This window comes from Misgurnus anguillicaudatus, chromosome 18, assembly GCF_027580225.2.
Source record: "Misgurnus anguillicaudatus chromosome 18, ASM2758022v2, whole genome shotgun sequence".
Classification (NCBI taxonomy): Eukaryota; Metazoa; Chordata; class Actinopteri; order Cypriniformes; family Cobitidae; genus Misgurnus; species Misgurnus anguillicaudatus.
This window is the reverse complement of record NC_073354.2, coordinates 807182-951360: the sequence shown is the minus strand read 5'-3', so window position 1 is coordinate 951360 and position 144179 is coordinate 807182. Positions and strand designations below refer to the sequence as shown.

Here is a 144179-nt window from a genome sequence, read left to right as displayed (position 1 = left end):
CCTAAAATTTTACGCTGCCAAACAGGAAGTAGTTTATATCTCAGGAACGCTTTTACGTATTGAAACCAAACTTTGTACATGAACTTGGGACTCCAATGTGAGGATGCACAAACTAAATCGGCGGCACCAGAGCAAGCACACTTTTGCAGTTCGTCCCGAAATGCATTTTCTAGTTATTATTATTTTTCCCGAGTAGATTTTTTTGGCCAGCTCTAGCGACCAGACCGTTTGACGCAGAGACACCGTTCAAACTTTAAAATGTTCGGGCAGTACCGGTGCAAGTTGCTTGAGAGGATGAAGTCACAGATCCATGTCGTTCGGCCGCCATATTGGAGAGAACACAAAACCTTAAAAAAGTTTCACAGGTCACAAATTTTGTCCAAACCTCATGAAATTCCACGTACGCGATCCTTGGACCGAGCCTCACAAAAGTTACCAGAAGGATTTTTGATTTTCGGAAGCGTTTGCGCGCCACAGCCCAAACTAAATGTGCGTCAACGCCGCCAAAACAGGAAGTAGTTCAAATCTCAATATGTCTGTAACATTTATTAACCAAAATGTTTATATGAACTCTTTACTCCAATGTGAAGATGCCCAAGATAAAAAAAACATTGCAGAAACATGTCTATATTATGTTATTTTCACTTTAAAATGTCCAATTAAAACCTGTGTAAAATTAAAAAATGTCATTAGCCTTTACCAGTAGAGGGCAGCCTTTACGTTCAAACATGTTTTTTAGACAGAATGTAAAGATAGCGGCAGCCATCTTTAGAAGCTAAGCTAACAGGCTATTGCTCCGTGGAAAAGTTTGAATAACAATGGCGGGATGTAGTTTTAATGTTAAAATGGCAAAATGGAATATAGAAGAGCTGTTGAGAGAATCGGGTGTTCCTTTAAGAGCCACAATACAGCGAAGAGCTGAGGAAGAGAAAGCAGAGAAGCCCGGGGAAGAGGCGACAGCCTCAGACTCTGCTGCGAGCCCGTGGAGGACTCAGTAACCTCGGCTGCCACTCAAGCTTCGTATCGTATATGGACAGATTCCTGGATACATATTTTTAGAATCGTAAACTTCATCTTATTCACTATACAGTATGCGGTTTCGGACGCAAAACTGCAAATGGATTTTATATTCTGAATGCTTGAATCAACGCGAGCTCTCTGGAGAACGTGCATTTTCACATACAGGTAGGAATTATATGATTCAGACATATTTTAATCTCTTTCTTTTATTTCAGTGATATATGGCACGACAAGTTTAATTCCCTTTTTCATCAATGTAATACATTGTAAACGTATTAGTTTGTAAAGACGTCAGTTTCGCGTCCTCGGGTAGCAGTGATCGTTTGGCATCGGTATTTTAATTAATTACGAAATTTGTATTTTATTTTTAAATTGCTATCTTGTGTTTCTGGCGCATTCGCGGATTAATGACTCATTTGAGTCGTTTTCATTACAAAGTGTTGCAAATAAATGAGTCTTTTGAGCCGACTCTTTACAAAGCGAATGGGCCAAATGTTTTAAAGTGGTTCGCGAATCAGTTTGAATGAATTGTTCAGATCGCTTCAAACACGGAATCGTCCGAAGCTGTTTTACTCGTAACCTATGTAGAAACACGCAGAATATAACCAGTGTTGGGTGACGTGGAAATGTATTTACCAATCTTTTAACTAAAAGCAAAACTTCACACATGTACCCGCCATTACATACGCGCGACCGCCGACCTGTTCGTCGTCAGACACAGTTAAACGCGTGCAACCTCCAGAAACACTGTAGCACAGATTGAAGAAAATCCATCGATGATTGACGTCTGATTCGCTGTTTAATGTACTGTATGATGTAAGTGATTCTCACAAAACACACGTGACATGACAACGTAAGAAAACATGAGTTTTGTCTAAGTGTAAACTGTCAATGTCCTCAGACCATCTTAGGAGATTCCAACTTTATACATATACAAAACAAAACTGTTGTCAGTTTACTTGTCTGATATTTCAGCTACAAGCTACATTTTTCTGTATACTGTTGGTGTATGTTGCAGTTTTACACATACTGTAGAAATGCCCTTCATAAGTATTCTTCTGTTTGCTGTGGAGTCAAGAAATGTCTAAACATTAAAAGATGAACATGAGACAAAAGTACAGAATCTGTCGCATTATTTTTTTTAATGGGCACTGAGCTGTGTCCTGATTGTTTACACATGAAAAGCATAAAATATGTAGGATCAGTTTGATTCACTTATGTGCATTTGTGTACAATACACATAAGTCAGCATTTAATGCTGTTGTTCTTTGTTGTTAAAGCATGTATGTGTTGAAACATAAACAAAGGTTAATAAAATGTGACATTCTAAACTTCTGGTATACTGATATTTATCTTACCAATTTCTGGTCTCCACATCAAACAGAAAAATCTTGTCTTTATTGTTCTGATACTTATGGAGGGCACTGTGTGTGTGCGTGTGTGTGTGTGTGTGTGCGTGTGTGTGCATATATCTAGATTTATTTTTTCATGAGTAACTAGTAACTCGCTACTTGAGTATTATTTTCATTGCATACTTTTTACTTCTACTTGAGTAATTATTTATTTAGTTACTTTTACTTTAACTTAAGTAAAGTTTTTGGCTACTCTTTCCACCTCTGTTAAAATCTTCATGAATCTAGGCTGAGTTTGCCACGTTGAAGCCTAAATAATCAGACAGATAGTAAGTTAATCGCCCATCGCTCACAGCCCAGCACCTGCACCACTGCATGCGTATCGCGCTGACAAACATACACCTGATTTTACTGCCCTGACGAAATCTAAAAGTATAATTTCTCTTATTAGAAGCTAGCCTAATGTTTGCCAGTTATTAAGATGGCGGTTGTAGTTTAAATAGAGGTCGTGAAATAATTAGCATTGACAAAAAACTGCATAAAACAATGTTATATTCCATATTATAAACTTTTGGTTATGTGTACTTAAGTGAGTAAATAAGTTAAATTCTCAATAAGTGTGATATGGCTCTTATTTACCCCTTTAAATGTAGAATAAAGCTTACTCGGGTATCTTACAATGCACTTATGTTGTTATGCAGTTTTAAAATACAAAATACGAACATGTCTGGATGTAGATAAAGCCTACTTGGTCATATTACAATGCACAAGTTTTGTTGTATGCAGTTTGAAAATACATGTTTGTAGAAAAAGTATATTGTACAATGCACTGATTTTGTTGTTATGCAGTTTCAAAATACAACATGAGTATGTTTAAATGTATATGTAGTCATCATCACTGATATATCTCTGGCCCTCATGACAAACTAATTGAATAGCCCTGTCGTAGACGCTCAACACACAATCATATTCATAAATAGTAAAGAAATGCAATGATATTAGGCTATCAGTGCTGCTGTCGCTCTTTCCTATCGCTTATTTTAAAAATGAGCTTATGATCAATAAAATGCAGCTTTTATCTGCTGCTTTTGGTGACGTGAACTCTGGCCTACTTTAAAGGTGCAGTGTGTAATTTTTAGAAGGATCTCTTGACAGAAATGCAAAATAATATACAAAACTATATTATCAGGGGTGTATAAACACCTTTCATAATTAACCATTATGTTTTTATTACTTTAGAATGAGACGTTTTTATCTACATGCAAAATAATATACAAACTATATTATCAGGGGTGTATAAAGACCTTATATAATGAACCGTTATGTTTTCATTACTTTAGAATGAGATGTTTTTATCTACATACACAGAGGGTCCCCTTACATGGAAGTTGCCATTTTGTGCCACCATGTTTCTACAATCTTAAAGGAATAGTCTACTCATTTTCAATATTAAAATATGTTATTACCTTAACTAAGAACTGTTGATACATCCCTCTATCATCTGTGTGCGTGCACGTAAGCGCTGGAGCGTGCTGCGATGCTTCGATAGCATTTAGCTTAGCCCCATTCATTCAATTGTACCACTCAGAGATAAAGTTAGAAGTGACTAAACACATCAACGTTTTTCCTATTTAAGACGAGTAGTTATACGAGCAAGTTTGGTGGTACAAAATAAAACATAGCGCTTTTCTAAGCGGACTTAAAACAGGAACTATATTTTATAGCGTAATAACACTTTTGGGAGTACTTCGACTCGGCGCAGTAACACCCTCCCTCTCCCATTATGAGAGTGAGAAGGGGAGCGGACTTTTCAGGCGAGTCGAAGTACTCCCAAAGGTGCTATTCACAAATCACGTTAATGACCGCACCAGAGCAAGCACACTTTTGCGGTTCCTCCGGAAGTGCATTTTCTAGTTATTCTTATTATTATTCCCGGGTAGATTTTTTGTGTCAGCTCTAGCGACCAGACCGTTTGACGCAGAGACACCGTTCAAACTTTAAAATGTTCGGGCAGTACCGGTGTAAGTTGCTTGAGAGGATGAAGTCACAGATCCATGTCGTTCGGCCGCCATATTGGAGAGAACACAAAACCTTAAAAAAGTTTCACAGGTCACAAATTTTGTCCAAACTTTATGAAATTCCACGTACGCGATCCTTGGACCGAGCCTCACAAAAGTTACTAGAAGGATTTTTGATTTTCGGAAGCGTTTGCGCGCCACAGCCCAAACTAAATGTGCGTCAACGCCGCCAAAACAGGAAGTAGTTCAAATCTCAATATGTCTGTAACATTTGCTAACCAAAATTTTTATATGAACTCTTTACTCCAATGTGAAGATGCCCAAGATAAAAAAACATTGCAGTAACATGTCTATATTATGTTATTTTCACTTTAAAATGTCCAATTAAAACCTGTGTAAAAATAAAAAATGTCATTAGCCTTTACCAGTAGAGGGCAGCCTTTACGTTCAAACGTGTTTTTTAGACAGAATGTAAAGATAGCGGCAGCCATCTTTAGAAGCTAAGCTAACAGGCTATGGCTCCGTGGAAAAGTTTGAATAACAATGGCGGGATGTAGTTTTAATGTTAAAATGGCAAAATGGAATTTAAAAGAGCTTTTGAGAGAATCGGTGTTCCTTTAAGAGCCACAATACAGCGAAGAGCTGAGGAAGAGAAAGCAGAGAAGCCCGGAGAAGAGGCGACACCCTCAGACTCTGCTGCGAGCCCGTGGAGGACTCAGTAACCTCGGCTGCCACCCAATCTTCGTATCGTATATGGACAGATTCCTGGATACATATTTTTAGAATCGTAAACTTCATCTTATTCACTATACAGTATGCGGTTTCGGACGCAAAACTGCAAATGGATTTTATATTCTGAATGCTTGAATCAACGCGAGCTCTCTGGAGAACGTGCATTTTCACATACAGGTAGGAATTATATGATTCAGACATATTTTAATCCCTTTCTTTTATTTCAGTGATATATGGCACGACAAGTTTAATTCCCTTTTTCATCAATGTAATACATTGTAAACGTATTAGTTTGTAAAGACGTCAGTTTCGCGTCCTCGCATAGCAGTGATCGTTTGGCATCGGTATTTTAATGAATTACGAATTTTGTATTTTATTTTTAAATTGCTATCTTGTGTTTCTGGCGCATTCGCGGATTAATGACTCATTTGAGTCGTTTTCATTACAAAGTGTTGCAAATAAATGAGTCTTTTGAGTCGACTCTTTACAAAGCGAATGGGCCAAATGTTTTAAAGTGGTTCGCGAATCAGTTTGAATGAATTGTTCAGATCGCTTCAAACACGGAATCGTCCGAAGCTGTTTTACTCGTAACCTATGTAGAAACACGCAGAATATAACCAGTGTTGGGTGACGTGGAAATGAATTTACCAATCTTTTAACTAAAAGCAAAACTTCACACATGTACCCGCCATTACATACGCGCGACCGCCGACCTGTTCGTCGTCAGACACAGTTAAACGCGTGCAACCTCCAGAAACACTGTAGCACAGATTGAAGAAAATCCATCGATGATTGACGTCTGATTCGCTGTTTAATGTACTGTATGATGTAAGTGATTCTCACAAAACACACGTGACATGACAACGTAAGAAAACATGAGTTTTGTTATAGTGTAAACTGTCAATGTCCTCAGACCATCTTAGGAGATTCCAACTTTATACATATACAAAACTGTTGTCAGTTTACTTCTCTGATATTTCAGCTAGTTACAAGCTACATCAACATTGAGACTAAAGTTAATTTGTTAATTTGAAATGCTTGTCTATTCTGTGCTTGTATTCTTTTTCTGTAGCTACTGTTGGTGTATGTTGCAGTTTTACACATACTGTAGAAGTGCCCTTCATAAGTGTTTGTTGTGGAGTCAAGAAATGTCTAAACATTAAAAGATGAACATGAGACAAAAGTACAGAATCTGTCACATTATTTTTTTTAATGGGCACTGAGCTGTGTCCTGATTGTTTACACATGAAAAGCATAAAATATGTAGGATCAGTTTGATTCACTTATGTGCATTTGTGTACAATACACATAAGTCAGCATTTAATGCTGTTGTTCTTTGTTGTTAAAGCATGTATGTGTTGAAACATAAACAAAGGTTAATAAAATGTGACATTCTAAACTTCTGGCATACTGATATTTATCTTACCAATTTCTGGTCTCCACATCAAACAGAAAAAGCTTGTCTTTATTGTTCTGATACTTATGGAGGGCACTGCGTGTGTGTGGGTGTGTGTGTGGGTGTGTGTGTGGGTGTGTGCGTGTGTGTGTGTGTGTGTGTGTGTGTGTGTGTGTGTGTGCGTGTGTGTGTGCGTGTGTGTGCATATATCTAGATTTATTTTTTCATGAGTAACTAGTAACTCGCTACTTGAGTATTATTTTCATTGCATACTTTTTACTTCTACTTGAGTAATTATTTATTTAGTTACTTTTACTTTAACTTCAGTAAAGTTTTTGGCTACTCTTTCCACCTCTGTTAAAATCTTCATGAATCTAGGCTGAGTTTGCCACGTTGAAGCCTAAATAATCAGACAGATAGTAAGTTAATCGCCCATCGCTCACAGCCCAGCACCTGCATCACTGCATGCGTATCGCGCTGACAAACATACACCTGATTTTACTGCCCTGACGAAATCTAAAAGTATAATTTCTCTTATTAGAAGCTAGCCTAATGTTTGCCAGCTATTAAAATGGCGGTTATAGTTTAAATAGAGGTCGTGAAATAATTAGCATTGACAAAAAACTGCATAAAACAATGTTATATTCCATATTAAAAACTTTTGGTTATGTGTACTTAAGTGAGTAAATAAGTTAACCGCAAAAACTAAATGTGCGTCGACGCCGCCAAAACAGGAAGTAGTTTATATCAGGAACGCTTTCACGTATTGAAACCAAACTTTGTACATGAACTTGAGACTCCAATGTGAAGATGCACAAACTAAATCGGCGGCACCAGAGCAAGCACACTTTTGCAGTTCGTCCCGAAATGCATTTTCTAGTTATTATTATTTTTCCCGGGTAGATTTTTTTGGCCAGCTCTAGCGACCAGACCGTTTGACGCAGAGACACCGTTCAAACTTTAAAATGTTCGGGCAGTACCGGTGTAAGTTGCTTGAGAAGATGAAGTCACAGATCCATGTCGTTCGGCCACCATATTGGATAGAACACAAAACCTTAAAAAAGTTTCACAGGTCACAAATTTTGTCCAAACTTCATGAAATTCCACGTACGCGATCCTTGGACCGAGCCTCACAAAAGTTACTAGAAGGATTTTTGATTTTCGGAAGCGTTTGCGCGCCACAGCCCAAACTAAATGTGCGTCAACGCCGCCAAAACAGGAAGTAGTTCAAATCTCAATATGTCTGTAACATTTATTAACCAAAATGTTTATATGAACTCTTTACTCCAATGTGAAGATGCCCAAGATAAAAAAAACATTGCAGAAACATGTCTATATTATGTTATTTTCACTTTAAAATGTCCAATTAAAACCTGTGTAAAATTAAAAAATGTCATTAGCCTTTACCAGTAGAGGGCAGCCTTTACGTTCAAACGTGTTTTTTAGACAGAATGTAAAGATAGCGGCAGCCATCTTTAGAAGCTAAGCTAACAGGCTATTGCTCCGTGGAAAAGTTTGAATAACAATGGCGGGATGTAGTTTTAATGTTAAAATGGCAAAATGGAATTTAAAAGAGCTTTTGAGAGAATCGGTGTTCCTTTAAGAGCCACAATACAGCGAAGAGCTGAGGAAGAGAAAGCAGAGAAGCCCGGAGAAGAGGCGACACCCTCAGACTCTGCTGCGAGCCCGTGGAGGACTCAGTAACCTCGGCTGCCACCCAATCTTCGTATCGTATATGGACAGATTCCTGGATACATATTTTTAGAATCGTAAACTTCATCTTATTCACTATACAGTATGCGGTTTCGGACGCAAAACTGCAAATGGATTTTATATTCTGAATGCTTGAATCAACGCGAGCTCTCTGGAGAACGTGCATTTTCACATACAGGTAGGAATTATATGATTCAGACATATTTTAATCCCTTTCTTTTATTTCAGTGATATATGGCACGACAAGTTTAATTCCCTTTTTCATCAATGTAATACATTGTAAACGTATTAGTTTGTAAAGACGTCAGTTTCGCGTCCTCGCGTAGCAGTGATCGTTTGGCATCGGTATTTTAATGAATTACGAATTTTGTATTTTATTTTTAAATTGCTATCTTGTGTTTCTGGCGCATTCGCGGATTAATGACTCATTTGAGTCGTTTTCATTAAAAAGTGTTGCAAATAAATGAGTCTTTTGAGTCGACTCTTTAAAAAGCGAAATGGGCAAATTTTTTAAAGTGGTTAGCGAATCAGTTTGAATGAATTTTTCATATCGCTTCAAACACGGAATCGTCCGAAGCTGTTTTACTCGTAACCTATGTAGAAACACGCAGAATATAACCAGTGTTGGGTGACGTGGAAATGAATTTACCAATCTTTTAACTAAAAGCAAAACTTCACACATGTACCCGCCATTACATACGCGCGACCGCCGACCTGTTCGTCGTCAGACACAGTTAAACGCGTGCAACCTCCAGAAACACTGTAGCACAGATTGAAGAAAATCCATCGATGATTGACGTCTGATTCGCTGTTTAATGTACTGTATGATGTAAGTGATTCTCACAAAACACACGTGACATGACAACGTAAGAAAACATGAGTTTTGTCTAAGTGTAAACTGTCAATGTCCTCAGACCATCTTAGGAGATTCCAACTTTATACATATACAAAACTGTTGTCAGTTTACTTGTCTGATATTTCAGCTACAAGCTACATTTTTCTGTATACTGTTGGTGTATGTTGCAGTTTTACACATACTGTAGAAATGCCCTTCATAAGTATTCTTCTGTTTGCTGTGGAGTCAAGAAATGTCTAAACATTAAAAGATGAACATGAGACAAAAGTACAGAATCTGTCGCATTATTTTTTTTAATGGGCACTGAGCTGTGTCCTGATTGTTTACACATGAAAAGCATAAAATATGTAGGATCAGTTTGATTCACTTATGTGCATTTGTGTACAATACACATAAGTCAGCATTTAATGCTGTTGTTCTTTGTTGTTAAAGCATGTATGTGTTGAAACATAAACAAAGGTTAATAAAATGTGACATTCTAAACTTCTGGTATACTGATATTTATCTTATCAATTTCTGGTCTCCACATCAAACAGAAAAATCTTGTCTTTATTGTTCTGATACTTATGGAGGGCACTGCGTGTGTGTGTGTGTGTGTGTGTGTGTGCGTGTGTGTGTGTGTGTGTGTGTGCGTGTGTGTGCATATATCTAGATTTATTTTTTCATGAGTAACTAGTAACTCGCTACTTGAGTATTATTTTCATTGCATACTTTTTACTTCTACTTGAGTAATTATTTATTTAGTTACTTTAACTTCAGTAAAGTTTTTGGCTACTCTTTCCACCTCTGTTAAAATCTTCATGAATTTAGGCTGAGTTTGCCACGTTGAAGCCTAAATAATCAGACAGATAGTAAGTTAATCGCCCATCGCTCACAGCCCAGCACCTGCATCACTGCATGCGTATCGCGCTGACAAACATACACCTGATTTTACTGCCCTGACGAAATCTAAAAGTATAATTTCTCTTATTAGAAGCTAGCCTAATGTTTGCCAGCTATTAAAATGGCGGTTATAGTTTAAATAGAGGTCGTGAAATAATTAGCATTGACAAAAAACTGCATAAAACAATGTTATATTCCATATTATAAACTTTTGGTTATGTGTACTTAAGTGAGTAAATAAGTTAACCGCAAAAACTAAATGTGCGTCGACGCCGCCAAAACAGGAAGTAGTTTATCTCAGGAACGCTTTCATGTATTGAAACCAAACTTTGTACATGAACTTGGGACTCCAATGTGAGGATGCACAAACTAAATCGGCGGCACCAGAGCAAGCACACTTTTGCAGTTCGTCCCGAAATGCATTTTCTAGTTCTTAATATTATTATTAAGTGTGCTTGCAAAAGCACACTTATTGTTCTTCTTAAGTTTTATTATTCTTATTAAGTGTGCTTGCAAAAGCACACTTATTGTTCTTCTTAAGTTTTATTATTAAGTGTGCTTGCAAAAGCACACTTATTGTTCTTCTTAAGTTTTATTATTAAGTGTGCTTGCAAAAGCACACTTATTGTTCTTCTTAAGTTTTATTATTATTTTTCCCGGGTAGATTTTTTTGGCCAGCTCTAGCGATTAGACCGTTTGACACAGAGACACCGTTCAAACTTTAAAATGTTCGGGCAGTACCGGTGTAAGTTGCTTGAGAAGATAAGGTCACAGATCGATGTCGTTCTTCCGCCATATTGTATAGAACACAAAACCTTAAAAAAGTTTCACAGGTCACAAATTTTGTCAAAACTTCACGAAAATCCACGTACACGATCCTTGGACCAAGCCTCACAAAAGTTACTAGAAGGATTTTTGATTTTCGGAAGCGTTTGCCCGTCACAGCTCAAACTAAATGTGCGTCGACGCCGCCAAAACAGGAAGTAGTTTATATCTTAGGAACGCTTTCACGTATTGAAACTAAACTTTGTACATGAATTTGGGTCTCAAATGTGAGGATGCACAACATGAAAATAACATTTTTTTTTTCTAAAATTTTACGCCGCCAAACAGGAAGTACTTTATATCTCAGGAACGCTTTCATGTATTGAAACCAAACTTAGTACATGAATTTGGGTCTCCAATGAGAGGATGCACAAAATCAAAAGAACAATTTTTTTTCTAAAATTTTACGCCGCCAAACAGGAAGTAGTTTATATCTCAGGAACGCTTTCATGTATTGAAACCAAACTTTGTACATAAATTTGGGTTTCCAATGTGAGGATGCACAACATCAAAAGAACAATTTTTTTCTAAAATTTTACGCCGCCAAACAGGAAGTAGTTTATATCTCAGGAACGCTTTCATATATTAAAACCAAACTTTGTAAATGAATTTGGTTCTCCAATGTGAGGATGCACAACATCAAAAGAAATTTTTTTTTTTAAAATTTTACGCCGCCAAACAGGAAGTAGTTTATATCTCAAGAACGCTTTCACGTATTGAAACCAAACTTCGTACATGAACTTGGGACTCCAATATGAGGATGCACAAACTAAATCTGCGGCCCAGAGCAAGCACACTTTTGCAGTTCTTCCGGAAATGCATTTTCTAGTTAAGTGTGCTTGCAAAAGCACACTTATTGTTCTTCTTAAGTTTTATTATTCTTATTATTATTATTATTCCCGGGTAGATTTTTTGTGTCAGCTCTAGCGACCAGACCGTTTGACGCAGAGACACCGTTCAAACTTTAAAATGTTCGGGCAGTACCGGTGTAAGTTGCTTGAGAAGATGAAGTCACAGATCCATGTCGTTCGGCCGCCATATTGGAGAGAACACAAAACCTTAAAAAAGTTTCACAGGTCACAAATTTTGTCCAAACTTCATGAAATTCCACGTACGCGATCCTTGGACCGAGCCTCACAAAAGTTACTAGAAGGATTTTTGATTTTCGGAAGCGTTTGCGCGCCACAGCCCAAACTAAATGTGCGTCAACGCCGCCAAAACAGGAAGTAGTTCAAATCTCAATATGTCTGTAACATTTATTAACCAAAAATTTTATATGAACTCTTTACTCCAATGTGAAGATGCCCAAGATAAAAAAACATTGCAGTAACATGTCTATATTATGTTATTTTCACTTTAAAATGTCCAATTAAAACCTGTGTAAAAAATAAAAAATGTCATTAGCCTTTACCAGTAGAGGGCAGCCTTTACGTTCAAACGTGTTTTTTAGACAGAATGTAAAGATAGCGGCAGCCATCTTTAGAAGCTAAGCTAACAGGCTATTGCTCCGTGGAAAAGTTTGAATAACAATGGCGGGATGTAGTTTTAATGTTAAAATGGCAAAATGGAATTTAAAAGAGCTTTTCAGAGAATCGGTGTTCCTTTAAGAGCCACAATACAGCGAAGAGCTGAGGAAGAGAAAGCAGAGAAGCCCGGAGAAGAGGCGACACCCTCAGACTCTGCTGCGAGCCCGTGGAGGACTCAGTAACCTCGGCTGCCACCCAATCTTCGTATCGTATATGGACAGATTCCTGGATACATATTTTTAGAATCGTAAACTTCATCTTATTCACTATACAATATGCGGTTTCGGACGCAAAACTGCAAATGGATTTTATATTCTGAATGCTTGAATCAACGCGAGCTCTCTGGAGAACGTGCATTTTCACATACAGGTAGGAATTATATGATTCAGACATATTTTAATCCCTTTCTTTTATTTCAGTGATATATGGCACGACAAGTTTAATTCCCTTTTTCATCAATGTAATACATTGTAAACGTATTAGTTTGTAAAGACGTCAGTTTCGCGTCCTCGCGTAGCAGTGATCGTTTGGCATCGGTATTTTAATTAATTACGAAATTTGTATTTTATTTTTAAATTGCTATCTTGTGTTTCTGGCGCATTCGCGGATTAATGACTCATTTGAGTCGTTTTCATTATAAAGTGTTGCAAATAAATGAGTCTTTTGAGTCGACTCTTTACAAAGCGAATGGGCCAAATGTTTTAAAGTGGTTCGCGAATCAGTTTGAATGAATTGTTCAGATCGCTTCAAACACGGAATCGTCCGAAGCTGTTTTACTCGTAACCTATGTAGAAACACGCAGAATATAACCAGTGTTGGGTGACGTGGAAATTAATTTACCAATCTTTTAACTAAAAGCAAAACTTCACACATGTACCCGCCATTACATACGCGCGACCGCCGACCTGTTCGTCGTCAGACACAGTTAAACGCGTGCAACCTCCAGAAACACTGTAGCACAGATTGAAGAAAATCCATGATCCATGAATTCGATGATTGACGTCTGATTCGCTGTTTAATGTACTGTATGATGTAAGTGATTCTCACAAAACACACGTGACATGACAACGTAAGAAAACATGAGTTTTGTTATAGTGTAAACTGTCAATGTCCTCAGACCATCTTAGGAGATTCCAACTTTATACATATACAAAACTGTTGTCAGTTTACTTGTCTGATGTTTCAGCTACAAGCTACATCAACATTGAGACTAAAGTTAATTTGTTAATTTGAAATGCTTGTCTATTCTGTGCTTGTATTCTTTTTCTGTACTGTTGGTGTATGTTGCAGTTTTACACATACTGTAGAAGTGCCCTTCATAAGTATTCTTCTGTTTGTTGTGGAGTCAAGAAATGTCTAAACATTAAAAGATGAACATGAGACAAAAGTACAGAATCTGTCACATTATTTTTTTTAATGGGCACTGAGCTGTGTCCTGACTGTTTACACATGAAAAGCATAAAATATGTAGGATCAGTTTGATTCACTTATGTGCATTTGTGTACAATACACATAAGTCAGCATTTAATGCTGTTGTTCTTTGTTGTTAAAGCATGTATGTGTTGAAACATAAACAAAGGTTAATAAAATGTGACATTCTAAACTTCTGGCATACTGATATTTATCTTACCAATTTCTGGTCTCCACATCAAACAGAAAAAGCTTGTCTTTATTGTTCTGATACTTATGGAGGGCACTGCGTGTGTGTGTGTGTGTGTGTGTGCGCGTGTGTGTGTGTGTGTGTGCGTGTGTGTGTGTGCGTGTGTGTGCATATATCTAGATTTATTTTTTCATGAGTAACTAGTAACTCGCTACTTGAGTATTATTTTCATTGCATACTTTTTACTTCTACTTGAGTAATTAAGTGTGCTTGCAAAAGCACACTTATTGTTCTTCTTAAGTTTTATTATTCTTATTATTATTATTATTATTATTATTATTATTATTATTCCCGGGTAGATTTTTTGTGTCAGCTCTAGCGACCAGACCGTTTGACGCAGAGACACCGTTCAAACTTTAAAATGTTCGGGCAGTACCGGTGTAAGTTGCTTGAGAGGATGAAGTCACAGATCCATGTCGTTCGGCCGCCATATTGGAAAGAACACAAAACCTTAAAAAAGTTTCACAGGTCACAAATTTTGTCCAAACTTCATGAAATTCCACGTACGCGATCCTTGGACCGAGCCTCACAAAAGTTACTAGAAGGATTTTTGATTTTCGGAAGCGTTTGCGCGCCACAGCCCAAACTAAATGTGCGTCAACGCCGCCAAAACAGGAAGTAGTTCAAATCTCAATATGTCTGTAACATTTATTAACCAAAAATTTTATATGAACTCTTTACTCCAATGTGAAGATGCCCAAGATAAAAAAACATTGCAGTAACATGTCTATATTATGTTATTTTCACTTTAAAATGTCCAATTAAAACCTGTGTAAAAAATAAAAAATGTCATTAGCCTTTACCAGTAGAGGGCAGCCTTTACGTTCAAACGTGTTTTTTAGACAGAATGTAAAGATAGCGGCAGCCATCTTTAGAAGCTAAGCTAACAGGCTATTGCTCCGTGGAAAAGTTTGAATAACAATGGCGGGATGTAGTTTTAATGTTAAGATGGCAAAATGGAATTTAAAAGAGCTTTTGAGAGAATCTGGTGTTCCTTTAAGAGCCACAATACAGCGAAGAGCTGAGGAAGAGAAAGCAGCCCGGAGAAGAGGCGACACCCTCAGACTCTGCTGCGAGCCCGTGGAGGACTCAGTAACCTCGGCTGCCACTCAAGCTTCGTATCGTATATGGACAGATTCCTGGATACATATTTTTAGAATCGTAAACTTCATCTTATTCACTATACAGTATGCGGTTTCGGACGCAAAACTGCAAATGGATTTTATATTCTGAATGCTTGAATCAACGCGAGCTCTCTGGAGAACGTGCATTTTCACATACAGGTAGGAATTATATGATTCAGACATATTTTAATCCCTTTCTTTTATTTCAGTGATATATGGCACGACAAGTTTAATTCCCTTTTTCATCAATGTAATACATTGTAAACGTATTAGTTTGTAAAGACGTCAGTTTCGCGTCCTCGTGTAGCAGTGATCGTTTGGCATCGGTATTTTAATTAATTACGAAATTTGTATTTTATTTTTAAATTGCTATCTTGTGTTTCTGGCGCATTCGCGGATTAATGACTCATTTGAGTCGTTTTCATTACAAAGTGTTGCAAATAAATGAGTCTTTTGAGTCGACTCTTTACAAAGCGAATGGGCCAAATGTTTTAAAGTGGTTCGCGAATCAGTTTGAATGAATTGTTCAGATCGCTTCAAACACGGAATCGTCCGAAGCTGTTTTACTCGTAACCTATGTAGAAACACGCAGAATATAACCAGTGTTGGGTGACGTGGAAATGAATTTACCAATCTTTTAACTAAAAGCAAAACTTCACACATGTACCCGCCATTACATACGCGCGACCGCCGACCTGTTCGTCGTCAGACACAGTTAAACGCGTGCAACCTCCAGAAACACTGTAGCACAGATTGAAGAAAATCCATGATCCATGAATTCGATGATTGACGTCTGATTCGCTGTTTAATGTACTGTATGATGTAAGTGATTCTCACAAAACACACGTGACATGACAACGTAAGAAAACATGAGTTTTGTTATAGTGTAAACTGTCAATGTCCTCAGACCATCTTAGGAGATTCCAACTTTATACATATACAAAACTGTTGTCAGTTTACTTGTCTGATATTTCAGCTACAAGCTACATCAACATTGAGACTAAAGTTAATTTGTTAATTTGAAATGCTTGTCTATTCTGTGCTTGTATTCTTTTTCTGTACTGTTGGTGTATGTTGCAGTTTTACACATACTGTAGAAATGCCCTTCATAAGTATTCTTCTGTTTGTTGTGGAGTCAAGAAATGTCTAAACATTAAAAGATGAACATGAGACAAAAGTACAGAATCTGTCACATTATTTTTTTTAATGGGCACTGAGCGGTGTCCTGACTGTTTACACATGAAAAGCATAAAATATGTAGGATCAGTTTGATTCACTTATGTGCATTTGTGTACAATACACATAAGTCAGCATTTAATGCTGTTGTTCTTTGTTGTTAAAGCATGTATGTGTTGAAACATAAACAAAGGTTAATAAAATGTGACATTCTAAACTTCTGGCATACTGATATTTATCTTACCAATTTCTGGTCTCCACATCAAACAGAAAAAGCTTGTCTTTATTGTTCTGATATTTATGGAGGGCACTGCGTGTGTGTGTGTGTGCGTGCGTGTGTGTGTGTGTGTGTGTGTGTGTGTGTGTGTGTGTGTGTGTGTGTGTGTGCGTGTGTGTGTGTGCGTGTGTGTGTGTGCATATATCTAGATTTATTTTTTCATGAGTAACTAGTAACTCGCTACTTGAGTATTATTTTCATTGCATACTTTTTACTTCTACTTGAGTAATTATTTATTTAGTTACTTTTACTTTAACTTCAGTAAAGTTTTTGGCTACTCTTTCCACCTCTGTTAAAATCTTCATGAATCTAGGCTGAGTTTGCCACGTTGAAGCCTAAATAATCAGACAGATAGTAAGTTAATCGCCCATCGCTCACAGCCCAGCACCTGCACCACTGCATGCGTATCGCGCTGACAAACATACACCTGATTTTACTGCCCTGACGAAATCTAAAAGTATAATTTCTCTTATTAGAAGCTAGCCTAATGTTTGCCAGCTATTAAAATGGCGGTTGTAGTTTAAATAGAGGTCGTGAAATAATTAGCATTGACAAAAAACTGCATAAAACAATGTTATATTCCATATTATAAACTTTTGGTTATGTGTACTTAAGTGAGTAAATAAGTTAACCGCAAAAACTAAATGTGCGTCGACGCCGCCAAAACAGGAAGTAGTTTATCTCAGGAACGCTTTCACGTATTGAAACCAAACTTTGTACATGAACTTGGGACTCCAATGTGAGGATGCACAAACTAAATCGGCGGCACCAGAGCAAGCACACTTTTGCAGTTCGTCCCGAAATGCATTTTCTAGTTATTAAGTGTGCTTGCAAAAGCACACTTATTGTTCTTCTTAAGTTTTATTATTAAGTGTGCTTGCAAAAGCACACTTATTGTTCTTCTTAAGTTTTATTATTCTTATTATTATTATTATTATTATTATTATTATTATTCCCGGGTAGATTTTTTGTGTCAGCTCTAGCGACCAGACCGTTTGACGCAGAGACACCGTTCAAACTTTAAAATGTTCGGGCAGTACCGGTGTAAGTTGCTTGAGAGGATGAAGTCACAGATCCATGTCGTTCGGCCGCCATATTGGAAAGAACACAAAACCTTAAAAAAGTTTCACAGGTCACAAATTTTGTCCAAACTTCATGAAATTCCACGTACGCGATCCTTGGACCGAGCCTCACAAAAGTTACTAGAAGGATTTTTGATTTTCGGAAGCGTTTGCGCGCCACAGCCCAAACTAAATGTGCGTCAACGCCGCCAAAACAGGAAGTAGTTCAAATCTCAATATGTCTGTAACATTTATTAACCAAAAATTTTATATGAACTCTTTACTCCAATGTGAAGATGCCCAAGATAAAAAAACATTGCAGTAACATGTCTATATTATGTTATTTTCACTTTAAAATGTCCAATTAAAACCTGTGTAAAAAATAAAAAATGTCATTAGCCTTTACCAGTAGAGGGCAGCCTTTACGTTCAAACGTGTTTTTTAGACAGAATGTAAAGATAGCGGCAGCCATCTTTAGAAGCTAAGCTAACAGGCTATTGCTCCGTGGAAAAGTTTGAATAACAATGGCGGGATGTAGTTTTAAGGTTTAAATGGCAAAATGGAATAGAGAAGAGCTGTTGAGAGAATCGAGTGTTCCTTTAAGAGCCACAATACAGCGAAGAGCTGAGAAAGACGGAGAGCAGAGAAGCCCGGAGAAGAGGCCACAGCCTGAGACTCTGCTGCATAGAGCCCGTGGGGCACGCAGCACCATCGGCTGGCACCCAAGCTTCGTATCGTATATGGACAGCGGAATCCTGGATACATATTTTTAAAATCCTAAAACTTCATCTTATTCACTATACAGTATGCGGTTTCGGACGCAAAACTGCAAATGGATTTTATATTCTGAATGCTTGAATCAACGCGAGCTCTCTGGAGAACGTGCATTTTTACATACAGGTAGGAATTATATGATTCAGACATATTTCAATCCCTTTCTTTTATTTCAGTGATATATGGCACGACAAGTTTAATTCCCTTTTTCATCAATGTAATACATTGTAAACGTATTAGTTTGTAAAGACGTAAGTTTCGCGTCCTCGCGTAACGTTAGCAGTGATCGTTTTTCATCGGCTCTATAACAGCTGCATGGTTTAAATGATTGTGAATTGACGCGAAAAAGTGTCACTTTACCTTAAATCATGCATGTTATGCCAAGTGTATTTAAACAGTCATGCCTTTGAGAAATGTATGACACATTAAAACACAGCTTGCCACAGCTAGAAGACTGCGTATATTTACATAATCTTCAGATAAGAAAGTTATATATCTAAATCGTATGCTTGACTAACGGGAACACGATCGATTGCATTATGCTGTCAATCATTATGCTGTCAATCACTCAGCGAAGCATTGATTTCACATGGAAAGCAAGAGGACAGGGTCGCAATCTTGATGCGCGTGCATATGTTGCATGAGATGCAGAGCGCGAGTCACCCCTTCACGTGTATTCGCGCTTTGGTCTGCCCGCGTCAAGATGCGAAGACTGACAGTGGTGCGTTAAGAGAACACGGACTCTATGGCTGTTTTAACTTTATTTATTGTATTTCCAGCTTACAACAACTCCTCTTCCGACAGTTGTTGTCTGATATGTCGGCTCAACGATCACAATGACATTAGATGTCTTAATAAAGGAAACGATTTTTGTGAACTAGATAAAAGATCCTGGCGTTTCTCCGAAGTTCAAAGCAGACAAAGGCTCAAATATTATGCGAGTCATCGTTCTCACACAAGAATGCAATTTAAACGTGTAAGTTAATCGCCCATCGCTCACAGCCCAGCACCTGCACCACTGCATGCGTATCGCGCTGACAAACATACACGTGATTTTACTGCCCTGATGAAATCTAAAAGTATAATTTCTCTTATTAGAAGCTAGCTTAATGTTTGCCAGTTATTAAGATGGCGGTTGTAGTTTAAATAGAGGTCGTGAAATAATTAGCATTGCCAAAAAGTGCATAAAACAATGTTATGTTCCATATTATAAACTTTTGGTTATGTGTACTTAAGTGAGTAAATAAGTTAAATTCTCAATGAGTGTGATATGGCTCTTATTTACCCCTTTTAATGAAGAATAAAGCTTACTCGGGTATCTTACAATGCACTTATGTTGTTATGCAGTTTTAAAATACAAAATACGAACGTCTGGATGTAGATAAAGCCTACTTGGTCATATTACAATGCACAAGTTTTGTTGTATGCAGTTTGAAAATACATGTTTGTAGAAAAAGTATATTGTACAATGCACTGATTTTGTTGTTATGCAGTTTCAAAATACAACATGAGAATGTTTAAATGTATATGTAGTCATCATCACTGATGTATCTCTGGCCCCCATGACAAACTAATTGAATAGCCCTGTCGTAGACGCTCAACACACAATCATATTCATAAATAGTAAAGAAATGAAATGATATTAGGCTATCAGTGCTGCTGTCGCTCTTTCCTATCGCTTATTTTAAAAATGAGCTTATGATCAATAAAATGCAGCTTACATCTGCTGCTTTTGGTGACGTGAACTCTGGCCTACATTAAGCCTCATGTTTTTAAGATTATCTTAAGTACTAAAGAAGAATTTTTGGTATATTATGTACAAAACTAGTGTGTGAAAATAGGACACTTTAAAGGGATTGTTCACCCAAAAATTAAAATTATTTAAATTACAATTCTAAAAAAATGTAATAAGAAAACACTGAACATGTGCAGCATAGCTGTTATAGTTGGTTCTAGGCTAGCTAGAGCGGGTTATCTAGGCTTGTGATCCCTGTATTTACATAAAATGGTCTGTGCTAAACCCCGGATGTCCTTCAATGCTGGAAACACCCCTGGTTACAAGCCTGTATACATTTCTGTGTGTGTGTGTGCGTGTGTGCGTGCGTGCGTGCGTGTGTGTGTGTGTCAGGAATGCTTTCACGTAGAGGTCGACCGATATGGCTTTTTCTCTGGCCAATGCCGATATTTAGAAATCAGGGCAGCTGATGGCCGATATGTTAGGCCGATTTTCTATATGTACATAATTATCAAAATGTTCTCATCATTAGCAGATATTTTAAATGTAAAAATGTCACTATTTAAGTCAAAGTCTTTTAAAAAAATTATGACTGGTCTTTCTGAAGAGTTTTACAACCTCCTCTGCACCATGCATTTATCAGACACAGATATTACCTGACACTCTTCTGTCATCATCTTTGATCAGTTTTTTACCATGGCTTTTATTGCTTTGTAGGATAAAATCCTTATTTGGTAGACCTGATAAAATATTTATTCATCATAAAGTTAACATAGTAATAAATGTCTATGGTTTTTAGTTGAGACTGTTATTTAGGGCAAATCTTTCTAAACACATTTACATCCTCATTTCTGAGGCGCTATAAGTCACTGTGTTGACAGTGACGTCTTGTGAGTTTAGTGTTGGGACAGATCTGTTGTTTCAACCGTTCATTCACGAATCCGTTCAAAGGAGTCAGTTCGCGAATCGGACGCATTGTGTTGTAATCCAGGCTGAGCAGCGCAAAACTGTAAACAAAGTGTTACTGTAACAACACGAAAAACATTTCCTCGGTGGATATGATTTGGTCTTCCGACCTTTCGCCATCGAGTCAGTTTTGTTTTGAGTAATAAAAGCAGGGAGACAGTTTAAAGACAGAACTGTCTCCCTGCTCTCCAGTAACGCATAACTTATGTTGTTATGCAGTTTTAAAATTCAAAATACGAACATGTCTGGATGTAGCATTTTTTTGTGGAGGGAGGTGCCCTTTTTTTTAGGTTAGAGCAACTGCCCCTTAAAATTCCTGTGCACGTCCCTGATGCTTAGTTACTGTTGAACGGGAACACGATTGATTGCATTATGCTGTCAATCACTGAGTGAAATATTTTTTTTTATGGTAAATTTTAGAGAAACAGTTGTTACAAGTCTGTATACATTTCTGTGTGTGTGTGTGTGTGTGTGTGTGTGTGTGTGTGTGTGTGTGTGTGTGTGTGTGTGTGTGTGTGTGTGTGTGTGTGTGTGTGTGTGTGTGTGTTTTTAAAATGTTCGGGCAGTTCCGGTGTAAGTTGCTTGAGAAGATGAAGTCACAGATCCATGTCGTTCGTCCGCCATATTGGAAACCTTAAAGTTTCACAGGTCACAAATTTTGTCCAAACTTCACGAAATTCCACGTACACGATCCTTGGACCAAGCCTCACAAAAGTTACTAGAAGGATTTTTGATTTTCGGAAGCGTTTGCCCGTCACAGGCCAAACTAAATGTGCGTGGACGCCGCCAAAACAGGAAGTAGTTTATATCTCAGGAATGATTTCACGTATTGAAACCAAACTTTGTACATGAATTTCGGTCTCCAATGTGAGGATGCACAACATCAAAAGAACAATTTTTTTCCTAAAATTTTACCCTGCCAAACAGGAAGTAGTTTATATCTCAGGAACGCTTTTACGTATTGAAACCAAACTTTGTACATGAACTTGGGACTCCAATGTGAGGATGCACAAACTAAATCGGCGGCACCAGAGCAAGCACACTTTTGCAGTTCGTCCCGAAATGCATTTTCTAGTTCTTATTATTATTCCCGGGTAGATTTTTTGTGTCAGCTCTAGCGACCAGACCGTTTGACGCAGAGACACCGTTCAAACTTTAAAATGTTCGGGCAGTACCGGTGTAAGTTGCTTGAGAGGATGAAGTCACAGATCCATGTCGTTCGGCCGCCATATTGGAGAGAACACAAAACCTTAAAAAAGTTTCACAGGTCACAAATTTTGTCCAAACTTTATGAAATTCCACGTACGCGATCCTTGGACCGAGCCTCACAAAAGTTACTAGAAGGATTTTTGATTTTCGGAAGCGTTTGCGCGCCACAGCCCAAACTAAATGTGCGTCAACGCCGCCAAAACAGGAAGTAGTTCAAATCTCAATATGTCTGTAACATTTACTAACCAAAATTTTTATATGAACTCTTTACTCCAATGTGAAGATGCCCAAGATAAAAAAAACATTGCAGTAACATGTCTATATTATGTTATTTTCACTTTAAAATGTCCAATTAAAACCTGTGTAAAAATAAAAAATGTCATTAGCCTTTACCAGTAGAGGGCAGCCTTTACGTTCAAACGTGTTTTTTAGACAGAATGTAAAGATAGCGGCAGCCATCTTTAGAAGCTAAGCTAACAGGCTATGGCTCCGTGGAAAAGTTTGAATAACAATGGCGGGATGTAGTTTTAATGTTAAAATGGCAAAATGGAATTTAAAAGAGCTTTTGAGAGAATCGGTGTTCCTTTAAGAGCCACAATACAGCGAAGAGCTGAGGAAGAGAAAGCAGAGAAGCCCGGAGAAGAGGCGACACCCTCAGACTCTGCTGCGAGCCCGTGGAGGACTCAGTAACCTCGGCTGCCACCCAATCTTCGTATCGTATATGGACAGATTCCTGGATACATATTTTTAGAATCGTAAACTTCATCTTATTCACTATACAGTATGCGGTTTCGGACGCAAAACTGCAAATGGATTTTATATTCTGAATGCTTGAATCAACGCGAGCTCTCTGGAGAACGTGCATTTTCACATACAGGTAGGAATTATATGATTCAGACATATTTTAATCCCTTTCTTTTATTTCAGTGATATATGGCACGACAAGTTTAATTCCCTTTTTCATCAATGTAATACATTGTAAACGTATTAGTTTGTAAAGACGTCAGTTTCGCGTCCTCGCGTAGCAGTGATCGTTTGGCATCGGTATTTTAATGAATTACGAATTTTGTATTTTATTTTTAAATTGCTATCTTGTGTTTCTGGCGCATTCGCGGATTAATGACTCATTTGAGTCGTTTTCATTACAAAGTGTTGCAAATAAATGAGTCTTTTGAGTCGACTCTTTACAAAGCGAATGGGCCAAATGTTTTAAAGTGGTTCGCGAATCAGTTTGAATGAATTGTTCAGATCGCTTCAAACACGGAATCGTCCGAAGCTGTTTTACTCGTAACCTATGTAGAAACACGCAGAATATAACCAGTGTTGGGTGACGTGGAAATGAATTTACCAATCTTTTAACTAAAAGCAAAACTTCACACATGTACCCGCCATTACATACGCGCGACCGCCGACCTGTTCGTCGTCAGACACAGTTAAACGCGTGCAACCTCCAGAAACACTGTAGCACAGATTGAAGAAAATCCATCGATGATTGACGTCTGATTCGCTGTTTAATGTACTGTATGATGTAAGTGATTCTCACAAAACACATGTGACATGACAACGTAAGAAAACATGAGTTTTGTTATAGTGTAAACTGTCAATGTCCTCAGACCATCTTAGGAGATTCCAACTTTATACATATACAAAACTGTTGTCAGTTTACTTGTCTGATATTTCAGCTAGTTACAAGCTACATCAACATTGAGACTAAAGTTAATTTGTTAATTTGAAATGCTTGTCTATTCTGTGCTTGTATTCTTTTTCTGTACTGTTGGTGTATGTGGCAGTTTTACACATACTGTAGAAGTGCCCTTCATAAGTGTTTGTTGTGGAGTCAAGAAATGTCTAAACATTAAAAGATGAACATGAGACAAAAGTACAGAATCTGTCACATTATTTTTTTAATGGGCACTGAGCTGTGTCCTGATTGTTTACACATGAAAAGCATAAAATATGTAGGATCAGTTTGATTCACTTATGTGCATTTGTGTACAATACACATAAGTCAGCATTTAATGCTGTTGTTCTTTGTTGTTAAAGCATGTATGTGTTGAAACATAAACAAAGGTTAATAAAATGTGACATTCTAAACTTCTGGCATACTGATATTTATCTTACCAATTTCTGGTCTCCACATCAAACAGAAAAAGCTTGTCTTTATTGTTCTGATACTTATGGAGGGCACTGCGTGTGTGTGTGTGGGTGTGTGTGTGGGTGTGTGCGTGTGTGTGTGTGTGTGTGTGCGTGTGTGTGTGCGTGTGTGTGCATATATCTAGATTTATTTTTTCATGAGTAACTAGTAACTCGCTACTTGAGTATTATTTTAATTGCATACTTTTTACTTCTACTTGAGTAATTATTTATTTAGTTACTTTTACTTTAACTTCAGTAAAGTTTTTGGCTACTCTTTCCACCTCTGTTAAAATCTTCATGAATCTAGGCTGAGTTTGCCACGTTGAAGCCTAAATAATCAGACAGATAGTAAGTTAATCGCCCATCGCTCACAGCCCAGCACCTGCATCACTGCATGCGTATCGCGCTGACAAACATACACCTGATTTTACTGCCCTGACGAAATCTAAAAGTATAATTTCTCTTATTAGAAGCTAGCCTAATGTTTGCCAGCTATTAAAATGGCGGTTATAGTTTAAATAGAGGTCGTGAAATAATTAGCATTGACAAAAAACTGCATAAAACAATGTTATATTCCATATTAAAAACTTTTGGTTATGTGTACTTAAGTGAGTAAATAAGTTAACCGCAAAAACTAAATGTGCGTCGACGCCGCCAAAACAGGAAGTAGTTTATATCAGGAACGCTTTCACGTATTGAAACCAAACTTTGTACATGAACTTGAGACTCCAATGTGAAGATGCACAAACTAAATCGGCGGCACCAGAGCAAGCACACTTTTGCAGTTCGTCCCGAAATGCATTTTCTAGTTCTTATTATTATTCCCGGGTAGATTTTTTGTGTCAGCTCTAGCGACCAGACCGTTTGACGCAGAGACACCGTTCAAACTTTAAAATGTTCGGGCAGTACCGGTGTAAGTTGCTTGAGAGGATGAAGTCACAGATCCATGTCGTTCGGCCGCCATATTGGAGAGAACACAAAACCTTAAAAAAGTTTCACAGGTCACAAATTTTGTCCAAACTTTATGAAATTCCACGTACGCGATCCTTGGACCGAGCCTCACAAAAGTTACTAGAAGGATTTTTGATTTTCGGAAGCGTTTGCGCGCCACAGCCCAAACTAAATGTGCGTCAACGCCGCCAAAACAGGAAGTAGTTCAAATCTCAATATGTCTGTAACATTTACTAACCAAAATTTTTATATGAACTCTTTACTCCAATGTGAAGATGCCCAAGATAAAAAAACATTGCAGTAACATGTCTATATTATGTTATTTTCACTTTAAAATGTCCAATTAAAACCTGTGTAAAAATAAAAAATGTCATTAGCCTTTACCAGTAGAGGGCAGCCTTTACGTTCAAACGTGTTTTTTAGACAGAATGTAAAGATAGCGGCAGCCATCTTTAGAAGCTAAGCTAACAGGCTATGGCTCCGTGGAAAAGTTTGAATAACAATGGCGGGATGTAGTTTTAATGTTAAAATGGCAAAATGGAATTTAAAAGAGCTTTTGAGAGAATCGGTGTTCCTTTAAGAGCCACAATACAGCGAAGAGCTGAGGAAGAGAAAGCAGAGAAGCCCGGAGAAGAGGCGACACCCTCAGACTCTGCTGCGAGCCCGTGGAGGACTCAGTAACCTCGGCTGCCACCCAATCTTTGTATCGTATATGGACAGATTCCTGGATACATATTTTTAGAATCGTAAACTTCATCTTATTCACTATACAGTATGCGGTTTCGGACGCAAAACTGCAAATGGATTTTATATTCTGAATGCTTGAATCAACGCGAGCTCTCTGGAGAACGTGCATTTTCACATACAGGTAGGAATTATATGATTCAGACATATTTTAATCCCTTTCTTTTATTTCAGTGATATATGGCACGACAAGTTTAATTCCCTTTTTCATCAATGTAATACATTGTAAACGTATTAGTTTGTAAAGACGTCAGTTTCGCGTCCTCGCGTAGCAGTGATCGTTTGGCATCGGTATTTTAATTAATTACGAAATTTGTATTTTATTTTTAAATTGCTATCTTGTGTTTCTGGCGCATTCGCGGATTAATGACTCATTTGAGTCGTTTTCATTACAAAGTGTTGCAAATAAATGAGTCTTTTGAGTCGACTCTTTACAAAGCGAATGGGCCAAATGTTTTAAAGTGGTTCGCGAATCAGTTTGAATGAATTGTTCAGATCGCTTCAAACACGGAATCGTCCGAAGCTGTTTTACTCGTAACCTATGTAGAAACACGCAGAATATAACCAGTGTTGGGTGACGTGGAAATTAATTTACCAATCTTTTAACTAAAAGCAAAACTTCACACATGTACCCGCCATTACATACGCGCGACCGCCGACCTGTTCGTCGTCAGACACAGTTAAACGCGTGCAACCTCCAGAAACACTGTAGCACAGATTGAAGAAAATCCATGATCCATGAATTCGATGATTGACGTCTGATTCGCTGTTTAATGTACTGTATGATGTAAGTGATTCTCACAAAACACACGTGACATGACAACGTAAGAAAACATGAGTTTTGTTATAGTGTAAACTGTCAATGTCCTCAGACCATCTTAGGAGATTCCAACTTTATACATATACAAAACTGTTGTCAGTTTACTTGTCTGATATTTCAGCTACAAGCTACATCAACATTGAGACTAAAGTTAATTTGTTAATTTGAAATGCTTGTCTATTCTGTGCTTGTATTCTTTTTCTGTACTGTTGGTATATGTTGCAGTTTTACACATACTGTAGAAGTGCCCTTCATAAGTATTCTTCTGTTTGTTGTGGAGTCAAGAAATGTCTAAACATTAAAAGATGAACATGAGACAAAAGTACAGAATCTGTCACATTATTTTTTTTAATGGGCACTGAGCTGTGTCCTGACTGTTTACACATGAAAAGCATAAAATATGTAGGATCAGTTTGATTCACTTATGTGCATTTGTGTACAATACACATAAGTCAGCATTTAATGCTGTTGTTCTTTGTTGTTAAAGCATGTATGTGTTGAAACATAAACAAAGGTTAATAAAATGTGACATTCTAAACTTCTGGCATACTGATATTTATCTTACCAATTTCTGGTCTCCACATCAAACAGAAAAAGCTTGTCCTTATTGTTCTGATAGTTATGGAGGGCACTGCGTGTGTGTGTGTGTGTGTGTGTGCGCGTGTGTGTGTGTGTGTGTGCGTGTGTGTGTGCGTGTGTGTGCATATATCTAGATTTATTTTTTCATGAGTAACTAGTAACTCGCTACTTGAGTATTATTTTCATTGCATACTTTTTACTTCTACTTGAGTAATTATTTATTTAGTTACTTTTACTTTAACTTCAGTAAAGTTTTTGGCTACTCTTTCCACCTCTGTTAAAATCTTCATGAATCTAGGCTGAGTTTGCCACGTTGAAGCCTAAATAATCAGACAGATAGTAAGTTAATCGCCCATCGCTCACAGCCCAGCACCTGCATCACTGCATGCGTATCGCGCTGACAAACATACACCTGATTTTACTGCCCTGACGAAATCTAAAAGTATAATTTCTCTTATTAGAAGCTAGCCTAATGTTTGCCAGCTATTAAAATGGCGGTTATAGTTTAAATAGAGGTCGTGAAATAATTAGCATTGACAAAAAACTGCATAAAACAATGTTATATTCCATATTAAAAACTTTTGGTTATGTGTACTTAAGTGAGTAAATAAGTTAACCGCAAAAACTAAATGTGCGTCGACGCCGCCAAAACAGGAAGTAGTTTATATCAGGAACGCTTTCACGTATTGAAACCAAACTTTGTACATGAACTTGAGACTCCAATGTGAAGATGCACAAACTAAATCGGCGGCACCAGAGCAAGCACACTTTTGCAGTTCGTCCCGAAATGCATTTTCTAGTTATTATTATTCTTCCCGGGTAGATTTTTTGTGTCAGCTCTAGCGACCAGACCGTTTGACGCAGAGACACCGTTCAAACTTTAAAATGTTCGGGCAGTACCGGTGTAAGTTGCTTGAGAGGATGAAGTCACAGATCCATGTCGTTCGGCCGCCATATTGGAGAGAACACAAAACCTTAAAAAAGTTTCACAGGTCACAAATTTTGTCCAAACTTTATGAAATTCCACGTACGCGATCCTTGGACCGAGCCTCACAAAAGTTACTAGAAGGATTTTTGATTTTCGGAAGCGTTTGCGCGCCACAGCCCAAACTAAATGTGCGTCAACGCCGCCAAAACAGGAAGTAGTTCAAATCTCAATATGTCTGTAACATTTACTAACCAAAATTTTTATATGAACTCTTTACTCCAATGTGAAGATGCCCAAGATAAAAAAACATTGCAGTAACATGTCTATATTATGTTATTTTCACTTTAAAATGTCCAATTAAAACCTGTGTAAAAATAAAAAATGTCATTAGCCTTTACCAGTAGAGGGCAGCCTTTACGTTCAAACGTGTTTTTTAGACAGAATGTAAAGATAGCGGCAGCCATCTTTAGAAGCTAAGCTAACAGGCTATGGCTCCGTGGAAAAGTTTGAATAACAATGGCGGGATGTAGTTTTAATGTTAAAATGGCAAAATGGAATTTAAAAGAGCTTTTGAGAGAATCGGTGTTCCTTTAAGAGCCACAATACAGCGAAGAGCTGAGGAAGAGAAAGCAGAGAAGCCCGGAGAAGAGGCGACACCCTCAGACTCTGCTGCGAGCCCGTGGAGGACTCAGTAACCTCGGCTGCCACCCAATCTTCGTATCGTATATGGACAGATTCCTGGATACATATTTTTAGAATCGTAAACTTCATCTTATTCACTATACAGTATGCGGTTTCGGACGCAAAACTGCAAATGGATTTTATATTCTGAATGCTTGAATCAACGCGAGCTCTCTGGAGAACGTGCATTTTCACATACAGGTAGGAATTATATGATTCAGACATATTTTAATCCCTTTCTTTTATTTCAGTGATATATGGCACGACAAGTTTAATTCCCTTTTTCATCAATGTAATACATTGTAAACGTATTAGTTTGTAAAGACGTCAGTTTCGCGTCCTCGCGTAGCAGTGATCGTTTGGCATCGGTATTTTAATTAATTACGAAATTTGTATTTTATTTTTAAATTGCTATCTTGTGTTTCTGGCGCATTCGCGGATTAATGACTCATTTGAGTCGTTTTCATTACAAAGTGTTGCAAATAAATGAGTCTTTTGAGTCGACTCTTTACAAAGCGAATGGGCCAAATGTTTTAAAGTGGTTCGCGAATCAGTTTGAATGAATTGTTCAGATCGCTTCAAACACGGAATCGTCCGAAGCTGTTTTACTCGTAACCTATGTAGAAACACGCAGAATATAACCAGTGTTGGGTGACGTGGAAATTAATTTACCAATCTTTTAACTAAAAGCAAAACTTCACACATGTACCCGCCATTACATACGCGCGACCGCCGACCTGTTCGTCGTCAGACACAGTTAAACGCGTGCAACCTCCAGAAACACTGTAGCACAGATTGAAGAAAATCCATGATCCATGAATTCGATGATTGACGTCTGATTCGCTGTTTAATGTACTGTATGATGCAAGTGATTCTCACAAAACACACGTGACATGACAACGTAAGAAAACATGAGTTTTGTTATAGTGTAAACTGTCAATGTCCTCAGACCATCTTAGGAGATTCCAACTTTATACATATACAAAACTGTTGTCAGTTTACTTGTCTGATATTTCAGCTACAAGCTACATCAACATTGAGACTAAAGTTAATTTGTTAATTTGAAATGCTTGTCTATTCTGTGCTTGTATTCTTTTTCTGTACTGTTGGTGTATGTTGCAGTTTTACACATACTGTAGAAATCCCCTTCATAAGTATTCTTCTGTTTGTTGTGGAGTCAAGAAATGTCTAAACATTAAAAGATGAACATGAGACAAAAGTACAGAATCTGTCACATTAATTTTTTTTAATGGGCACTGAGCTGTGTCCTGACTGTTTACACATGAAAAGCATAAAATATGTAGGATCAGTTTGATTCACTTATGTGCATTTGTGTACAATACACATAAGTCAGCATTTAATGCTGTTGTTCTTTGTTGTTAAAGCATGTATGTGTTGAAACATAAACAAAGGTTAATAAAATGTGACATTCTAAACTTCTGGCATACTGATATTTATCTTACCAATTTCTGGTCTCCACATCAAACAGAAAAAGCTTGTCTTTATTGTTCTGATACTTATGGAGGGCACTGCGTGTGTGTGTGTGTGTGTGCGCGTGTGTGTGTGTGTGCGTGTGTGTGTGTGTGCGTGTGTGTGCATATATCTAGATTTATTTTTTCATGAGTAACTAGTAACTCGCTACTTGAGTATTATTTTCATTGCATACTTGTTACTTCTACTTGAGTAATTATTTATTTAGTTACTTTTACTTTAACTTAAGTAAAGTTTTTGGCTACTCTTTCCACCTCTGTTAAAATCTTCATGAATCTAGGCTGAGTTTGCCACGTTGAAGCCTAAATAATCAGACAGATAGTATATAATTTAAAGGGATTGTTCACCCAAAAATTAAAATTATTTAAATTACAATTCTAAAAAAATTTAATAAGAAAACACTGAACATGTGCAGCATAGCTGTTATAGTTGGTTCTAGGCTAGCTAGAGCGGGTTATCTAGGCTTGTGATCCCTGTATTTACATAAAATGGTCTGTGCTAAACCCCGGATGTCCTTCAATGCTGGAAACACCCCTGGTTACAAGCCTGTATACATTTCTGTGTGTGTGTGTGTGCGTGTGTGCGTGTGTGCGTGCGTGCGTGCGTGTGTGTGTGTGTGTGTCAGGAATGCTTTCACGTAGAGGTCGACCGATATGGCTTTTTCTCTGGCCAATGCCGATATTTAGAAATCAGGGCAGCTGATGGCCGATATGTTAGGCCGATTTTCTATATGTACATAATTATCAAAATGTTCTCATCATTAGCAGATATTTTAAATGTAAAAATGTCACTATTTAAGTCAAAGTCTTTTAAAAAAATTATGACTGGTCTTTCTGAAGAGTTTTACAACCTCCTCTGCACCATGCATTTATCAGACACAGATATTACCTGACACTCTTCTGTCATCATCTTTGATCAGTTTTTTACCATGGCTTTTATTGCTTTGTAGGATAAAATCCTTATTTGGTAGACCTGATAAAATATTTATTCATCATAAAGTTAACATAGTAATAAATGTCTATGTTTTTTAGTTGAGACTGTTATTTAGGGCAAATCTTTCTAAACAGATTTACATTCTCCTTTCTGAGGCGCTATAAGTGACTGATTGTGCTGACAGTGACGTCTTGTGAGTTTAGTGTTGGGACAGATCTGTTGTTTCAACCGTTCATTCAAACGAATCCGTTCAAAGGAGTCAGTTCGCGAATCGGACGCATTGTGTTGTAATCCAGGCTGAGCAGCGCAAAACTGTAAACAAAGTGTTACTGTAACAACACGAAAAACATTTCCTCTGTGGATATGATTTGGTCTTCCGACCTTTCGCCATCGAGTCAGTTTTGTTTTGAGTAATAAAAGCAGGGAGACAGTTTAAAGACAGAACTGTCTCCCTGCTCTCCAGTAACGCATAACTTATGTTGTTATGCAGTTTTAAAATTCAAAATACGAACATGTCTGGATGTAGCATTTTTTGTGGAGGGAGGTGCCCTTTTTTTTAGGTTAGAGCAACTGCCCCTTAAAATTCCTGTGCACGTCCCTGATGCTTAGTTACTGTTGAACGGGAACACGATTGATTGCATTATGCTGTCAATCACTGAGTGAAATATTTTTTTTTTATGGTAAATTTTAGAGAAACAGTTGTTACAAGTCTGTATACATTTCTGTGTGTGTGTGTGTGTGTGTGTGTGTGTGTGTGTGTGTGTGTGTGTGTGTGTGTGTGTGTGTGTGTTTTTAAAATGTTCGGGCAGTTCCGGTGTAAATTGCTTGAGAAGATGAAGTCACAGATCCATGTCGTTCGTCCGCCATATTGGAAACCTTAAAGTTTCACAGGTCACAAATTTTGTCCAAACTTCACGAAATTCCACGTACACGATCCTTGGACCAAGCCTCACAAAAGTTACTAGAAGGATTTTTGATTTTCGGAAGCGTTTGCCCGTCACAGGCCAAACTAAATGTGCGTGGACGCCGCCAAAACAGGAAGTAGTTTATATCTCAGGAATGATTTCACGTATTGAAACCAAACTTTGTACATGAATTTCGGTCTCCAATGTGAGGATGCACAACATCAAAAGAACAATTTTTTTCCTAAAATTTTACGCTGCCAAACAGGAAGTAGTTTATATCTCAGGAACGCTTTTACGTATTAAAACCAAACTTTGTACATGAACTTGGGACTCCAATGTGAGGATGCACAAACTAAATCGGCGGCACCAGAGCAAGCACACTTTTGCAGTTCGTCCCGAAATGCATTTTCTAGTTATTATTATTTTTCCCGGGTAGATTTTTTTGGCCAGCTCTAGCGACCAGACCGTTTGACGCAGAGACACCGTTCAAACTTTAAAATGTTCGGGCAGTACCGGTGCAAGTTGCTTGAGAGGATGAAGTCACAGATCCATGTCGTTCGGCCGCCATATTGGAGAGAACACAAAACCTTAAAAAAGTTTCACAGGTCACAAATTTTGTCCAAACCTCATGAAATTCCACGTACGCGATCCTTGGACCGAGCCTCACAAAAGTTACCAGAAGGATTTTTGATTTTCGGAAGCGTTTGCGCGCCACAGCCCAAACTAAATGTGCGTCAACGCCGCCAAAACAGGAAGTAGTTCAAATCTCAATATGTCTGTAACATTTATTAACCAAAATGTTTATATGAACTCTTTACTCCAATGTGAAGATGCCCAAGATAAAAAAAACATTGCAGAAACATGTCTATATTATGTTATTTTCACTTTAAAATGTCCAATTAAAACCTGTGTAAAATTAAAAAATGTCATTAGCCTTTACCAGTAGAGGGCAGCCTTTACGTTCAAACGTGTTTTTTAGACAGAATGTAAAGATAGCGGCAGCCATCTTTAGAAGCTAAGCTAACAGGCTATTGCTCCGTGGAAAAGTTTGAATAACAATGGCGGGATGTAGTTTTAATGTTAAAATGGCAAAATGGAATATAGAAGAGCTGTTGAGAGAATCGGGTGTTCCTTTAAGAGCCACAATACAGCGAAGAGCTGAGGAAGAGAAAGCAGAGAAGCCCGGGGAAGAGGCGACAGCCTCAGACTCTGCTGCGAGCCCGTGGAGGACTCAGTAACCTCGGCTGCCACTCAAGCTTCGTATCGTATATGGACAGATTCCTGGATACATATTTTTAGAATCGTAAACTTCATCTTATTCACTATACAGTATGCGGTTTCGGACGCAAAACTGCAAATGGATTTTATATTCTGAATGCTTGAATCAACGCGAGCTCTCTGGAGAATGTGCATTTTCACATACAGGTAGGAATTATATGATTCAGACATATTTTAATCCCTTTCTTTTATTTCAGTGATATATGGCACGACAAGTTTAATTCCCTTTTTCATCAATGTAATACATTGTAAACGTATTAGTTTGTAAAGACGTCAGTTTCGCGTCCTCGGGTAGCAGTGATCGTTTGGCATCGGTATTTTAATTAATTACGAAATTTGTATTTTATTTTTAAATTGCTATCTTGTGTTTCTGGCGCATTCGCGGATTAATGACTCATTTGAGTCGTTTTCATTACAAAGTGTTGCAAATAAATGAGTCTTTTGAGCCGACTCTTTACAAAGCGAATGGGCCAAATGTTTTAAAGTGGTTCGCGAATCAGTTTGAATGAATTGTTCAGATCGCTTCAAACACGGAATCGTCCGAAGCTGTTTTACTCGTAACCTATGTAGAAACACGCAGAATATAACCAGTGTTGGGTGACGTGGAAATGTATTTACCAATCTTTTAACTAAAAGCAAAACTTCACACATGTACCCGCCATTACATACGCGCGACCGCCGACCTGTTCGTCGTCAGACACAGTTAAACGCGTGCAACCTCCAGAAACACTGTAGCACAGATTGAAGAAAATCCATCGATGATTGACGTCTGATTCGCTGTTTAATGTACTGTATGATGTAAGTGATTCTCACAAAACACACGTGACATGACAACGTAAGAAAACATGAGTTTTGTCTAAGTGTAAACTGTCAATGTCCTCAGACCATCTTAGGAGATTCCAACTTTATACATATACAAAACAAAACTGTTGTCAGTTTACTTGTCTGATATTTCAGCTACAAGCTACATTTTTCTGTATACTGTTGGTGTATGTTGCAGTTTTACACATACTGTAGAAATGCCCTTCATAAGTATTCTTCTGTTTGCTGTGGAGTCAAGAAATGTCTAAACATTAAAAGATGAACATGAGACAAAAGTACAGAATCTGTCGCATTATTTTTTTTAATGGGCACTGAGCTGTGTCCTGATTGTTTACACATGAAAAGCATAAAATATGTAGGATCAGTTTGATTCACTTATGTGCATTTGTGTACAATACACATAAGTCAGCATTTAATGCTGTTGTTCTTTGTTGTTAAAGCATGTATGTGTTGAAACATAAACAAAGGTTAATAAAATGTGACATTCTAAACTTCTGGTATACTGATATTTATCTTACCAATTTCTGGTCTCCACATCAAACAGAAAAATCTTGTCTTTATTGTTCTGATACTTATGGAGGGCACTGTGTGTGTGCGTGTGTGTGTGCGTGTGTGTGTGTGTGTGTGTGTGTGTGTGTGTGTGTGTGTGTGTGTGTGTGTGTGTGTGTGTGTGTGTGTGTGTGCGTGTGTGTGCATATATCTAGATTTATTTTTTCATGAGTAACTAGTAACTCGCTACTTGAGTATTATTTTCATTGCATACTTTTTACTTCTACTTGAGTAATTATTTATTTAGTTACTTTTACTTTAACTTAAGTAAAGTTTTTGGCTACTCTTTCCACCTCTGTTAAAATCTTCATGAATCTAGGCTGAGTTTGCCACGTTGAAGCCTAAATAATCAGACAGATAGTAAGTTAATCGCCCATCGCTCACAGCCCAGCACCTGCACCACTGCATGCGTATCGCGCTGACAAACATACACCTGATTTTACTGCCCTGACGAAATCTAAAAGTATAATTTCTCTTATTAGAAGCTAGCCTAATGTTTGCCAGTTATTAAGATGGCGGTTGTAGTTTAAATAGAGGTCGTGAAATAATTAGCATTGACAAAAAACTGCATAAAACAATGTTATATTCCATATTATAAACTTTTGGTTATGTGTACTTAAGTGAGTAAATAAGTTAAATTCTCAATAAGTGTGATATGGCTCTTATTTACCACTTTAAATGTAGAATAAAGCTTACTCGGGTATCTTACAATGCACTTATGTTGTTATGCAGTTTTAAAATACAAAATACGAACATGTCTGGATGTAGATAAAGCCTACTTGGTCATATTACAATGCACAAGTTTTGTTGTATGCAGTTTGAAAATACATGTTTGTAGAAAAAGTATATTGTACAATGCACTGATTTTGTTGTTATGCAGTTTCAAAATACAACATGAGTATGTTTAAATGTATATGTCGTCATCATCACTGATATATCTCTGGCCCTCATGACAAACTAATTGAATAGCCCTGTCGTAGATGCTCAACACACAATCATATTCATAAATAGTAAAGAAATGCAATGATATTAGGCTATCAGTGCTGCTGTCGCTCTTTCCTATCGCTTATTTTAAAAATGAGCTTATGATCAATAAAATGCAGCTTTTATCTGCTGCTTTTGGTGACGTGAACTCTGGCCTACATTAAAGGTGCAGTGTGTAATTTCTGGAAGGATCTCTTGACAGAAATGCAAAATAATATACAAAACTATATTATCAGTGGTGTATAAACACCTTTCATAATTAACCGTTATGTTTTTATTACTTTAGAATGAGACGTTTTTATCTACATACACTGAGGGTCCCCTTACATGGAAGTCGCCATTTTGTGCTCCCATGTTTCTACAGAAGCTCTTAATGGACAAACTTTTTTATTAAGTTGTCTCCAATCATGACATGTTTGTCCTGTGGTGGCTACCGTAGCTTCTCTATGCATTTCAAAAGCGAGGGGTGAGCTGTGAACTGAGCTGTTGGTTGCAATTTGGAACCTCACCACTAGATGCCGCTAAAATATACACACTGCACCTTTAAGTCTCATGTTTTTAAGATTATCTTAAGTACTAAAGGATTTTTGGTATATTATGTACAAAACTAGTGTGTGAAAATAGGGCACTTTAAAGGGATTGTTCACTCAAAAATTAAAATTAATATGCACAAAAGTCACTTGTCCGGGTAAAGTTTTATAATATAATGTATTTTTTGTGTTTTGCTAATCAGTGGCAGAGCAAGGGATTTTTCATAGAGGAGTCGGACAACTAATTTTTTCTTACACTTGTCCTACAAAAAATCCACTTGTTTCGGACAAGCGGACAAGCCTTAATGTCGAACCCTGAACATGTGCCGCACAGCCGTTATAGTTGGTTCTAGGCTAGCTAGAGCGGGTTCTCTAGGCTTGTGATCCCTGTATTTACATAAAATGGTCTGTGCTAAGCCCCGGATGTCCTTAAATGCTGGAAACACCCCTGGTTACAAGCCTGTATACATTTCTGTGTGTGTGTGTGTGTGTGTGTGTGTGTGTCAGGAATGCTTTCACGTATTGAAACCAAACTTTGTACATGAACTTGGGACTCCAATGCGAGGATGCACAAGATAAAAAACATTCTAAAATTTTACATTTCACAAATCACGTTAGTGACCGCACCAGAGCAAGCACACTTTTGCGGTTCCTCTGGAAGTGCATTTTCTAGTTATTATTATTATTCCCGGGTAGATTTTTTGTGTCAGCTCTAGCGACCAGACCGTTTGACGCAGAGACACCGTTCAAACTTTAAAATGTTCGGGCAGTACCGGTGTAAGTTGCTTGAGAGGATGAAGTCACAGATCCATGTCGTTCGGCCGCCATATTGGAAAGAACACAAAACCTTAAAAAAGTTTCACAGGTCACAAATTTTGTCCAAACTTCATGAAATTCCACGTACGCGATCCTTGGACCGAGCCTCACAAAAGTTACTAGAAGGATTTTTGATTTTCGGAAGCGTTTGCGCGCCACAGCCCAAACTAAATGTGCGTCAACGCCGCCAAAACAGGAAGTAGTTTAATTACAATTCTAAAAAAAATGTAATAAGAAAACACTGAGGGCTTGACATTAACTTTTTGAGGAACTTGTCCTTCGGACAAGTAAATTTGTGTTTCACTTGTCCATGCACAAAAGTCACTTGTCCGGGTAAAGTTTTATAATATAATGTATTTTTTGTGTTTTGATAATCAGTGGCAGAGCAAGGGATTTTTCATAGAGGAGTCGGACAACTAATTTTTTCTTACACTTGTCCTACAAAAAATCCACTTGTCCCGGACAAGCGGACAAGTCTTAATGTCGAACCCTGAACATGTGCAGCACAGCCGTTATAGTTGGTTCTAGGCTAGCTAGCTATCCCTGTATTTACATAAAATGGTCTGTGCTAAGCCCCGGATGTCCTTAAATGCTGGAAGCACCCCTGGTTACAAGCCTGTATACATTTCTGTGTGTGTGTGTGTGTGTGTGTGTGTGTGTGTGTGTGTGTGTGTGTGTGTGTGTGTGTGTGTGTGTGTGTGTGTGTGTCAGGAATGCTTTCACGTATTGAAACCAAACTTTGTACATGAACTTGGGACTCCAATGCGAGGATGCACAAGATAAAAAACATTCTAAAATGTAACATTTCACAAATCACGTTAGTGACCGCACCAGAGCAAGCACACTTTTGCGGTTCCTCCGGAAGTGCATTTTCTAGTTATTAAGTGTGCTTGCAAAAGCACACTTATTGTTCTTCTTAAGTTTTATTATTCTTATTATTAAGTGTGCTTGCAAAAGCACACTTATTGTTCTTCTTAAGTTTTATTATTCTTATTATTATTATTCCCGGGTAGATTTTTTGTGTCAGCTCTAGCGACCAGACCGTTTGACGCAGAGACACCGTTCAAACTTTAAAATGTTCGGGCAGTACCGGTGTAAGTTGCTTGAGAGGATGAAGTCACAGATCCATGTCGTTCGGCCGCCATATTGGAAAGAACACAAAACCTTAAAAAAGTTTCACAGGTCACAAATTTTGTCCAAACTTCATGAAATTCCACGTACGCGATCCTTGGACCGAGCCTCACAAAAGTTACTAGAAGGATTTTTGATTTTCGGAAGCGTTTGCGCGCCACAGCCCAAACTAAATGTGCGTCAACGCCGCCAAAACAGGAAGTAGTTCAAATCTCAATATGTCTGTAACATTTATTAACCAAAAATTTTATATGAACTCTTTACTCCAATGTGAAGATGCCCAAGATAAAAAAACATTGCAGTAACATGTCTATATTATGTTATTTTCACTTTAAAATGTCCAATTAAAACCTGTGTAAAAAATAAAAAATGTCATTAGCCTTTACCAGTAGAGGGCAGCCTTTACGTTCAAACGTGTTTTTTAGACAGAATGTAAAGATAGCGGCAGCCATCTTTAGAAGCTAAGCTAACAGGCTATTGCTCCGTGGAAAAGTTTGAATAACAATGGCGGGATGTAGTTTTAATGTTAAGATGGCAAAATGGAATTTAAAAGAGCTTTTGAGAGAATCTGGTGTTCCTTTAAGAGCCACAATACAGCGAAGAGCTGAGGAAGAGAAAGCAGCCCGGAGAAGAGGCGACACCCTCAGACTCTGCTGCGAGCCCGTGGAGGACTCAGTAACCTCGGCTGCCACTCAAGCTTCGTATCGTATATGGACAGATTCCTGGATACATATTTTTAGAATCGTAAACTTCATCTTATTCACTATACAGTATGCGGTTTCGGACGCAAAACTGCAAATGGATTTTATATTCTGAATGCTTGAATCAACGCGAGCTCTCTGGAGAACGTGCATTTTCACATACAGGTAGGAATTATATGATTCAGACATATTTTAATCCCTTTCTTTTATTTCAGTGATATATGGCACGACAAGTTTAATTCCCTTTTTCATCAATGTAATACATTGTAAACGTATTAGTTTGTAAAGACGTCAGTTTCGCGTCCTCGTGTAGCAGTGATCGTTTGGCATCGGTATTTTAATTAATTACGAAATTTGTATTTTATTTTTAAATTGCTATCTTGTGTTTCTGGCGCATTCGCGGATTAATGACTCATTTGAGTCGTTTTCATTACAAAGTGTTGCAAATAAATGAGTCTTTTGAGTCGACTCTTTACAAAGCGAATGGGCCAAATGTTTTAAAGTGGTTCGCGAATCAGTTTGAATGAATTGTTCAGATCGCTTCAAACACGGAATCGTCCGAAGCTGTTTTACTCGTAACCTATGTAGAAACACGCAGAATATAACCAGTGTTGGGTGACGTGGAAATGAATTTACCAATCTTTTAACTAAAAGCAAAACTTCACACATGTACCCGCCATTACATACGCGCGACCGCCGACCTGTTCGTCGTCAGACACAGTTAAACGCGTGCAACCTCCAGAAACACTGTAGCACAGATTGAAGAAAATCCATGATCCATGAATTCGATGATTGACGTCTGATTCGCTGTTTAATGTACTGTATGATGTAAGTGATTCTCACAAAACACACGTGACATGACAACGTAAGAAAACATGAGTTTTGTTATAGTGTAAACTGTCAATGTCCTCGGACCGTCTTGGGAGATTCCGACTTTGTACATGTACAGGACTGTTGTCAGTTTGCTTGTCTGGTGTTTCGGCTGCAAGCTGCATCAACATTGAGACTAAAGTTAATTTGTTAATTTGAAATGCTTGTCTATTCTGTGCTTGTATTCTTTTTCTGTAATGTTGGTGTATGTTGCAGTTTTACACATACTGTATAAGTGACCTTCATAAGTATACTTCTGTTTGTTGAGGATTCAAGAAATGTCTAAACATTAAAAGATGAAAATGAGACAAAAGTACAGAATCTGTCACATTGTTTTTTTTAATGGGCACTGAGCGGTGTCCTGGCTGTTTGCACATGAAAAGCATAAAATATGTAGGATCAGTTTGATTCACTTATGTGCATTTGTGTACAATACACATAAGTCAGCATTTAATGCCGTTGTTCTTTGTTGTTAAAGCATGTATGTGTTGAAACATAAACAAAGGTTAATAAAATGTGACATTCTAAACTTCTGGCATACTGATATTTATCTTACCAATTTCTGGTCTCCACATCAAACAGAAAAAGCTTGTCTTTATTGTTCTGATATTTATGGAGGGCACTGCGTGTGTGTGTGTGTGTGCGCGTGTGTGTGTGTGTGTGTGTGTGTGTGTGTGCGTGTGTGTGTGCGTGTGTGTGTGTGCATATATCTAGATTTATTTTTTCATGAGTAACTAGTAACTCGCTACTTGAGTATTATTTTCATTGCATACTTTTTACTTCTACTTGAGTAATTATTTATTTAGTTACTTTTACTTTAACTTCAGTAAAGTTTTTGGCTACTCTTTCCACCTCTGTTAAAATCTTCATGAATCTAGGCTGAGTTTGCCACGTTGAAGCCTAAATAATCAGACAGATAGTAAGTTAATCGCCCATCGCTCACAGCCCAGCACCTGCACCACTGCATGCGTATCGCGCTGACAAACATACACCTGATTTTACTGCCCTGACGAAATCTAAAAGTATAATTTCTCTTATTAGAAGCTAGCCTAATGTTTGCCAGCTATTAAAATGGCGGTTGTAGTTTAAATAGAGGTCGTGAAATAATTAGCATTGACAAAAAACTGCATAAAACAATGTTATATTCCATATTATAAACTTTTGGTTATGTGTACTTAAGTGAGTAAATAAGTTAACCGCAAAAACTAAATGTGCGTCGACGCCGCCAAAACAGGAAGTAGTTTATCTCAGGAACGCTTTCACGTATTGAAACCAAACTTTGTACATGAACTTGGGACTCCAATGTGAGGATGCACAAACTAAATCGGCGGCACCAGAGCAAGCACACTTTTGCAGTTCGTCCCGAAATGCATTTTCTAGTTATTAAGTGTGCTTGCAAAAGCACACTTATTGTTCTTCTTAAGTTTTATTATTATTATTATTATTTTTATTATTTTTCCCGGGTAGATTTTTTTGGCCAGCTCTAGCGACCAGACCGTTTGACGCAGAGACACCGTTCAAACTTTAAAATGTTCGGGCAGTACCGGTGTAAGTTGCTTGAGAAGATGAAGTCACAGATCCATGTCGTTCGGCCACCATATTGGATAGAACACAAAACCTTTAAAAAGTTTCACAGGTCACAAATTTTGTCCAAACTTCAAGAAATTCCACGTACACGATCCTTGGACCAAGCCTCACAAAAGTTACTAGAAGGATTTTTGATTTTCGGAAGCATTTGCCCAAAACAGGTCAAAATATACCTATGGCGTAGTCCCCAAACAGGAAGTAGTTCATATCTCAGATTGTCTGTAACATATCTTTATAATTTTTTTAATATGAACTCGGAACTCCAATGTGAACATGGCCAAGATAAAAAAACATTGCAGTAACATGTCTATATTATGTTATTTTCACTTTAAAATGTCCAATAAAATCCTATGTAAAAATAAAAATGTCATATAGCTTTTACCACTAGAGGGCAGCCCAAGCGTGTTTAATTGCCTTGCCTTCACACGTGACTAGACCGAAACTTAGTCCGTGCCTATTGAAAACTATATATACTGAGGATTATTTGATACTAAATCCAATGGAATATTAATATTTCTCATATACATGTGTGTACAAAACTGCAAATGGATGTTATATTCTGAAGGCGTGAATCAACGCGAGCTCTCTGGAGAACGTGCAGTACAGGTAGGAATGTTTCGGGGATTCAGACGTAAAACCCTTTCTTTTATTTCAGTAATATATAACATGACAAGTTTAATTCCGTTTTTCATCAATGTAATACATTGTAAACGTATTAGTTTGTAAAGACGTCAATTTCGCGTCCTCGCGTAGCAGTGATCGTTTGGCATCGGCTCTATAACAGCTGCATGGTTTAAATGATTGTGAATTGACGCGAAAAAGTGTCACTTTACCTTAAATCATGCATGTTATGCCAAGTGTATTTAACGTAAACAGTCATGACTTTGAGAAATGTATGAGACATTAAAACACAGCTTGCCACAGCTAGAAGACTGCGTATATTTACATAATCTTCAGATAAGAAAGTTATATATCATCGTATGCTTAACTAACGGGAACACGATCGATTGCATTATGCTGTCAATCATTATGCTGTCAATCACTCAGCGAAGCATTGATTTCACATGGAAAGCAAGAGGACAGGGTCGCAATCTTGATGCGCGTGCATATGTTGTTGCATGAGATGCAGAGCGCGAGTCACCCCTTCACGTGTATTCGCGCTTTGGTCTGCCCGCGTCAAGATGCAGAGACCACGGACTCTATGGCTGTTTTAACTTTATTTATTGTATTTCCAGCTTACAACAACTCCTCTTCCGACAGTTGTTGTCTGATATGTCGGCTCAACGATCACAATGACATTAGATGTCTTAATAAAGGAAACGATTTTTGTGAACTAGATAAAAGATCCTGGCGTTTCTCCGAAGTTCAAAGCAGACAAAGGCTCAAATATTATGCGAGTCATCGTTCTCACACAAGAATGCAATTTAAACGTGTAAGTTAATCGCCCATCGCTCACAGCCCAGCACCTGCACCACTGCATGCGTATCGCGCTGACAAACATACACCTGATTTTACTGCCCTGATGAAATCTAAAAGTATAATTTCTCTTATTAGAAGCTAGCTTAATGTTTGCCAGTTATTAAGATGGCGGTTGTAGTTTAAATAGAGGTCGTGAAATAATTAGCATTGCCAAAAAGTGCATAAAACAATGTTATGTTCCATATTATAAACTTTTGGTTATGTGTACTTAAGTGAGTAAATAAGTTAAATTCTCAATGAGTGTGATATGGCTCTTATTTACCCCTTTAAATGAAGAATAAAGCTTACTCGGGTATCTTACAATGCACTTATGTTGTTATGCAGTTTTAAAATACAAAATACGAACGTCTGGATGTAGATAAAGCCTACTTGGTCATATTACAATGCACAAGTTTTGTTGTATGCAGTTTGAAAATACATGTTTGTAGAAAAAGTATATTGTACAATGCACTGATTTTGTTGTTATGCAGTTTCAAAATACAACATGAGTATGTTTAAATGTATATGTAGTCATCATCACTGATATATCTCTGGCCCCCATGACAAACTAATTGAATAGCCCTGTCGTAGACGCTCAACACACAATCATATTCATAAATAGTAAAGAAATGAAATGATATTAGGCTATCAGTGCTGCTGTCGCTCTTTCCTATCGCTTATTTTAAAAATGAGCTTATGATCAATAAAATGCAGCTTACATCTGCTGCTTTTGGTGACGTGAACTCTGGCCTACATTAAGTCTCATGTTTTTAAGATTATCTTAAGTACTAAAGAAGAATTTTTGGTATATTATGTACAAAACTAGTGTGTGAAAATAGGACACTTTAAAGGGATTGTTCACCCAAAAATTAAAATTATTTAAATTACAATTCTAAAAAAATTTAATAAGAAAACACTGAACATGTGCAGCATAGCTGTTATAGTTGGTTCTAGGCTAGCTAGAGCGGGTTATCTAGGCTTGTGATCCCTGTATTTACATAAAATGGTCTGTGCTAAACCCCGGATGTCCTTCAATGCTGGAAACACCCCTGGTTACAAGCCTGTATACATTTCTGTGTGTGTGTGTGCGTGTGTGCGTGCGTGCGTGCGTGTGTGTGTGTGTCAGGAATGCTTTCACGTAGAGGTCGACCGATATGGCTTTTTCTCTGGCCAATGCCGATATTTAGAAATCAGGGCAGCTGATGGCCGATATGTTAGGCCGATTTTCTATATGTACATAATTATCAAAATGTTCTCATCATTAGCAGATATTTTAAATGTAAAAATGTCACTATTTAAGTCAAAGTCTTTTAAAAAAATTATGACTGGTCTTTCTGAAGAGTTTTACAACCTCCTCTGCACCATGCATTTATCAGACACAGATATTACCTGACACTCTTCTGTCATCATCTTTGATCAGTTTTTTACCATGGCTTTTATTGCTTTGTAGGATAAAATCCTTATTTGGTAGACCTGATAAAATATTTATTCATCATAAAGTTAACATAGTAATAAATGTCTATGTTTTTTAGTTGAGACTGTTATTTAGGGCAAATCTTTCTAAACAGATTTACATTCTCCTTTCTGAGGCGCTATAAGTGACTGATTGTGCTGACAGTGACGTCTTGTGAGTTTAGTGTTGGGACAGATCTGTTGTTTCAACCGTTCATTCAAACGAATCCGTTCAAAGGAGTCAGTTCGCGAATCGGACGCATTGTGTTGTAATCCAGGCTGAGCAGCGCAAAACTGTAAACAAAGTGTTACTGTAACAACACGAAAAACATTTCCTCGGTGGATATGATTTGGTCTTCCGACCTTTCGCCATCGAGTCAGTTTTGTTTTGAGTAATAAAAGCAGGGAGACAGTTTAAAGACAGAACTGTCTCCCTGCTCTCCAGTAACGCATAACTTATGTTGTTATGCAGTTTTAAAATTCAAAATACGAACATGTCTGGATGTAGCATTTTTTTGTGGAGGGAGGTGCCCTTTTTTTTAGGTTAGAGCAACTGCCCCTTAAAATTCCTGTGCACGTCCCTGATGCTTAGTTACTGTTGAACGGGAACACGATTGATTGCATTATGCTGTCAATCACTGAGTGAAATATTTTTTTTTATGGTAAATTTTAGAGAAACAGTTGTTACAAGTCTGTATACATTTCTGTGTGTGTGTGTGTGTGTGTGTGTGTGTGTGTGTGTTTTTAAAATGTTCGGGCAGTTCCGGTGTAAGTTGCTTGAGAAGATGAAGTCACAGATCCATGTCGTTCGTCCGCCATATTGGAAACCTTAAAGTTTCACAGGTCACAAATTTTGTCCAAACTTCACGAAATTCCACGTACACGATCCTTGGACCAAGCCTCACAAAAGTTACTAGAAGGATTTTTGATTTTCGGAAGCGTTTGCCCGTCACAGGCCAAACTAAGGCTGCGTGGACGCCGCCAAAACAGGAAGTAGTTTATATCTCAGGAATGATTTCACGTATTGAAACCAAACTTTGTACATGAATTTCGGTCTCCAATGTGAGGATGCACAACATCAAAAGAAAAAATTTTTTCCTAAAATTTTACGCTGCCAAACAGGAAGTAGTTTATATCTCAGGAACGCTTTTACGTATTGAAACCAAACTTTGTACATGAACTTGGGACTCCAATGTGAGGATGCACAAACCAAATCGGCGGCACCAGAGCAAGCACACTTTTGCAGTTCGTCCCGAAATGCATTTTCTAGTTATTATTATTATTATTATTATTATTCCCGGGTAGATTTTTTGTGTCAGCTCTAGCGACCAGACCGTTTGACGCAGAGACACCGTTCAAACTTTAAAATGTTCGGGCAGTACCGGTGTAAGTTGCTTGAGAGGATGAAGTCACAGATCCATGTCGTTCGGCCGCCATATTGGAAAGAACACAAAACCTTAAAAAAGTTTCACAGGTCACAAATTTTGTCCAAACTTCATGAAATTCCACGTATGCGATCCTTGGACCGAGCCTCACAAAAGTTACTAGAAGGATTTTTGATTTTCGGAAGCGTTTGCGCGCCACAGCCCAAACTAAATGTGCGTCAACGCCGCCAAAACAGGAAGTAGTTCAAATCTCAATATGTCTGTAACATTTATTAACCAAAAATTTTATATGAACTCTTTACTCCAATGTGAAGATGCCCAAGATAAAAAAACATTGCAGTAACATGTCTATATTATGTTATTTTCACTTTAAAATGTCCAATTAAAACCTGTGTAAAAAATAAAAAATGTCATTAGCCTTTACCAGTAGAGGGCAGCCTTTACGTTCAAACGTGTTTTTTAGACAGAATGTAAAGATAGCCGCAGCCATCTTTAGAAGCTAAGCTAACAGGCTATTGCTCCGTGGAAAAGTTTGAATAACAATGGCGGGATGTAGTTTTAATGTTAAAATGGCAAAATGGAATTTAAAAGAGCTTTTCAGAGAATCGGTGTTCCTTTAAGAGCCACAATACAGCGAAGAGCTGAGGAAGAGAAAGCAGAGAAGCCCGGAGAAGAGGCGACACCCTCAGACTCTGCTGCGAGCCCGTGGAGGACTCAGTAACCTCGGCTGCCACCCAATCTTCGTATCGTATATGGACAGATTCCTGGATACATATTTTTAGAATCGTAAACTTCATCTTATTCACTATACAGTATGCGGTTTCGGACGCAAAACTGCAAATGGATTTTATATTCTGAATGCTTGAATCAACGCGAGCTCTCTGGAGAACGTGCATTTTCACATACAGGTAGGAATTATATGATTCAGACATATTTTAATCCCTTTCTTTTATTTCAGTGATATATGGCACGACAAGTTTAATTCCCTTTTTCATCAATGTAATACATTGTAAACGTATTAGTTTGTAAAGACGTCAGTTTCGCGTCCTCGCGTAGCAGTGATCGTTTGGCATCGGTATTTTAATTAATTACGAAATTTGTATTTTATTTTTAAATTGCTATCTTGTGTTTCTGGCGCATTCGCGGATTAATGACTCATTTGAGTCGTTTTCATTACAAAGTGTTGCAAATAAATGAGTCTTTTGAGTCGACTCTTTACAAAGCGAATGGGCCAAATGTTTTAAAGTGGTTCGCGAATCAGTTTGAATGAATTGTTCAGATCGCTTCAAACACGGAATCGTCCGAAGCTGTTTTACTCGTAACCTATGTAGAAACACGCAGAATATAACCAGTGTTGGGTGACGTGGAAATTAATTTACCAATCTTTTAACTAAAAGCAAAACTTCACACATGTACCCGCCATTACATACGCGCGACCGCCGACCTGTTCGTCGTCAGACACAGTTAAACGCGTGCAACCTCCAGAAACACTGTAGCACAGATTGAAGAAAATCCATGATCCATGAATTTGATGATTGACGTCTGATTCGCTGTTTAATGTACTGTATGATGTAAGTGATTCTCACAAAACACACGTGACATGACAACGTAAGAAAACACGAGTTTTGTTATAGTGTAAACTGTCAATGTCCTCAGACCATCTTAGGAGATTCCAACTTTATACATATACAAAACTGTTGTCAGTTTACTTGTCTGATATTTCAGCTACAAGCTACATCAACATTGACACTAAAGTTAATTTGTTAATTTGAAATGCTTGTCTATTCTGTGCTTGTATTCTTTTTCTGTACTGTTTGTGTATGTTGCAGTTTTACACATACTGTAGAAGTGCCCTTCATAAGTATTCTTCTGTTTGTTGTGGAGTCAAGAAATGTCTAAACATTAAAAGATGAACATGAGACAAAAGTACAGAATCTGTCACATTATTTTTTTTAATGGGCACTGAGCTGTGTCCTGACTGTTTACACATGAAAAGCATAAAATATGTAGGATCAGTTTGATTCACTTATGTGCATTTGTGTACAATACACATAAGTCAGCATTTAATGCTGTTGTTCTTTGTTGTTAAAGCATGTATGTGTTGAAACATAAACAAAGGTTAATAAAATGTGACATTCTAAACTTCTGGCATACTGATATTTATCTTACCAATTTCTGGTCTCCACATCAAACAGAAAAAGCTTGTCTTTATTGTTCTGATACTTATGGAGGGCACTGCGTGTGTGTGTGTGCGCGTGTGTGTGTGTGTGCGTGTGTGTGCATATATCTAGATTTATTTTTTCATGAGTAACTAGTAACTCGCTACTTGAGTATTATTTTCATTGCATACTTTTTACTTCTACTTGAGTAATTATTTATTTAGTTACTTTTACTTTAACTTCAGTAAAGTTTTTGGCTACTCTTTCCACCTCTGTTAAAATCTTCATGAATCTAGGCTGAGTTTGCCACGTTGAAGCCTAAATAATCAGACAGATAGTAAGTTAATCGCCCATCGCTCACAGCCCAGCACCTGCACCACTGCATGCGTATCGCGCTGACAAACATACACCTGATTTTACTGCCCTGACGAAATCTAAAAGTATAATTTCTCTTATTAGAAGCTAGCCTAATGTTTGCCAGCTATTAAAATGGCGGTTGTAGTTTAAATAGAGGTCGTGAAATAATTAGCATTGACAAAAAACTGCATAAAACAATGTTATATTCCATATTATAAACTTTTGGTTATGTGTACTTAAGTGAGTAAATAAGTTAACCGCAAAAACTAAATGTGCGTCGACGCCGCCAAAACAGGAAGTAGTTTATCTCAGGAACGCTTTCACGTATTGAAACCAAACTTTGTACATGAACTTGGGACTCCAATGTGAGGATGCACAAACTAAATCGGCGGCACCAGAGCAAGCACACTTTTGCAGTTCGTCCCGAAATGCATTTTCTAGTTTTTATTATTTTTCCCGGGTAGATTTTTTTGGCCAGCTCTAGCGACCAGACCGTTTGACGCAGAGACACCGTTCAAACTTTAAAATGTTCGGGCAGTACCGGTGTAAGTTGCTTGAGAAGATGAAGTCACAGATCCATGTCGTTCGGCCACCATATTGGATAGATCACAAAACCTTTAAAAAGTTTCACAGGTCACAAATTTTGTCCAAACTTCAAGAAATTCCACGTACACGATCCTTGGACCAAGCCTCACAAAAGTTACTAGAAGGATTTTTGATTTTCGGAAGCATTTGCCCAAAACAGGTCAAAATATACCTATGGCGTAGTCCCCAAACAGGAAGTAGTTCATATCTCAGATTGTCTGTAACATATCTTTATAATTTTTTTAATATGAACTCGGAACTCCAATGTGAACATGGCCAAGATAAAAAACATTGCAGTAACATGTCTATATTATGTTATTTTCACTTTAAAATGTCCAATAAAATCCTATGTAAAAATAAAAATGTCATATAGCTTTTACCACTAGAGGGCAGCCCAAGCGTGTTTAATTGCCTTGCCTTCACACGTGACTAGACCGAAACTTAGTCCGTGCCTATTGAAAACTATATATACTGAGGATTATTTGATACTAAATCCAATGGAATATTAATATTTCTCATATACATTTGTGTACAAAACTGCAAATGGATGTTATATTCTGAAGGCGTGAATCAACGCGAGCTCTCTGGAGAACGTGCAGTACAGGTAGGAATGTTTCGGGGATTCAGACGTAAAACCCTTTCTTTTATTTCAGTAATATATAACATGACAAGTTTAATTCCGTTTTTCATCAATGTAATACATTGTAAACGTATTAGTTTGTAAAGACGTCAATTTCGCGTCCTCGCGTAGCAGTGATCGTTTGGCATCGGCTCTATAACAGCTGCATGGTTTAAATGATTGTGAATTGACGCGAAAAAGTGTCACTTTACCTTAAATCATGCATGTTATGCCAAGTGTATTTAACGTAAACAGTCATGACTTTGAGAAATGTATGAGACATTAAAACACAGCTTGCCACAGCTAGAAGACTGCGTATATTTACATAATCTTCAGATAAGAAAGTTATATATCATCGTATGCTTAACTAACGGTAACACGATCGATTGCATTATGCTGTCAATAATTGTGCTGTCAATCACTCAGCGAAGCATTGATTTCACATGGAAAGCAAGAGGACAGGGTCGCAATCTTGATGCGCGTGCATATGTTGTTGCATGAGATGCAGAGCGCGAGTCACCCCTTCACGTGTATTCGCGCTTTGGTCTGCCCGCGTCAAGATGCAGAGACCACGGACTCTATGGCTGTTTTAACTTTATTTATTGTATTTCCAGCTTACAACAACTCCTCTTCCGACAGTTGTTGTCTGATATGTCGGCTCAACGATCACAATGACATTAGATGTCTTAATAAAGGAAACGATTTTTGTGAACTAGATAAAAGATCCTGGCGTTTCTCCGAAGTTCAAAGCAGACAAAGGCTCAAATATTATGCGAGTCAATCGCCCATCGCTCACAGCCCAGCACCTGCACCACTGCATGCGTATCGCGCTGACAAACATACACGTGATTTTACTGCCCTGATGAAATCTAAAAGTATAATTTCTCTTATTAGAAGCTAGCTTAATGTTTGCCAGTTATTAAGATGGCGGTTGTAGTTTAAATAGAGGTCGTGAAATAATTAGCATTGCCAAAAAGTGCATAAAACAATGTTATGTTCCATATTATAAACTTTTGGTTATGTGTACTTAAGTGAGTAAATAAGTTAAATTCTCAATGAGTGTGATATGGCTCTTATTTACCCCTTTAAATGAAGAATAAAGCTTACTCGGGTATCTTACAATGCACTTATGTTGTTATGCAGTTTTAAAATACAAAATACGAACGTCTGGATGTAGATAAAGCCTACTTGGTCATATTACAATGCACAAGTTTTGTTGTATGCAGTTTGAAAATACATGTTTGTAGAAAAAGTATATTGTACAATGCACTGATTTTGTTGTTATGCAGTTTCAAAATACAACATGAGAATGTTTAAATGTATATGTAGTCATCATCACTGATATATCTCTGGCCCTCATGACAAACTAATTGAATAGCCCTGTCGTAGACGCTCAACACACAATCATATTCATAAATAGTAAAGAAATGAAATGATATTAGGCTATCAGTGCTGCTGTCGCTCTTTCCTATCGCTTATTTTAAAAATGAGCTTATGATCAATAAAATGCAGCTTACATCTGCTGCTTTTGGTGACGTGAACTCTGGCCTACATTAAGTCTCATGTTTTTAAGATTATCTTAAGTACTAAAGAAGAATTTTTGGTATATTATGTACAAAACTAGTGTGTGAAAATAGGACACTTTAAAGGGATTGTTCACCCAAAAATTAAAATTATTTAAATTACAATTCTAAAAAAATTTAATAAGAAAACACTGAACATGTGCAGCATAGCTGTTATAGTTGGTTCTAGGCTAGCTAGAGCGGGTTATCTAGGCTTGTGATCCCTGTATTTACATAAAATGGTCTGTGCTAAACCCCGGATGTCCTTCAATGCTGGAAACACCCCTGGTTACAAGCCTGTATACATTTCTGTGTGTGTGTGTGCGTGCGTGCGTGCGTGCGTGTGTGTGTGTGTCAGGAATGCTTTCACGTAGAGGTCGACCGATATGGCTTTTTCTCTGGCCAATGCCGATATTTAGAAATCAGGGCAGCTGATGGCAGATATGTTAGGCCGATTTTCTATATGTACATAATTATCAAAATGTTCTCATCATTAGCAGATATTTTAAATGTAAAAATGTCACTATTTAAGTCAAAGTCTTTTTAAAAAATTATGACTGGTCTTTCTGAAGAGTTTTACAACCTCCTCTGCACCATGCATTTATCAGACACAGATATTACCTGACACTCTTCTGTCATCATCTTTGATCAGTTTTTTACCATGGCTTTTATTGCTTTGTAGGATAAAATCCTTATTTGGTAGACCTGATAAAATATTTATTCATCATAAAGTTAACATAGTAATAAATGTCTATGTTTTTTAGTTGAGACTGTTATTTAGGGCAAATCTTTCTAAACAGATTTACATTCTCCTTTCTGAGGCGCTATAAGTGACTGATTGTGCTGACAGTGACGTCTTGTGAGTTTAGTGTTGGGACAGATCTGTTGTTTCAACCGTTCATTCAAACGAATCCGTTCAAAGGAGTCAGTTCGCGAATCGGACGCATTGTGTTGTAATCCAGGCTGAGCAGCGCAAAACTGTAAACAAAGTGTTACTGTAACAACACGAAAAACATTTCCTCGGTGGATATGATTTGGTCTTCCGACCTTTCGCCATCGAGTCAGTTTTGTTTTGAGTAATAAAAGCAGGGAGACAGTTTAAAGACAGAACTGTCTCCCTGCTCTCCAGTAACGCATAACTTATGTTGTTATGCAGTTTTAAAATTCAAAATACGAACATGTCTGGATGTAGCATTTTTTTGTGGAGGGAGGTGCCCTTTTTTTTAGGTTAGAGCAACTGCCCCTTAAAATTCCTGTGCACGTCCCTGATGCTTAGTTACTGTTGAACGGGAACACGATTGATTGCATTATGCTGTCAATCACTGAGTGAAATATTTTTTTTTATGGTAAATTTTAGAGAAACAGTTGTTACAAGTCTGTATACATTTCTGTGTGTGTGTGTGTGTGTGTGTGTGTGTGTGTGTGTGTGTGTGTGTGTGTGTGTGTGTGTGTGTGTGTGTGTGTGTGTGTGTGTGTGTGTGTGTGTGTTTTTTTTAAAATGTTCGGGCAGTTCCGGTGTAAGTTGCTTGAGAAGATGAAGTCACAGATCCATGTCGTTCGTCCGCCATATTGGAAACCTTAAAGTTTCACAGGTCACAAATTTTGTCCAAACTTCACGAAATTCCACGTACACGATCCTTGGACCAAGCCTCACAAAAGTTACTAGAAGGATTTTTGATTTTCGGAAGCGTTTGCCCGTCACAGGCCAAACTAAATGTGCGTGGACGCCGCCAAAACAGGAAGTAGTTTATATCTCAGGAATGATTTCACGTATTGAAACCAAACTTTGTACATGAATTTCGGTCTCCAATGTGAGGATGCACAACATCAAAAGAACAATTTTTTTCCTAAAATTTTACGCTGCCAAACAGGAAGTAGTTTATATCTCAGGAACGCTTTTACGTATTGAAACCAAACTTTGTACATGAACTTGGGACTCCAATGTGAGGATGCACAAACTAAATCGGCGGCACCAGAGCAAGCACACTTTTGCAGTTCGTCCCGAAATGCATTTTCTAGTTATTATTATTATTCCCGGGTAGATTTTTTGTGTCAGCTCTAGCGACCAGACCGTTTGACGCAGAGACACCGTTCAAACTTTAAAATGTTCGGGCAGTACCGGTGTAAGTTGCTTGAGAGGATGAAGTCACAGATCCATGTCGTTCGGCCGCCATATTGGAAAGAACACAAAACCTTAAAAAAGTTTCACAGGTCACAAATTTTGTCCAAACTTCATGAAATTCCACGTGCGCGATCCTTGGACCGAGCCTCACAAAAGTTACTAGAAGGATTTTTGATTTTCGTAAGCGTTTGCGCGCCACAGCCCAAACTAAATGTGCGTCAACGCCGCCAAAACAGGAAGTAGTTCAAATCTCAATATGTCTGTAACATTTATTAACCAAAATTTGTATATGAACTCTTTACTCCAATGTGAAGATGCCCAAGATAAAAAAAACATTGCAGTAACATGTCTATATTTTGTTATTTTCACTTTAAAATGTCCAATTAAAACCTGTGTAAAAATAAAAATGTCATTAGCCTTTACCAGTAGAGGGCAGCCTTTACGTTCAAACGTGTTTTTTAGACAGAAAGTAAAGATAGCGGCAGCCATCTTTAGAAGCTAAGCTAACAGGCTGTTGCTCCGTGGAAAAGTTTGAATAACAATGGCGGGATGTAGTTTTAAGGTTTAAATGGCAAAATGGAATTTAGAAGAGCTGTTGAGAGAATCGGGTGTTCCTTTAAGAGCCACAATACAGCGAAGAGCTGAGGAAGAGAAAGCAGAGAAGCCCGGAGAAGAGGCGACAGCCTCAGACTCTGCTGCGAGCCCGTGGAGGACTCAGTAACCTCGGCTGCCACTCAAGCTTCGTATCGTATATGGACAGATTCCTGGATACATATTTTTAGAATTGTAAACTTCATCTTATTCACTATACAGTATGCGGTTTCGGACGCAAAACTGCAAATGGATTTTATATTCTGAATGCTTGAATCAACGCGAGCTCTCTGGAGAACGTGCATTTTCACATACAGGTAGGAATTATATGATTCAGACATATTTTAATCCCTTTCTTTTATTTCAGTGATATATGGCACGACAAGTTTAATTCCCCTTTTCATTAATGTAAAACATTGTAAACGTATTAGTTTCGCTCGCGTCAGTATCGCGTCCTCGCTCGCGTGATCGTTTGGCTTCGGCTCTATGACAGCTGCATGATTTAAATGATTGTGAATTGACGCGAAAAAGTGTCACTTTACCTTAAATCATGCATGTGATGCCAAGTGTATTTAAACAGTCATGACTTTCAGAAATGTATGACACATTTAAAAACACAGCTTTTGCCAGAAGACTGCGTATATGCCATTTACATGATCTTCAGGTAAGAAGATACATATATCTAAATCGTATGCTTAGCTACTGTTGAACGGGAACACGATTGATTGCATTATGCTGTCAATCACTGAGGGAAATATTTTCTTTTATCATTAATTTCACAGTCTGGGTCGACAGAGGCGCGGGCGCCGCAAAATCTTTATTTTTCAATCACTCCGCAAAGAGACTTAGATAACTCTGCTGATTTTGGACTTACAGATATGATTTATACATCATTTAAAACGTTAAAGTGTCTAGTGTTTTTTCTGTCCACTCCCATTAAAAACAGAATGTTGTGCTTTTCGCAAAATTAAGAAAATAAACATAATGCGCGTTTGTTCTCTCTCTTAGTGACGTCCTTTCAGAAACACGTCAGAAAAATGAGCTGTAACTTAACAAATTGTTTTCATAGAAACAAAAGATAAATGTCTACATAATGCTTGGAATGTCTGCTTTTAAATGGTGTAAGTGAAATCGAAAACAAATATTGTACTTCGTTGTTAACTGTATTAAAAGAGGGAGATGTACCGTCTCTCATGTTACTGCATTATTTATAAAGAGCCACGCCCCGCTCCATTGAAGAGAAGAACAGAGATCATCCATATTCATTAGTCAACGCCACAGTCAATGGAGACTCCGTCTCTGCAGCCATTCAGTGTTGAGTTTTAATCCGAGTGCTGAAAACATCACATCTACTTGTTTACTCGGGACTGTAACTACAGTTATCTCCAGACGCGAATGTTTTCTCTGTGCTTGCTCATACAGCAAAGGCTCAAATATTATGCGAGTCATCGTTCTCACAAAAGAATGCAATTTAAACGAGTAAGTTAATCGGCCATCGCTCACAGCCCAGCACCTGCACCACTGTATGCGTATCGCGCTGACAAACATACACCTGATTTTACTGCCCTGATGAAATCTAAAAGTATAATTTCTCTTATTAAAAGCTAGCCTAATGTTTGCCAGTTATTAAGATGGCGGTTGTAGTTTAAATAAAGGGTTGTGAAATAATAAGCTTTGACAAAAAACTGCATAAAACAATTTTATGTTCCATATCATAAACTTTTGGTTATGTGTACTTAAGTGAGTAAATAAGTTAAATTCTCAATGAGTGTGATATGGCTCTTATTTACCCCTTTAAATGTAGAATAAAGCTTACTCGGGTATCTTACAATGCACTTATGTTGTTATGCAGTTTTAAAATTAGGGCTGAACGATAAATCGCATGTGTTTGTCACGCGCATCACGTCAGTAATGCCGGTTCCTTGATTAGTATTAAATCGCCATCAGCTTTTTTCAGATGGAGCAGCTTCAACCGCACAGAGCCGTAGCTCCCCGACAATCGGGGCAATTTCGCATTAATTATCGCGGACGTATCGCCTACGATATGGGCCAAATTGTCAGGGAACTACGGCTCTGTGCAGTTAATGTCGCGCTATATGAAAACAGCTGATGGCGATTTAATACTAATCAAGGAACCGGTGTTGTGTCGAACTCAGTTCCCCCTATGTTTCCCTTTAGTGTAGTTCTTTTATAGCGTTTTCATCACGTAACATTTAGAATTATTAAAGATTTTAATTGGTTATACTAAAAGGGCATAATATCATGTATTTTATAATACAATTTATTAAATATTTCATACATTTGACAGTTTTCTATTAGGGTATTTCTTTTAAAATATAGCCTGTCTTTTTCTTTTTTTTCCTTTACTGGTTGTTTTAAAAATGTAATGTTTGCATACATAATTAAATAAATATTATACATATAATATGATTCATACTGTAAAAATAATTGACTTACCATTAAGAACAATACAGATACATTACAGAAATGCACACATATACATCTCAATAGCCATTAAAACTTTAAATATATAAATAATAAAACCTATAACGTGATAAAAACACCATGAAAGCACTGCACTGAAGGGAAAAATAGGGGGAACATGGGGGGAACAGACTTCGACACGACACCGGCATTGCTGACGTGGTGCGCGTGGTATCGCATGCGATTTGTCGTGCAGCCCTATTTAAAATACAAAATACGAACATGTCTGGATGTAGATAAAGCCTACTTGGTCATATTACAATGCACAAGTTTTGTTGTATGCAGTTTGAAAATACATGTTTGTAGAAAAAGTATATTGTACAATGCACTGATTTTGTTGTTATGCAGTTTCAAAATACAACATGAGTATGTTTAAATGTATATGTAGTCATCATCACTGATATATCTCTGGCCCTCATGACAAACTAATTGAATAGCCCTGTCGTAGACGCTCAACACACAATCATATTCATAAATAGTAAAGAAATGCAATGATATTAGGCTATCAGTGCTGCTGTCGCTCTTTCCTATCGCTTATTTTAAAAATGAGCTTATGATCAATAAAATGCAGCTTTTATCTGCTGCTTTTGGTGACGTGAACTCTGGCCTACTTTAAAGGTGCAGTGTGTAATTTTTAGAAGGATCTCTTGACAGAAATGCAAAATAATATACAAAACTATATTATCAGGGGTGTATAAACACCTTTCATAATTAACCATTATGTTTTTATTACTTTAGAATGAGACGTTTTTATCTACATGCAAAATAATATACAAACTATATTATCAGGGGTGTATAAAGACCTTATATAATGAACCGTTATGTTTTCATTACTTTAGAATGAGATGTTTTTATCTACATACACAGAGGGTCCCCTTACATGGAAGTTGCCATTTTGTGCCACCATGTTTCTACAATCTTAAAGGAATAGTCTACTCATTTTCAATATTAAAATATGTTATTACCTTAACTAAGAACTGTTGATACATCCCTCTATCATCTGTGTGCGTGCACGTAAGCGCTGGAGCGTGCTGCGATGCTTCGATAGCATTTAGCTTAGCCCCATTCATTCAATTGTACCACTCAGAGATAAAGTTAGAAGTGACTAAACACATCAACGTTTTTCCTATTTAAGACGAGTAGTTATACGAGCAAGTTTGGTGGTACAAAATAAAACATAGCGCTTTTCTAAGCGGACTTAAAACAGGAACTATATTTTATAGCGTAATAGCACTTTTGGGAGTACTTCGACTCGGCGCAGTAACACCCTCCCTCTCCCATTATGAGAGTGAGAAGGGGAGCGGACTTTTCAGGCGAGTCGAAGTACTCCCAAAGGTGCTATTCACAAATCACGTTAATGACCGCACCAGAGCAAGCACACTTTTGCGGTTCCTCCGGAAGTGCATTTTCTAGTTATTCTTATTATTCCCGGGTAGATTTTTTGTGTCAGCTCTAGGGCCTAGACCGTTTGACGCAGAGACACCGTTCAAACTTTAAAATGTTCGGGCAGTACCGGTGTAAGTTGCTTGAGAAGATGAAGTCACAGATCCATGTCGTTCTTCCGCCATATTGGATAGAACAGAAAACCTTAAAAAAGTTTCACAGGTCACAAATTTTGTCGAAACTTCATGAAATTCCACGTACACGATCCTTGGACCAAGCCTCACAAAAGTTACTAGAAGGATTTTTGATTTTCGGAAGCATTTGCCCATCACAGCCCAAAATATACCTATGGCGTAGTCGCCAAACAGGAAGTAGTTCAAATCTCAATATGTCTGTAACATTTATTAACCAAATTTTTTATATGAACTCTTGACTCCAATGTGAAGATGCCCAAGATAAAAAACATTGCAGTAACATGTCTATATTATGTTATTTCCACTTTAAAATGTCCAATTAAAACCTGTGTAAAAATAAAAATTTCCATCAGACTTTACCAGTAGAGGGCAGCCCAAGCGTGTTTAATTGCCTTCACACGTGACTAGACCGAAACTAAGTGGGTGCCTATTGAAAACTATATATACTGAGGATTATTTGATACTAAATCCAATGGAATATTACTATTTCTCATATACGTTTGTGCACACAACTGCCAATGGATTTTATATTCTGCAGGTGTGAATCAACGCGAGCTCTCTGGAGAACGTGCAGTCTCACATACAGGTAGGAATGTTTCGGGGATTCAGACGTAAAACCCTTTCTTTTATTTCAGTAATATATGGCATGACAAGTTTAATTCCCTTTTTCATCAATGTAATACATTGTAAACGGATTAGTTTGTAAAGTCGCGTATCCGCGGGCGTCAGTTTCGCGTCCTCGCGTAACAGTGATCGTTTGGCATCGGCTCTATAACAGCTGCATGGTTTAAATGATTGTGAATTGACGCGAAAAATTGTCACTTTAACTTAAATAATGCATGTGATGCCAAGTTTATTTAAACAGTCATGACTTTGAGAAATTTATGACACATTAAAACACAGCTTGCCACAGCTATTAGATATGCCATTTACATAATCTTCAGATAAGAAAGCTATATATCTAAATCGTATGCTTAACTAACGGGAACACGATCGATTGCATTATGCTGTCAATCATTATGCTGTCAATCACTCAGCGAAGATTGATTTCACATGGAAAGCAAGAGGACAGGGTTGCAATCTTGATGCGCATGCATTTGTTGCATGAGATGCAGAGCGCGAGTCACCCCTTCACATGTATTCGCGCTTTGGTCTGCCCGCGTCAAGATGCGAAAACTGACAGTGGTGAGTTAAGAGACCACGGACTCTATGGCTGTTTTAAAGGCGGAGTCCACGATGTTTGAAAAACGCTTTGGAAAAGAAGACGGGCCGACTACCAAAACACACTTATAGCCAATCAAATCAAATCAAATGCCGGGTTGCGTATGTGTGGGGCGGGTCTATCAACAGAAGGTCCAGATTCTATTGGGGTAGGGGCATGTTTGTTTAGGTGATTTCAAATATCAACATTGGCTTTCAAACATCATGGACTCCGCCTTTAACTTTATTTATTGTATTTCCAGCTTACAACAACTCCTTTTCCGACAGTTGTTGTCTGATATGTCGGCTCAATGATCATTGCTTATCCACAATGACATTAGATGTCTTAATAAAGGAAACGATTTTTGTGAACTAGATAAAAGATCCTGGCGTTTCTCCGAAGTTCAAAGCAGACAAAGGCTCAAATATTATGCGAGTCATCGTTCTCACACAAGAGTGCAATTTAAGTTAATCGGCCATCGCTCACAGCCCAGCACCTGCACCACTGTATGCGTATCGCGCTGACAAACATACACCTGATTTTACTGCCCTGATGAAATCTAAAAGTATAATTTCTCTTAATAGAAGCTAGCCTTATGTTTGCCAGTTATTAAGATGACGGTTGTAGTTTAAATAGAGGTCGTGAAATAATTAGCATTGACAAAAAACTGCATAAAACAATGTTATGTTCCATATTATAAACTTTTGGTTATGTGTACTTAAGTGAGTAAATAAGTTAAATTCTCAATGAGTGTTATATGGCTCTTATTTACCCCTTTAAATGTAGAATAAAGCTTACTCGGGTATCTTACAATGCACTTATGTTGTTATGCAGTTTTAAAATACAAAATACAAACATGTCTGGATGTAGATAAAGCCTACTTGGTCATATTACAATGCACAAGTTTTGTTGTATGCAGTTTGAAAATACATGTTTGTAGAAAAAGTATATTGTACAATGCACTGATTTTGTTGTTATGCAGTTTCAAAATACAACATGAGTATGTTTAAATGTATTTGTAGTCATCATCACTGATATATCTCTGGCCCCCATGACAAACTAATTGAATAGCCCTATCGTAGACGCTCAACACACAATCATATTCATAAATAGGAAAGAAATGCAATGATATTAGGCTATCAGTGCTGCTGTCGCTCTTTCCTATCGCTTATTTTAAAAATGAGCTTATGATCAATAAAATGCAGCTTATATTTGCTGCTTTTGGTGACGTGAACTCTGGCCTACATTAAAGGTGCAGTGTGTAATTTTTAGAAGGATCTCTTGACAGAAATGCAAAAAAATATACAAAACTATATTATCAGGGGTGTTTAAAGACCTTTCATAATGAACCGTTATGTTTTTATTACTTTAGAATGAGACGTTTTTATCTACATACACCGAGGGTCCCCTTCCATGGAAGTCGCCATTTTGTGCCACCATGTTTCTACAGTCTTAATGGACAAACTTTTTTATTACGTTGTCTCCAATCAAGACATGTTTGTCTGGTGGTGGCTACCGTAGCTTCTCTATGCATTTAAAAAGCAAGGGGTGAGCTGTGAACTGAGCTTTTGGTTGCAATTTGGAACCTCACCACTAGATGCCGCTAAAATTTACACACTGCACCTTTAAGGCTCATGTTTTTAAGATTATCCTAAAGTTCCACTGTGTAGGATCTACTCCCATCTAGCGGTAAAATTCTATATGACAACCAACTGAATATTACTTTCTAGCCCCCCCATTCGGAACGCATTTTAACTCGTATGGTGGCCTGGCCGTGTCATGCCAAGGTTAACATGGCTTCCAGTAGCTACAAAGCAAAAACAATGAAAAAAATGAACAATTTGCAATGTCCTTTGCCTGTGATCTGTCAAAGCACACAGATTTATGTTAAACATGGAAAAAGTCTGATTTTCATGATATGTCCGCTTAAAATCACATACAACAAGCAACCATAAACGTAGCTTAGACACTCCTTTTTCATCGACGCAAGGAAATATATCCCAGGGGCTGTTACACTTGGTATTTTTTAAGATGCGTTTTCGCCGATCGGATCACAAGTGGACAAGAGAGACACATCACTTTTACACTTGGTGTTTAAATCCTTCTCTTTCTGTCCATTTTCGACTGCTTCTCTCCAGATTACTGAGGAGATGGTCTGTGGACGACTCCCTCTCCTGTTATTTAATCATGAGCGGGAGTAATGACGGGTTTAAATGGACACAAACTAATATTATGTCAGTGTCCAATGCTTATGTTTTAAGTAAACATTACATGTCAGTGTATATAAGATATTGGTGAAATAAGATCGCGCAACTTTCACACGCTTGTAAAATGAAACAAAAGACGCGCAGATCAGCGGCGTTAGTTTTATCAATGAAAGGCTAAAAAGAAAAGATGAAAAACATTTATCTCAGTACCTTAGATTACATAAATGGGTGGAGAGATGGCGTGTGGCTGTTTGAACACATTAAACCACATGCGTGTTTACACTAACAAGTGTTATGCATAACCATGCTGTAGTTAGCCAAAGAACTATAAAACTTCAAGTTTACAACATAGACTGTATAGATGTAAACGAATATGCTTAATTACCTGTGGAGAAGATAGAAATAGGCAACTTCGGTGTCCCTTTAGCCCCATCTTGGTAAACTAAATATTACTCCAATATTGACTTTGGTCTGATTGTTTTTCCTGTCACGTTGTCGTTTTAAATCCCCGTTTCGATTCCTTGGCGACGTGTTTTAACCTCTTAAACCCTGAGGACCCAGTCCCGGGGACAAAATTTCGTATTTTGACTCAAATAAAATATTCTTTTAATCTTTAATGGCCCATCATGGACCCCAGTAACACATATGAGATACTGTTTGAAAGCTTAGACTCTCTACTTTCTCCAGATATGCATCACTTTGAGAAATCTTTTACTGTAAGAAAGTTATTTACACTTAATTTACACTATCACCCCCCCCCCCCATAATTTTGTATATGATTTAATATTCACATATTTCATATTTTTCAAGTATGACAAACATGGGCAAGTCTTATATCAAATGAAAGCTCTCATTCTCAGGAATAAGGCTACAGCGTTATTTTTGTTCTATTATTAACACATATCCAACAATAGTTGAATGAATAATGATGTAAAAAATCGTCTTTTGTAAACATATGGGAAAACTGAGTGTGGACTGCCTCAGATAGCACAGATAGCCACAAATAATACACCATCTTTTCTCTTAGGTCCTACTCTAAAAAATGAGTCCATTCACAGCATTTTCTTAGGTTGTGTGCATGAATAATCCCTTGCTATTTATAATATGTGCAAAACAAAAAATTAATATTTATATGAAAAATGTATTTTCGGACACTTCAGTAAAATGAAAATAACTTTTGAATGCGACATGCTAAAGAGATCATTCTTTTTTTGGGTGTTTACTGTCTGCTGCTGGTAACAACCAGAACTGTTTGCAGTCTGCTAGAGCACACAGAACCAGAGTTATACACTATCAAAGGCAGTATTTACAACATAAAAAAAGAAAATTTGGTGTTTCATCATATGAAAAACAACATAAATAACACTATTTGTCACAAACAGCAGCTTTTTATGTAACTTCAAAGGGTTTTCTTTAAAATTATATAAAGAAATTGCATTTATTCCACTGTATGTGGTTATGGGAGCAATTCAAATGTTTTTAGGCAGAAATTGTATACAAAAAGGGTATTATTCCTCCCATCAGTTGGAGTAAAATAACTTTTGCATAGATTATGATAGAGAAAAAAATCTTTTTTCCTCTGTGAGCTGGCAATTGCTGGAATCAAACAAAACTGTCTGCAGGGAGCTGAGGCACCCAGGGCCAGAGTTATACACTTTTAAATAAAAACTTTAGAAAAAAAACATCAAAAAGCGCCTATTTATTTTTGTGTTTATTAGAGGACTGACATCACATACAACCATGTTTAGCACGTTCAACAGTGTTTTATGTAATTTCAAAGGGTTTCCTGTAAAATGATACCAAACACTTGTATGTAAACCTCTGCATGTGGGTATGGGAAGCTTTTGAAATTGGGTAGGCCAAATCCAGGCGAAAATCCCCAAAATAGCTTCAGGGTGGAAGAAGTTAATGTCCTCGAAAATAGGTCTTCAACAGGCTTTCAAATCTGCCTCAAATCAAAGCATTAGATCGCGGGATCATCACGGTGTGCAGCTGTTGTTGAATCAGAAGGATTCAGTCTACAAGGTCGCATATATTCGGGCTGCATACGTCATTAAGCCTGGTTTATTTAAATTAACTGAGCATTACATTCGCAAGTCATAAGCATATTACATCAATTTACAATTAATTAAGAATAATTGTCAGCTTTATAATTGTTAATATTCCGAAATAAGACTGTCTTGATGTCTTGATGACGTATACCGCCTACACATGCAACCTCCAGAGGCTTCAGCTAGCAGCCAGCGTCAGTGTAGTCTGAAAGCGTGAAGCGTTAATAAACTAGATTTATTAGTTTGCAGAGAATGATAACATGGATCTCTTCTTATGCTTTATGAAAATGTTTGCTGAGATCTGCACAGAAATCCTTATGGTGACAAATAATGTCTGTAAGAACTACTGTATTTACTATACCCTGTAAACAACAACAACATACAAGAACAGTGCATATAGAACAGCAAGATATCACTGTAATTGCTGATATAAATGTGTCCAAGAAATACACACTCTTAGTAAATATAGAAATGTGTCACATTGTTTTCAGAAGCATACATTTTGTGTATTTTAAATATTGTTAACGTATGCACCAGCATAAAGTTGAAATGTTTTAGCATCTTAAAGTAGACCTTTTGTATGTACAGTAAATTAGAAACTTATTTCTTAAAAGTAGCTTTATTGACAAAGGCAACAATTTCATCTTCATCATAAAAAAGAATCTGAATATAAAAAGCTACATAATGTAATGAACAGCACTTGTGACTGAGAATGACATATAACAGATTAAATGGGACCTATTATTCAAAATTTACTTTGTGTTTGATCATAAATGTGTCTGCAGCGTGTTTCTTTCTTTCATTCTTCATGCCATTCTAGCATCTATGGCTGTATTCATGCAAGAACTTAATCCATACCCAAGTTGATCCAGACAAATTAATCCATAGGGGGAGGGACAATTTGGTAGCCTGGGTGCCAGCCGATCTTAGCCCCGCCCACAACATTTTAAAAGACGGGAAGATCGGTCTGGGGTTTCTCCGTTGAGGAGCTTCTATGCTAGACCCAAAGCTGGTCGAACCAATCAAATTGTCAGGCCGGGCTTTATACGATGATGGACAGATGATCAACAGTAACTTAATCAACCCCGTCACCAAAGAGCGCGCGTGTTGAATCTTATAACAACGAAATGGCTGCCGCTGTAGAATTCAGATGTGTGGACTGGATTCTGACATTGAGTCTGTTCTAAAAGATATCGATAGAGCATTGATTTTAAAAGAGGAACAAAGAAACATCATTTGTTGATCGGAAAGATGTTTTTGCCATCCTTTCTACGGGATTCTGCAAAAGTTGGTCGCACTTATGGAGGACAAAGTTAAAGAAGCAACTGAAATGGGTATCGCGGCGATGCAACTCGGCATGCACGACGAGATGGATATAATTATCGGTCGTTGCCAGCTTCTTTTCGAAAGCCCGGATGCGTGGCTGCTGAATAAGTGGAGGGACATGCTAGGCTCCGTTATTTTTCAAGCCAACGTAATGGGTATCATCGTGGATGAAGTTCAACTAATGTACAAATGGTAAGAGAAAGTCTTACTGTATGACTTACAATGTTGTGATATAAATGAAATGTTGTAAACATAGTAGGTGTTGAGGTACGTTCGCTAACTCAGACTTAGTATAATCACAATGTTAGTGTCATTGTAGCGACATAACTAGCACAGTTCAGTCAGGCTGCAAAAGACGTAATTTCAACATACGTCACACACTCTGTTGCTCTGATTGGTCATAGGTTTATCCAATTGAGTGCAGAGGCATTTTTCGGTTGAGACACGCCTCATAATCATAGCCCAATGGAGCGACTAGAATTGAGTATGACAACGTCAGGCTAACAATTTGGTATCTTTTGGTATTTTTAAGAAAGACCTAATATGTACCATTAGTAGGGCCCTATAAAATCCGTTTTATTTTTTCCCAAATTCCGTTTTATTTTTTCCCAAATTCCGTTTTCACCGTTTTAATTTTTGCAAATTCCATTTTATCCGTTTTAATTTTTGGCAATTATATTTTTTACCCTTTACTTTTATTTTAGTCATAAAAAGAGTGTGCCTTTAATGTTAATGATTAAAATGTAAATGATTTGGGGAAAAACTGGATAACTTAATGACTATAAAAGATGCATTTACACACGCACATACACACGACCACGCGCGCACACACACAACTCAATTCAATGCATTGTTTAGTGTTGTTGCAGGATGTTACAACAAGGTGTCAAAGCAGTGGTGCCTTCAGAAGTGCCTTAAACACATCAATCCAGCGGAACGCGATCCATATTTTATACACAATCGCTTGAAATGCATATAACTTTACAAACATACACAGGATTACTGATATGACTTAGGACAGCATGAGCGCGCAGCTCTTTGCACGTGCAAGCGAAAGAGCGACAGAGTCAGAGAGCAGCGCCATAATGCAGATGGTTATATTTTAAATGCGAGGGATAGTTAGTTTGCCTCAGCTCGCTTGAAATGCATAAAGCTGAACAAATACATGAGGATTTGTGTTCGCACTTCTGACAGATGCGTGAGCGCGTGCACGTGAGAGAGGTACAGTGAGACAGACGTGGATGAGAGAGTGCATGTATCTTTGCGCTCACCGTGAACAGAGTGTTGACAAAACTTCCAAAATAACAGTTCTCCGGTCACATAAAAGTCATGTGAGACCTGCTCGGAGTAAGTGCTTAGCGTTGAATTTCTTCTTTTTTTCGCTGACGAAAGCAGAGTCGTGGAGAGCCGCTTCGCCATGGTTTCAGGGGTCTGAAACGACGGGAGGGGGCGTGTCGCCCAGATTTACTTCCCCCGGTCTGCATTTCCCCCAGACATACGTTCGTCTCCCACACAAAAACATACTTTTATTCAAAATATGTAAAATTCCGCAAAATTCCGCATTAATACTAGATTCCGTGTTAATTAGCTAATTCCGCGATTCCGTCCGCGATTCCGTGATCGCGGAAATTATAGGGCCCTACATTAGGTACAGATACATTTGGTACCAGAACTAATAATATATCTTTGGTTCCAGTATGTACTTTTGAGGTACTAATAAGCTGAGCGTTTTGAAAGCGTACAGTGTTTTAAAGATATAAACAAAAATAGTTTTTGATCCCACCTGAAAGAGAAATTTAGGGCATGGTGTAATACATGTTGTGTGTTGTATTAGAGCTGAAACTTCACAGACACACTATGTGGAGACCTGAGACTTAGTTTTCTTGTAAAAGGGAGAATAATAGGTCACTTTTAAGAGTGATATCTCTTATTTCTGCTGTTTTTCTGGTTGTTGAATCAGCTCCCCCTTGTTATACTTTTGTCCTATTCCATACGGCACATGGGCAGAAATAGTGCCCATCTCCTTGGCCCCCTCAATATGGAACATCTGGTCATCAAAGAAGATGTGTGGACGTATCTTCTGCAGCAGAGGCCCTTTAGGGGCCCCAGCTAGGAACAAAGCCTCATCTATCTCGAGACCCCAGCTTCTAAGTGTCTTAAGCACACGTGCCCCAGAGCTTGCTGCACTTCTGGCAGTTACTAAAAAGGTGCGAATAGGGCAGTTCAGCCGCTCATTCTTGGCATAGAATTTCTTCTGAAGCTTCCCAAGAGCCTCCAGAAAACACTTAAGAGGGCCCTGTGGAAGCAAAAGTAATGGTCAATTCTGGGGCAACATTAACAATCCACCTTAAGGCCAATTCACACTGACCACAGTAAGAAAAAAGTGAAGCTAGCAGTTTGAGTAATGCTGATGAGTTGGTTATAAGCTGGTGATTTACTACTGATCACAGAACCGACTTTACTGATGAAATGCACATGAGAATCACATGCAATTTATCATGCAGCCCTAATTAGGGTTGCCAACTTTCTGAAATGGAAATAAGGGGGGGAGGGATAGCTGGGTCCGGTGACATGCCCCCACGAAAGAGAATTTTGAGGAAAAAATAACCCCTGAAATGAAGACTTCTGGTGAAAATAGTGGAAACTAATTAATACATTTAGATAAATATATTTCATACAACTTCTTAGGCCTAAATATTTAATGAATAGCAAAGTATGCCTAATAAGTATACACGACTGAACCACATAGATGTGAAATATAAAGGCTATCATGATCATTTTGCCAACAATGAACCATGGTTTTGTTAAGTTTATAATACGCCCTCTTCAAAGACCCCACCCCTTTTTAAACCTTGAGCTATCTAAATCCATAATTATTTAATAAAAAAAACCATCAGAAACGATTGACACATTATGAGACGGGAGGGAGCGGGACACAGGAACAGAGGGAGAGCACTGGAGAGATATATGTGGATTATTAGGCTAAACCTGTACTTTCTCTTTTAATATAATCACTTTCTTATCAACTATATTTGAGTTTTAAAAATCCACATAATTACATACCATATGAGCCTCTGGAGACGACTGATGGACAATGAACCTTGACATTAGTGTTGGGCGATATGCCCTATTTTCAGATCGTCCTATCGTCAGCCTGTGAGATCGGCGATACACGATATTATCGGGGGGCGGGGCAGTAGTTTACTCATTTTTTTATTTGTTAATTTTTTACTCATTATAACAAGTCTTGATGGGTGGACAAAAAAACAAGAGCAACACCGTCATGACCGCAACCTTCTTAAACCTGATGCCATTAATGCGAGCGCGTCATTAAAACCCTATCATGATTACTTAATAACTGTAAAAACATGCATCTGCGCACGCACACACACGTGCGCGCACATAAACAATTCAATGCATTGGTTTAGTGCTGTTGCAGAAGACTACACGTCTCAAGCAGTGGTGCTCTCATGAGGTGCCTTTTTAAACGCATCGGTCCAGCGAAACGCTATCATATTTTAAACACACTCATATATTAAACACGAGGGACGTGTTTCTACAACTCCTTGAAATGCATATCATAAACAGGATTAATACTTAGTGATCTGACTTCAGACAGAGCGCAGCTCTCTGCACGTACCCGGGAGTGAGAGAGAGGCGCTAATATGCAGCGGGTCATATTTTAAACAAAAAGTAAAGTTTGCCTCAGCTCGCATGAAACGCATTAAACTGAACAAATACATAAGGATTACTACTTTAGTTTATGTTTAGACTTCGGACAGACGCGAGAGCGCGTGCACGTGAGACAGAGAGAAGCGCAGCTGCTCATGACGCGGCGCGCTGGATTTTAGTGGTAGAAGGAGACCAAGATGCGCGCATTAATGCAGGTACGTGCAAGAAGGAATTCTCTCTTTACAAGCTCTCCACGTAAAGTGAAGCCAAACCCTCATGTGAGGAAAAGCATGCATTGTGGGTGTTAATATAAAACTATGATGATAATAATAATAATAATAACCATTTGCCAACTATCGTCGTGACTATCGCCATGAAAGCCTGCCATTGGCGATATGTCTGAAGATCGTCGATACACGATACTATCGTCTATCGGCACAACCCTACTTGACATTGCTCCATCCTGTGCCCGCAGCCTCTCGCTCCTCTTGTGATTATCTCCTCATGCGTGCTGCTTAATATCACACACTCCGCCGTGACAAACAGAAAAAACGTGACGGCATATGGTACAATTGGCCTTGTATTCATTGTTCCTCACGCATTCCAGCCACGGGCAGTCATTTTCCCATTCAATTCTGTATTTTTGTGCTCGTTTTTTTTCCCGCCGGCTGCTCGGATGCAGTCATTTTTACATTTCTCGCTGTTGTCACTTGTCGTCATCGTTGCTATGATACGTGACATCACAATGACTAAACGACCAATTAAAAGGGCATTCCCTGATGGGGCTGCAAGATGTTAAAAACGCTACGCTGATCATAGACAAACAGAGGGAGAAATTACCGCACCGCCAGGGTTTTCTTATACAAATGTCTTCGTTCATGGCTGACATATTATAAGCTATGTGTCTGTCATGTATTTGCACTGAATTAATTTTCATAAAATACGGAACAAACTGCGTTCCGTATCAGTTCAATACGGAACAAGAATTTTATGTGTCAAATACGGGACGATTCCGTATTATACGGAACGGTTGGCAACCCTAGCCCTAATCCACACATATTTGCCCATGCCAGCTTCTATGGCTGCATGCAGTTATGTTTATAAAGTAATCAAGCAAATCACATACCTGTGGTATATTATATAGTTGAGTTAAATAAAAAACATAAAAAGCATTTTATACACAGAATCTCAATTTATTTTAAGATGAAGATCGCAATGGGCCAGTTTTCCGGACAGGGTTTAAATTAATCCAATACTAGGCCTTAGTTATATTAGGACATTTAAGCAGTTTTTACATTCAAACCTTACAAAAAACAATACTGGTATGCATCTTGAGACAAAACAATGGCAATGATAGTTTAACCTGGGACTAACTTATCAGACGGCCTTAGGGTGAGTAAATGAAATGCAAATTTAATGCCATGGAGACATACAGTACCTGAGCCAGTGGCTTGTTCTCATGCTGCTTTTCATGTTCAAAGAACGTGTCCAGGCCATGCTTCTTCACAATAATCTCTGACTCATCAGAGAAAATTACAGCATCCCCATCGAAGGCCACGCGAAGTTGAGTGTCAGAGAGCTCCGTCTCCATATCAGGATTGAACATAATGGCTGCTGCTATACCTTAAAGACAAATATGTTTTTAAAGAAAAAAACACCAGACAATGGGTTTATCAAAAAAAGTGTCTAAAAGTGGAAGGTCATTTTCCTACTTAGCCCCTAAGCTCTGGAATGATTTACCAACCGATGTCCGAGAATCAGACACAGTCGATAATTTTAAATCTAGACTTAAAACTTTTCTCTTCAACAAAGCATTCGCATAATTTGTCTAGTAAAAGTACTTAACTCAAAATAGTTATTTGTACGGAACAAAGCACTCGCGGTCATAACACAGACCAACCAAATAAATAAATAAAAACCTTATCTTAACCTATAGTCGGATTGCGATTTCGGAACTTTCGTGTTCTTGTGAATAGTATGCCATACAAACCCGTTTGCCACTGAACCTGCATTAACGACGACAGTGGGGCCTCCAGCCTTAGTCAAACGGGTTGGTTGGTATGGTTGGGTTGTGATTTTGGCATTTTTGTGTGTCTTGTGAATAGTATGCCATACAAACCCGTTTGCCACTGAACCTGCATTAACGACGACAGTGGGGCCTCCAGCCTTAGTCAAACGGTTTGGCACGTATGGTTGGGTTGTGATTTTGGCGCTTTCTTTGTATTGCGAAAAGTATGCCATACAGACCCGTTTGCCACTGAACCTGCATTAACGACGACAGTGGGGCCTCCAGCCTTAGTCAAACGGGTTGACACGTATGGTCAGGTTGCGATGTTGGTGTTTTCTCGTGATCTTGTAAATAGTATGCAATATAGACCCGTTTGCCACTGAACCTGCATTAACGACGACAGTGGGGTTACAGGCCTTAGTCAAACGAGTCGACAGGTTTCATTTTCTCTTAAAAATCGGAAGGTGACCCTTAGTTACCATATATACCGTCGCAGTGGGCCCCCAATTTGCAAAATCCTCAACTGTGGATAATATAATTATGCCGCAATAGTTAGTCTGTCTGAAACTAAGCTGATTAAACCACATCACTGTGTGACATTGCATTACATGTCAACGGCCCCTACGCTAGTATGATTTTGTTTTTCTCTCCCTGTCTCGTCCTCGACCCTGAGGACAATGGGACAAACAGAACCAGTTCCGGTAGATGTGAAAGTCGGCACACCTCTGATCTATTGGTCGTCCCTCAATGTGATGCCCAGCTGATGCCTGACCAACGATCACCGGCAGAACCCGCTTAATCTCCGCTTAATCTCCTTATCCGTTTATATGTGTTTATATACATGTATATCTCCCAAGGGTTTTTCCCTCCTAGGACTTTTTATTTTTTATTTCCTCGGCTAAACAACCCGGGGTTTTTGTTTTTTTTTCTCCTAGGGGGTTTTTTACCCCGGGGAGGTAGCCTGCTTGGGCTTAACTTAGCTTCTTCTCCTAGACGTTACATTAGTAATACGCTCGCTCACAATGTCGAGTCATAGCCACAGCAAATTTGACTGCTTATGCTATTGTGTATTATGTTGTGCTATCTGTCGTTTTTCTGTTTTTCTATTAATGTAAAGCTGCTTTGAAACAATTGAGTATTGTGAAAAGCGCTATATAAATAAAATTGAATTGAATTGAATTGAAAATAACAAAAAAATATTAGAGCACTTTAAATACTCCTTCCAAAGGTAAGTGCGTTCACATGCACAAAACAAGTGGTTATCTATCAAAAGTCAGCTTATTAAAGAAACCTGTTTCATGCGTTTACATGAACGTCAATAAACTGGCTACGCAGAAAACAGCATTTACATGGGATTTGTAAGGTTTCTCAGAGGCAGTGACATCATGTCATTAAAATTTTTTTGGAAAAATCTGGCTGCATCCGAAATCTCTAAAATACTGCCTTCGGAGGCATCAAGGCACGTCCAAATACAATGTTTGGTTTACTTCTTGTCTCCTGAGATAACTTAATCTTCTTGTCCGATAGTTCTATACGTGGCCATGCACGGGGAATGTGACTGGTCGAGCCCGGTCGACTTCGAAAATGGTGGCGAAAAAAGACTGGAGCACAAATTTATTCACTTTTTACACCTTTTGATTGCATTTCTAGCAAGACATTAGTATTTATGTTTTTAAATACTTCATGTCACATGAGTTTTTAAAGGGGACACATTCCATGAAAATCTGACTTTTTACATATTTAAGTGCTACAATTGGGACCCCAACACAGAAAACATGAAAAATACCAACCCTGTAACTTTTTGGTAAGCCTCTCTGCAAGCATGTGAAAAAATAGGTAATTCAGATTTTGTTCGTAATACATATGACATGGGGATAATATTATAATGATACCGCCCCTTCATCTGCACTATCCAACCACCACGTCACCATTTAGTGCGAGGGACAGAGAGAAAGAATGACTGAAAACTTGTGCCTGTATTCCCTAAAACACATACAGTACAATCTTATAACTTATAGTTTTAATCGTCTTTTTAAAAGGTTAAAGATGAGGATTACCATCATGTAAGAGAGAGAGAGAGAGAGAGAGCGAGTGAGAGGAAGCAAGAGAGAGAGAGCAACGCGACTGTATTCACTTTCATCAATATAAGCATAAATATGTTGTTTAATGTGCTTCTCTAAAGGTTCAATTGAATACGAAGAGTCACAAGACAGAGAGTAAGAGACTGACAGAACACCGTGAATGTATTCCCTTATTCATACACAATATAAGCATAAAAATGTTGTTTTATCTGTTTAATCTTAGTTTTTTTCAGTTGCGTTGCTAAGAAACACTGTCTTGTTTACCTATGTCTCACGTGCTGAAATCGTGTTTGTTCCTGTGTGTCCTTGCGTTACTTTCGGCTATTTGTTGTTGATTTTTGTCGGGCGTGGCCTGCTGAGTTCAGTTCACAATTGAAGCAATTATTTAAGCAGTTAGTCCACCCCAGCAGTGGTCGTGGGCAGCCTCGTCTTGTGTACCCCTCCTAGCGTGAAGACTGAAGAGTGAAAAGACCATTGACTCTACCTGCGCAACTCCACCTAACTTTTTATATTTATCTATTTATCTGTCTTTTTCCTCTCTTGCACATTTCCCATTCTTCCATTTTTACTATGTGTTTTCAAATCTCTACTGTCACAACAACTCGTATATCAGTTGTATCACGTTGCCGTCGACGAACTGTTAATAACCTCCGCACACTCTCACCATCCACCACCGCTTCAATGACTTTTCCCATTGGCTTATTGAACTGCCAATCTGCTGTAAACATAGCAGATTTCATTACAGCTATTGCTTCACATTCTGGTCTTTTTGTTCTAGCACTTACTGAGACCTGGATTAAAACAGAGGACACTGCCACTCCGGCTGCCCTCTCCAACAACTACGTTTTCTCCCACAGTCCTCGCACAACAGGAAGGGGTGGAGGGACCGGTCTGCTCATTCCAAAGGACTGGAAATTCCAACAGCAAACACCCTCATGTGACAGCAGCTCTTTCAAGTCACATGTTGTTACTATCATCCACCCTACTAAAATCAATTTTAGTTATCTAAATCGCCCCCCAGGTCAACTTGGAAATTTCTTGGAGGAGTTGGATGTACTTCTGTCTTCATTCCCAGAGGATGGTACTCCTTTAGTGGCACTTGGTGACTTCAACATTCACCTTGAGAAATCACAGGCAGCTGACTTTAACACTCAATTCATTTCTTTCCGCTGGTCCCTTCCCCGCATCATTTAAAAAGGCCTGGATAAACCCACTGCTGCAGAAACCCACACTCAATCCTGCTATGCTAGAGAACTACAGACACGTTTCTCTTCTTCCCTTTATTGCCAAGACTCTTGAACGCATTGTGTTTGACCAGCTCTCCTCTTTCTTCACACAAAAAAACACTGGTGCTGTTCCTAACAGCCTGAAACATGCCTCGGTTTTGCCTAAACTTAAAAAGTCTAGTTTGGATACCACAACTTTAAGTAACTACCGCCCAATTTCAAATCTCCCTTTTATATCTAAACTTTTAGAAAAAGTGGTTCTGAGCCAACTCCAGTCTTTTTTAAATGATTGTCATATTCACGAGAAATTCCAGTCTGGTTTTAAATCACGTCATAGTACGGAATCTGCACTTTTACGAGTTATGAACGATATTCTGTCTACCACTGACACGGCAATTTGTTGCGTTTGTCTTGTTAGACCTTAGCTCCGCTTTTGATCTGGTTGATCATGATATTTTAATCTCTCATCTCGAATCCTGTATAGGTTTAAGGGGTACAGTTCTTGAATGGTTTCGCTCATACCTGTTTAACAGAAGCTTTTCTGTTCGCATTGGGCAACAGAGCTCATCCAAAAACTTGGATCCGGAGTTCCACAGGGCTCAATTCTTGGGCCAGAACTTTTCAAACTATATATGTCACCCCTGGGTTCAATTCTATCTAATCATGGGGTTTCATTTCACCTATACGCTGACGACACCCAAATTTACTTGCCTATGAAGGTGATGACATGTCTGCTTTAAAACCATTATTGGACTGTCTGGATGAAATGTTAGCTTAGTGTAGCGTAGCTTAAGTTCTACCAGGAAACTTGAATGTTACGTCATTCATTTCACAAGGCGCAATCAATCAACCTGAGAGTATATAAGCCTCGTACTCATCTGTCTTTGCGTTCGCAGATACTGATGCCAGCATTTACAATGCTAATGCTAACTAAAGCGTTAGTTACCCGAATCACGCCGATTTAAATGTTGAGTGATTTTATCGGGCATTCTAACTAGTTTCTTGGGATTTTTCATCTCGTTTCGTTTTACCTGCAACATCGCGAGGAGCTCTCACAGAAGGTTAAAGACTTAAAAAGGGAAGTCTGCAAGCTTCATTAAGTGTGTAACCCTGCAGTACACAGAAAAGGATACCACAGGCCGTTTCTTTTTATGAACAGTGCAAGAACATTTGGATGATCTGTAAAGTGTAATATTAATATTGACTGTCGCACACTCTGATCGCCCGCAGCAGATGTCAGTAATCATCATTGATTGGCGAAGCGCCGCACCTGCACGGGTTTGGAAGAATGCCGAAGCTTGTTATCTCCCTCACCACAGGATCTTTGTCTTTCATCTACAATACCAAATGCTCCGCTTATTATTGGTTTTAAACCGTACGCGAATGTTTTGTGAAGCAAAGACATGGAATCGACTTGGATGAACGACTATTGCTCGCGAAAATTTCACACATTAAATACAGCGTGTATGCAATGCATGACATGCTGCAAACAGGCAAATGACGCGGTCTAATGTTTGTGTGTTTCATTGGAATAAGGAATGCGCAAAGTATACGAGCTTCATCTGAACTGTCCCTTTCAGTGTTTCCCTAAAACATCAATAATATAAGGTACTATTTATTCATGTAACAGGTTCTTGCAACGTCCTATACCTGCTACGGTACTACAATGCAAGTTGCTTAATGCCTAACAGTATTCATGCAAACTGTTCATATCAAATGCAAATATTCACGTTAGATCTTCACTCACCTGACCCTAATTACAGACTTTAAGGATACGGGGATACGCTATTTTACGAACTTTAAATCTTATGGTAGGACACACCATTTATATCATTGGAGAATAAATCCTGGTCATACAGCGGAAAGTTTTCAAGCACACATTTTGTTGCTGAGCAAATCGTAAGTGTGTGTGTGTGTGGTCGAATGGCAACAGTAATGCATATTGTCAATTTTATTGAGCACGGGGTTCAGCATAAATGTTTCCATCTAAAGCTTTGTGCTTTAAGATCTTCAGTTATTTATGCACATGTATAAAGTACGAGAATGCATCAACTTTTACCTGTATACTTTTCAAATGAGACTTTATTCCAGATCTCAGTCAACTTCTTATCCGAGCTCGGTTGCGTTGAACATCCCATCTATTTATTTGGATTATCTTCTCCTAAGGTAAGCTCTCTTATTTATTATACTGGATTGGCTGATAGTGCACGGTACATGCTTTTACAACCGAAAGATGGCAATGACTATGTCTTACAGCGCAATATGGAGATGGAGCTGAGGTTGTGTCCTTAATACAATTAAAACGTGCATTGGTGTTATTCCTGAGGGCTTGCCATTGTTTTGATCGGTGTGCATTCTGCGGATGTCTCAACAAAGTTGAGCCTGTAAACCCTTATGTTGAGTTGTTTGTATGCAGTAGACCTCACTTAAAGTTGAAAAACGTGCGCCTTGCCTCTTCAAGAATACAACAGGTTGCATCAGTTTAAACCATTAAGTGCATTGTGCTTTATTTGCGACGCAGGCGCACAGAATATGCGTATGGATAGGCTACAGCGGATGTCTGGATACTGGTTTGAAGATGTAATGTGTCTGCTAGCTTTAAATCACATCACGTAATTCCTATTTTAAGTGCTGTTGAACGTTGGCAACGTATGTTTCACCCGAAATGGTGGTGCACCAGCTATACAGAATACAAACACAATTCCTTCTTGTTTTAGCATGGAACCCAATGGAAAAATGTCTAAATATTTCTTCGAGTGGTGTTATGTTTGAATATGGTGGTGTTCGATTATCTATGTGTTTCACTATTTAATTCTAATCATCATATGCTGTTTTAATGAATTCCAACATGACTGGAGAATAGGAATGCATCTGAAATAACTTGTTTCTAATTTAATTCAATGTTTCGTTTAAAGCCTGGAATATACCACAGGATTTTTGCACTCTGACTAGATTATAGCAGCAAACGCATTGTGCGGTGATCATGCTGAATTTCTGACACTGTCAGAAAACTATTGTAGGCTATCTTGGACGCAAGACCAGGAAAACGTCCGTCTTTGAACTTCTCCCACCGTACGACACTGTACCACCGACGAAGAGCCACGATCATAGAAATCGTGATGATTGTTTCACGATGGAAATCTTTCGTCTGGGAAAGCCAAAAATCATGCAGTTATAATTATAAATGAGGACTTTACAAGGAACTTTGTCTGGAATTAGAAGCGTACAATCTACTTACTCTGCATCCTCAAGAAAATAGCGAAACATGCATCAACTTTCCATATAACCACATTACACCGGCTGCTAGGATTTAAAACATTATAACAGTGCAGCTGCTTACATGAGGCAAGCTATTTTAAAACTATATACATGTTTTTACACAGACTACGGACATGCAGTTCTATAAGTGCTTTATTTTCAGTGCCTGTATTACCATCAGGGCTCTTTATCGATTTCCAGGAACTCTAATTGCATACGGCTGCAAGGATTTAAACATGCATAATTGCTACATGTACAAGAAATTAGCTTTCGTTAGCACTGGGCCGTGCACACTTGCCGCGTGCACGCAGGTTGTCACGTTTCACGTCCGCGGTCATGTATGGTGCGGACTTCGATCGTTTCTGGATTGCCAGTGTGGCGGAGGATCTTCTTTCAACAAATAATTCAGAACTTCTTAAGTGCATATCATGTAAGACTATTTGCACAAAACTGTTACGTTTAATCATGCTATTATGGTTAGTCAAAATTTAAGCTGTAAACTTTCATCTAGAAGGCTATTACTTTCGGAGTACGTCCATCTATCAACTGCACAGCCCTACTGATACCGCTCCTCAGTTTTTGGGGGGTCTTAATTTACATCGTAAACGGAGAATTTTATATAATCATCTGTGTGTCATGGCGAAGCAAGCAAGACAAGGCAACGGATCCAAATGCTATGGTTTATTTCTTAAACCCAAAAGTGCACAAAGCAGAACCAGAATGAAGACCAGAATACAGGACTAAAAAGATGACGGCAAACTATACTCGACAAAGGACAACTGAAACACAAGGACTGTATATATTCATGTGGGTAAACAAGATATCAAGACACACCTGGGGAAACAATCTAGAACAAGGACCAACGAACTACAAGAACTACAGACATGGATGACATTACAGAACTTCAAATAAAGAGTACAGGACTGGGGAAACCCAAGACACGACAGACACCGTGCAATCTTTAGCATCAGTCAGATTTGTTTGTAACCATCTAATCTTCTCCCTACTTTTATAATGACAATATAAAAGCATGTATACTTCAATTGTCTCTCTTCATCAGGAGCCGCGCTCCTAATTTCACTGTGTGCAGGAAACCACTATGACAGTCAATTGAATATAGGCAAGCAGTAATCAAGGTATGTTTAAGCAAACTACTGGTGGTGGTGGTGGTGGTGTATTTAACCATGCTAAATCATGGCCTTTGCCATTTATATCATTTCTCACTCTGGCATAACATGCCTTCTGCGGCCTACGCGGCCTCTCTGCTATCAAGCCTAACGTGGCAGCCCTCTACGGATATCCTCTACTGCTGATATTATGGTCGACATTTACGGACATGTTAATGGTATGTACCTTTTGTCTATACTGGTGGTGGTGAATCTATTGCAAGCTAACCTGTTGGCTTTTCCTACTGGGCATATCGTTGCCTTCTACGGCCTATGCGGCCTATCTAACCCTGGCATATCTCTGCCCTCCATGGCCTACACAGCCTCTCTCAACACGGCATATCGTTGCCTTCTATGGGCATGCGGCCTTTCTTACTCGGCATATCGTTGCTTTCTATGGCCTACGCGGCCAATCTCTGTCTGGCATATCGTTGCCTGCTATGGCCTACGCGGCCTATTTCTCTGGCATATCGTTGCCTTCCAAAGGCCTACGCGGCCTTTTCCCACTAGGCATATCGTTGCCTTCTAAAGCCTACTTGGCTTTTCCCACTAGGCATATTGTTGCCTTCTACGGCCTACGCGGCCTACTTCTCCAGTCTCTCTCCAGCCTATCTCAATCTGGCATATCGTTGCCTTCTATGGCCTACGCGGCCTATTTCTCTGGAATATCGTTGCCTTCCAAAGGCCTATGCGGCCTTTTCCCACTAGGCATATCGTTGCCTTCTCTGGCCTACGCGGCCTATCTCTATCTGGCATATCGTTGCCTTCTAAAGCCTACGCGGCCTTTTCCCATTGAAGCATATCGTTGCTTTCTACGGCCTACGCGGCCTATCTCTCCAGCCTATCTCTCTCTGGCATATTGCTGCCTTCTACGGCCTAAGCGGCAATCCCATGGCCTCTCACGGCATCCGTCAATGTCAGTGGATAACAATTTCTCTTATCTCTGTTTCAGGAACCTCTAAGAAACACTGGTGGGTACCGATCATCGTTACCAATTTTTGGGGATTAGATTCTGGCCTGTCTTCATCTTCAGACAGGAACCGCAAGAATCTGTGACCCCCGAATTTGAACTATGGTCGGGGCCTACGCCAAAGAACTATACTGTGTTACATTTCAACCTTGGTTGCTAACTACTGTTAAATAAACTCATATCAATTCTTAACCTATCTTCGAGTCTTTCTGGTAGAAATGTTAGCTTAGCGTAGCGTAGCTTAAGTTCTACCAGGAAACTTGAATGTTACGTCATTCATTTCACAAGGCGCAATCAATCAACCTGAGAGTATATAAGCCTCGTACTCATCTGTCTTTGCGTTCGCAGATACTGATGCCAGCATTTACAACCCACCCTCCCTACCACCATCACCAGGTCGGTTCCGTCCATACTCGAGGGGGATTAGATTCTGGCCTGTCTTCATCTTCAGACAGGAACCGCAAGAATCCGTGACCCCCGTATTTGAACTATGGTCGGGGCCTACGCCAAAGAACTATACTGTGTTACATTCCAACCTTGGTTGCTAACTACTGTTAAATAAACTCATATCAATTCTTAACCTATCTTCGAGTCTTTCTGGTAGAACTTAAAAAATCTGGCAACTTTTTGAGTTTAAATGAAAAAAAACTTAAATTATTTTGTTTGGCCCCAATGATCGTAGTACGCATGGCGTTAACCTTCAATCACTGTCACCATACAGCACCAACTGTGTTCGGAACCTGGGAGTCTGGATTGACAACAACATTAAATTTGAAAAGCAGATAAGTGCTGTAGTAAAGTCCTGTTTCTTTCATCTCCATCTATTAGCTAAGGTTAAGCCTTTTTTGCCTGGCAAGCACTTTGAGATGCTTTCGTTACATCCAGACTGGACTACTGTAACTCCTTATATATCGGTATTTCTCAGAAATACATGAACCATCTTCCAAGTAGTCCAAAATGCAGCTGCACGACTCCTCAAAGGTAAACGTAAATTCAACCATATTACACCAGTTCTGATCTCGCTTCATTGGCTACCGGTTAAATTTCGAATAGACTATAAAGTTTTACTTTTTGTTTTTAAGTCTCTACAAAACCAAGCTCCCCAGAACTTATCTGAACTGATTCATCCAGTCTCCCAGTCAAGATCACTTAGATCGGGCGATTCCAATCTACTATCTATCCCTCAAACCAGGCTCAAAAATAGAGGTGACTGTGCTTTTGGAGTCTATGGACCGAAGCTATGGAATAGCCTACCTCTTCACATTAGATATGCCCAAACCCTGTCACTTTTTAAAACTTCCCTTAAAAAACTTATTTCTTCTCAAAAGCTTTTAATATACCTTGATGTCTCTTGTCATCCGCCTATGCTGTGTCTCTTGTCTGATGTCCTGTGTTTCTCGTATTGTATTTTTCTCCTCGCCTTGTCAAGCACTTTGGTCAACGCAAGTTGTTTTTAAAAACGTGCTATACAAATAAAATTGTATTGTATTGTATTGTAAAAAAAACCTCCTGGATAGCAATCAGTCTGGTTTCAAAAGCAGTCAGTCCACTGAAACTATGTTCCAAATCTTCTGTGCTGACCTTACTGGATCTATCTGCTGCTTTTGACATGGTCAATCACCACATCCTCCAGCAGACCCTCATGACTATGGGTGTCTCTGACACAGCGCTTCTATGGTTCAAGTCGTACCTCTCAGGTAGGTCATATCCTGGAGAGGTGATGACTCCGAACCAACGGCTATGTTTATAACTGTAAGCCTCGAACAACTGGCCGCGGAGGAGGTGTAGCTGTACTCTATAATGAGAAATGGAAAGTCCTTTGTTTATCTCTGCCAGATTATACCTCTTTCGAAGTGCTCGCTATGCAAATTAAAGGGGCAACGCCAACGATTATTGCAACTCTATATCGTCCTCCTAAGGCAAATACTTTATTCATACAGGAATTCTCTGCCTTGCTAACATATTTGTGTGCCCTGACAAACAATGTTATGCTGTTAGGTGATTTTAATATTCACGCCGATTGTACGACTTGCACACTTACGAAGGACTTTCTACACTGTTTGGACAGTTTCGGGATAAAACAATATATAAATGCTCCAACCCATATAAAAGGGCACACACTGGATCTTGTATGCTGTTCTGGCATAATACCATCTAATTGTACTGTGACTAATATGTCAATATCAGATCATATGTTGATATCTTTTAGAGCCCAGGTGCCAGTTTTTAAGCATAATTTTCCTCGCACTATTACTTTCAGGAATTTAAAGAATATGGAGATAATGTCATTTTCACATGAAATAACCTCTCTATCTGATACTGTATCCCAGTTGTCTGCTAATGAACTAGTACTGTATTACAACACTGGTCTCCAGAGTATTTTGGATGGTTTTGCTCCATTGAAAACTAGATCTGTTACCTTTGTTAATTCCGCTCCGTGGTTTTCTCAGGAACTACGTGAGCTAAAACGCAAGGGCCGTCGCCTGGAACGTCTGTGTTCTAAAACTGGACTTGTGATACATAAAGATCTATATGCTGAACATTTGCAGACTTATAAAACTGCTTTGCATACAGCCAAAACTGAACACTATGCAGGACTTATTAGTTCTAACGAAGGGAATACAAAAAATATATTTTCTGTGATGAATAACATTTTAAAACCGTTGGATGTATTTCCTTCTCATGTGTGCTCCGTCGATCTTTGTGAGGCTTTTATGTCCTTTTTTAATGATAAAATACAAAATATCCACCAACAGATTGCATCCCTAAATTTGAGACCTAGTACTTTTAATGAACATCCTGATCAGCCTGTACCTTCATTACTATCTAACTTCCAAGCTCCAAGTACTATGGATATAATTCGGATGATAAAGAAAGCTAAATCTACTACCTGTCATCTAGATCCCATCCCAACTTATTTGGTTAAAGCTTGTCTACCGTCTCTTTCACCTTTAATCACTGATATTATTCATGCTTCACTTATGTCTGGTATAGTCCCTGACTCTTTTAAAACAGCTGTCATTTCTCCAATCCCCAAGAAACCGGGGGCTGACCTGAGTGACTTCAATGACTTCCAGCCTATCTCAAATTTACTGTTTCTCTCAAAAATACTTGAACGGGTTGTTGCTAATCAACTCCAGGAACATCTCTCCACAAATAACCTATACGAACAGTTCCAGTCAGGTTTTCGTCCTTCACATAGTGTTGAGACAGCTTTAGTTAAGATCTCCAATGACTTATTGATTGCTGCTGACGCAGGGAGTCTGACATTACTTGTTCTACTTGATTTGAACGCAGCGTTCGATACGGTTTTTTCATGCCATTTTACTGAGCAGACTGGGGTCTATAGGGATCACAGGTACTGTTATGTCATGGTTCCATTCCTACTTAACTGGGCGTTCCCAATTTGTTCAGCTGAAACAGTATATATCAAAGCCCACTTGTGTAGCCACTGGAGTCCCTCAGGGATTTGTCCTCGGCCCTCTTTTGTTTATTATTTATCTATTGCCCCTTGGTAGTATTTTTAGAAAGCACGGTATTCAATTTCATTGTTATGCTGATGACACCCAGCTTTATCTTTCCTCAGACACTACTTCAAATTTTCCATTATCACAACTTACCGACTGTCTTGTTGAGATCAAACAATGGTTTACATTTAATTTTCTTAAATTAAACAGTGGAAAAACTGAGATCTTGCTAATTGGCTCAAAAACCAATTTAGCAAAATCTAAATGTACCGCAATGTTTGTTGATGGTTCACTAGTCCCAATATCTACAAAGGTTAAAACCTTGGGTGTCATTTTCGATAGCACTCTATCATTTGAAACGCATATAAATAACTTGGTATGTACTGCATACTTTCACCTTCGCCTCGCGAATTGATTTTTGTAATTCACTACTGTATGGCCTACCTGCAAGGGTCCTGAACAAACTACAATTGGTCCAAAACGCAGCCGCATGTATCGTTAGTAGGTCCTGTTTGGCTGATCATATTACACCAGTGTTAGTAGAGTTACATTGGCTTCCAATTAAATACCGCATTGATTTTAAACTACTTCTTCTCACCTACAAAGCACTTAACAATCAAGCACCTTCTTATTTAACTGATCTTATACGGCACTACACTCCATCCCGCGCATTAAGATCAGCTAATTCCTTAGCTCTAGCTCCTCCCCGGATTTATACAAAATCTTTTGGGACACGAGCGTTTAGCTATGCAGCCCCTTACCTGTGGAATACACGACCAGTGAAAATCTGACTCTTTTTAAAACTAGACTTAAGAATCTTTTTAGGCAGGCTTTTTATTTGTGTAACTGATGTATGACTTATTTGTATTATGTATTTTGACTGTATTGTTTTATTGTAAGGTGTCCTTGAGTGTCGTGAAAGGCGCCCATAAATAAAATGAATAATAATAATAATAATAATAGCTTATCTTCATGGAGCATGTTGCCAGTGCTGCCCGCTCTTGTAGATTCATCCTCTACATTAGCATGCTACGCAGGTCCTAGTCCAAGCTCTTGTCCTGTTCAGGCTGGACTTCTGCAATGCACTACTGGCTGGACTTCCAGCTTGCAATACCAAACCCCTAAAGATGATTTAGAATGCAGCAGCAAGACTGTCAAGTCACTCCTCTCTTTGTCAAGTTACACTGGCTTCCCATAGCAGCTCGCATCAAATTTAAAGCTCTGCTCCTGGCCTTTAAAATGTATACAGCCTTATGTACCCTCTCGATCCCTGCACTCTGTCACAGAGTGATGGCTTGTGGTTCCATCTCAAAAAGGGAAAAAACATTATTGCGTACCTTCTCTGGAGCTGTTCCACAACTGTGGAATGATCTGCCGGTCTCATGACATGATCTGTTGACTCTGTAGCTGTCTTTAAGAATCGACTAAATGGAAGGGTCATGTGACCTGTGAGCATGATGGCAGCATAGCGTCTCTGCTCCGCTAACCCTACTCGTTATAATTTATATTTCCACGATTTTTGTTAATATTTAGACACAGTGTTGTTTGTTTTGACATTGGACATCAACGATATGACATGTCGTCAAGGTAAATCGTCCGGTAGGCAAGTTCAGCGCGACCAAATGCACGAGGCGGACAGGACCAAGGAGGCCCTCGCCACCATGATCGCCTCCGCTATGGAGAAACAGCAACAATTCATCGAAGCACAGTTTAAATCTCTGCAAGACAGGCTGGATAATATTCAGTCGGAGCTCTCCAGCTGTTCAAATGGGGGAGAGTTACGTGACCGATATTCCAGCCTGAGTAGCCGTGTTGGCAAATCTGAGAAAAACTACGACAGGTGTGCCACCAGATTAACATCATTTGAGGAAAAGTTAGGGGATTCCGTAGCCGCAGAGATAATGTTCGCATTATAAATCTCCTGGAAGGCGTGGAAGCTTCAAGGATCATGACATATATATCGGAATCTTTACCTGTATGGTTCCCCTTGCTGATCGAGACCAAACCCGAGATCATGAGAGCTCATCGCATCGGCCCTCCAAATAATTCTGTCAGACCTCGCACTGTAATCATGAAGATGCTTTGCTTCACTGCCCGCGATTTAATTCTCCGGGCATCGAGGAAATCTCCAGTTAAAGTCAACGGGAAAGAGGCAGTTCGGCTCAACACATATTCAAGACCCCAATGGAGGCCGAAGACTTCCTAAGCGAATTCTCAACTCCGGAAAGTGATGTAGTGTAAAGTCTCATTCTTATAATCAGAAGATTTGTTTTATCTCGCTCTCTAATAGCGAGAGTAAGTCAATATGTACCTCGCACATCACGGTTTGATCGAGCCTCATTTGAACTTTCTCTGTCAATTTTGATCCTGGATAGTTTTGTTTATTGACATAATAGAGTAGGGAGTGGTAAATGTGTGTCTGCCGCCCTGCTCGGGGTTACGTTGTCCAGTAAATGGTTAATATAACACCCGTTTGGTGGTTTCTGTTTGCTGTGTTTTTGTTTTAATTTTTATGTTTTTGTTTTTTCGGCAGTTGCCTTGTTGTATTTATTTTCTTTAATTGTGGGAAATTTTGTACTTTTGGGGATCATGGCGACCGGGGTGGGTGGGTTCTCTCTCCTTGTAATCTCTTATACACCGGTGGTGCCTTTGATTTGCTGCTTCTGTATTTTTTGATGATTGATAACACTTAAGAGTTAAATTATGACTTCGACAAGGCTTCATATAATTACTTGGAATGTAAATGGTCTGAATAACCGCATTAAACGCACTGCTTGCCTGGATTATCTGCATAGACATCAGGTCGATATTGCACTTATACTGGAATCACATTTGGAAAAAATAGATGTTAACAAATTCTGTAATAAGTTCTATTTTGTGGCTGCCTATTCCTCATTGGATAGCAAGTTATGCGGTACTTTGATTTTGTTGAAACGGAAACTTTCATTTAACATCTTAGAGAGATATAGCTGTGAGGGGGGTAGAATATCATATATTAAGACGGTTATTTCAGGTAAGAACGTTGCTTTCATTTCAATTTATGCCCCTTCTCATTTTGATTCTAACTTTCTCCCTGATCTTACAATGATCTTACTGCGTGTTTTTTAATTATAGGGGCAGATTTGATATGAATGCTGTTGTCAACAACTCCCTAGATCGTTCTTGTGTACAGAATTATCTGGCGCAACTCTTATCATCCAATGATTTATCTAAATTTATCTCTGACCTTAATTTGAACGATATATATATATCTTTTCACCCCACAAAGAAACAATACACATTTTACTCGGCCAGACATAAAAGTTATTCCAGATTGGATTATTTATTGCTGTCTAATGTTTCATGCTACAAAATACACAGTGCAGATATAATAGCATGTTCCTTATCAGATCACAATATGGTATCATCTAAAATCTCTATTATGGCTACTAGAGCATCACGTTGGCGTTTTAATATCACACTATTACAAAACAACGACTGTACAAAGCTCAAGGAAGAGTTGAATTGGTTTATAGAACTAAATACTGGTAGTGTTGCCGATCCACGTTTTCTCTGGGATTCCATTAAGGGCCATATATGTTCTGTCTCTATTGCTTTTGCATCCAAATTAAATAAATCCAGATTGGAAGAAATAAACATCCTTGAGGAAAAATTGAATAGATTAGTGTCTCAACAGCAATCTTTATATTCAGAGAATGCTCAGAAAGAACTTAACGCTATGCGTTCGGATCTGAACTCGCTATTACGACACAGAGCTGAATTTTTAATTCATAAAGTCAGAAGAACATACTATTTTAACAGTGCTAAACCCAGCCACCTCCTAGCCCTCAGATTAAAGAATGATGAAAAATATTCTAATATTACAGCAATTCAATCTTCTCAGGGCTTGACAAGTGAAGCCAAGGTTATAAATACAGAATTTAAACACTTTTATCAGAATAGGTCAGACGTGGTCTTTAGTGAGACTTTATATGATAGCTTTATTAAAGACCTGACACTAACATGTCTTTCTGAGGCAGAGGCCACTTCCTTAAATACTGCAATTACATTGGAAGAACTGAGGGATGCGCTCATGCTCATGAAAAAGGGTAAAGCTCCTGGGTGGGACGGCATCCCCCCTGAGCTATATCTCGCCTTCTGGGATCAGTTAGGGCAACCCTTGTTAGATATGATTCATTATTCGGTATGGGTGGGATCATTCAATAATAGTGTTAATATGGCCATTATCACTGTACTACCTAAACCTAACAAAGACCTTATTATAGGCCCTAATCACTGTTAAACAGGGATGTAAAATTGTATGCTAAAGTTTTGGCCTCCCGTTTAGAGATATACTAGGGCTGGGCGATTAATCGAAAAATAACCGAAACCGAAATTCAGAACCTCTAACCGACATTATTTTATCATGTCGGTTATTTCGGTTTTTAATCCTGTAAATACTTTCCCTTTAAAAACAAACTGCTGCGTGTGATGTTGCGTAACTCCGCCCTGTCCTGTCAGTGGCACAGCGAAACATGGAGGAGAACTCAAACACTGTTTAACTGAGCAGCAGGATCATCTAGTGCCCAAAAGAAACACAGTACTTTTTTTTAAGAAGTACTCGCGAATGTGCAGGCACCTGTGACAAAAATACGGAATGCGCGATCGGGTTTTTACCGCACACGCGCTCAGTTTAATCTACCGATGGGTCTCTAAGCAGCCCGGGTAATGTCATCACATCTCACTCACTCAAAACCGCGAAAAGACGCGCCCGCGTGAGTTTAATTAGACACTTCAGAGATGACGGAGAAAGAGAACGGGGGAACTTCTAGTCTACATTAACACCAAAAGCATTACAGATGAGAATAAATGTCTTAGACATCAGTGCCCAGTTAAGAAAAAATGGATTGAATACAAGAAACGTGTAAAGGATACAGTCCAAGTATGTGTTTTGCCCTACTCATCTCATTACAATATGCTATCTGGATACAACTTATTATGTATGTATCTTATGTCTATAATTAGTCATGGGGGTTGTATGATTCTTTGGTTCATAACTTCCCATTCTGAAAGTTTCATCAATTGTACATAATGACATGCAACATCTGCATAGAGTTAAGTCTATTTAATATTTTTCAGTAATGCAGTTATTTTGGGAAAATGTGAATAATTGCATTGCAGGCTGATTTAAGGTGTGCCCTAAACTTTCCAACCTTGTCAGGGAACTATGAGGCAAAAAAAAATAATCGTTTATTAATTGTAACCGATGTCAAATGCTAGATTAACCGAGGTTTTGATTTTAGGTCAAATCGCCCAGCCCTAAGATATACATGACTAAATTGGTGCATAACGTCCAGACTGGTTTCATAAAATCTCGCCTCGCAACTGACAATGTCCGCCGACTGCTACATATTATTCAGGCGGCTACTTGAATAGATATACCATGCGCTACTTTATCTTTAGATGCGGAGAAAGCCTTTGATAGGCTTGAGTGGCAGTATCTCTGGTTAGCACTGAACCGTTTTGGTTTAGGCAATGATTACATTAATATGATTAAAGTTTTATATTCAAACCCATCAGCTATTGTTATGACATTTGGCATTATGTCTGTGAAGTTTCCTATTCTACGTGGTACCCGTCAAGGATGCCCACTCTCACCACTTTTGTTTGCCCTCTCCCTTGAACCCCTTGCACAGAAAATCCGCCCAACATTCTTTGATCAGCCCTATTACTTTTAACAAAGCTCCCATAGGATCTCACTGTATGCTGATGATATCCTACTATATGTTAGTGACACAACTAAGTCTATTCCACACATTTTGTCAACCTTTAATACATTCAGCCAGTTTTCTGGATACAAGATTAATTGGAAATATAGCTGCAAGCAGCAACACGGGGTCAAGCACCTTCGGCACAATGCAAACACAGCACAGCAAGCACACAAAGCACAGCAAGCTCACAATGCACAGCAAGCTCAGAAAGCACAGCAAGCACACAAAGCACAGCAAGTACTCAAAGCACAGCAAGCACACAAAGAACATCAAACACCCAAAGCACAGCAAGAAACATACAACGTATCAATCACCCAGGGCGCATTGAGCACCCAAGGTGCATCAAGAACACAAGGCATAGCATCACAGAGCAGAACCACCGCAGTGCCAAGAAGCAACCGAAAACATGGCAAAAACTGAACATATGTGAACTACAGACAGGTCGAGAAGAATAGGTGAGAAAGAACAAAATGTAATAGAAGCGACGAACACTTGCTTCAGGCGGGATTAGAACCCAAGAACTCAGAATCTCATTGCGTGCGCCTTACCCGCCACGCCACTCATTTAACACAGTTCAAGGAACAGCAGAAAAGAAATTACAGAGATGCAAGGATTGACATATGCCAATTACCAAAGATGTAGAAATGACACTGCAGAGCAGAAATAACAGAAATACAATGTATATGAGAATCAAAAAGCTCAAGTGAGATTGAAGACAAGAAAAACATTCTGTAGAGCAACGCTATAAAATGTAATATACAGTAATTAACTATGACAAATAGACAACATCACAGGCACGATCAACTTTACAGAGGTATTTCTCAAAAAAATGCCTAGGTGCCAGAAAAATCTGTTCAGTCATTTCTGTGCGGGTTGCTCCAAAGAACCTACGAGCAGAACCTGGCATAAAATAAACAAAATTTGTAAAAGGAGTAGCGAAAAGATAATTTACCATATGCCTTACAATAACACATTAATAGAATGTTGGAAAATGACAAATTAGGTATCGTTGCAATCGGCATAAACCAGTGAATTTAATTTCACAAAGAAAATTAATATCAGACAAAGTATTCAGAAGTTATAGGCAGTTCTATAAGAACTGTTATTGTTTATAACCCCTAGGTGGCGCCATACTCTGACTTCCCAGGTAACTTCAGGACATCATGCCGAAGCTCCCTACCTATTTTTTTCGCCGATATAGCCAATACTTCAAAAGTTATAGCAATTTATGACTCATTTCAAAATGGCAGACAAGCGGTCCGGTCAATCCCGGCATAATACACATCCACAGATGCGGCATGAGCCAAGGAACCCGTAGACACCACAATCATAGTTTTCTGACAAACAATTCAGTAGTTATGGGCAAAAATAGCCTTTTTTCATATCTCATGACCCATAGGTGGCGCTGTCACCAGATTCAGCATGGTCCACCAGTTTATGCTTGACATGACGTGTACCAAATTTCATTTCGATTGATAAAATAATGACCGAGATACAGCTTCAAAACCATTTTTGCGACAACCTCGTTAAGTTTGTGCATTTATTACTTTTAAACAAAGATAAATATCAAAATTCTGTTCGGTCATTTCTATGCGGCTCACTCCAAAGATCACCTGTGCCAAATTTCATAACAATTGCACCAAATTTGAAGGAGGAGTAGCGAAAAAACAAAATACTGTACATTTCAAAACTGTAAGGTATTAAAAACAATAAGCATGAGGAGAGCAATCACGTGTACCAAGTAGAATTTTCATGGATCAAACAGATCTGCAGTTATAACCATTTGAACATTGAATTTTTGCACTGCTGGTGGCGCTATAGAGTTACTGCTAGACACCCCATTTTTGGCAACCTGACTATTTATGACCACCACTACAACTGTGCCAAATTTCATCATTTTCCTACATACGGTTCATAGGGCTGCCATAGACACCAATGGCTAAGAAGAAGAAAAAAGTACAATTCCAATAGGTGTCTCAGCACCTTCGGTGCTTGACCCCTAATAAGTCTGCCTTGATGCATCTGAACAATTCTTCTTTAAATTCTGTTCTTCCCTCATTTATACCAATTGTTAGTAGTTTCAGATACTTGGGTATAGATATCTTCCCCTCCCTGCACACAACGGCACATAAAAATTTCCAGGGTATATATAACAGAGTAGAAATGGACTTAACTCGTTGGTCAAATTTACCGATATCGTTACAAGCCCGGGTTGCTGTCATTAAAATGGATATTTTACCTCGCATACATTTTTACTCCTCCATGATACCTTTACCTCCACTATTAGATTATTGGTCTAAACTACAGAGAGCTGTATCCAAGTTCATATGGAATGGCAAGTCCCCTAGAATAAAGTATCAAACTCTAGCGTTGCAAAGAAGCAGGAGGTCTGACACTACCAGATTTTAGGCTCTATCATTGGGCATTTATTTTACGACATCTAACAGTATGGCTAAATCCTGACTCAACAGTATCTTGGCTACCGAATGAGCTAAATTTGGCATTGCCCTATAGATTACAGGATTTGATATACTGTAATATTCCAATGAAGTCTGTTAAACGGCGTCTTGGACCAATAATAGCATAATCTCACATATGGCAGATCGCCTCAAAAATTTCTAAGAACGATCTCAAATGGCATTACAATTCCCTGTTATTTCATAATCATAGACTTCTCTCTGACAGTAAACCTTTTGTTTTTCCTCAATGGAGTACCAGAGGGATTAATGTTTTGGCTGATGTTTGGGGGGACAATGGTTTACGATCGTTTAATGACCTCCGTGCAGAATATAACCTACCAGGCAACTCATTTTTTTTCTATTTATGTTTGAGATCTGCCATGCGTGCATATGGGGTCCCGTGGGGCTCTAATATTCCTTGCCTTACTTTACACAGGTTGTTGACCTCACTTGAGGGTACAAGGGGTATGGTCTCTTCCCTATACCTGTTACACTGAAAAAAACAACTTGTAAAATTTACTTAAAAAAAATCCTCGTAACAATTTGCACGAACTTTTTTTAAGTAAAATTTACAGCTTTTTTATAAGTAAAACTTACCTACTAAAATCAAATAAAATTTACTCAAAATTGCATGATAAAACATATGTTAAATAATTAATTAAATGTTACTTAATTATTTTATTTAGAAGTTAGCTTTATTTTAATCGTTTAGGTATAGTCTATGAGGGTTTTTTTGAAAATTGAAGCATTACTGTCCTAATAATATTAAATAAATCGTATTTTCTGTTTGTTATTTTCTTTAACATATTCCTATGGACCTAGTTATTTTTAGTGTTATAAATGGCATTATAACGCAAAATTCATGACTGACAACAAAATTATTATTTACAACAAAACATCATCAATAATATAAGAGCTTAAACCTTTTTGACATTTTGCTAACAAATATTTAAGTAGTTAAAGTTCTTATCAGTTCTTATTCTGTGATAAAGCTTAAAAAATAAAAATATTCAGGCGCAAAGAATTGTGGGTATTCCTTACAACATGTGCAAATAAATGTAAGTAAATTTTACTTAAATAATACAAGAAAATATCTAATAAGACTTACTATTCCCACACAGTTCATTTTTTACATGAATTAATTGTGTATTTATCATAATTTTACTTAGGAAAATCTAGTTCTCAATAAATGTTAATATTATTATGTAGAAATTATGAGAGTTAATCTAATAAATATTACTACACCAAAAAGTTCGTTTTTTCAGTGTATTTTTAGAATCCACTTACAAAAATCTGCCAATCAAAAACATTTGGAATAGAGATACTAAGGAGTTGGACTCTGGACTGAGTAACGACATATGCTGGGACAAAATATGGTCTAATCTTAAATATGTCTCCAGAAACCCTAATCACCAACTGATTCATTTCAAAATGATTCACATAATGTATTATACCCCTAGAAAGTGTTTCTTAATGAAAACCTCCACCTCTCCAATATGCAACTTTTGCTCCACTGGAGAACATGGCACATTTATGCACATGTTTTGGGACTGCAATAAAGTTAACATTTTTGGAAACAAGTAATCATTACCCTGAAGGACATTCTGAAGGTAGTAATACCATGCTGCCCCAGACTTTTGCTGCTGAATGATGACGCTTCTTACGACTTCTCGCTAACCCAGAAAAAAATGCTCTTCTGTGGTCTTACGGCTGCCAAGAAAATGCTCGCTTTACATTGGAAACCCCCACATTATTTAAATTGGACCCATTGGATGCAATCCTTCTTGGATATTGCCAATATGGAACTTTCAGTGGCAAGACTACATGGTGCTTCTCAAAAGACAATTTCAGCCTGGTTAGAAGTTATTTTAAAAATTAAAGAGCAGCTGTAAACTTTAACCTTTTGTCCTGGTGGTCTAGGACTGCTCAATTTCTTTCTTTATGCATGCAGTGGTATATGCCTTTTATCCTGCACTACCTTCAAATTATTTTACATATAAATATATATTATATATATATATTGTTTTATTTAACCACTAAGACATGGGGTGGGTTTGGTCGCCTGGGAATATGGGAGGGCAATTTGGGAAAGGAAAATGGGAAAATTGTTCAGAGTATTATCTGTATTTTGGCAATCCTTTTGTGAAACTCTCTAACAATAAAAACTTTGATAAAAAAAAGAATCGGCTAAATCTCTTTCACCATTACCTAACTTTCTTGTATAAGACTTACTATCTTTCTCTATTTTTCTTTATCTCTATCTGTACATTTAAAAAAAAAGACTAACCAACCCTTGGCTATGTATACTGTGTTGGACTTGATGATACTATTTCCAGTGCATTTATGTATTGCTGTTCTTATGTTGCTATAATTGCTTCTATTGTTTACCTCATTTGTAATTCGCTTTGGACAAAAGTGTCTGAACAGTGGCGGCTGGTGCTAACATTTTTTGGGTGCGCATACAAACTTGAAATTAAACTTTTACTGTAGTAATGCAGGTCTGTAATAGGGCTGTGCAAAAATAAATCACCTGCGATTCTCATGCGCATGTCATCAGTAAAGCCTGTTTGGTGATTATAAGTAAATTGCCATCACCTGCTTTCAGATGGAGAGGCATTTACTTCACAGAACCATAGTTCACAGAGAAGCTGCGCAAAATCGCATAGATTATCGGGGTCGATTTTCCTTGATTATGAACGCGATTTTGCCTAGCTTCTCTGTGAACAACGGCCCTGTGTAGTAAATGCCGCTCCAATCTGAAAGCAGCTGATGGCATTTACTACTTATACAGTCAGGTCCATAAATATTGGGACAGAGGCACATTTTATGTTATTTTAGCTGTTTACCAAAATGTATTCAAGTTACAGTCAGATTATGAATATTTGCTTACAGTTCACACTCTCAGCTTTATTTTGAGGGTATTCACATCCAAACTGGCTGAAGGATTTAGGAATTACACCTGTTTAAAATGTAGCTCCCTCTTTTTAAAGGGGTCTCAAGTAATGGGACAGTTGACTTATAAACTGTTTTATGGATAGGTATTGTCTATTTGTTAAATAATTTCATCATTAATGACAGATGTTAAAGGTCTGCAGTTGATTTTAAGTGTGGCAATTGCATTTGAAAGCTGTGGCTGTGAACCCAAATCATTCGGTTCAGGGACACCTCCATGCAAGTGACACAGACCACATCCAGGCCTCAAAAACACCACAAATCCATCAGAGAGACAGCAGGAACATCAAGAGTGGCCAGATCAACAACCTGGTACATCCTGATTAAAGAAACAACACACTGGTGAGATCAGCAACATAACAATCCTGTATGTCTCCTGTATGTCTATATAGGATAACAGTGGTGGATGATCGCATTATCCCCTCCATGATAAAGAAAAAACCCTTTACAATGTCCAGTGAAGTGAAAAATTCATCTGAATGCTTCTGTCTTCTGTTACATCGCCGAAAAACACCAACAATGCAATACCACTGCCTGAACACTATTTTACTGAAGATGTTGTCTGCTGATATCATGAGATCTTCTTGGCCTTCTCCCTCATTTTTATTCTCGTTAGTCTTATACAGGTTGATATTAGTTTAATCTCTCCAAATAAAGCTTTTTATGGGCTTTTTTGGAGTCTAATCTCCCCTTCCTATTCTTGTGTCTTTTGTGTCTTGTGGTGAACCCTCTGTATTTCTCCTTGTAATTTCTTCTCTTTATTGTTTTGATTGACAATGACATCTTTACCTCCTGTAGAGTGTTCTTCGTTTGTCTGGACATTGTGGGGGGTTTTTTCTTTATCATGGAGAGGATAATCCGATCATCCACCACTGTTATCCTATATTGACATACAGGATTTTTATATGTCAAATTGTTGATCTGGCCACTCTTAATGTTTCTGCTATCTCTCTGATGGATTTGTTGTGTTTTTGAAACATAAATATGGTCTGTATCACTTGCATGGAGATGTCCCTGAACCGAATGATTTGGGTTCACAGCCACAGCTTTTAAATGCAATTGCCACAATTAAAATCAACTCCACACCTTTAACGTCTGTCATTAATGAGGAAATTATTTAACAAATAGACAATACCTGTCCATAAAACAGCCTTCAAGTCAACTGTCCCACTACTTTTGACCCCCTCCAAAAGAGGGAGCCACACACCAAACAACTACAATTCCCAAATCCTCCAGCCAATCCGGATGCGAACACCCCCAAAACAAAGCTGAGAGTGTGAACTGCAGCCAATAGTCATAATCTGACTGTAACTTGAATACATTTAAACTAAACTGTCCCAATATTTATGGACCTGACTGTATATAATCATTGGTGGATGACAATTCACTTCTTAGCAACCAATGAGAACACCCTACCAACCGTTTTGCAATAGCTATATTTCTGCATCAGAACATCGTCACAGTTAGGTGGGCTCTTTTGTCTCATTTTGTGTCCCAAGTTTTGCCACAGGAAGCACTACTCACATTTTTTCTTAAAAAATCTAGTGCTTCATGATTCTCAATAAGAGAGGGATGATTGCAGTGAACAAGAACATAGATTTGTTGATAACTTTTGCTCTTTCTGTGCCCTTTACCTTTGTCTGTGCCCTTTTTGGCATTTACAGTGAGGAAAATAATTATTTGAACACCCTGCTATTTTGCAAGTTCTCCCACTTAGAAATCATGTAGGGGTCTGAAATTGTCATCCTAGATACAGTATTGTTCAAAATAATAGCAGTACAATGTGACTAACCAGAATAATCAAGGTTTTTAGTATATTTTTTATTGCTACGTGGCAAACAAGTTACCAGTAGGTTCAGTAGATTCTCAGAAAACAAATGAGACCCGGCATTCATGGTGTGCGCGCTCTTGGGGCTGTGCAATTGGGCAATTAGTTGAATTAGTTGAAAGGGGTGTGTTCAAAAAATAGCAGTGTGGCATTCAATCACTGAGGTCATCAATTTTGTGAAGAAACAGGTGTGAATCAGGTGGCCCCTATTTAAGGATGAAGCCAACACTTGTTGAACATGCATTTGAAAGCTGAGGAAAATGGGTCGTTCAAGACATTGTTCAGAAGAACAGCGTACTTTGATTAAAAAGTTGATTGGAGAGGGGAAAACCTATAAAGAGGTGCAAAAATGATAGGCTGTTCAGCTAAAATGATCTCCAATGCCTTAAAATGGAGAGCAAAACCAGAGAGACGTGGAAGAAAACGGAAGACAACCATCAAAATGGATAGAAGAATAACCAGAATGGCAAAGGCTCAGCCAATGATCACCTCCAGGATGATCAAAGACAGTCTGGAGTTACCTGTAAGTACTGTGACAGTTAGAAGACGTCTGTGTGAAGCTAATCTATTTTCAAGAATCCCCCGCAAAGTCCCTCTGTTAAAAAAAAAGGCATGTGCAGAAGAGGTTACAATTTGCCAAAGAACACATCAACTGGCCTAAAGAGAAATGGAGGAACATTTTGTGGACTGATGAGAGTAAAATTGTTCTTTTTTTGGTCCAAGGGCCACAGGCAGTTTGTGAGACGACCCCCAAACTCTGAATTGAAGCCACAGTACACAGTGAAGACAGTGAAGCATGGAGGTGCAAGCATCATGATATGGGCATGTTTCTCCTACTATGGTGTTGGGCCTATTTATTGCATACCAGGGATCATGGATCAGTTTGCATATGTTAAAATACTTGAAGAGGTCATGTTGCCCTATGCTGAAGAGGAGATGCCCTTGAAATGGTTGTTTCAACAAGACAATGACCCAAAACACACTAGTAAACGGGCAAAGTCTTGGTTCCAAACCAACAAAATTAATGTTACGGAGTGGCCAGCCCAATCTCCAGACCTTAATCCAATTGAGAAATTGTGGGGTGATGTCAAAAATGCTGTTTCTGAAGCAAAACCAAGAAATGTGAATGAATTGTGGAATGTTGTTAAAGAATCATGGAGTGGAATAACAGCTGAGAGGTGCCACAAGTTGGTTGACTCCATGCCACACAGATGTCAAGCAGTTTTAAAAAACTGTGGTCATACAACTAAATATTAGTTTAGTGATTCACAGGATTGCTAAATTCCCAACAAAAAAAATGTTTGAACAAAATAGTTTTGAGTTTGTACAGTCAAAGGTAAACACTGCTATTTTTTGAACACACCCCTTTCAACTAATTGCCCAATTGCACAGCCGATGTTTCTTCAGGCTCCGGCATGAATATAATTCACTGTGTGTCAAAAAAGCCGATTTAAGTCCGTATTTTTTCTCTTCTAACGTTCGATAAAACACATAATAGGCTTAAAATCTTGTTTAAGAATCTGTTTTATAATGAGAATCTCTCTTTCAGCACGCCTATGTGTGTGTGCGCTGCGCGACAGCTGATTTGAATCGGACAGAGTTCGTCACTGTACATTAAAAATCCCACACGAACATCACAGCGTAAATGCTAGGTTTAAGATATATATATATATATATATATATATATATATATATATATATATATATATATATATATATATATATATATATATATATATATATATATATATATATATATATATATATATATATATATATATAACAGATAATCTAGATAAATTTATTCTAATATTCTGTTTTTTAAAACATGGTAATGTTCAGTGTTTTAATGTCAGACAATCATTGAAAAATCTTCCATTATTTTGCTTTAATTGCTAGTCCGGGTTTGGTTGAAGGCTACAGTTTGTCCGGTTAGAACAAGTATGTCTCACTCAAAGTATTAAAATCGTTGACTTTATTAAATGTACATAGATGAGTGGTTAGTATAATGCACGCACACGCACAGTCCACAAAACCTCCTTTGATTTGAATCAATTCTGCTTATTTAAACTATAACTATTTACACTATTCAGCCGATCTCCTATCATTCACCTGCTCTATTCTCCGACACTGCGCAGACTCTAGCGGAAAGTTTTGGAACAGTCCATTTCGCACTTAATAACAGGGGTGACCGGATTAGTCCATTTATTAAAGGTGACACTTTTCTACAATCATTGAAATGTGGGGAAAATGAAGAGAAAGGCAGCAGATATAGCATCATTCTCCAGAAAGAGTAGCAAGAAGCAGCCAAATGATTTGATTAAATTATTTGATTATGACTATTTGATTAAATAGTTTAAAAAAACATGATGTTGAATTATGACTATAAATTGTATGTTAATCTCAATTCATTTTAATTAAAATGAAAGTATTGCAGCAATTGTATGTTATACATTATTCTTATTAACACACCTATTATACTTAAAAGTATTTTAAGGTTGGATGATAGAGATTTTATGTGCCACCCCAGAGTAACTGCTGGTCCCTGCTTGGCCACCCCTATAAGAAATCCCTTGCTCCGCCACTGATTAGCAAAACACAAAAAATACATTATATTATAAATCTTTACCACAAGTGACTTTACGGACAAGTGACTTTTGTGCATGGACAAGTGAAACACAAATCCGACAAGTTGCTCAAAAAGTTAATGTCAAGCCCTGTGTATGTATGTATGTATGTATGTATGTATGTATGTATGTATGTATGTATGTATGTATGTATGTATGTATGTATGTATGTATGTATGTATGTATATATATATATATATATATATATATATATATATATATATATATATATATATATATATATGATTTATATATGATTTATATATGATTTAACAATTTATACTTTCCATATAAACAACCAAAGCGTATGCATGAATATGCATGGCATATAGCCTAAAGAAAATATTGAAGACAAAAATCTGCATTACACAAATAATCATTGAAACAGCAGAGACCTTCCTTTCATTTTCTACGTTTGTCAGTACTCTACTCAGCACCAACTGCTTCAACCAGAATGCGTGCCAAAGGCGATGGAACATTATGCTTGAGTAGGAAGCTGAGATTCAGGCGCGAGGAGAGGACAGGACACGTAAGAGACACTAGCCACAAGGAGGCTGATAGGCCCTACCTATGGTCCTAACCCACACTCCTAATCAATAGGTGGTGGTAATGCACCTAAAAGTTGTTTGCTAACCACCAGTAAAACTCGAGAAGGAGACTGATCGTTGGCATGCTCTCGACCCAGGAAAAACAGAGGTGGTGCTTTCCAGTTTTGATTGCATCTCTTCCAGGAGAGATTTTTGTGAACCAGAGGGGCAGCAGAAGGAGTGAGAAGGGAGAGAGTAATCGTTGTTTTGTTCCACAGATGCTGTTTTAAACCAGTTTCCACGGCCTAAGCTGATGTTAGAAAATCCATCAACAGGGAATCTGCAGGCTAAGACACCAAGTGAAGTGCAAAAGCATGGGTATATAAGTCATTTAAATTAGTGAAGAACCAAGATGGACTCCTAATCATGATAACAGCATGTTCTTTTGGCAATTTATTTCTTTGCTTTTCCACGTTCCCAAAGCTCCTTGAAAGTTTGTTTATTATTTATTTATCTATTATTGTCTGTGCATTTTGTTTATACATATATTGTATTTTTTAACTGTATAATGGCACTGCTGAAAGTTTGAAATACATAGACATTGGTAATTTAAATTTCTTTAATTTATATTTTGTATATTTTCTGTTTTATGTCACTCTTTTAAAATGTAATTTATGTAAAATGTAATGCCACACATTTATGTAATGTAAAGCAAATCACATTGTCTGACCATGTGTTAAACCTCTTGTGGTTGTAATAGGCCTGTTTAGCTCTCTACCTTAAATTGGTTTTAGTATGTGTGCCCGATTAAAAGAAAATAAAGGTGGCTTTTGATAGATTATCCATTAGTCTGTGTTAATATGTGGTATAAATGTGTGCACATATATTTCATGTATGTTTTCCATATCATTTTACATATATTTAAAATATATTCTACCATATAGTAAACATACATGTGACACTATATCTGTACATATATTGTTAATACATTTTTGCATATCAATTGGAATACAATATGGAAGATATTTATAAATATAATATTGCATTTATTTTGAGATATATAAACATATATTATATTCATGTGCAATATATTAATAGCGGCAATTATTTAAATTTACAATATACTGCAATAAATAACATATCGTCGCTGCCCGATGAAACTCACGTATGTCCAAAACGGTTACTTTTCAGAAAGTGAAAAAAACACCGTATATCAAAAGCAGTTGAATGTAGCGTTGTCATACTTGGTACGGCATATTTACATGTAACCATATTCTTGCTAGTGTAATGATATAATCCACATTTGACCAAAATTGAGTTTAAATGGACATGCGTGCATATTTTACAGTAACTGTGATCGATACGCGTTCTTCCGATCATTAATTAGAATGGCCAAGTCGCGTTTCGTATTGACAGATGAATACGCTCAGTTCATTAAATAGCCTACGTCTTAGTTAAATACGCTTACTTTATTTAATATTAATTATACATTTATTAAATGTCTCTTGCAACCTATGAAGGGACAATGAATCAATACACTGACATGGTAATGCTACACAGCAGGGGCGTCAGTTTGTGTTGAAAAGTGGTGGGGACAAAAGATCAGATAAAAACATTACTGCAGGACAGGAAAAAATTGAATAACGGCGCATCAAAAATGGGCATAGCGTAGGCTATTCAACAACAAGAAAAACCCTCAAAAATGTCGACTGCACACATGTAACAGTCCCTGCAACACCAGCTCAACCGAACAGTGCCAAAGCACCATAGCGTAGAAAACAGCAGCGCTTTTAGTCAATGATTACAATTAATTTCATTACATTTGTACAAGAAAACACACCATAAGCATACAACGCAACATATGTGACACTAGACCACAAAACATCGCTTGATTTTTCAGAACATTTTAACAAAACGCCTTCAAAAAGCGGTGGGATGTCCCCAGCGTAAATAACAACACCAATGCTAGACAGATACTTTGTTTGCACAGTCCTACCGTAATTAAGGCACTCCTAGATGTTCGTCTGGCATCCGGGGGAAACGTTTACCTCGATGAAGGAAAGTCATTGTCATGTTTATTCGGCTATATCCAGTGCTGAGCTTCGATGAAACTTTACGAGACCGGCGAGATGCTTCACAGGCGGAAGATATGCGGCGTGATTGACAGCTTTGACACCAAATGGGTATACGTGAAAATCAGATGACATGATTTCACAATTTTTAATTGGCCATTTAGGTATGTGACGCATACTTTATACGGAAATGAACCTGGACATTCAATCAGTCGAAAAATCTCAAAATCTGCAAAATGAACATATGTGATTTTCATCGGACAGCGACGATATATATATATACAGTATTGTTCAAAACAACAGCAGCACAATGTGACCAACCAGAACAATCAAGGTCCCCAGCATATTTTTATTGCTATGTGGCAAACAAGTTACCAGTAGGTTCAGTAGATTCCCAGAAAACAAACAAGACCCAGCATTCATGATATGCACGCTCTTAAGGCTGTGCAATTGGGCAATTAGTTGAGGGGGGTGTGTTCAAAAAAATAGCAGTGTTTACCTTTGACTGTACAAACTCAAAACTATTTTGTACAAACATTTTTTTTTTCCTAATATTTAGTTGTATGACCACAGTTTTTTAAAACTGCTTGACATCTGTGTGGCATGGAGTCAACCAACTTGTGGCACCTCTCAGCTGTTATTCCACTCCATGATTCTTTAACAACATTCCACAATTCATTCACATTTCTTGGTTTTGCTTCAGAAACAGCATTTTTGACATCACCCCACAAGTTCTCAATTGGATTAAGGTCTGGAGTAGGGATGCAACGATACCACTTTTTCCATCTCCGATCCGATTCCGATACCCGAATTCTGAGTATCGGCCGATTCCGATACCTGCCGATCCGATACTACTGTATTTTTCTTGAGCAATTTAAATTACAGACAGACACGCACACAGACAGACACACGCACACAGACACACGCACACAGACACACACACACACACAGACACACACTCACACACACTCACACACACACAGACACACACACACACACACACACACACAGACACACACACACAGACACACACTATATAAATGTCTAAATCTAGCATAATATAATTATATTATATATAATTATACTTTTAAATTAAAAACCAATAATTTAAAATGATTTACAAGTTACAAGAACATTAGTAATTATTAACCATGGCAGTGTTTAGGAGAAAACAAAATAGGCACGTTTGATCAAATAAGTGTGCTAAATATATTTTCCTTAATCGCGCAAAAAGTCACAGTAAAAAAGCTTTAGTGTGCAGATGGTTATTTTGGGAATTATGCACTTAACCGGACCTTTTATGCACATTTCGGGTGCAGAATTGATGCGCCTAAATCATATTGAGTGCGCATTCTGCGCAATACTGTGCAGCATTGATGCTCTAGAAGCGTCCTCACACTCGCATGGGAATCCTCGCTCCGCAATGGAAAGCTAAGTTCATAACTATTAAAACACAAAGAGATTTGATGCATCGTGTGCTCAGCACATACTGAATTGCATCCATCCAACAACTTACTGAGACTTTATAAAATCAGATCTTTAAAACAGCCTACAGTTATTGAGGGTTCGTGTGTTGAATGACGCATTTCATCCGTCCGCTTCACCTGTGAATCCTCAGCACATAGTGAATTGCATCCATCCAACAGCTTACTGAGACTTTATGAAATCAGATCTTTAATAAAGACTAACGTTACAGTTATTGTGTGTGTGCGTGTGTTGAATGACGCGTTTTCATCCGTCCGCTTCTCATCAGTGGATTAACTCAGTTTGCAAGTAAGTTACAGTGTTTCTGTGAACATGAATATTTTTAAATGTGCGTTTGTTCCTTCACATGAAGCTATTGAGTGTAAGATGACTTTGATTATAGTGCATAAAAACGTTTATGGTGCTTTTATAATACTTTGACGTTTAATCGCTTGTCAGTGACAACCATGGGTAACGCGCAGTATCGGAATTGGATCGGTCCTGTTAGTCCGATATCCGATCCAGCAAAAAATGCCGGATCGGCCCCGATACCGATCCAGAATATCGGATCGGTGCATCCCTAGTCTGGAGATTGGGCTGGCCACTCCGTAACATTAATTTTGTTGGTTTGGAACCAAGACTTTGCCCGTTTACTAGTGTGTTTTGGGTCATTGTCTTGTTGAAACAACCATTTCAAGGACATGTCCTCTTCAGCATAGGGCAACATGACCTCTTCAAGTATTTTAACATATGCAAACTGATCCATGATCCCTGGTATGCAATAAATAGGCCCAACACCATAGTAGGAGAATAATGCCCATATCATGATGCTTGCACCTCCATGCTTCACTGTCTTCACTGTGTACTGTGGCTTGGGGGTCGTCTCACAAACTGCCTGTGGCCCTTGGACCCAAAAAGAAAAATTTTACTCTCATCAGTCCACAAAATGTTCCTCAATTTCTCTTTAGGCCAGTTGATGTGTTCTTTGGCAAATTGTAACCTCTTCTGCACATGCCTTTTTTTTAACAGAGGGACTTTGCGGGGGATTCTTGAAAATAGATTAGCTTCACACAGACGTCTTCTAACTGTCACAGTACTTACAGGTAACTCCAGACTGTCTTTGATCATCCTGGAGGTGATCATTGGCTGAGCCTTTGCCATTCTGGTTATTCTTCTATCCATTTTGATGGTTGTCTTCCGTTTTCTTCCACGTCTCTCTGGTTTTGCTCTCCATTTTAAGGCATTGGAGATCATTTTAGCTGAACAGCCTATCATTTTTTGCACCTCTTTATAGGTTTCCCCTCTCCAATCAACTTTTTAATCAAAGTACGATGTTCTTCTGAACAATGTCTTGAACGACCCATTTTCCTCAGCTTTCAAATGCATGTTCAAAAAAGTGTTGGCTTCATCCTTAAATAGGGGCCACCTGATTCACACCTGTTTCTTCACAAAATTGATGACCTCAGTGATTGAATGCCACACTGCTATTTTTTTGAACACACCCCTTTCAACTAATTCAACTAATTGCCCAATTGCACAGCCTTAAGAGCGTGCATATCATGAATGCTGGGTCTCATTTGTTTTCTGAGAATCTACTGAACCTACTGGTAACTTGTTTGCCACGTAGCAATAAAAAATATACTAAAAACCTTGATTATTCTGGTTAGTCACATTGTACTGCTATTATTTTGAACAATACTGTAGAATATATGTATCAACATATTACTCCATATATTGCCAATATATACTGCAATACATTACATAAATTTAGAATATATGTATCAACATATTACTTCTTATATTCCCAATATATACTGCAAAAGTTTTTAAACCAAAACTTTTAGTAGATTTGTAATAGATAGGCCTGAAAAGTGTGCCATAACTCTGTTCTGTGCAATAACTAGGTGTTCTGTACAGTTGTTATTTGTATCTATTTATTTATTTTATTTTATTTGTGTATTTATTGTTCACAATGGCAGCTGCTTCTTTGCACTACGCACTTTGGAGTCCATGACTAATTTCCCTGAGGGGACAATAAAGTATATTCTATTCTATTCTATTCTACATACATTTAGAATATATGTATCAACATATTACTCCAAATATTGCCAATATATACTGCAATATATTACATACATTTAGAATATATGTATCAACATATTACTCCATATATTGCCAATATATACTGCAATATATTACATACATATAAACAGGGTTCTAAATTAACACCCACCAACTGCGGGTTAAAATTCATTTTGGCGGGTGTTAATTAAAACTTACCCGCCAGTTTGGCTGGTGATGCATGAGGCATTGCATGAATGATACATAAAGCTCTGTTCTCGGACAATTATCCCTCTGGCAGTACTTCCTACATTTCCCATGAACACTGTGCCGTAATGCTACGTGATGATGTTTCATACACCCACTGGTGTTGAGTGAATCCAGTGCGAGAAACCATGGAAACGAGTGGAGCGCATCCACCAAAACACAAGGAAGGCGGAACGTGCCCCAGTGTTAATCTTAAGTTTAAATTTTAGCAGTTAACTAGTGTATTAATAGTGGCAAAACGGATCTATATTAAATGTAGTTACCCAACTTATGCTTGTAAAAGTGACGCAGCAGTCACACTGACGCATACACGCACAAATCCATGTCCGTGCGCGTCTTTGCATTCATGCAATTACATGACGCCACGTAATTGAGTAAGCAGCTTATGAAAACATGACAAAACTAAAGTAAGTTTCTAAATAATAATGATAATCTTAAACTCGATCACTATTGGCTTCTGTAGATGGACATCTGAAATGTTTTGTGCAAAGCAGTAAAAGGGAAGCAGAAAGGAGATGATGAGTTTAAGGGAGGTAAGACAAATTACATCCTTACTCAGTCAGGTCTCAAACATTAGAGGAAATATCTCAGGGAAACCTCTTTTCAAGTCTTTAGGATTGCATTGTTGCAGAGAAAATTAACACATTTATGTCTTACACTGTTCTGTATTTTCAGATATGAAACTAATATTTAGTTTACTAATACTTAATTCTAGGACACTATAAACACTTAGCAGTAACTATGACTAAGATTATTTAAGTATAGCAGTTATAAAATGACTGGTTTCTTAAAATATTGTAAAAATATTATTGTAAAAATAAGTTATTAATCATTGCTGTCATTGTGTAATGTTGAAAATATTTCTGCTGTCATTATTTCCAAATATTTTATGCCATTTATGCCTCCAAACATGTTAATAATGTTAGGTATGATGAAGATGAGGGAGACTTTTTGAAGCGAGAGGAGGCAAGGATATAGACAGAGAAACAAAGAAAGCTTGTGTTTGATCACAAAAATGTTGTCATGTTTTGTCAGGATTGTTGCATACGCGAAAGAAAAAATGAAATGAACAATTTCGTGGTGGGAACTAATAACTTTAAAGTTAAGGCAGTAAAGGACCATGAGAGTGCCCAAAGTCATCAGAGAGCCTAACGTTAATTAAAACTGCCAAGACAGGTCGTATTGAAGAGAGCCTTACATTTATGTAAGCTTGGCTGGTGATCAAAAAAGTTAATTTAGAACCCTGCATATAAAATATATGTATAAACATATTACTCCATATATTACCAATATATTATGGGATATATGAAATAGTATAATGAGATGTATTTACTCAATATATAAAAACGGCAATAATTGCAGTATTGTTCAATATATTGCATTATACAACAGTTCTTTCTGGTTCTCGAATCTGATTGGCTAAGAGCTATGCGATATTCTACTGATAACGGACCAGTAACCGCTTCACCTTTCGTATCATTCCGCTACCTAGTGAATGGAGGTCCTTTAAACAGGCTCATCTCTGAATGGAAAAACTGCACGCACACACGGACAAACACAGACGCGCTGTTTTTAAACACTCTCCGTGTGTCTCATTTCACTAGCTCGTAAATCAGTCTGTGAATCCCAATCGGAAGCGACTATTCCGTCAAAGATCAGCGCTCTTGGATGTTACGTTAAATTTAATGGGAGTAATGTCTTGTCACATCGTGTGGACTATTAACACTTGGAAAGAGGAATGTAAACAATATTTTTTCTGGAGCGATATCTCTTCTCTAATAATCGAGTGCTCGTATCGCGTTAAGAATATATGGGAAAGCAATAGTAACATTATATAAGTATAGTTTTATTAACTTTTACCTCGCGCCAATAACAACACAAAAGACCCTAAATATGAATAAGAAAACAAGCTCGGCCTATGTGTAGAAACAGGTGTGAATCAGGTGGCCCCTATTTAAGGATGAAGCCAACACTTGTTGAACATGCATTTGAAAGCTGAGAAAATGGGTCGTTCAAGACATTGTTCAGAAGAACAGCGTACTTTGATCAAAAAGTTGATTGGAGAGGGGAAAACCTATAAAGAGGTGCAAAAAATGATAGGCTGTTCAGCTAAAATGATCTCCAATGCCTTAAAATGGAGAGCAAAACCAGAGAGACGTGGAAGAAAACGGAAGACAACCATCAAAATGGATAGAAGAATAACCAGAATGGCAAAGGCTCAGCCAATGATCACCTCCAGGATGATCAAAGACAGTCTGGAGTTACCTGTAAGTACTGTGACAGTTAGAAGACGTCTGTGTGAAGCTAATCTATTTTCAAGAATCCCCCGCAAAGTCCCTCTGTTAAAAAAAAGGCATGTGCAGAAGAGGTTATAATTTGCCAAAGAACACATCAACTGGCCCAAAGAGAAATGGAGGAACATTTTGTGGACTGATGAGAGTAAAATTGTTCTTTTTGGGTCCGAGGGCCACAGGCAGTTTGTGAGACGACCCCCAAACTCTGAATTCAAGCCACAGTACACAGTGAAGACAGTGAAGCATGGAGGTGCAAGCATCATGATATGGGCATGTTTCTCCTACTATGGTGTTGGGCCTATTTATCGCATACCAGGGATCATGGATCAGTTTGCATATGTTAAAATACTTGAAGAGGTCATGTTGCCCTTTGCTGAAGAGGACATGCCCTTGAAATGGTTGTTTCAACAAGACAATGACCCAAAACACACTAGTAAACAGGCAAAGTCTTGGTTCCAAACCAACAAAATTAATGTTATGGAGTGGCCAGCCCAATCTCCAGACCTTAATCCAATTGAGAACTTGTGGGGTGATATCAAAAATGCTGTTTCTGAAGCAAAACCAAGAAATGTGAATGAATTGTGGAATGTTGTTAAAGAATCATGGAGTGGAATAACAGCTGAGAGGTGCCACAAGTTGGTTGACTCCATGCCACACAGATGTCAAGCAGTTTTAAAAAACTGTGGTCATACAACTAAATATTAGTTTAGTGATTCACAGGATTGCTAAATCCCAGAAAAAAAAAATGTTTGTACAAAATAGTTTTGAGTTTGTACAGTCAAAGGTAGACACTGCTATTTTTTTGAACACACCCCTTTCAACTAATTGCCCAATTGCACAGCCTTAAGAGCGTGCATATCATGAATGCTGGGTCTTGTTTGTTTTCTGAGAATCTACTGAACCTAAAATATACTAAAAACCTTGATTATTCTGGTTAGTCACATTGTACTGCTATTATTTTGAACAAGACTGTATATATTCTTATATAATATATCATGATATATTACTATGTAAATTTCACAATATATGGAGACACATGAAATATATTGTCACGTAATATATTTAGAAATATATTTTTGTTGCATAAGGGCTGCCCCATTTCCGACTCCTCCTCTGCCCTGGAACCCTGCCTTGTTCCGTTCCCCCCATCCTTTCTGGTCCTACCCTACCACAGCCTGTCTTTCCTAAACCCCACAAGCATGCCCGGACTCCTCGCCCCAAGTTCTCAACTTCACCTCCTGGACCTAAGACCCCTTCCCCGCCCAGTCCCACCCTGCCTGGACCACCCCCTATGAACTCTGTTCCCCCCCTCCCTTGGTTGTTGTTTTCATTATGTCACCCCAACCCTGTCGTTGTTTATTCCTGTTTACCCTTGTTATTATTTGTCATGTTCTGTTGGTGTGTGTCTGTGTTTCAGTCTGTCATGTCCTGTGTTTAGTGTTCCCCTGAGAAGCGTCTGGTAGCAGCTCCTTAAGGGGGGGTCTGTCATGGTTTTGCACTCTTGTCCTTGTTCTACTCTAGTTTTGAGGCCGGATCATGACAGGCCCATGTTTTGTGTGCTAGCACATGGCCTTTTGTTTGGGCTGTGTGCTTGAATGTCTAGTCTCCTGACTGTTTGTTTCCATGCAAGTCTTTGTATCAAGTCAAGTCAAGTCAAGTTTGTTTTGTCTAGTTTTGTGTTACCCTGAAAGTCTGTCTGTTCATTACCTTGTTTACCCCCTCATGGGTTTTGTTTTTGTTTTTTGTTCAATAAACCTGTTAAGTGTTCACCTGAGTCTGCAATTGGGTTCTGTCTTCCTACAACCCTGACATGTGTATATATATATATATATATAGAATGATATATTAAATACATGGATGTATTGAAACAATGGATGGTTGTGATGCAAAAAATGTTAAGTATAAACAATTTACCTTCCTCAATGGCCTCCAGGACTTTCTTGGAGTCTTTAGAGAGATACAGGTTGGTCAAATAGGCCTTGAGGTAGCCGATTGGGCTTTGACCTCCAGTCATACAGAAACGCTCAATGGTCAGATCTGATAAGAAGGAAAAAAAGCATAAATCCATATTACCATTCAAGTATTTAGCTGCTTGTTCTATTGCAGTGCTTCCCAAAATGTGGGTCACAGCGTTATTGCATGGGGGTTGCGGCCAAGGTTGAAATAAAGTTTAAAGCATTTCACTGCAAAAAGCAAATATTAATTACAGTTTTATTAACGACTTTTGTTATAGACCAGATTCAGAGCGATGATCAAAACATACACAGAGCCTGCCCTGTTTTCTAGTCTGCCTTGTTCTCTCTTGTTCCTGTGTGCTCTACCACTTGTTTGTTGCCATGGACATTAATGCCTATGTGTTTCCATAATGATTCATTTTTTTCTGCTTTATGATTGGTTGTCTTCATGTTTAAATACTCTGTCTGTCCAATGCCTGTTTGTCCGTCATTGTTTGTTTTTACCTTGTTTATCCTGTGGACCCCTCGCCTAAACTTTTTGGTGGGCAGTATACAGCAGGCTCCGCAGGCTGGAGAGCCAGGCTGATCTCGGATGCCTGTGTGCACTACTCTAATGGTGGCTAGCCAAAGACTCATGACAGCATCTGAACCACTTTCCAAGACTGCTGCCATGTCTGTATCTGTTCCTGTGTCCAAGATGGCCACCGCACCCGAGCCACTTCACAAGATGGCCACCCCACCCGAGCCACTTTACAAGATAGCCGCCGCACCCGAGCCACTTCACAAGATGGCTGCCGCACCCGAGCCACTCGACAAAATGGCCGCCGCACCCGAGCCAGGCGAGACGAGACAATGTCAGCCGTGTGGAACTATTCTAAAATGAATGAAGATGACAAAACAAAGGCGGACTGCAAATTGTGCTCAGCGAAATTGTCCAGAGGAGGCTGAAAAGGTAGCACAATTAACACAAGTAATTTAATCAAGCACCTAAAATCCCAACACGACAACGAGTACAAAGAGTTTACCCACGCTTCTAAACCAACATAACCCACGCTGCATCAAACTCTTGCAAGACGTGAGAAAATGTCCTGAGACAATCCACATGCTGTGAAAATAACACAGGCAATTATCGAGTACATTGCATTGAGTGACCAGCCACTCTTGGAGGTAGAAAATGTGGGATTCCTGCATCTCCTCCATGTTCTGAAGCCCAGATATGATGTCCCAAGCTGCCGCTACATGACTGACATGGAGCTGCCTAAACTACACGACTCCGTGAAAAAAAATATCCACAGCCTACTGCAAACCTCGTCTACGTTTAGTTTCACCACGGATATTTGGGCAAGCAGTGTTAGCCCCGTGTCGCTAATTAGCCTAACCTCCCAGTGGATAGACGAGAGTTTCACGCCGCAACGAGGCATATTACATGCGAAACAATTCCGCGGCTCGCACACCAGCCAGGCTATAGCGCATGTGTTTGAGGAAATGCTCCAGACATAGGGTATACCTAAAACATCAGTACATGTTGTGTTTCGTGAAAACGCCAAAAACATGATTAAAGCCATGATTGAAGCAGGGCTCCCAAGTCTGCCGTGTGTCGCGTACACGTTCCAACTGGCTGTTCACGAGGGTTTATTAGCACAGAGGAGCATAGCTGATGCTATAGCCGTGGGGGGGGAAATAGTTGGGCATTTTAAACATTCCGCCTTAGCCTACTTGAGGACATTCAGGGACAGCTCAACCAACCAATAAAGAGACTGCAGCAGGACGTACAGACGCACTGGAACAGCACGTATTACATGCTCCAGTCCCTCATTGAGCAAAAGCGAGTGCTGGGGGTGTATGTGTCTAAGCATGAACTCTCTGACTATCTCACTGCTCACCAATGGGCTTTTATTGAGAAGACTGTTGCCATCCTCACCCCCTTTGAGGAACTAACTAAAAAAGTGAGCAGCTGCGACGCACTAGCCTCTGATGTCATCCCAGCTGTGACTGTACTAGTGAGCCTTCTAAACAGAGAAACAGATGAGGACCACAGCGTCAAGACAATGAAAGCAACCTTACTGGCAGCTGTCAAGAAGCACTTCAGTGACGTCGAGACCAACCCACTGTACTTTATCTACACAGTACTTGACCCAAGGTAAAGTCTGTGTGCTATTCAATGATAAACTACAGTACTAAATGTAAGTTTCATTTCCATCTGAAATATTATATTTTTGTAACTTAAATATACAAGTACAAATGCAATATTTATAATATGAAATATATTTCCCTTATTACTACCAGAAAGCCAAATGGCTAGCATTTATGACCGTGGTTTAGGGAAAACTAAAATATGTCCTATTTTTCCACATATTAATACATTCATGAATTTTGTTCAGGTATAAATATCGCTTCTTCTCCAACAATGCTCAGGAGACAAAGCTGCACCTGAAGCAGGAGCTGCAGATGATGTCCAGAGCTGAGGCAGAGGGGAGTCAGGCAGAAGCTGCAGAACCTCCTGCTAAACGGATCCTCAAGGCCCAGGCCAGCACTAGCAGCAGTCTGGACACTCTATTTGAAGAATTTGCTAAAGAGCAGCCCCAGGCAGCACAGCCGCTGGCGGCAGGTGCTGCCATTGAGCTCGACACATACCTCGGAGAGGCCCCAAGCCCTCGTGAAGACAGTCCTCTGAAGTACTGGGGTGTGAACAAAATCAGGTTCCCCACTTTGGCTAAAAAGGCCCATAAATACCTCTCAGCCCCATGTAGCAGTGTGGAAAGTGAAAGGCTTTTTAGCTCAGTGTCACACATTATAGATGAAAAAAGAAACAGGCTGACTGCTGATAATGTAGAAAAGCTACTTTTCTTAAAAAAACCCTGCCACTCACTTTTTCTAAATAGGCTCCATTAAGTGAGTCGTCTTAGACTTGATGTTGATACCTATCTCAGTTGCACTGACTGCCACAGTTCTATGTTGGTGGATGTTGTTAGTTTGTTCAAATACTGTGCAATAAATAGCAAAGATGTTTATAAATTTTTTTATATGAATTATATTTTCTGTAATATGTTGCATACAACATGCTTTTCATTTTAAATAAATGTTCTTAATTACAAACTAGTCCCTTGTTTCTTTGTTAAATTATATGACTAAAGCTGTTACCTGTAAATTTAAATCATGTTTTTTGGTTGGGGCATTAAGTACTCGGTATCGGCGAGTACTGAAATGCAAGTACTCATATCCCTAAAAAGTGGTATCGGTGAATCCTTAACAAATAACACATTAAATGTGAATAATAGACACAAATAATAAATTCATAACACAGAAGAATGCTCATTAAATATACCGAAAGTACATTAAGGCTGTTTCTCAATTCCAAGAACGCAAAGAACGGACTTGCGTTCTCAAGGAGATCAGTCTTGCCAGGCAACCTTGGAAAAACGAACTTTGAAGGTCGTGAGAACACAGAACGCACTTGTGAGAATAAAGTGTATGCACGTGGCGTCACCTTTGGCAAAAGTGACTGTGGTTACGCCCACGGAGTGGCAAAAGACAGAGCAGCAACAATTGTGTACAGTGTGAAATCAGCAAAAACACAGCGAAAATGCGTCTGAATTGGAAAAAGCTAGACTGATAGACTAGATAGTAGATAGACTGTACTAACAGATTTAACAGGAATTCGGAGCAATCGTTTTACAGACTGCCAAGAAACACAGAAAAGAGAAGTAAATTGATCATCCATGTCAACCTCCACTGACCACAGGTGGTTGACGAGTTGCTACGGTCACTATCAAATACAACTAAATTTAAATCTTTGCTAATATTTGTCAGTTATAGTGACATTTTCGCAGACGCCGCTAGAAAAGACAGCCATTTTGTTGAATGTTTTGCGACAGGGCGTGCTCCAGCGTGGAAAAGTGACGTCAATGCATACCCTTTATTAAGATGTGTGCAATTTTCCTGTTGGTCACCTGACCTCTGCCATTGTTTTGCCGCAATGACTTCTGGGGCGTAAAGCGATTTCAGCGTGCAAGTCTGCACTCGATGCATCCTTGATATCAAGAACACATCCGGGTATTTTCATGCTTCCTCTGTACTTGCGTTTATTGAACTTCGACGGTTATTGAAATGATGACGTAGAGCAGGGCTATTCAAATCTTACCCTGGAGGGCCGAGCACTGCAGAGTTTAGCTCCAACCCTAATCAAACACACCTGAGCAAGCCACGCTGCAAAAAATGACTTTCTTACTTAGTATTTTTGTCTTGATTTCAGTAGAAATATCAAAAAAATTCTTAAATCAAGATGTATTTTCTTGATGAGCAAAATGACCTAAGAAAATAATACTAGTTTTTAGACAAAAAATATACAATTTAAGTGAATTTGTGCTTAAAACAAGCAAAAATATCTGCCAACTGTGAGAACATTTTACTTGAATTAAGTGTTTAAGAAAAAGAAATCTTATTTCACAATACTTTTTCTCACCCCATTGGCAGATAATTTTGCTTGTTTTAAGGACAATTTCACTTTAATTGTATATTATTTATCTTAAAACTAGACTTCTTTACTTAGGTCATTTTTCTCATCAAGAAAAAGCATCTTAATTTAAGAATTTTTAGATATTTCTACTGAAAATAAGACAAAAATACTAAGTAAGAAAGTCATTTTTTGCAGTGCAATCAAGGTCTTCACGATCACTAGACAAGCACAGATGTTTCTGCACACACACTGGCGACTCATTTTCTGCTAGAAACACATTTGCATTTTCTAGGTTAGGGGGGCTTTAAGCTTATTATCTATATGGTATTTTGAGCTAATACTTCACATATGTAATGTAGGGACACCAATTTATTTGACATCTAAAAAAAATATTGTGACATGTTCCCTTTAAGTGCAAAAATGATCCAGAAACAGTTTTACATGACCATTTAGTTTGAGTTTGTAAATGGGGAAGAGTCATATCACTCCCCCGTTAAATACGGCGTACCTCAGGGATCAGTTCTAGGCCCTATCCTATTCTCGTTATATATGTTACCTCTAGGAGACATTATCAGGAAACATAACATAAGTTTTCACTGCTATGCTATACATCTACTCATGTAAAGCTGCTTTGCAACAATTAACAATTGTGAAAAGCGCTATATAAATAAAATTGAATTGAATTTACAACACTAGGATTTGTAATCAGAATTAAATGGTCTATTATTACCTTATTTGTTGTGTATAATAATGTTAAGCTCTGCTCTCATAGCAGCTCCTTCAGTAGCTGTGTGTGCGCGCAAACAGAACTTATGGTTGAGCCTGTATCAGATGAAGATACAGATTTTGAAGAATAATCAATTATTCAGAGTTTTGAAATGAGTGGTAAGTTTCTGAGAGGTACGTTTCTGTTTTTTCAGTATGGACCTGCAAAACGTAACTGTGACATCAACAGTAGAACTTCACCCTAAACTTCAGCATATAGCATTAACTAGCATATAGAGCTAACTCAGCAGTCACAACTGGCGTACATCACGACTGTAATGTTTCCAGCAGTCTTTTGCATGAATGAGGTTTACATAAGAAGGATGAAACAATCGTGTTTGAGGCTCATGATATGTCATTACCATGTACAGAACTCTTATTATTCATCGATGCCCATGTAAATACAGTTTTACATTCTACAGAGTCACTGTTCAGGTGATCAGTGTTTGCTATTAACTACAGGTATACCCAGGGACGTACTGGGACCGAAATTCAGCCCGGGACTTTAAGATGGAGAGGCCTTTTACGCAAGTGCCCTTGGTGCACGAGCAGGATTTTTTGCAGTTATTTTAATTCTAGTAGTGTTTTTATGGTATGAAGAGAATCAGATTATGCTGAAGACCTTAAAGAAACTTTAGGATAACACCTGCCTCCTCAGGTTGTATAAGCAAGTCACCACTGCACAAAACACAACCAGGTCAGCAAAACCTAATCTCGAACACATAAGTCACAGTATACTGCTAACTACCAGCATGTCATGTGTACAGTCAGTTGGAGTGATAAAATTGTTACAATTACTCACACATACCCACTCAGATAATCAAAAACTACAATACAGTCCCATAAAACATAAAATAGAGATTGTGTGTGTACGTACTCACTTTCAACTCTCCCTGGCTCCACTTCCCCTGTGCTGGACCTTGCCTCTGCTTACTGATTGTACAGCTACATGTGCATGAAAGAACATCAGTAATAAATATGACTAAGAATAATTCCTTTTTTTAATTCAATCTGTGCTTTAGTCAGGTTATAATCTAGTAAGTGAAACGATTGCATTTTATCCTATATGTAAATATGTAATATTGTGCTGTATTTTTCTATTTGTGTGTCCTTAATAAAGCTTTGATTGATTGATTGATTGATATGCCTACCCTGCTGAAAAAAACAGCATAAAACCAGCATGGGAATTATGCTGGTTTGATGCTGGTCACCAGCATAGCACCAAAACACAACATATGCTGGTCTTGCTGGTATGCTGGTTTTTCCAGCAGGGTAATATGATTGCCTACCCAGCCCTGCACACTGCCCCGTCACTGTTTTTGTACTGGTTCCATTCTCCTCCTCCTCTTGTTCTGCTTTCCTTCCTCCTCCTCATCAATATGACTGCAAGGGTCATCATCAACCTGTCTCTCTCCATCAGTGACCTTAACAGCTAATATACAGACATACAGGGATTCCTTAGACCATTTTACTGTTTGAACACAATGATGACGTGGAAACGTATGCATGCGCATGTTGGCAATGGAAGTATGGCAAGAATCAGCAGTGAAGCAACACAGACAGAGAAAGTTATATTAAAAAGTTGACTTTATCAAGTTTTTCAACACAGCTACCAGATCCGTGTACTATAGTGGAGTGAATAGAAGACGTTAGCAGATGGCCAAATATAAAGTGACCATATATACGTATATTGGTATATTATTAGTGCAACCAAACGCAATTACCAGACATTTTGATGCTGGGAAACTGTTTTGACAAACTTACTGAGTTGCTAACACGTTAAAACCACTGGGGAACAACACCACTTCTGTTGCCAAAATGCGCACGCAGGTTATTTCAATTTCATAAGCGGGATAATGTAGAGCGAGGCGGTTCTTATAGCGAATACAACCCCGTAAGGCTGATTCAAGCTCCGCTTTGCGTGGGGTCCTGATAAGTCTGTCGGGGTTGTATTCGCTATAACAACCACCTCGCTCTACATTATCCCTTATATATGCCTATATTTAAATGCAAATATAAATGATTTCAGTGTATAATAGATGCATCACTAATTGTGCACCTGTTCTGTCCATGCTGCTGGTTCTTCCTCATCTGCACCTCCTGCCACAGCGTCCTTTTGACTGCGAAAAAGGTCTGTTAATTTGCCGCATTTGGCTGCCTCTTGTGCCAACATTTTTATTTTTTAGGCCCCACTCATTTCTTTATCTTCTTTTCTTGTTTTCACAATTTTTACCGTCTTGTCTATGTTGCATTCACACGAATCCAAACCTGACCAAAAGTAAACTCTTTTGATCGGCGCCTTTGAGCCAATCGGATGTGAGGGAAAACGAGGATCAGTCCAAGTTGGGAGGGGCCGCTCTTATCCCCCCTCAAGATTTGAAGAATTGGTTTGGCCCGGTCTGAAACAGACACAGCGTTCCGCTGCAGCTGAGCGCCTGCTCAGGCATTTAAAAAAAAAAAACTTTTTGACCCCCGGCCGGTTCGGCCTGAAATTCGGGATTGCTCCCGGAACTCCCGATGGCCAGTCCGCCCCTGGGTATACCTTTTCTAGGCGTGTTTCCCGAACGGTACCTTAGCGAGTTTCTTAAGGTATTCCTTCTTACGTACAACATTACCAGGTGCTGTCCATGGCGATGGTGCTGAATAGGTTGATATCGATTGCTCGACAATCAATTGTTCACTTTATGTAATAGGTTTCGCTGCGTTATGAGATAGTGGTGATCTTTATTAAAGAAACATTTCAGAAATAGCTCAAGTTAAATTTATTAGGAATATCTTGTAAAAATATATCAAATTGCAAACAATTAAATTCAACCTTTTATTTTATATCAAACCCGTGCAAAACCCGCAATTCATTTCCAAACGTATCATGCATAAACTGCTCCAATGCATCCACTATGCCTTCACTTTAAAGGATAATTTATATTAGAGTAGGGATGTCCCGATCAGGTTTTTTTGCCCTCGAGTCCGAGTCATTTGATTTTGAGTATCTGCCGATACAGAGAATAAAATAATAAAGAAGAGTGAAAAAACAGATCCAGGACGTTCCTTATGTCATGCCGCATGCATTGCTGTTTATGTGTGAAGTCAAAAGGGTCTAACTCTGTGCCAGCGCATAACTATAGATGTGTTAAAAAATAATGAGAATATAGTATATATTTGCAGAGGTTAAATTTGGGTTTGTTTTGTGGGGATGCTCTGTTAGGAGGGAGGGTTCGAGGGTCCTGATGACAGCAAAGCCACTGGTGTGTTTCAATGACATTTTGGACCTCTGATAGGATTTTATAAGTTTCAGCTTTAAAGCTGTGCCACAGGTTGACCCAAACTTTAAAACCTGAACTTTAAATTATGCAAATCTATGAGTCTGACATGCATTTGTTGCATATGTCATTATGCACAATTGATCAAACTTTGAAGGAAGTTATAAGAATCAACCTCCTTGACTAATTCTAGGCATAAGATAGACTACCCAAAAAGACTCAATTAACAAGAAAAACAACATACTGATTCAGCAATAGGCTATGTCTTATAAATTAGCCATAGAGATTCCCTGAGCTGGTCAGCAGTTAGTTAAACCAGTGGTTCTCAAACTGGGGGCCGGGGCCAATTTATCATGAATTCTGTGCAATTAAACCTATAGAAATTAGGCTACTAACCAACAGCACTACTTTCTATCATTTAATATGTTTTGTTTAATTAAAAGTTGAGTTTTAGAACAGTTTTTTGTCATAAATATTCTTTGGGGGGGCCACGAAGGTATGCGCCGTACACAAGGGGGGCCGCACGCTAAAAAAGTTTGAGATCCACTGAGTTAAACAATCACTATAGTTAGGTCGTAATTGATTTGTATAATCAAAATACATTATTTTATTAAACTATACAATAAGTTCTATCCAGTTATCTAGTTATCATATTGTAATGAGATGAGTGACATGGCTACACATACTTTAATACTTTGTTTCTAGACTTCTATTAAGTTTTCTCGACGTGGGCACCATTCTTACCCCTCTCTCTCTCTTTAACCTCATTCACACAGACCTCTGGTCCCAGAAAATACCCGTAAAATTGCCAGACAAGCGTCTGTGTGAACAAAAACTCGTTTCGTTAATCTTCTGGGATTGTTGCCGGAAAGAGCACCTAGTAAGATACGCGGGTAACCCTCTGTGTGAACAAGAAGCGTGTCGAAGTGAGGACGCGCGCGTCATCATCACAACACAAGTTATGGTTCAGCTCCTTACAACGAAATAACATGCATATAAACATTCATCACGAGAAATGTTGCAAACTAGATTGACGCAGTAATCAGGAAATGATAAGACGCATAAACAATGACGCACGTGCCGTAGTTAGGACGCGCGTGTCATGGCAACATGAAGTTGGTTCAACTCTTTAAAATGAGGGATTTACAACATTCACAACGAGAAATGTCAGCAAACTGGACTAACGCAGATATCAGGTAAGTTAGCTCATTACTTACTGCGCTGAAACGGAGATCATTCAGCAGCATAAAAGAATATCGCGTCACATGCTCATTTGAGCTAAAATAAACGAAAATACCTGCGCGTCATCCCAACAAGTCGTTCAGCTCCTCAAAATGCGGGTTTTAAATGCATATAAACAATCACAATGAGAAATGTCTGAAAACTGTATTAAAGCAGAGCTCAGGGAGCTCGTCAAATATCCACTCAGAAGCTGAGATCATTCACCAGCATTAGAACGGTGCGTCACGCGTTCCTTTATAATCTTATCATAAACAAAAATGCACGCGAGTGGTTCTTGGAGGGAGAAATAATATATAATATGCAAACTTCAGACACTGCGTAGAAGAGAGGGCGGGACTTTCAATAGGTCACGTGTCTTTCCGGGACCGTCACATGCCGGATAAACTTGGCAGTGTGAATGAAAAAAAAATCTAACTATTCCGGAAAAATCCAGGATGCATATCCCGTGTATTTCACGGAATTTGTGTGTGAAAAGGGCTTTTCTCATCTCTACAATGTGTAGTGTGATCCTCCAGCCCGAATGCGCGTTCTTGAGGTTCTGAGTGAGACATGGAGCTGCGTACTGATGTAGATTAACTGAGCACATAGTGACAAAAACGATCAACGCGTCGTTTAAAGGCGGGTGTACACGGTGCGATTTTTGTTGTCGTAGGAGCTCGCATGCGATTTTTTTTCTCGGGAGCAAATCGTTCATGCTCGTATGGTCGCGGCTCGCATCGTGTGAGAGGAATTACGTGCCGAGCAGGTTACGAGCACCTTACGACCTCCCGATAATTTTTAAACATTTCAAAAAAGTTTGGGAGCTGTCGGTATAAATTCGTAGTGTTGGTGCGGGTGAACGAGACGATCTGGCAATGCACTTGAAGTTGACCAATCAGAATGTCCAAACACAGAAGAAGAAAGACAAATGTGGCAATGCTACCTCAAATCTGGACTACAACTCTATAGCTGGCTATGTTTCGTGCACACACACACACTCCGGTGACCGACATCATGACAAAAATGACAGGTCCTTTCAGTGACGACCTCTTGATCAGCTTCTTTGCCTGAAAAACCTGTCATACGTGTTTTTGTGATGTCCGGTCACAGCTTTGGATGTGTGCGGAAACAGGAGAGAGTGTAGGCTATAAGGGCTACCACAATGCATAAAACGAGGGCTACTTTTTGATATTAAAACTTTTTTGTTTTACTTTGTAATACTGTTGATTTTTCTTTACTTGTTAATATGTTTTATCATTATTTACAATCTAAACATAAAATAAGCCAACTAAAATATGTAATAAATAAATATAAAAATTATTAGACTTTATTATTATTATTAGAAAAATTATTGCAGAGACCACTGGTTTAAACAGTGCAGGATGGACAGAGAATGTCGCAATTTTTGTGTAATCCAAGCTGTGCCAAAGCCGCTGTAGTACAGTTTATAAATGAATGGATATTTAAAGGGCTGTCGCGACAGAGAATAAAAAGCAACGGAATGTCCATGTTTAATAGGCTATAAGATATGCATTTATTATTTTACACTTTATACACGTATAATAAATGCAAAATAAATTGTCAACGAACAGGAGACTACATTAAACATGATGATCATACGCGGAGACAACGTTTTCCACATTATTGGAGCTTCTGCTTTGACAAGTGAGCTTAAACCTTTTTTTCGGTATTTTTTACCCACATATATATATTTTTTTTACATATTTTCAACCAAAGGAACACATGATATAGCCCAATGTAAGTTGTTATGGTAGCCTTAGCTTGTTCTGAAATGATGAGAATATTTAAATGACTAAATGTAGGCTATCTCTGAAACTTTATTTAAATAAAAATTAATTTGTTTTCATACTATATTTGTATTGCTATATATTAATTTACATAGGCCTACTGAGGAAATGCCATATATTAATATGCAATGCCTTCTGTATGGCATATATTTTGTTTAGACGTGCTTAATTTAGGTTTAATTTAGACGTGCTTCTCTGCCGCATCAGCGCGCATCATGAGAGATTTGTTAGCTTCTTGTTATGGCTTATTTTATTTTGTTATTACAGCTAAAAGGGACAGACATGGAAAACGAAACGGAGAACATTTATTATATGCAGTGCTCTATATGGAAAATGAAGTGGAACTGCAAATGCCTGTTTAAGCAGAGTTTTCTCCACTGGCATTAACTCTTTCCCCGCCATTGACGAGATATCTCGTCAATTAAGAGAAAACGCTTCCCCGCCAATGACAAGATTTTCCGTCTTTCCGCAATACCGCTATTACCCTTCTGCAACTTTTTAAAACCGGAAGTATTGCCCTATGACAAGCTGCTGCATGTCCGTGTCTGTTTTAAAGATCGCTCTGAATGGAATCTCTATGAAAAGTCCATCACAAAAATGGAATTATCTCTGCTTTTTGCTCAAAATGTGGTGTTTTTGCAGAAACCTACCCATATTCAAAAGCTGATTACAAAAGAACTTCTAAAGGTAGGATGAAACGGGGTTTTTTGTTTGAAAGCAGAGGGTCTGTTCTTTCATTTGGTATATTGTATGTTTATATATTTGAAGAAGAAAATTTTCTGGAAGGCATTAAACTTTTATGAAAATCATGAAAAACGCTGGCGCTGGCTGGCAACTTTTTTAAAAAACGCTGGCGGTGAAAGAGTTAAGAACAGGCTTTCACCGGAGCAAGTAGGCTAAATATGGTTGTCTTTCTTCATAAAAACATGAATATCTTCTTTATTTGGTTTGACATATGCCGACCGTGCAGTTTGTTATGTAGCCTATGTTTATTCGTTCGTCCGGGCTCTTACTTGGTGTTTCGAGTCTGTTTGATAGCGTACTTTGTCATGTCCTCAAACTTTGCTTGCGTTTGGGGTTAGAGTATAATATTTGCTATACTATAATTTCTGTAAGATAAACAGTACTGAATTCATACTAACGACCCCATTGAAACCAAGAACCAAATTCTTGATTCACTTAAATGACTAAGTTGGGTTGAATTCATGAATCAATTGATTCGGTTCAAAGGACCGTTTGTTTCTTTAAATAGTTCAAATAGTTCAGTTCAAAGTCAGTGTCCTTTGAAGAAAATCCAAGAAAATACGGAAAATGAAGTTTCAGCGAATTCACGTCCTAGTAGTTGTCCGAAACAAAAAGAAAAAAAATATCCTCCTACCAGTTCTGATGAGTTCAAAGCACAGTTTTGGTTGGCTCGCCTTTTTGTATACACCTTCAGTATATACTTAATTGTCTCGCGTGTCCAAGATGGAGCAGGAGAACTTCACAGATGTTCGCAATTCTCACAAAAAAAAACCCAGCCTTGTAAAAACACAAGGCAGAACAGTAATTAATCTTCAATTCAACAGATTTATCAATAAGCATCATGTAAACATTTCAAATAACAACATAACTCAGGGTTTCAACACTTATTGAACATATTGACACTTAAAATGTTATTTTTTAACCACATTTACGTTACTTGACTGTTAACTTTCAAATGTAAATAAGTTAGCTTCGGCTCGTTCGTTATATACCAGCGGCCAATGTAAACAAACTAATAAAACTCATTGTTTGCGGCCAAATTTGCAACACTTATGCCATAATGTCAAGTTAATATTTAGAATATAACTCACCAAAGCATAAATTTTAACTTCTTATTTAAAAGAAGAAGTTCATTCGCAGTGTTTTGATGCTCTGTGATTCTGCATCTGCCTCCGTTCTAATTCTCTATTTTGCTCTCTTCTCACTCTAGCGACATCTTTTCCAAGTTATCGCATCACTTCAGGAATTCAATAATTTGTTTTAAATCACTGTTTTGAATCACTTTTTCCTCTTAATAAATATTTTAGTTTCTAGAGATCGCCCCGTGCAGCTGCTCATCTGACTCGCTCTCACTCTGTGCTCGTGCTGGCACCTGTGTGAACTGAATGCGCTGCTACCATTGGCTCATAAAAGTGTCTGTCACCGTAGCAAGATCAGCGATTGGTTAAAAGTTTCTTCTCCTTCTAGAACACTCGCTTTCTCTCTCTCTTAATTCTTTTACAACAGCAAATGCATCAATGTTTATGTGCGGTCTGAAAAATGTGCGCGGTCTGACAAATCTATTGCGCGACCACTTTGACTGGCCTGCGCGATTGCGCGTGCGCGCAGCTTAGAGGGAACATTGCTTCAAAGGTTCTGAAACGATGGTAAAGGTTCTATATAGAACCATAGCTTACTGAAGAACCATTTTTTGCTGAAATGGTTCTTTGTCTTGACAAAAGGGTTCTTTATTTCTCTCCTTTTTTATTTTAAATTTAGTCAGTTATTTTCAAGCTGCCTCCTGATTATTTTCACATGTAAAAGCCCTGAAACATCAGTCCTGCTGAACCGCCTGCAGACTAACAACACAAACAGGTAAGAGAGGAAAATAATCATCATTTACTGCTAAAAAAATTTTGAAAATTGAAGTTTTGTGTGTTCTTATTGTAATTTATTTATTTTATAACAGCTAAACTTTATACTGTAAGCTTCATTCCCTTTAAAGCAGGTAAGCTTCATATTGTTTTATCTAACATCTAGATTAAAAACACATCTGTTTAACTCTGCATTTACTGAATGAGCACTGTGCTGCTTCACACTGACTGCACATTTAACTCAAGTCATTTTTACTCCTGTTTTATTATTTTTAACATTTTAAACTGTTTTATTTAAATCACATTAATTTTCTTTAATTTTTATTTTAAATTCTCATGTATCTTTGTCTTTATTGTGATCTTATTGTGTTTTTACATTTTCTTTTTTATATATTGTTTTCTCATTTCTGTGTAAAGCAGTTTGAATGACCTCTGTGTATGAAATGTGCTATACAAATAAACTTGCCTTGCCTAGATTTCAGGGACTCTGCTTTAACAATGAATTAGGATAATTATAGCCCGCTAGCATCAGCAATCGGGGAAACGCTGCTCCGTGCATTGGAGCTCCGTCGAGTTCATCATCTAAATCCTATTTTCTTACTATCTCGTTCCTATCTATATAATATAACGTACTAGTTTATCTTAGGAATACTTTACCGTGACGATTATTGAACAGTATTAATAAGTAAAACAATCTATCACTAGTAAACACCTAGTGTTAGCATATAGCCCGCTAGCATTAACAAACGTGCCGGTTGAAGTTAGCACTTGCTCACTGTCTGTTTACTGTAAATCTGCCTTCCTTTTCGATTTAATGGCGGACTCATCTGATGCATGTTTTTCAGACCTTTCCTCACCAGAGCGGGAAGCTGTGGAGGAGTTGTGGCCCGGCATTCGCACCAGGCGGTACAGCGTGCCTCACATCACCCTGGCTCCAGACACCCGGAGACGACTTCATGAACTTCTTTACTAACAAAATTATGTTTATTAGGGAAAACATAGAAACTACGCAAGCAGCCACCACTCTACCCAATAGTACATTTTCCACTAGATTACCAAACGAACATCTTGAGTCATTTAATCCTACTACAATAGAACAGCTCTCTAAACTAGTAACGTCATCCAAATCATCGTCCTGTATACTAGACCCCGTTTCCACAAAATTACTAAAAGAGGTATTTCATGTAGTGTCAGACACGGTACTTAATATCTTTAACTCATCTCTAGAATTAGGATACGTTCCAACAGCTTTCAAACTAGCAGTTATTAGACCGCTCATTAAAAAACCAAACCTTGACCAGGGAGATCTTAATAACTTTAGACCAATCTCAAATCTACCTTTTCTTTCTAAAATATTAGAAAAAGTAGTGGCAAGCCAGCTACGCACATTCGTAGAAAATAATAATACATATGAAAAGTTCCAATCAGGATTCAGGCCCCACCATAGCACAGAGACAGCGCTGCTTAGAGTTACAAATGACCTCCTATTAACATCCGATCGTGGTGAAATCTCAATCCTTATATTACTAGACCTTAGTGCAGCCTTTGACACAATAGATCACACAATCTTACTCAATAGACTAGAAAACTATGTTGGCATCAGTGGTCAGGCGTTAGCCTGGTTCAGATTGTATCTAACCATTCGATATCACTTTGTTTATGTAAATGAGGAAGAGTCATATCACTGCCCCGTTAAATACGGCGTGCCTCAGGGATCAGTTTTAGGCCCTATCCTATTCTCGTTATATATGTTACCTCTAGGAGACATTATCAGGAAACATAACATAAGCTTTACATCTCGTCGCATCCTAGCGAAACCTACCAGTTTTCTAAGCTAACAGACTGCATTAGTAATATTAGGGACTGGATGGCACATAACTTTCTTATGCTAAACTCCAATAAGACAGAGATACTTATTATTGAACCGAATCGCTACAAACATAATATGTCAGATTACAAGTTGCCCATAGATGGCTGCACGGTGGTGCCATCTTCCACGGTTAAGAATTTAGGCGTAATGTTCGACAGCAATCTATCTTTCGATAGTCATATCGCCAACGTCTGCCGCACAGCATTCTTCCATCTTAGAAATATCTCAAAAATATGCCATATGCTGTCTGCATCAGACGCAGAAAACTACCAGTTAAATATCGCATACAATTTAAAATATTACTAATCACCTACAAAGCCTTAAATGGCCTAGCGCCCTCGTATATTAAAGAACTACTATCAGAATACAATCCATCACGTAAACTGCGCTCACAAAATTCTGGTCACTTAATTATCCCTAAAATATCAAAAGTATCTAAAGGTGGTAGATCCTTTTCCTACTTAGCCCCTAAGCTCTGGAATGATTTACCAAATAATGTTCGAGTATCAGACAAAGTCGATCAATTTAAATCTAAACTTAAGACATTCTTCTTTAACAAAGCATTCACATAAAATGTCCAGTAAATGTACTTTTCCTGCAGTAGTTAGTTTGTCTAGAACAAAGCACTCACATACCTCATATGGGTAATATACTATTGCCGCAATAGTTAGCCTGTCTGGAACCGAGCTGACTTCAACTATAATGTTTGACACTTGCATTACATGCGAACGGCCCCTACGCTAATAGAATTCTGTTTTTCTCTCCGTCTCGTCCTCGACCACGAGGACAATGAGACAAACAGACCCAGTTCCTGTTGCTGTGAAGATCATCGCACCACTGATCCACTGGCTGTCCTTCAACGTGATGACCAGCCGATGCCCGACCAACGACCACCGGCTAAACCAGTTTAATTCGCTTACCCGCCTCCTATCCCTACCGTATCTATATATATATATATATATATATATATATTAATTCCTCCCAAGGGTTTTTGTCCTTCTAGGAGTTTTTCCCATTGGGTTTTTTCCTACGGGGTTTTTTCATCCCAGGGAGAGTCAGCCAACTTTGGCTTAACTTAGCACTTTACGTACTAATTATGAAAAGAATGTGGTACAACATATGTTTAGTTTTTTTTATTGATTATTTCAGAGTTTTTATATGTGAGGTAATCTTGCTGGGAGTGAAGGCAGTGCGTATGACCACTTGATACAAGAGACACATTCTATTTTTAAAGGTGATGTATGCATGTTCCTTTCAATCCTGGCATTAAAACAATAATATTTACTGTTTAAACATTTTGTAAATTGAGGTTTTGTGTGTTTTTGATGTACTTTATTTCTTTTATAACAGGTCAACATACTGTAAGCTTCATTCCCTTTAAAGCAGGTAATCTTCATATTGTTTTAAATGATAGATTTCAGGGACTCTGCTTTAACAATGAATTAGGATAATGATTTGGTATAGTGTTTGTTATAAAGCATCTACATGTATATTTTACATTAAGTTTATTAAACTAATTATGAAAAGAATGTGGTACAACATGTGTTTAGTTTTTTTTTATTGATATTTTAGAGTTTTCTATGTGAGGTAATCTTACTTATGCTGGGAGTGAAGGCAGTGCGTATGACCGCTTGATATGAAAGACACATCCTGTTTTTAAAGGTGATGTATGCATGTTACTTTCAATGCTGGCATTAAAATAATAGTTATTTACTGTTTAAACATTTTGGAGATTGTGTGTGTGATCTTGTGGCACATTTACTTTTGATAACAGAATTATTTTTGTATATCTGTTGTAGGTGGATCATAAGTGAAGCTCTGCAGGTCTGCCATTGGCTTGATAACAGTGGTTTATGTTAATTGAGTGAATTCAATTTATAAATAAATCTTTCACCAAGCATTCACCTAATTACTGACAAAACAGGTATCTTGAGCAGAGTCATATTAAAACTTCTGTCAAATCATGTTTTACATACAGTATGTGGGTGATTCTCACGAAACCATTGAAACACCACGGCACTAATAATTTTAGCTTTAAAATGTGTAATATAGTAACATTAAAAAGCATCAGAATGAACACAATACTGTGTTCTACCTTGCACAATGTGTGATTTCAACATATTTATAATTGTAAATTTTATCTCATTTTCTGCTGAAATTCTCATTACCGCAATGTGTCCGGCTGTGTTTGAACATGCGTTATGTTGTAATTTAATCAAATTAACACAAAAATATTACAAAAAAAATAAATGGATGTTTTTCTAGACTACTTTAGATGACAGAAAAAATATTTACTGAATATTCATGTATAATAATAATGAAGAAAAATTAGGAAAATGATGTGTCCATGCCTGATGTTCTCATCCTCCGCAACACTTTTTGAGAACAATTTAAGCACACATACAGAATTTTAATAAAGTTTGATTTTGAGTGACCAAGCACATGGACCAGTTACTTCAAGATGGCTACCAAGATCATTTTTTTTACAGTTAATTTGAAATATTGTCTTGTCAGAATGCTTACACGACATTTTGACTATCATTACCGCAACAGATGCTTATTAAATGTTAATTTAATGAATAGAAGCATAACACTTTGATTTTAAATGCATGTGCAGAATCTCCAAATTATGTTCTTTCAGGTTTGTCATGTCATTTTGAAAATATATCAGTGTTGAAGTTTTCTGACTGTTGCGGTAATTAGATGTTTTAGGACTTTTTATATTATGTTACAAAAATATTTTAAATGATAAGAAAAAGTAATTAAATTAATGTTACCATTTACTCCAGACTTTGTTTTTCAATGTCTGGTCGGAAAAAAAGTAAATTTAAGCAATTTTTACATTTTCATGCTTGACATTTTTAAAACCAAGTTTTCGTGAGAATCACCCATGTAAGCAAACTCCAGGCTAATATTAACTTGTTTTGTCTCCATGTCTTATCCTTTCTCCCATCTCCAACAGATCCAAATCTTGTTCGACTTGATGCTCAACCTTGTATGATGATGACCACAGCCAGGTGATGGAGATCTGTGTTAATTAGGGCTGCAGCTATCGATTCTTTTTGTAATCGATTAATCTAGCACTAAAACGATCGATTAATCGAATAATCGGATAAAAATTTTGTATGTGTTTTTAAACAACCAAAACAAATAATGCTTAACGAAAATGACGTGGCTGTAAAATGTTCAAGCATTTGGCTTTTGTTTCTAAAAAACAGAGGTATTTGGCTCCAAAAAATAAGCCTATTTATTTCAATTTTTACCCATTTAGTGTTTATAAGTGCCAGTGCCAACAATTAAACACTTTAATTTATTAATATGCACAACAGGTTTCATGCTGTAATCTAGCCCTGACATCAAAGTAAATATTTGGTTTATGTTCATTTCTACAATTGCAGCATTAACCATTAGGCTACTAACATATAATAAATCATTTCTGGGGTGAGCCTATTTGCTATGGTAACAACCTGTGTGTATGCGCGCACGTGCACGCGTTCTGTGCGTGAGGAAGATTGACACCCCACTCAGACGTTCAGTTGCTTCATTGCATTTTGGTACGGCAGTCGGCAGAAATACATACATTCCTTTTCAATAGAACGCTGCATTTGGTTTGCATCACTTGCATTGCGGTGCATTTTAGGCTAAGAATCCGTTCGAAAAATCACAACATCACGTCCCGCTGTATACAGTGAATGCATGCAGCTGAAATTATTGTTGCGTGGCTACATAAAAGTTTAAGCATATGTGATGCATTGCGCAATCGGTCTGACTCGCGTGAGAGAGAATAACTTCCTTATGCTAAACTCCAATAAGACATAGATTATTATTATTGAACAAAATATGTCAGATTACAAATTGCCCATATATGATTGCACTGTGGTGCCGTTTTTTTGTACACACACCTGTAAAAGTGCATGCGCGTGTGTGAGGTTCTTTATTAAGCTATAACGTTACTCTCCTGCAATTGAACGTGAATACGTTTACTACTTAAAAACATCAAAGCTAAACATCATATCTAGTCAAACCGCATAAGGACATCGCTACAAATACAGTATGGGATTAAAATCAGCGGAAGCTACGTTACCTTGTTTTATCGACGCTTGGTGAAACAGCAGTTGATGTTTTCGTTTCAGATGCTGAATGTAATGATAATGTAATGATCCCAAAATTTATACTTTCTCTCTCTGCCTTTTTTGGACATATTCGCTCCGCCATCGCGCCAACTAATTCAAAATGTATAACGCGCTATGATGTGCTTCCTGAACATTGAACAACGGTCCGTGTGAATCAGATCTCGGAACGTGTAGTGCGCGTCATAGGAATTTAACGAGGCTTCGAGGCAGAATTTTTGCCTCGAGGAATTTTTTGAATCGAGTAAATCGAGTAACCCGATGAATCGTTTCAGCCCTAGTGTTAATCACAGCCTGCGTCTCAAGATCAACATGACAATAGCAGACCATTTCTTATCTTACTTTCACATGACTAAGTGTTCAACCTCATTGCAACAAAACAAAGAACATTGGATGGAGTATTGGATGATCCCGTAAAGAAAATAATATGGACTTTTTTGGTGAGATTCTACAAGGATTGACACAATCCTATTGACTTTTATTTTTACAGTTAATCAGAGGTGGAAAGTAACGAATTACATTTACTCAGGTTACTGTAATTGAGTAGTTTTTTTGTGTATTTTTACTTTGAGTAGTTTTTAAAATCTGTACTTTTACTTTTACTTAAGTATGTTTTATTTAAAGTATTGTACTTTGCTACATTTTAAATCATATCCGTTACTGAGTAAAAAAATATTTTAAAAAGCAAGGTGATTAAGACGTGCAACGGATGTAAATGGGCGGGGCTCGGGGGAACGCGCAAAAAGAACCATGGAGACGGACGAGACAGGCGCGCGCTAATACAGACCCGCCTCAGTTTAAATCTTATGAAAGTATTACGAAATTGCACGACGCGTTTTTAATACCATGCGCATTATCTTCCGAGGTCTAGCAGCTTCGCGTCAAGTCAAACACAACTTCAAAACGTCCTCGAGAATGCGCAGGTCATTAGACATTGCAGAGACAGAGAGAGAGAGAGAGAGAGAGAGAGAGAGAGAGAGAGAGAGAGAGAGAAGAATAAATGTCCTCAGGTACCCAGGTCAGGGAAGTAAGTAGATAATAAACGTGTCAAATGTATATAGACATGGCACTCATCTCATTATATGCTCATTTAAACTATATATAGTTTAATAAAATAATGTATGTTACCAGCAATACATCAATTACAACCTTACTATAGTGATTGTATTTACTAGCTGCTGACCACCTTCAAAAGTGCATAACTCATCTGTAAAAATCATTAAACAATTCCATAAATGTTTCTTACTTTAAAAAAGCTTTTTATTTTATTAACTTTTTGTTATTGCACTTTAATTGTAAAGATACAATTAAAAACAACTAGTTTGAGATGTATATTCCCTTGTCGTTTTTGAACTATACTAGAATCCTCCACCTCTTCCCGCTGTAAAAAAAGTAACTTTTACTCTGAGTAAAGTTAAAATGACTTACTTTTTACTTTTCCTTGAGTAGATTTTTAGACAAGTAACTTTACTTTTACTTAAGTAAAATATTATTCAAGTAACTTTACTTTTACTTGAGTACAATATTTTAGTACTTTTTCCCCCTCTGCAGTTAATAATGCATTATAAACATCCCATTCATTTGTATTCTATGTCATCGATCTGTTTGTGCTAAAATGTATACATCTGAATGTAATGTCAATAATATGTTAATATTCAGGATTTATTATCATTTGCATGTTTTGATGTTGCATGTCATGATTTTATTGATTTCATGTCATTGTTGTCTATTTAAAATGATTTTAATTGCCAAATTTTATTGTTAATTTATTTAAACTGTTAAGCGTCGCCGTCCCGAATACGGGACACCTAAGTTTGCATTAATATTGTTGATGTAAATTTTAATCTATCACTACAAACTATATATCGTTGGAAAGGTCTAAGCCTCCAGAATAGACATTTCAACAGTGTTTTATAAAACAAATTATGTAGGAAGAGTAATTGATTCATTTATGAAGAGAGTGTGCTCAAAAAAATTATTTTCTGCTAAATGTCACTGTCCCACCAGCAGGACGACTACATTTACTTCAATGTTTGCATATAAATTCTTATCTTATCATGACAAACTGTATATTGTTTGAGAGCTCCAAGAGTGTAGATTTAACTCAATAGGGTGGGATGACGCTTACAAGGTTAATATTGAAGCTGTTATTTAACATCCATATCTTATTTGAGTAGTGATTTGTTATATTTGCATAATAATTCATATATTTATTCTGATTGTGATTTTAATGCACATATTTATTATTGTATGACACCTCATGTAATGAAAAAGTGAAAATTAAAGTATGTTCTGATGTCTTGCAATTCTGTTTTTAAACTGTTAAACCTTATAAAGTGCTATAAATAAGAAAAAACAAATAAAATAATCCTCCTGACTGCTGATAAATGAAAGGGTTCTTTATAGCACCACTGAGGTTCTATTTAGCACTTTTTCAAGGCAAGGTTTTATATAGAACCATCTAAAAAAGGGTTCTATATAGTACCAGAAAAAGTGCTGCTATTGTTACAAGCTGAAGAACCCTTATTTGGTACTATATAGAACCATTTTTCTTAAGAGTGCAGTGTTTTGTAACATTAATCGTTAAAACAAAAACTCAGTTTTCAAATGTATACTGCATGATAAACACGCACCAAATGATTAATTAAACAAACAAACAGTTTAACTGTTAACAACCTGATTTGTCACTAGTGCTCACCAGTTCTTCCAGGCGCGAGACACATAGTGTATAACAGCATTGGGCATGTGCTTCCCGAAGTTGCCACGGTATGTCCCACATAATGTTTAGCTTAATTTTCTTTTTAACTTCATGCGTTGACCCCATTTCTATTACATGCAAAATCCCACCGGGACACGCGGGTCTCCCGCAAAAAAATTCTGACCGCCCACTCCCACCCGCAGCAAAGGTGAACCCGCTCCCGCGGGTCCCGCAGGAATCCCGTCCTAATGCATCCCTCTAGCCCCTAGTGGAGTCAAGTGGGATAAGGTAAAGCTAAGAGTGCTCCAGACCAACCTTCTGAACATATGATTTACAGAAGGCATACGTAACTAAGAACATTTCGGGAAGCACGTATTATCGATAAGGTACAGCTTAAGGTACAACTTAAGAACGACGTAGAGCTAAGAAGGTTTCGGGGAATGCAGCCCTGATATAATACTAAGTATTAACATAGACTTATATTTTTTTTTAAATAACAATAAAATAAACTATAAATCTTAAACTATAATTATACAATTTTAGGGGTTGTTTTGAATGTATATAATTCATCTCCACAATAAAAAAATCTTTATAACAGAGGTATTATATAGGGAAAGAGCAAAATGCAATGAGGAGTGCTATGCATACCATAGTGATTTATACTGTTCATGAGTCGCACCCCAACCTGGGCGTGATTGTTGGTCATGAGAACGATGTCAAACAGCTCTTCACTGTCTGGATAGAGAGTCCTGAGTCGTTCATTTACAGTCATCAGCGCCTGTATGCATATAACTTTTCAAATTCAATTATTTTTTTCTATAGCGCTCTTCATAATGAACATAGTTGCAAAGCTGCTTAACAGAAAAAACATTTTTGGGTAACACTTTAAATAAGGTTCTAGTAGTAGTAAACATTAGTAAAGGCATATCATTAACAAATAATGAACAATGTAGTTTTTCAGCATTTCTTTGTTAATGTTAATTAATGTCAATACCCCAGCCAACATTGATATGTGGGCCCCACGTGGCTCCTATCTAGGCAGTATGGGTTCCATGTGGGCATGGGCTTTACATGGGCAATATATGAAGAGTTTGGTTCTAAATTGCGATAAACGCCATTAAAAAAAATCAGTATTATCAGGTCAGTATTTAAAAGTAAATTCTTAATAAATTCTAAATACAATATCTGCTGTGTTATTGTCATCTTTTCCCCTTTTTCCCAAAATGCAATAAACGCCACTCCTACTTTTCTGCAGATTGCAGAATGCAATAAATCCGCTCAACAAATCACAGTGCACCATACCACACATTGTGAACAAACAATGGCGGCGCGTTGTGTACTTAGTTTTCTAAGTCTTAGTTTTCCTCATCTACTTTGTACTTCGTGATCAACAAACAAACAAAAACAAAATAATACTTTAATGGCATTGATAAACCTGTGGTGGTTTTCTGTGACGTGAAAGAAACGTAAGCCATCAACATCTAATAATTTACGCGAGAGGCACTCGGTAGCCGGTTGCTTGTTCTCCCGACAGCATCAAGCTTCTGTCATGCTAACACATTGAGCCCAGGGGATCTTATGAAAAACTTTACATTATTTTACTAAAAGTCAATGAAAATCGAGCAGGACCAAAACATTTTACAGCCGATCGCTGTAAAAAATGTTAAGCGACGACGTCAAGTATAACCGCAGCAATGACAGCGTTCTTAATATGACAAAGTGTTTTGGTTAATGCCATTAATGTTTATTTTTTAATCAGTATATACCATTAGTCAACTAAATGAATATAACATGGCAAAGATGAATGCACATTTATATATTGATTCAATAGATTTAAAGCATTTTGAAAAAAAACTGTCACGAATTTATTTCATTTTGTGGAAAAATAATTAGTTTTTATAATAAATCTTTGAAAATCAAGTTATGGATTTTTTTAATGTTTTTATAACCTAAAGATGCTGTGTGAAAGTTTATAACAGAAAATAGTGGTTTTGATCTGTGGTCACTTTCTTGGTATAGAAAACAAATTTTTACCGCAATTAGTTAAAATGGATTTATTGCCTTTTGGAACCAAAATCTTCATATGTGGGTCATATATACGTTTCACTATGTGGGTCACATATAGGTTTGCCCATGTGGATGATAATATGTGACCATCATAGGACCTATGTGGGCAAAAAAATTTCATGCTTGAAATTAGGGATGTAAATTATTAATCGATTATCTCCCTAACAAGCTGATGAGTTGAATCGGGTGTTTTAAATAAGGATTGGGAAACACTGTGCTAAGATACCACCTTCGTAACTTGCATGCAGCTATGTTGCAGGGAGGAAGTCTGTCGCTTTCACATCCTACAGTCGCTGCTGTAGTGGGAAGGTGAGTATGTGACCACAGGAAAGCAGAGGGCATTACTCAGAGGATTTGCGGCATGATCGAAAAAGATATGATGCCAGTTAGCACCCCTGATGGTGAGGGAGATAATACACTTCATGGAGACAGGATATAATATCCCTTCTCGACCGACCATAACTACCCACTTGGAAGCAACAGTTCAAAAACAAGAAGGCTGAGCTAAAAACAGTTAGTCGTGGCTAATGTGGCTCTGACGACGGATTGTTGGACGGCACTGATTACATAAAGCTACATTACAATCACTTGCCACGACATTGAAGATGACTGGCATGTAAAGTCAGCAGTCCTTCTTACGGAGAGCCTCTCAGAGAGACATACAGCTGATAATTTAGCCGACAAACTTAATCAGGCTATGGAGTCATGGGGACTCACCAGCGTGTAATAGCCTGTGTGCATGACAACGCTCTGAAAATTGACATCTATCAGACCGCTCAGAGACCAAGCTTACAGATGCGCGGACGCTGGAGTTGGGAGACAACTTCTGGCAGGTGATAGAGGACATGGTGCCAGCACTGCACTCTCAAATGTGCAGCTACTGTCATGTCTGCAGATACTAAAGTATCCATATCTAACGCGTACCCCATCACATTCAGTCTGATCAACACGCATCTCAAGACAGCAGATGGAGACAGCAGCAGAGTGGCGGAATTCAAATCTAAAGTGCGCACTTCATTGGGTCATTAATTAATTAAACTCTAAAATGACATCTCATTTGAGCGAGAATATATATACAGTTGAGCTCAAAATTATTCATACCCTTTGTAAATATGACCAAAGAAGGCTGTGAAAATAAATCTGCATCGTTTTTTGTTCTTTAATTTAAAAAACCTACAAAAATCCAACCTTTCGTTGGAGAATAATAATTTTAAAATGGGGGAAAATTTCATTATGAGAGAAATATTTTTCTCTAATACACACTGCTCACAATTAATCATACCCTTTTATTTAATAATTTTTGCAACCTCCTTTCCCAAGAGAACAGCTCTGAGTCTTCACCAATAATGCCTGATGAGTTTGGAGAACACCTGACAAGAGTTTAGAGACCATTCCTTTATGCAGAATCTCTCCAGCTCCATGTTAGTGCTTCTTCTCTTCAGTTCATCCCACTCATTTTCTTTAGGGTTCAGGTCAGGGGACTGGGATTGTCATGGCAGACTCATTTTTGTGTTAGTTTTGATGTTTGTTTTGGATCATTGCCCTGAAGGAAGATCCAACCATGGCCCATAATATGATTTCTAACAGGGACAGAAAGGTTTTGATTTTTTATCTGTTGGTATTTCAAAAATGTTTTTAGCAGCAAACACTCAACATTAGTTTGGTGCACACAGGGGTAAAATGTACCCCATGTGTACAATGAAACATACTGCTGTATCTTTAATGTTGTGGGACTATTCTTCTGCTGGAGGTCCTAGACATCTTGATCAGATACATGGCATCATGGATTCTATGAAATACCAACAGATAAAAAAATCAAAACCTTACTGTCCCTGTTAGAAATTTTATAATGGGCCATGGTTTGATCTCTTAATTCAGGGCAATGATCCAAAACAAACATCAAAACTAACACAAAAATTAGTCTCTGAGCACAAAATGAAGCTTTAGCCATGACAATCCCTGAACCCTAAAGAAAATGAGTGGGATGAACTGAAGAGAAGAAGCACCAACATGTAGCTGGAATCTAAAGGATCTGGAGAGATTCTGCATGAAGGAATGGTCTCTGATCTCTTGTCAGGTGTTCTCCAAACTCATCAGGCATTATAGGTGAAGACTCAGAGCTGTTCTCTTGGGAAAAGGAGGTTGCAAAAAGTATTGAATAAAAGGGTATATTAATTGTGAGCAGAGTGTATTAGAGAAAAATATTTCTCTCATAATGAGATTTTCCCCCATTTTAAAATTATTATTCTCCAATGAAAGGTTGGATTTTTGTAGATTTTTTAAATTAAAGATCAAAAGTATTAACGATTAACCCCTTCTTTGGTCATATTTACAAAGGGTATAAATAATTTTAAGCTCGACTATACATGCTACAATTACACTCCTTTAAGATAATGTAATTAATAGTGGGAAATAATCAGTTTTTAAATTTTTTGCGCTATCTATCATCGATCGCATGACGTTCTACAACATCTGCTTTAGTTTGTGTTTATTAACCCTTTAGTTTCACTTCATCACACAGCTATTCCCATTAAAGGTATCTGTTAAAAACATTTAATTCATTAATAACCTAGTATGTGTTCATTTTCTGTCATAGTTTCTTCAAAATTAAGTTTTATTTGAGTGTTTTAAATAAAAATATTTTAATTTTCATCATGACCCATACTCCCCTTTGATTGCCACGCCCTCTGCCACGCCCACTCACCCAACCCTAACACCTTAACTAACAAATGTTCTGCGGGAAACCCTGACAGTCATGTTTTTGAATGGTCGTTTTTTGAATCATTCCCTCAGTTCCCCCGAGACAGGAGAAATACGGATTTCAGTGTTGCACGTCCTTCTTTAAATTATGTAAAAATCGTCATTTGCCCATCTGGACCCCACATAAGCCCCACACAGATTCTATATCCAATTCAGGTGGGCTGATCCAGGTGGGGCCAAAGTGGAACCCAAGGACAAACCCATATATAGGGCCCCACCCTGCAGTGTTGGCTGGGACAGTTTATTGTGCATTAATTAATGTTAACAGTTTCAATGTTTGATTTAAAAAAAATATGAATAAATGCTGAAACAAACATGAACTAAAATTAATAAATACTGTAGAAGTATTATTCACTGATAGTTCATGTTAGCTAATGCATCAAACTAATTGTTAACAAATACAGCTATATTGTAAAGTGTTACCCATTTTGCATTAAACACTAGAGACAGAAGGAAAAACTGAAGAAAAAAAATCTAGAAATTATAAATATTTGAAAATGAAAGCAGAACAGAACAATTGCGTTACAAAATACAAAAGTGGTGTCTACACACAATTGTAAATAAATTGTCAGCAATCCAAAGGTGACAGTGGCAAAAAATACAAACCCTGCGGTTATGAAGTGAAGAAGAAAACTTGGAGAAAACCAAGCTGGGTCAGTTCCCCTCTGACAGATTAAAGGGACAGTTCACCCAGAGTTGAAAATTCTGTCATCATTTGCTCACTCTCATGTTGTTACAAACCTGTATAAATGTCTTTGTTCTGATAAACACGAAAGAATATATTTTGAGTAATGTTTGTAAGCAAACCAATCATGAGTCCCATTCACTTCCATAGTAGGAAAAAGAATACTATGGAAGTCAATGGGGCTTCTGATCAGTTTGCTAACTAACATTTCTCAAAATATCTTCCTTTGTTGTGTATCAGAACAAAGACATTTATACAGGTTTGTAACAACAACACGACAGTGAGAATTTTCTTTTTTGGGTGAAATATCCCTTTAATATTAGATGATTTAAGCAAAGGAATACTATTTGTACACCGTGTGCACAATTATTAGGCAAGTTGTATTTTTGAGGATTACTTTTGTTACTGTACAACTACAGTGTTCTTGGCCAATTCAAAATGTTAACAAACCCTCAAACCTGAACATTTAAGTAGTAAAAGTGAAGTTTTGGCTTTCTTAAGAGAACATTATTAGGCAACTACATGAAAAACAAAGATTTTCCAATCTCACTTGGTTTTTTTCACCTGTTAAAGTGAGAATAATAAACAAACTCTAAATTGACAAATCAACACTTCTGAAAAAAAAAAATCTCAATAACCTCAGTAGCCACCCTTTTTTTCGATAACAGTCACAAGCCTTCCATTCGCGGATTCGGTCGGTTTCTTGGTCTGGTCAGAGTCCACATTTTGTGCAGCCGCAACCACAGACTCCCAGACACTGTTCAGAGAGGTGTACTGTTTACCTTCACTGTAAATGTCCTGCTTAAGAAGGGCCCAAAATAGGGTTTAAGTTAGGGGTGTGCATTGGCACTGCCCTCACAATTCGATTCAATTACGATTCACCAGGTAACGATTCAATTCGATTCTACGATGCATTGCGATGCATCAGAATTCTACTGTACACAACAAGGCAAGTTTTTTATCAGTCAAGTGCAACTATTCTCAACAAAAACGGAAGCTTAGCAGCTTTAAGACAATGACAATTATATACCTGAGATGAGAATTTACAAACAGCTTAAGTCTTTTCTAGTTTTTCCATTAACTTAGAGAATCCGAAATGTGCCCATATGTCCACTTTGAAAAGGGTGCGTTTTTATTTACCCGTCTATCACAGTCATCTCTCCTCCGCCTCAGCCATCTTGATTGTTGTTGTTTTGCCCCCGGAAGTAATTGAAACTTCACAACTTTATTGTCCACTCGAGGCCAAAATAATAAACAGTGACATAACCAATTATGGCACTTTGCTGCATCGATGCTGAATCGTGCATGCCCGCATTGCGATGCATTGCCGAATCGATTATTGTTGACACCCCTAGTTTAAGTCAGGTGAAGAAGGGGGCCATGTCATTAGTTTTTCATCTTTAAGGCCTTTACTGGCCAGCCATGCAGTGGAGTACTTTGATATATGTGATGGAGCGTTGTCTTGCAAAATAATCAGTCTTCTTGAAAGATTCAAACTTTTTCCTGTACCACTGCTTGAAGAGAGTGTCTCTTTTAAACCAGGGGTTTCAAACCTGTCCTGGAGGACCACCAGCACTGCACATCCCGCATGCCTCCCTTTTGTGACACAACTCATACAGTTACCTTACACACCCAGTTCAGGTCTTGCAGTGTCTACTAATAGACCGTTTCAGCAGTAACAACATAAACAAGCGGCTGTCGCGGTCCGCACATAACTTCCGGTAAACTCCGCTAAGAATAAATAACAACAAAGTTCTTTAAACGTAGTTTATTTATATAACAAGCAAAAAAACAACACATTACCTAGGAAACCAAAACATTTGTTATTTTCGACAAAACATTTGCATTAGCAACTAGTCAGACCATTAAAAAAACAAAACCGGAAGTAAGGTTCAGATCCAGACGTGTATCACCTGTGTCCGATGAAACCGTCTATAAGCTGAAGATTTAAACCAGGTGTGTCTAATGAGGGAGACATGCAAATTGTGCAGCACCAGTGGTCCTCCAGGACAGGTTTGAAAACTCCTGTTCTACACTACAGACAGGCAGGCACAGGAAGGCACAGACAGGCATTATTAAAGATGAGCTAGTTGGACCTTTTTGGGTTAAAACTGGAAATAAAAAACAACTCTCAGATCTAAGTTACAATTTTTAGAAGATACTTTCTTCAAGCAGTGGTACAGGAACAAATTTGCATCTTTCAAGACTTTTATGCAAGACAACGCTCCATCACATGCATCAAAGTACTCCACTGCTTGGCTGGCCAGTAAAGCCCTTAAAGACTTAACTTACAAGTTAACTTACACGCACCGGTGTAGTTGTACAATAACAAAAGTAATCCTCAAAAATACAACTTGCCTAATAATTGTGCACACGGTGTAGTTAAGCATGCTGCTGTCAAACCAGGCAGTTAAGCAACCTACCAGAAAAGACTCTTAAATTGTATTCAAAACTTTACAAAGAATAAGAATAATGGGTGTGACAGCATCTTTTATAAACAAGTTAAACAGGTCACACATTTCATTTTAATTTCTTACAATAAGTTAATGAGAGTTATCCTCACCTTAACGAAAGGAAAAGCAGGACCAGGTTTCAGGGGCTCATTTTCATGATCTTGCTGATATTCTACATATTTTTCCAGCCCCTGTTCCTCAAATATCTTCCTCTCTCCAGTCATATCAAACAAGGTCCGTGACGAAACTGCGATTGTAACTGCATATTTTGGTTTGGGCTGCCCAAATAACAGCGATTATTGACATGTCCAAGTCAGCTGGCGCTATAGCAACTACTACATAAATATTTCACCTTCTTAAAAAAATGATACTTACAGGTCTCGGTTTCTTTGATTTCAAGTTTTCGTAGTGGGCTTTAGCTACTGCCCAGTCAATTTCCTCTGCTGTAGCAACCTTTTGATTAACGGAACGAACTTCTTGTTTCGTTTCACTCATGTTTATCTACTAAAAAGCCTGATGGTGTAACTCAGCGTGCCGAACTTCCTAGTTAAAGAATAGGTGTGTTCGAGATCATCCGGCGCTGCGCAGACCGATCGGCGAGGTTTGCCGCTTGCAGTTGAGGGAGGAACTGAAGACGGAGCCGTCAAGCCGGACACCTGCTGCTTGCCGTAGTGACGTGTGCGCCGTGTTTCCTTGTTTTTAATCGCGAATGAAGTGAATTAGATGCTGAATTTGATAAAACAAACCTTTTAATAAAAAGTTGCAACCAGAAACATTTTATATCAAATATTTTAATTGCTGCTCATACGAAAATAACGGGAAACAAGCCTATATTATTAAAATACCAATAGAGTTTGTTACTTTCATTTTTATTTTATTACACAACACAATATAACATATGTATGCATATTAGTGTTTTTTCCTGTTTTAAAACATGAATTTATAGGGGCGGTTTCCCGGACAGGGATTAGCTTAATCCAGGACTAGGCCTTAGTTTAGTTAGGAAATATAACCAGTTTTAACAAACATGCCTTACTAAAAACATTACCTGTGTGCATTTTGAGGCAAAACAAAGGGCCCTGATGTATTTTAAGTCAGCTCAAGTTGTTTTCCATTTGGACAGCTCTTAAAAATGTTTTAGGCTACTGAGATGTATATGTGTGCATTTCTGTAATGTATCTGTATTGTTCTTAATGGTAAGTCAATTATTTTTACAGTATGAATCATATTATATGTATAATATTTATTTAATTATGTATGCAAACATTACATTTTTAAAACAACGAGTAAAGGAAAAAAAAAGAAAAAGACAGGCTATATTTAAAAGAAATACCCTAATAGAAAACTGTCAAATGTATGAAATATTTAATAAATTGTATTATAAAATACACGATATTATTAACCTCAATACAATTTATTAAATATTTCATACATTTGACTGGTAACCCAAATGCACTGGTAACCCAACGCTTCGAGGGGTTTATTGCGTTTATAAAACGGTTACTTCATATGCATAAAGTTAGCGGGATTTTATAAAATAAAACACAAATAAGTTGTAATTATATTAGTATAAATATTACTCTTCCGCCAAACAAAGTAGTTCCTCAGAATCAAGTGTGACTGAAACAGAGCGCAGTTCACAAACAACACAGACGCAGCAAAGATACAATGAAAATATGATTAAAGACGGTGGTGTTTATTTTATAAATCACCATTCATCTAATTTATACATTAACATTTATATTGTGCTGTTGAAGTGATGATCAAATATGCTTGTAAGCATGCTGAACTCTTTCCCCGTCAGCGTTTTTTTTTTAAATTGCCACCCGGTTTTAGTTTAATGCCTTACAGAAAAATTATCTTCTTTAAATAAACATAAATATAAAATGAAAGAACAGACCATCCGCTTTCAAACAACAACAACAACAAAAAGTTTCATCCTACCTTAATTTGTTCTCTTATCAGTTATCACCTCTCAAATTTTCAGCTAAAAGCGGAGATAATTCCATTTTTGTGAAGAACTTTAGTTAGAAATCATCAGATTCAGACATGAACAGTACACGGTGTTTTCAGTGAATGCGTCAGTGTTTAAGTTGGGAAAGATCGCCACCCAGTGGATAATAGCGGGCGTATGAACTTCAGTTATAAACTCCTCAGACAACGTTTTCTCTTTATTGAAGAGATGACTCAACAGTATTTATTGACATTTATTTGGATATCGCCATTAATTGTGCAATTGTAGACAAATTAAAAATATGATTAAAGACTGTTGTGTTTATTCTCATAAATCAGTACGCAGCAACAGTGGCGCAGTGATACTTATGTAATGTGTTCTGAACCGTGAGGTTACCGGTGTATTTTATCACGGCTTAGAACGCGTTTCAACCAATCAGAATGAAGAACCAGACCTGCCCGTTTTATAATAAACGTTGTGCAACGTTTAGTCGGGGCTGAACGCAGCCCAGGTTTTAGAAGCGTTTTCTCTTGTTTGGTGGGTGTGTCAGAAATGTCAGCCCAATCAGCGGCAAGATGTATAAAACCACGCGGTTGTAAAGAGACAGCTCGCTCAATGGGTTCAAGTTGGAATGTTGTCTTTCATTCTGGACGCCCAGGTCAGTGACTGTAACATTGAGGGTCTTTTACAGTATTAAACACACATTTATAACGATTTCATCAGGCTTCAGAAACATTTTAAAAAGAACACAAAGAATGGCCTCTCAGCTACCGTAGTTGCAACTCTTGCGTCATCACAACAGGGCGTTCAACACATTGCCGTTTCTGTTTAATAAACATTGTGCAACGTTGTGCAACGTTTTGTCGGGGCTGAACGCAGCCTTGAAGCGAGGCTCCGGAGCTTGTGTCAAGCAAAAAGGGGCGTTCCAGATGAAGCCCATAGATTCGAGGCTTGTATCGTTTCCGTGAAAATCACGTGACGATGACAAACGAGGCCTCGGCTGAATCCGAAATCGCATACTTACTGTGTAGGTACTGAATTTCATTGGGTACCTACTTAACGTGCGCTAAGGCAGTATGTACGTTCGCGTTAAGTATGTACAGCATTCGCCATGTTGACGTTATCATGTGACATATGACGTAGTTGACTTGTTCGAGTTCATGCGGAAGCACAAGAACCGACAGGAGGTTGACATCACAATACCGCGAGAGCAACTCGAAATCAGAGTTCTCCGTGTGATTTCTGGAATCGCTCTCACGGTACTTTGATGTCATCCAGCTGTTGGTTCTTACAGCGGTGCATAAACTCGAACACACCTAATAGGCTTGTTTGAGATGAGCAAATTCTGCGCAGAATCGATCACCGGTGATCCGCGCAAGATGCATGTCGGTTAGAAAAGTGTCCGACTTACGTCCGACTTGCTCTGATGTCACGCTGAAGTGTGCAAAATAACTCTCGCGATGGAGAGGCGGGCTCGTCGGATTCTACAGCCGAGCGCAGTTGCTCTCCACCGACTGCATTGAAGAAAAGCACGATGGGAAAAGACTTGCTGACGACACAGCTTAATGCTCATTGGCCAGGTTATGTCAGCTGATGACTTGTTAATTCTAAAAACTCTAATTCCTGTAGTAGTTTTTATATTAATTCAATTGTTCTTTACTATGACATTTATATTTTCTATGAATTCCTGTAAACTTCTGTATTGGTGTTGATTTATTTGTACTGTGAGCTGTTCATATTTCACACAACAGAAACGAATTTGTATTACCACTAGATTTATTCATCCCAACATTTACTAAGTAACCTTTCCAGTAACGAACAGTTCAGCTTCGTTGATTCTCCTTATAAACATCTTTATGTAAATGAATTTATTGGTATTTAAGTTGCATCTATTTAATCCGCGATAAAATACGCGAACGTGATCTCTGCCTATGCTGACGTTTGTAGTCGACTGGACTGCGAGTTTGGTGAAGTGTCTGACTTAAAGCTCTTTTTTCACTCCTCCCCTTACTGCAGCCGTCTGCTCTCGTCTGAATTTCAGGCAAGGCAAGCTGCATCTCAAACAAGCCTAATAACAGACATGAAAACGTATGCGTGTGTGTATGAGGGACAGGTGCACTAACACCTGATTGCATCAGTAACTTGATCTGTAACACTGTGTGTCTCAATTCGTTCCCTAGCTCCCGAGGTCGTGAATCACTATATCGTGTACACAGGTTCGGGCACTGGTAAGGACCCTAGCTTACTTCACATTGGGACGATGTTCACTTATTTTTCTGTCACGGCTGCTTAAGCGCGTTGTAATCACTCACAGCTGTTACTCATCAACAACCGGCAAAACCAACATCTTTCTGACTTAATTTTAAAAACAGTACATTGTGAAAAATGCTGTCATTATTCTCTTACATATCTGTGCATAAAATTGGAGGCATATAATTACATTTTAAATGTAATAAATATATTTACAATTTTAAATA

General features: G+C 38.1%; 1 protein-coding gene across 2 annotated transcripts; it reads right to left on the bottom strand.

Annotated features, from left to right (window-relative positions):
- Positions 1-62057: 62057 nt before the first annotated feature.
- Positions 62058-140484, bottom strand: nt5c1bb (5'-nucleotidase, cytosolic IB b). 2 transcript variants are annotated; one of them, XM_073855478.1, is made up of 6 exons: positions 140124-140479; positions 139859-140026; positions 132432-132561; positions 108938-109060; positions 69985-70169; positions 62062-67170 (listed from the first exon to the last, which is right to left on the bottom strand). In XM_073855478.1, the coding sequence occupies exons 1-6, from the start codon at positions 140241-140243 to the stop codon at positions 66802-66804; spliced, it is 1095 nt and encodes a 364-aa protein (XP_073711579.1). In that variant the 5' UTR covers positions 140244-140479; the 3' UTR covers positions 62062-66801. The 2 variants fall into 2 exon arrangements, with proteins under 2 accessions (XP_073711580.1, XP_073711579.1); XM_073855479.1 differs by lacking the exon at positions 108938-109060 and having other exon boundaries at positions 62058-67170; positions 140124-140484.
- Between the last annotated feature and the right edge of the window lie 3695 nt (positions 140485-144179).

Excerpts from the sequence above, each read along its gene's own strand:
- nt5c1bb (XM_073855478.1), bottom strand. The coding sequence starts at position 140,243 with ATGAGTGAAACGAAACAAGAAGTTCGTTCCGTTAATCAAAAGGTTGCT. Across the intron at positions 132,562-139,858 it reads CTGCTTTTCCTTTCGTTAAG|GCGCTGATGACTGTAAATGA; the intron begins GTGAGGATAACT and ends ATATGCATACAG. Across the intron at positions 67,171-69,984 it reads AGAACAAGCCACTGGCTCAG|GGCCCTCTTAAGTGTTTTCT; the intron begins GTACTGTATGTC and ends TTGCTTCCACAG.